Here is a 125,628-nt window from a genome sequence, read left to right as displayed (position 1 = left end):
GAGTAATGAATTTAATCAACGTGGATAGGTTAGACACTGGCATAAAATTGCAGCAAGAGATGGGCCAATCAACCACAGAGAATACTGGGAAAGCTTCTTAATCCTGGAAAGCCTCTCAATCCTCACACTGCTTGGAATCCAGATACGTAGTAATCACTAAAATAACCAGGAGAGGACGAGAATCAGGGGCCAGCTGAAAGGTTGTCTGTTAAAGTCTCTCTGGGTCCAAAGAAAACAATGAAATGCAATAAAAGGAGCCAGTCTGGAACAAGGGGAGCCAAATGTGAAGCTGCCTGTCATCAGGCCGCAATGATTTATCCTTCCCGTCCATACTGCTGCTTGCTTTTTCACTTAGCGGAGGAATCAGCGCTCCCATACCAAAATATACTGACCTCTGTGAAACCATCACATGATTAATGGCATTGTAAAGCTACTGGAAGTTGGCAGATGGGATATTTTTGGTGTCCATTCAAGAAAAATGTAAATTGCAAATGTTTTGTCATTTCTCTGATATCAGAGTTCCATCATCTGAAACAATCGTGTTCACGAAACGTCTAAATATCTATCTTGGTTTATGAAGGTGACAGTGACTAACATAAATGCATCTTAAAGACAGCCAAAGTCCAAGGCAATTAAGCATTTGTTCTCAGGGGGCTGTGGACTGACAATGATGAAGGATAGATGTTCCTCTAAGGTGACAGGGAAAAGTCTGGCTCACGGAAACTGAATGTCTCCCACAGTCATTCCTATGGATGAAGAGGAATGTCACCTACAGTGCTTTCAGAAAGTATTCACACCCCTTGACTTTGTCAACATTTTTACAGCTTGAATTTAAATTGGATTAAATTTAGATGTTGTGTCACTGGCTTACACACAGTCAATAAGTATTCAACCCCTTTGTTATTGCAAGAATAAATAAGTTCAGGAGTAAATATTTGCTTGCACTCCCTCTGTGTGCAATAATTGTGTTTAACCGGATTTTGCAAAGAATACCTCATCTCTGTACCACACACACACAATTATCTGTAATGTCCCTCAGTCGTGCAGTGAATTTCAAACACAGATTCAACCACAAAGACCAGGGAGGTTTTCCAATCCCTCGCAAAGAAGTGCACCCATTGGTAGATGGGTAAAAATAAAAATAAAACAGACATTGAATATCCCTTTCAGCACATATCAAAGCTGCAGGCTAAAGTTAAATCTAGACTTGGTTTCATCTATCTTAATCACTCCTCTTTCACCCCAGCTGCCAAACTAACCCTGATTCAGATGACCATCCCACCCATGCTAGATTACGGCGATGTAATTTATAGATCGGCAGGTAAGGGTGCTCTCGAGTGGCTAGATGTTCTTTACCATTCGGCCATCAGATTTGCCACCAATGCTCCTTATAGGTCACATCACTGCATTCTATACTCTTCTGTAAACTGGTCATCTCCGTATACCTGTCGCAAGACCCACTGGTTGATGATTATTTATAAAACCCTCTTAGGCCTCACTCCCCCCTATCTGAGATATCTACTGCAGCCCTCATCCTACACCCGTTCTGCCAGTCACATTCTGTTAAAGGTCCCCAAAGCACACACATCCCTGGGTCACTCGTCTTTTCAGTTCGCTGCAGCTAGCGACTGGAACGAGCTGCAACAAACACTCAAACCTTACAGTTTTATCTGAATCTCTTCATTCAAAGACTCAATCATGGACACTCTTACTGACAGTTGTGGCTGCTTTGCGTGATGTATTGTTGTCTCAACCTTCTTGCCCTTTGTGCTGTTGTCTGTGCCCAAGAATGTTTGTACCCGGTTTTGTGCTGCTGCCGTGTTGTGTTGCTACCATGCTGTGTTGTCATGTGTTGCTGCCATGCTATTTTGTTGTCGTAGGTCTCTCTTTATGTAGTATTGTGTTGTCTCTCTTGTCCCGATGTGTGTTTTGTACTAATTTTGTATTTAATTTATTTATATTTTTAATCCCAGCCCCCGTCCCCGCAGGAGGCCTTTTGGTAGGCCGTCATTGTAAATAAGAATTTGTTCTTAACTGACTTGCTTAGTTAAATAAATAAATAAAATAAAAATGGTGAAGTTATTAATTACACTTTAGATGGTGTATCGATACACCCAGTCACTACAAAAATACAGGCATCCTTCCTAACTCAGTTGCCGGAGAGGAAGGAAACTACTCTTTCACCATGAGGCCAATGGTGACTTTAAAACAGTTACAAAGTTGAATGGCTGTGATAAGAGAAAACGTAGGATTCATCAACAACATTGTAGTTATTCCACAATACTAACCTAATCGAGTGAAAAGAAGGAAGCCTGTTGTAATGTATACGCTGGGTGTCAGAAAGCAAGTGCAGGTGGTGAGTTTAATAATAAACGGAACATCAAACAATATAACAAACACGAGTAGAGTATAGACATGAAACACAAACAATGATGACTGGGAAAGAACCTAAGAGAGTGCCAGATATAGGGAAGGTAATAATGAGGTAATGGAGTCCAGGTGTGCTTGATGATGACGTGCAGGTGCGCGTAATGATTGATGACAGGTGTGCGTAATGATGGATCCCAGGACCGGTGGATAGTATACCGGTGACGTCGAATGCCGGAGGGGAGGAGCGGAAGTAGACGTGACAATACAAACCCCCCCCCCCCCCCCGCCCCCCGAAGCGCGGCACTTGCCGCAGGACGACGCCAACCAGAGGAGCGGACCGAGCTGGACGGCGAAGGTGGAAATCAAGGATGATGTTGGGATCCAGAATGTCCTCCACCGGAACCCAACACCGCTCCTCTGCGCCATTCACCTCCCAGTCCACCAGATACTGGAGCCGACCCCCACGACTTCGGGAGTCCAGTAGAGATCTGACGGCATAGGCTGGACCCCCCTCGATGTCCAGGGGGGTGGAGGGGTGTCATGGGGGACAGAATCAGCTAGGGGGCCAGGAACCACCTGCCTGAGAAGGGAGACATGAAAAGGTGAGATACGGTAGTCACTGGGAAGCTGTAACCTATGTCACCTCATTGACACTCCGGAGAACCTTGAAAGGCCCCACAAACCGGGGGCTCAGCAGGACAGATGGCGTGGCAGTTTCCTGGTAGAAAGCCACACACAATACCTTGTGTGGTACACTGGGGTCTCACTGCGGTGGCGGTCTGCTTGCTCCTTTTGACGGTGAACGGCGCGCTGGAGTCTCACGTGAGCATCGCTCCACACTTCTTCTGTGTGCCTGAACCACTCATGAACCGCAGGCACTTCGGTCTGGCCAGGGGTCCACTGAGCCAGGGCCGGCTGAAAACCCAGAACACACTGGAAGGGAGTCAACCCAGTGGGGGAGTGACGTAGCGAGTTCTGGGCGTACTCTCCCTGCCGGTCCTGACAGTGACTCCTCAGGAACCTCCCCAGCTCCTGGTTCATCCTCTCCACCTGCCCGTTGGACTGAGGCTGACCGTGACCCCGAGCTTTTCCATAAAGGCTCTCCATACCCGTGATGTGAATTGGGGGTCACGGTTGGAGACGATGTCCTCCGGAAGGCCATAATGCCGGAAGACCTGCTGGAATAGTGCCTCAGCGACCTGGAGAGCAGTAGGGAGACCAGAAATATGGATTAAACGACAGTATTTTAAAAATCTATCCACAACCACCAAAATGGTAGTGAAACCGTCAGAGGAGGGGAGATCAGTAACAAAGTCAATGGATAGATGGGACCAGGGACACTGAGGCATGGGAAGGGGTCTCCCTGCTGGAGCTTTCCGGGGGGGATTTGGTTTGGACACATATGGAACAGGAGTTGACGTAACAAGTGTACTTCTCAGAGATGGATTGGGTAGTGCGAGAAATACCTGGATGACCAGCGACGACAGCTGTGTGTGCCCAACCACCATAAAGGGGTTAAATCTATGGCAAGACCTGAAAAGGGTGTTAATGATCAACAACCAACTTGTGTGTAGGCCAGGAAGACAAAATATGTGTATATACACTGCTCAAAAAAATAAAGGGAACACTTAAACAACACAATGTAACTCCAAGTCAATCACACTTCTATGAAATCAAACTGTCCACTTAGGAAGCAACACTGATTGACAATAAATTTCACATGCTGTTGTGCAAATGGAATAGACAAAAGGTGGAAATTATAGGCAATTAGCAAGACACCCCCAAAAAAGGAGTGATTCTTCAGGTGGTGCCCACAGACAACTTCTCAGTTCCTATGCTTCCTGGCTGATGTTTTGGTCACTTTTGAATGCTGGCGGTGCTCTCACTCTAGTGGTAGCATGAGACGGAGTCTACAACCCACACAAGTGGCTCAGGTAGTGCAGTTCATCCAGGATGGCACATCAATGCGAGCTGTGGCAAAAATCAAATCAAATTTATTAGTCACATACACATGGTTAGCAGATGTTAATGCGAGTGTAGCGAAATGCTTGTGCTTCTAGTTCCGACAATGCAGTAATAACAACAAGTAATCTAACCTAACAATTCCGCAACTACTACCTTATACACGCAAGTGTAAAGGGATAAAGAATATGTACATAAAGATATATGAATGAGTGATGGTACAGACGGCATAGGCAAGGTGCAGTAGATGGTATAGAGTACGGTATATACCTATGAGATGAGTACTGTAGGGTATGTAAACATAAAGTGGCATAGTTTAAAGTGGCTAGTGGTCCATGTATTACATAAGATGGCAAGATGCAGTAGATGATATAGAGTACAGTATATACATATACATAAGAGATGTGTAATGTAGGGTATGTAAACATTATATTAGGTGGCATTGTTTAAAGTGGCTGGTGGTACATTTTTACATAATTTCCATCAATTCCCATTTTTAAGGTGGCTGGAGCTGAGTCAGTTTGTTGGCAGCGGCCGCTAAATGTTAGTGGTGGCTGTTTAACAGTCTGATGGCCTTGAGATAGAAGCTGTTTTTCAGTCTCTCGGTCCCTGCTTGGATGCACCTGTACTGACCTCGCCTTCTGGATGATAGCGGGGTGAACAGGTAGTGGCTTGGGTGGTTGTTGTCCTTGATGATCTTTATGGCCTTCCTGTGACATCGGGTGGTGTAGGTGTCCTGGAGGGCAGGTAGTTTGCCCCGGGTGATGCGTTCTGCCGACCTCACTACCCTCTGGAGAGCCTTACGGTTGTGTGCGGAGCAGTTGCCGTACCAGGCGGTGATACAGCCCGACAGGATGCTCTCGATTGTGCATCTGTAGAAGTTTGTGAGTGCTTTTGGTGACAAGCCGAATTTCTTCAGCCTCCTGAGGTTGAAGAGGCGCTGCTGCGCCTTCTTCACAACGCTGTCTGTGTGGGTGGACCAATTCAGTTTGTCCGTGATGTGTACACCGAGGAACTTAAAACTTTCCACCTTCTCCACTACTGACCCGTCGATGTGGATAGGGGGGAGCTCCCTCTGCTGTTTCCTGAAGTCCACAATCATCTCCTTTGTTTTGTTGACGTTGAGTGTGAGGTTATTTTCCTGACACCACACTCCGAGGGCCCTCACCTCCTCCCTGTAGGCCGTCTCGTCGTTGTTGGTAATCAAGCCTACCACTGTAGTGTCGTCCGCAAACTTGATGATTGAGTTGGAGGCGTGCATGGCCACGCAGTCGTGGGTGAACAGGGAGTACAGGAGAGGGCTCAGAACGCACCCTTGTGGGGCCCCAGTGTTGAGGATCAGCGGGGTGGAGATGTTGTTACCTACCCTCACCACCTGGGGGCGGCCCGTCAGGAAGTCCAGGACCCAGTTGCACAGGGCGGGGTCGAGGCCCAGGGTCTCGAGCTTGATGACGAGTTTGGAGGGTACTATGGTGTTAAATGCTGAGCTGTAGTCGATGAACAGCATTCTCACATAGGTATTCCTCTTGTCCAGATGGGTTAGGGCAGTGTGCAGTGTGGTTGCGATTGCGTCGTCTGTGGACCTATTGGGTCGGTAAGCAAATTGGAGGAATGACGGAAGTGAGTGCTACGGGGCGGTAGTCGTTTAGCTCAGTTACCTTAGCTTTCTTGGGAACAGGAACAATGGTGGCCCTCTTGAAGCATGTGGGAACAGCAGACTGGGCTAAGGATTGATTGAATATGTCCGTAAACACACCAGCCAGCTGGTCTGCGCATGCTCTGAGGACGCGGCTGGGAATGCCGTCTGGGCCTGCAGCCTTGCGAGGGTTAACACGTTTAAATGTTTTACTCACCTCGGCTGCAGTGAAGGAGAGCCCGCAGGTTTTGGTAGTGGGCCGTGTCAGTGGCACTGTATTATCCTCAAAGCGGGCAAAAAAGGTATTTAGCCTGTCTGGGAGCAAGACATCCTGATCCGCGACGGGGCTGCTTTTCTTTTTGTAATCCGTGATAGACTGTAGACCCTGCCACATACCCCTTGTGTCTGAGCTGTTGAATTGCGATTCAATTTTGTCTCTGTACTGGGACTTAGCCTGTTTGATAGCCTTGCGGAGAGAATAGCTACACTGTGTGTATTCGGTCATGTTTCCGGTCACCTTGCCCTGGTTAAAAGCAGTGGTTCGCGCTTTCAGTTTCACGCGAATGCTGCCGTTAATCCACGGTTTCTGGTTTGGGAATGTTTTAATCGTTGCTCTGGGTACGACATCGTCAATGCACTTCCTAATGAACTCGCTCACCGAATCTGCATATTCATCATTGTTGTTGTTGGACGCCGTGCGGAACATATTCCAATCCGCGTGATCAAAGCAGTCTTGAAGCGTGGATTCAGATTGGTCGGACCAGCGTTGAACAGACCTGAGCGCGGGAGCTTGTAGTTTTAATTTCTGTTTGTAGGCTGGAATCAACAAAATGGAGTCGTGGTCAGCTTTTCCGAAAGGAGGGCGGGGGAGGGCCTTATATGCGTCGCGGAAGTTAGTATAACAATGGTCCAGAGTTCTGCCAGCCCTGGTCGGACAATCGATGTGCTGATAGAATTTAGGGAGTTTTGTTTTTAGATTAGCCTTGTTAAAATCCCCAGCTACGATGAATGCAGCCTCAGGGTGTGTGGTTTCCAGTTTACAGAGAGTCAGATAGAGTTCGTTCAGGGCCATCGATGTGTCTGCTTGGGGGGGAATATATACGGCTGTGATTATGACCGAAGTGAATTCCCTTGGTAGATAATGCGGTCTACATTTGATTGTGAGGAGTTCTAGATCAGGTGAACAGAATGACTTTAGTTCCTGAGTGTTGTTATGATGGTCACACCACGTCTCGTTAATCATGAGGCATACCCCCCCGCCCCTCTTCTTACCAGAAAGATGTATGTTTCTGTCTGCGCGATGCGTGAAGAAACCAGCTGGCTGCACCGACTCCGTTAGCGTCTTTTCAGTTAGCCATGTTTCCGTGAAGCAGAGCACGTTGCAATCCCTGATGTCTCTCTCGAATGTTACCCGTGCTCGGATTTCATCGACCTTATTCTCAAGAGACTGGACATTGGCGAGTAGTATGCTAGGGAGTGGAGCGCGATGTGCTCGTCTCCGAAGCCTGACCAGGAGACCGCTACGTTTGCCCCTTTTTCGGCGTCGTGTAGCTTCGCCGGCTGGGATCAGGTCCATTGTATTGGGTGGAAGGCAAGACACTGGATCCGTTTCGGGAAAGTCATATTCCTGGTAGGAAGGGTGGTTAGTTGACGTTAATCGTATATTCAGTAGTTCCTCCCGGCTGTATGTAATGAAACTTAAGATCACCCGGGGTACCAATGTAAGAAATAACACATAGAAAAACAAAATACTGCATATTTTCCAAGGAACGCGAAGCGAGGCAGCCATCCTGTTCGGCGCCGGAAGTCCATATGCGGAGACCATATGCTGACACATGCACATTTGTGGCCTGCTGGAGGTCATTTTGCAGGGCTCTGGCAGTGCACCTCCTTGCACAAAGGCGGAGGTAGCGGTCCTGCTGCTGGGTTGTTGCCCTCCTACGGCCTCCTCCACGTCTCCTGATGTACTGGCCTGTCTCCTGGTAGCGCCTCCATGCTCTGGACACTACGCTGACAGACACAGCAAACCTTTTTGCCACAGCTCGCATTGATGTGCCATCCTGGATGAACTGCACTACCTGAGCCACTTGTGTGGGTTGTAGACTCTCATGCTACCACTAGAGTGAGAGCACCGCCAGCATTCAAAAGTGACCAAAACATCAGCCAGGAAGCATAGGAACTGAGAAGTTGTCTGTGGTCACCACCTGCAGAATCACTCCTTTTTTGGGGGTGTCTTGCTAATTGCCTATAATTTCCACCTTTTGTCTATTCCATTTGCACAACAGCATGTGAAAATTATTGTCAATCAGTGTTGCTTCCTAAGTGGACAGTTTGATTTCACAGAAGTGTGATTGACTTGGAGTTACATTGTGTTGTTTAAGTGTTCCCTTTATTTTTTTGAGCAGTGCATATATATAACATTTATTTAGGATTCAAAATGAAGCAGTTGTCTACCTCTGATCTATAAATTATCTACACACAATTGATATCTGCAATGCTGAAGTGAGGGCCATAAGACTGACAGACTCCTTCTCACAGGAAGACCATCATATTACCATCACATGGGGCGGCAGGTAGCCTAGTGGTTAGAGCGTTGGACGGTTGCAAGAGGTTAGAGGTTGCAAGATCAAATCCCCGAGCTGACAAGGTAAAAATCTGTCGTTCTGCCCCTGAACAAGGCAGTTAACCCACTGTTCCTAGGCCATCATTGAAAATAAAAATGTGTTCTTAACTGACTTGCCTAGGTAAATAAATGTAAAATAACATTTAGCTCCTTCCCTCCAGTGGCCAAGAGGGTGTTTGAACAGAACCTCTCAAGAGCTGAGCTGTCAGGTTCTGCAGTAGTTACATTCAATATGTTTCATTTATTGTGCTTGGGAAAAGATGACCGTTGTCCTAACACATACATTTTAGGCTAATGAAGTTAATGAAGAAAGTGTGAGGGCCAAAGTAAATGTATATGTAGGGGAAGCTGCCAGGTTCCACAGGCCCCACATACGGAGCCTAAGGGTGAGGGTCAAATTCAGCGAGTTGGACACAAGTCAAAGTTGCTGAGGAGTGCATATGGAGGAGTTCACTTTGGCTCTGTCTCCACTTTATTACATCTGCCGGGGGGCACTGCTGACCCTACTTTCTAGGATGATACACACCCCTCTGATTGTACTTGGAACAACGGAGCGTTTTCCAAAAAAGATATGTTAAATGAATGAGGCCCTGATAAGTCAGCTATGTTCAGTAATGGATACAACCCCTTCATTTATTCGCCTGTATTGTATCCCCATTGGAGAACATTTGGACAAGCTTAAGGGTTTAGTCTGAGCCACTGGATCTCCTTTGGGGAGATTTGCCATGCATCTTATCATACTACTGTAGCAAGCAATAGATGAATAAAAACACAGGGCATTGGTAATCTGCTCGGGTTATTTAATACTGGTGGAGACAAATAACCTCTGAGTTGATGTGGCTCTGAATCTATCTGGGTCTGGAAATTATACACTATTTTTTTAATAAGCAAAATAAAATGTATCCCATAGCCAAACTAAATCATTAAATATGGGCCTGTTTTCCACAGGTGGTCTCTGATATTGTCAATGTATTTCTTAAAATGTAATCTTTAACGGTCCCTGCGCCTACCTATGTTAAATGTTAGGAAGTCATTTGAGTACACTGAACATAATTGGATTGTTCCACCAATGCTGTTGCGTCTCTGAGTAACAGAGAGCAACATCTGACACAGAGTCTGACTCCCGACACATCCGAAGCTCCAGAAGCTTGCCACCCCTGAGCCTCATTGTGGCACTGTTGGAATGGGTCTTATTTGGCAAGCTCCTCCACTCGGACGTGCAGCGGCCCACTGGATGCCAGCTGCTCCCACAATCCTCTTCCCTCAATTAGTGACAGCTGCTGGTATCTTTATTAATGACAGATAGTTGTGTATAGTCCCTGGATGCACAAGATGGCTCAGAGATTTGCACACTGTGATTGTGACCGCAAAGTTAAGTTTAGCAAAGCCTTGACACTTCTGGTGTTGCTACCTTCTGTGGACACAGAATAGCTAAGCACTTTTACCACTACAATTCAACATATAGTTACAATTAGTTAAAGTAGGAACTAGGCTATTTATATTAACAGTATGACCTGCTTGGTAAAACTGATTTTATAGGAAAGAACCAACACCACAAATTAGTGCTGGCTAAAATGACAGTACAGTATTAACACCTTTTGCATCCATGAGTCGGACAGGAGGGAAATAATACAGACACCCAACCAGGACCAGATCCCCGTCATTCGCTGGAGAAGGAAACGGAGATTTCGCGAAAAAAGATCAGGGTGCCTTGTGAGGATCAGGCGACGAGCGGCTAATCTGCCTTTGCCTTCCATCCTGCTAGCTAACGTTCAATCGCTGGAAAATAAATGGGACGAACTGAAAGCCCGTATATCCTACCAATGGGACATTAAAAATTGTAATTTTTAAACTTATTTAAAATTACTCGTGTAACTTATGTTTCACGAGTCGTGGCTGAACAAAGATATTAAGAACATACAGCTGGCAGGTTATACACTATCGGCAGGACGAACAGCAGCCTCTGGTAAGACAGGGGGCGGGGGCCTATGCATATACGTAAACAACAGCTGGTGCATTATATCTAAGGAAGTCTCAAAGTTTTGCTAGCCTGAGGTAGAGTATCTTATGATAAGCTGTAGACCACACTACCTACCTAGAGAGTTTTCATCTGTATTTTTCGTAGCTGTCTACATATCACCAAAGACAGATGCGGGTACTAAAACTGCACTCAACGAGCTGTATAAGGCCATAAACAAACAGGAAAACGTTCATCCAGAGGCGGCGCTCCTAGTGTCCAGGGACTTTAATGCAGGGAAACTTAAATCAGTTTGACCTAATTTCTATCAGCATATTAAATGTGCAACCAGAGGGAAAAAAATGCTAGACCACCTTTACCCCATACACAGAGACGCGTACAAAGCTCTCCCTCACCCTCCATTTGGCAAATCTGACCATAATTCTATCCTCCTGATTCCTGCTTACAAGCAAAAATTAAAGCAGGAAGCACCTGTGACTCGGTCTATAAAAAAGTGGTCAGATGAAGCAAATGCTAAACTACAGGACTGTTTTGCTAGCATTGACTGGAATATGTTCCGGGATTCTTCCGATGGCATTGAGGAGTTCACCACATCAGTCACTGGCTTTATCAATAAGTGCATTGAGGACGCCATCCCCACATTGACTGTACGTACATATCCCAACCAGAAGCCATGGATTACAGGCAACATTCGCACTGAGCTAAAGGGTAGAACTGTCGCTTTCGAGGAGTGGGACTCTAACCCGGAAGCTTATAAGAAATCCGTCAATGCCTCCGACGAACCATCAAACAGGCAAAGCGTCAATACAAGGCTAAGATCAAATCATACTATACCGGCTCCGACGCTCGTCGGATGTGGCTGGACTTGCAGACTATTACAGACTTCAAGGGAAGCACAGCCGAGAGCTGCTCAGTAACACAAGCCTACCAGAGGAGCTAAATAACTTCTATGCTCGCTTCGAGGCAAGTAACACTGAAAAATGCATGAGAGCATCAGCTGTTCCGGACGACTGTGTGATCACGCTCTCCGCAGCCGTTGTGAGTAAGACCTTTAAACAGGTCAACATTCACAAGGTCGCAGGGCCAGACGGATTACCAGGACGTGTACTCTGAGCATGCACTGACCAACTGGCAAGTGTCTTCACTGACATTTTCAACCTCTCCCTGTCTGAGTCTATAATACCAACATGTTTCAATCAGACCAACATAGTCCTGTTGCCCAAGAACAGTAAGGTAACATGCCTAAATGACTACCGACTCGTAGCACTCACGTCTGTAGCCATGAAATGCTTTGAAAGGCTGGTCATGGCTCACAACAACATTATCCTAGAAACCCTAGATCCACTCCAATTTGAATACAGCATCAACAGATCCACAGATGATGCAATCTCTACTGCACTCCACACTGCCCTTTCACACCTGGACAAAAGGAACACATATGTGGGAATGCTGTTCATTGACTACAGTTCAGCGTTCAACACCATATTGCCCTCAAAGCTCATCACTAAGCTAAGGACCCTGGGGCTAAACACCTCCCTCTGCAACTGGATCCTGAACTTCCTGACGGGCCGCCCCCAGGTGGCAAGGGTAGGTAACAAAACATCCGCCATGCCGATCCTCAACACGGGGGCCCCTCAGGGGTGCGTGCTCAGTCCCCTCCTGTACTCCCTGTTCACTCATGACTGCATGGCCAGGCACGACTCCAACAACATCATTAGGTTGGTGATGACACAACAGTGGTAGGCCTGATCACCGACAACGATGAGACAGCCTATAGGGAGGAGGTCAGAGACCTGACCGTGTGCTGCAAGGACAACAACCTCTCCCTCAACGTGACCAAGACAAAGGAGATGATTGTGGACTACAGGAAAAGGGGGACCAACTGCCCCCCCCCCCATTCTCATCGACGGGGCTGTAGTGGAGCAGGTTGAGAGCTTCAAGTTCCTTGGCGTCCACATCACCAACAAACTAACATGGTCCAAGCACACCAAGACAGTCGTGAAGAGGGCACAACAAAACCTATTCCCCCTCAGGAGACTGAAAAGATTTGGCATTGGTCCTCAGATCCTCAAAATGATTTACAGCTGCACCATCGAGAGCAACCTGACGGGTTGCATCACTGCCTGGTATGGCAACTGCTCGACCTCCGACCGTAATTACATTTACATTTAAGTCATTTAGCAGACGCTCTTATCCAGAGCGACTTACAAATTGGTGCATTCACCTTATGATATCCAGTGGAACAACCACTTTACAATAGTGCATCTAACTCTTTTAAGGGGGGGGGGTTAGAAGGATTACTTTATCCTATCCTAGGTATTCCTTAAAGAGGTGGGGTTTCAGGTGTCTCCGGAAGGTGGTGATTGACTCCGCTGACCTGGCGTCGTGAGGGAGTTTGTTCCACCATTGGGGTGCCAGAGCAGCGAACAGTTTTGACTGGGCTGAGCGGGAACTGTACTTCCTCAGAGGTAGGGAGGCGAGCAGGCCAGAGGTGGATGAACGCAGTGCCCTTGTTTGGGTGTAGGGCCTGATCAGAGCCTGAAGGTACGGAGGTGCCGTTCCCCTCACAGCTCCGTAGGCAAGCACCATGGTCTTGTAGCGGATGCGAGCTTCAACTGGAAGCCAGTGGAGAGAGCGGAGGAGCGGGGTGACGTGAGAGAACTTGGGAAAGTTGAACACCAGACGGGCTGCGGCGTTCTGGATGAGTTGTAGGGGTTTAATGGCACAGGCAGGGAGCCCAGCCAACAGCGAGTTGCAGTAATCCAGACGGGAGATGACAAGTGCCTGGATTAGGACCTGCGCCGCTTCCTGCGTGAGGCAGGGTCGTACTCTGCGAATGTTGTAGAGCATGAACCTACAGGAACGGGTCACCGCCTTGATGTTAGTTGAGAACGACAGGGTGTTGTCCAGGATCACGCCAAGGTTCTTAGCACTCTGGGAGGAGGACACAATGGAGTTGTCAACCGTGATGGCGAGATCATGGAACGGGCAGTCCTTCCCCGGGAGGAAGAGCAGCTCCGTCTTGCCGAGGTTCAGCTTGAGGTGGTGATCCGTAATGCACTACAGAGGTTCGTGGGTACGGCCCAGTACATCACCGGGGCCAAGCTTCCTGCCATCCAGGACCTCTATACCAGGCGGTGTCAGAGGAAGGCCCTAACAATTGTCAATGACTCTAGCCACCCTAGTCATAGACTGTTCTCTCTGCTACCGCATGGCAAGCGGTACCGGAGCGCCAAGTCTAGGTCCAAGATGCTTCTAACCAGCTTCTACCCCCAAGCAATACGACTCCTGAACAGCTAATCAAATGGCTACTCAGACTATTTGCATATCCCCCCCCCCCCCCCTCTATGGTGATGCTACTCTCTGTTGTTATTATCTATACATAGTCACTTTAATAACTCTACCTACATGTACAGTTGAAGTCAGAAGTTTATATACACTTAGGTTGGAGTCATTAAAACTAGTTTTTCAACCACTCCACAAATGTCTTGTTAACAAACTAGTTTTAGCAGGTCAGTTAGGACATCTATATTGTGCATGAAAAAGTCAATTGGAGGTGTACCTGTGGATGTATTTCAAAGCCTACCTTCAAACTCAGTGCCTCTTTGCTTGACATCATGGGAAAATCAAAAGAAATCACCCAAGACCTCAGAAACAAAATTGTAGACCTCCACAACTCTAGTTCATCCTTGGGAGCAATTTCCAAACGCCTGAAGGTACCACGTTCATCTGTACAAACAATAGAGCGCAAGTATAAACACCATGGGTCCATGCACCCGTCATACCACTCAGGAAGGAGACGCGTTCTGTCTCCAAGAGATGAACGTACTTTAGTGCGAAAAGTGCAAATCAATCCCAGAACAACAGCAAAGGACCTTGTGAAGATGCTGGAGGAAACAGGTAGAAAAGTATCTATATCCACAGCAAAATGAGTCCTATATCGACATAACCTGAAAGCCCGCTCAGCAAGGAAGAAGCCACTGTTCCAAAACCGCCATAAAAAAAAGCCGGAACTGGACATGGGGACAAAGATCGTACTTTTTGGAAAAATGTCCTCTGGTCTGATGAAACAAAAATAGAACGGTTTAGCCATAATGACCATCGTTATGTTTGGAGGACAAAGGGGGACGCTTACAAGCCGAAGGACACCATCCCAACCGTGAAGCACGGGGGTGGCAGCATCATGTTGTGGGGGTGCTTTGCTGCAGGAGGGACTGGTGCACTTCACAAAATAGATGGCATCATGAGGGGGGAAAAGTATGTAGATATATTGAAGCAACATCTCAAGACATCAGTCAGGAAGTTAAAGCTTTGTCGCAAATGGGTCTTCCAAATGGACAATGACCCAAGCATACTTCCAAAGTTGTGGCAAAATGGCCATCACAAAGCCCTGACCACAATCCCATAGAAAAATTGTGGGCAGAACTGAAAAGGCGTGTGCGAGCAAGGTGGCCTACAAACCTGACTCAGTTACACCAGGTGTCCGGATGAATGGGCAAAAATTCACCCAACGTATTGTGGGAAGCTTGTGGAAGGCTACCAGAAACCTTTGACCCAAGTTAAACAATTTAAAGGCAATGCTACAAAATACTAATTGAGTGTACAGTGGGGCAAAAAAGTATTTAGTCAGCCACCAATTGTGCAAGTTCCCCAACTTAAAAAGATGAGAGGCCTGTAATTTTCATCATAGGTAGACAAAATGAGGGGAAAAAATCCAGAAAATCACATTGTAGGATTTTTAATGGATTTATTTGCAAATTATGGTGGAAAATAAGTATTTGGTCAATAACAAAAGTTTATCTCAATACTTTGTTATATACCCTTTGTTGGCAATGATGTTTTGGGGCTGTTGCTGGAGACTGGCTAGGCCACTCCAGGACCTTGAAATGCTTCTTACGAAGCCACTCCTTCGTTGCCCGGGCGGTGTGTTTGGGATTATTGTCATGCTGAAAGACCCAGCCACGTTTCATCCTCAATGCCCTTGCTGATGGAAGGAGGTTTTCACTCAAAATCTCACGATACATGGCCCCATTCATTCTTTCCTTTACACGGATCAGTCATCCTGGTCCCTTTGCAGAAAAACAGCCCCAAAGCATGATGTTTCCACCCCCATGCTTCACAGTAGGTATGGTGTTCTTTGGATGCAACTCAGCATTCTTTGTCCTCCAAACACGACGAGTTGAGTTTTTACCAAAAAGTTATATTTTGGTTTCATCTGACCATATGACATTCTCCCAATCTTCTTCTGGATCATCCAAATGCTCTCTAGCAAACTTCAGACGGGCCTGGACATGTACTGGCTTAAGCAGGGGGACACGTCTGGCACTGCAGGATTTGAGTCCCTGGCGGCGTAGTGTGTTACTGATGGTAGGCTTTGTTACTTTGGTCCCAGCTCTCATTCACTAGGTCCCCCCGTGTGGTTCTGGGATTTTTGCTCACCGTTCTTGTGATCATTTTGACCCCACGGGGTGAGATCTTGCGTGGAGGCCCAGATCGAGGGAGATTATCAGTGGTCTTGTATGTCTTCCATTTCCTAATAATTGCTCCCACAGTTGATTTCTTCAAACCAAGCTGCTTACCTATTGCAGATTCAGTCTTCCCAGCCTGGTGCAGGTCTACAATTTTGTTTCTGGTGTCCTTTGACAGCTCTTTGGTCTTGGCCATAGTGGAGTTTGGAGTGTGACTGTTTGAGGTTGTGGACAGGTGTCTTTTATACTGATAATAAGTTCAAACAGGTGCCATTAATACAGGTAACGAGTGGAGGACAGAGGAGCCTCTTAAAGAAGTTACAAGTCTGTGAGAGCCAGAAATCTTGCTTGTTTGTAGGTGACCAAATACTTATTTTCCACCATAATTTGCAAATAAATTCATTAAAAATCCTACAATGTGATTTTCTGGATTTTTTTTCTCATTTTGTCTGTCATAGTTGAAGTGTACCTATGATGAAAATTACAGGCCTCTCTCATCTTTTTAAGTGGTAGAACTTGCACAATTGGTGGCTGACTAAATACTTTTTTGCCCCACTGTATGTAAACTTCTGACCCACTGGGAATATGAAAGAAATAAAACCTGAAATAAAATCATTCTCTCTACTATTATTCTGTCATTTCACATTCTTAAAATAAAGTGGTGATCCTAACTGACCGAAGACAGTGAATTTTTACTAGGATTAAATGTCAGGAATTGTGAAAAACTGAGTTTAAATGTATTTGGCTAAGGTGTATGTAAACTTCCGACTTCAACTGTACATATTACCTTAATTACCTCGACACCGGTACCCCCTGTATATAGCCCCGCTATTGTTATTTACTGCTGCTCTTTAATTATTTGTTATTCTTATCTCTTACTTTTTTGGGGGGGTATTTTCTTAAAACTGCATTGTTGGTTAAGGGCTTGTAAGTAAGCATTTCACTGTAAGGTGTACCTGTTGTACTCGGCGCATGTGACAAATAACATTTGATTTGATACTACGCACAACTACAGGTAACTTCCAAAATAAAGGAAAATTAGGGATACAAAGTATATTGAAAAAAAGGTGCTTCCACACAGGTGGAGTTCCTGAGTTCATTAAGCAATTAACTTTCTATCATGCTTAGGGTTGTGTATAAAAATACCCAGTTGGCCATTATTTTGGCTACCATGGCTAGAAGAGATCTCAGGCTAGAAGAGATCTCAGTGACTTTGAAAAAGAGGTCTCAAAAGGAGCATAGGGGGTTTAAAAGGTGTGTTTGTCTCAGTCCCCAGATCTCAACCCAACTGAACTCTTATGGGAGATTCTGGAGCGGTGGCTGTGAGCGTTTTCCTACACCAAACACCAAATGATGGAATTTCTTGTGGAAGAATGGTGTCACATCCCTCCAATAGAGTTCCAAACCACTGTAGAATCTATGCCATTGAGAATCTATGCCAGGGCACAGTGAAGGTGTTCTGGCTCATGGTGCCCCGAACCCCTATTAAGACACTATGTTGGTGGTTCCTTTATTTTTGCAGTTACCGATCTGTCATTGATCGGCCCCAATGCTGGGACCATCATTTATAATATATTGATTACTACTAATATGGCTGTCTAGTACTACTTCCAGATATGCTTACAAATATCCCAGGATGCACCAGTGAAATAGTTGTGTAAGCATGTGCCACACTACAATGTGCTAAATCTGACACTGCATCCCTGCTCTCATGCTCGCTTACCTGAGTCTGAATCAATAATAAAAAATGTAAATAAGGAACCGGATTACACTAAACTAAGAAACATGCTTATGGACACATGAATGTCTGGGGGAAGGGGGGAGACACCCCCATTCATATCTATTTTTCATACTTGAATTTTTAGGGAAGGGAAGACTCGTAAGCAAGCATGTGATTTATAAAATTAGATTTTGATTTGATGCTCAATAAAAACACGGGGGGGGGGAGTGCCACCCAATAGCTCATCCTATGATAATATTATTGTTGCCACAGGGAAAGGTCAAACCGCAGCACACATGTTAGTTTTCATGGCCTCCGCTGTGACTCCACAGATGGCTTCAGCATTGCTGCAGGGAAAAGATTCTCTTAAGAGCCTATGGGGGTGCAGGAGGAGGGCTGGCAGCCATCATCTTGGCTCTGGACCCTGCCTTACCCTTGTTTGAAACTTCGATTAGAGCGTGGGTATGCTGAGGCGCTCGTGTCCAGAACTGCTGCAGCAGCAGAATCTGCCCCATATGTGCTGCCTTTGGCACATGGGGGGCATATCAGGCTGATTAGTGGGGATTAACTGATGATCATCTTTTGAACCTGACCAGTCAGTTAAAAAGGTCAGTCATGATTTATTTTACCAGCTGTCATTCAACCCACCTGACATGTTGTTGCATGTGGTTTTCCTGAGCCTATAATTTCTTACTAATAGTTAGTGCAGTAATCATCATAGCCCAGTCACAGACAGCCAATAATGCATTATACTAAACAAAACTATAAACGCAACAAGAAACAATTTCAAAGATTGAAATAAATCAAATTGATATTGGCGGGAACTGGAACAGGGGTGTCGTACACGTCGATCCAGAACATCCCAAACATGCTCAATGTCTGGTGAGTATGCAGGCCATGTAAGAACTGGGACATTTTCAGCTTACAGGAATTGTGTACAGATCCTTGCGACATGGGGCCATGCATTATAATGCTGAAGAATGAGGTGATGGCGGCGGATGAATGGCACGACAATGGGCCTCTCGTCACGGTATCTCTGTGCATTCACAGTGCCATCGACGCAATTGTGTTCGTTGTCAAAAGCTTATGCCTGCCTATACCATAACCCCACCGCCATAACGGCGCACTCTGTTCACAAAATGGACATCAGCAAACCGCTCGCCCACACAACGCCATACATGTGGTCTGCGGTTGTGAGGCCGGTTGGATGTACTGCCAAATTCTCTAAAATGACGTAAGAGGCGGCTTACGGTAGAAGAATGTACATTCAATTATCTGGCAACAGCTCTGGTGGACATTCCTGTAGTCAGCATGCCAATTGCACGCTCCCTCAAAACTTGAGACGTCGCTGGCACTGTGTTGTGTGACAAAACTGCACATTTAAGAGTGGCCTTTTATTGTGAACCTGTGTAATGATCATGCTGTTTAATCAGCTTCTTGTTGTGCCACACCTGTCTGGTGGATGGATTGTCTTGGCAAAGGAGAAATGCTCACTAACAAGGATGTAAACAAATTTGTGCACAAAATTTGAGAAATATGTTATTTTTTTTGTGTATATGGAACATTTCGGGGATCTTTGATTTCAGCTCATTAAACATGGGACAAACACTTTACATGTTGTGTTTATATTTTTGTTCAGTGTACATACAGCAAACTAGCTCCTCATTATACACAGTGGACTGTCCAGATGGAACATTATCACAAGTTATATAATCTCACATCACTGTGCCAATGTGCGAGGCCTCTACTTCTCAGGTTGTATTTGGAAACTGGGGCAACTGTACACCTATTTTGCAGCATGGTAACCTAACTCCTTTAACAAAGTCATCCAATCCAAAATAAATGATGTGCTATATTTAACCACCTTCCCACTCTATGATTAGAATGGCAATGAGAAATCCATACATAGCAGCAAGATTGTTTTGATCACGCGGACTGGAACATGTTCCGGGTAGCCTCTGAGAATAAATATCGATTTAAACACTGATTCGGTGAGTGAGTTTATAAGGAAGTGCATAGGAGATGTTGTACCAATTGTGACTATTAAAACCTACCCGAACCAGAAACCGTGGATAGAAGGCGGCATTCGCGCAAAACTGAAATCGCGAACCACCGCATTTAACCATGGAAAGGTGACTGGGAATATGGAGGAATACAAACAGTGTAGTTATTCCCTCCACAAGGCAATCAAACAAGCAAAACGTCACTATAGAGATAAAGTGGAGTCACAATTCAACGTCTCAGACACGAGACGTATGTGGCAGGGTCTACAGACAATCACGGACTATAAAAAGAAAACCAGCCACATCACGGACCCCGACGTCTTGCTTCCATACAAACTAAACACCTTCTTTGCACGCTTTGAGGATAATACAGTGCCACCGACGCTGCCCGCTAACAAAGACTGTGGGCTCTCTTTCTCCGTGGCCGAAGTGAGTAAGACATTTAAACGTGTTAGCCCTCGCAAGGCTGCCGGCCCAGATGGCATCCCTACGTCCTCAGAGCATGCGCAGACCAGCTGGCTGGTGTGTTCCCGGACATGTTCAATCTCTCCCTATCCCAGTCTGCTGTCTCCACATGCTTCTAGATGGCCACCATTGTCCCTGTACCCAAGAAGGCAAAGGTAACTGAACTAAATGACTATCGCCCCGTAGCATGCACTTCTGTCAAGTGCTTTGAGAGACTAGTCAAGGATCATATCACCTCCACCTTACCTGTCACCCTAGACCCACTTCAATTTGCGTACCGCCCCAATAGGTCCACAGACGATGCAATCGCCATCACACTGCACACTGCTTCTCCCATCTGGACAAGAGGAATACCTATGTAAGAATGCTGTTCATGGACTACAGCTAATGATTCATCACCATAGTACCCTCCAAGCTCATCATTAAGCTTGAGGCCCTGGGTCTCAACCCTGCCCTGTGCATTTGGGTCCTGGACTTTGATGGGCCGCCCCCAGGTGGTGAAGGTAGGAAACAACATCTCCACTTCGCTGATCCTCAACACTGGGGCCCCACAAGGGTGCGTGCTCAGCATACTCCTGTACTCCTTGTTCACCCATGACAGCGTGGCCATGCACGCCTCCAACTCAATCATCAAGTTTGCAGACGACACAACTGTAGTAGGCTTGATTACCAACAACGACGAGACAGCCTACAGGGAGGAGGTAAGGGCACTCGGAGTGTGGTGTCAGGAAAACAACCTCTCACTCAACGTCAACAAAACAAAGGAGATGATGGTGGACTTCAGGAAACAGAAGAGGGAGCACCCCCCCCCTATCCACATCAACGGGACAGCAGTGGAGAAGGTGGAAAGTTCTAAGTTCCTTGGTGTACACATCACGGACAAACTGAAATGGTCCACCCACACAGACAGTGTGATGAAGGCGCAACAGCGCCTCTTCAACCTCAGGAGGCTAAAGAAATTTGGCTTGTTACCTAAAACCTTAACAAACTTTTTCAGATGCACAATTGAGAGCATCATGTCGGGCTGTATCACCGCCTGGTACGGCAACTGCACTGCCCGCAACCGCAGGGCTCTCCAGAGGGTGGCATTTCTAACAGGGACGTAAAGAAATATGTGCACAAAATTTGAGCGAAATAAGCTTTAAGTGCATATGTAGCATTTCTGTGATCTTTTATTTCAGCTCATGAAACATGCGACCAATACCTTACATGTTGCATTGATATTTTTGTTCAGTATAGTTGAAAATGCTCTTAAATGCTCATGAGACAACTGCCAACAAGTGCCAAGTCCTTTGCCATCCTCAAGATACATTTTCTTTATTTTGCCAAATCAACAAGTTAACCCTCAATTTGCTGTGGTTTTGGAGAGCCACATTTGAGAGGCTTTCCGCAATACTACACGTAGAAAAATGTAATGCTCTCAAAACAAGGCTTTCAGCTACTCAACACCCCATTCAATTTCCTTTCACGAAAGAAGATTGACTTTAGAAGCTTCAAAAAGCTAAATGAAATAAAGGTCAAGTATGTTTTCACACCAATGACAATAAACAAAGAGCACATGTCTTTGGGGCATCAAAGTGTAGCGGTGAGGATCCATCAGGATTTAGTCTACTTGGAAATATTGCATTAGAGGGCTACATTTACTCCACTGTGGATCTGTCAGTTACTTCTTGCTCCACTTCTCTCATAAACTCACCACTTGGCGCCATGACTGATGGGTATCAGGCCTATTAAATAGTATCCCCAAGAAAATAATCATCTATTGAAAAGTACTGCAGGAATACAAATATTAAGCATTGCTGCACATAAGACGTGGGTAAATTGTTGTAAATGGAAAGAGTAACACAATGTTCTATATTAAGTAAGTGTGGAGAGATAACCCTAAGGTTTCCGGTGCTAAACCCCATGATAACCACCACCGCCTTGCTCATGTGGAGTTGATCAAAACATTTTAAAGCCACGAACCATATGTCCACAGGGCACCAACTGTTAAATCCTTACTGCATCTGAGCTTTATTTTCAGCAAGGTAATTGGAGGTGTCTCGCTGTGACTGCACTTTTGGGCCAACCACAGAGAAGCAACTACTTTCATTTTATGGGCATCAAGTGCACACTGTGATGGCATTAAAAGGCACTAGTTTGCAGGAGTGGGAGAATTTTTACAGACACACCACATTCAATTTCATGGGTCAATGGCATCTTCAGTGGGGTCATTGATTCTTCTGTTTTTGATTTTTAAATTATATATGTCAACAAGGCCCATAGTAAAAACGGTATTTAACTCAGTGAGTATCTCTGAATAGTGAGCATCTCACTAATAGTAAGCTCTTTTACAGCCCATTGTTTAATGAGTTCAGAAATACCATCACAACTAAAATACTGGATGATCACATCCCATGTTTACCAGTAATTGTCACTCACTGTAAGGAACAAATAGAGAAATACATTACAAAATATAACAAATATGCTGAGGTCCATTTTAGAACACATTATTTTCAGCACAATAAATTAAGTATTTTCTACAGAGCTAAGACTAATATGTTCCTGAGTATTGTCGCGAACATAGTACAACACCTAACGATCTCTTGTGGGCTCCCTAGTGGCACAGCGGTCTAAGACACTGCATCTCAGTGCTAGAAGCGTCACTACAGACCCTGGTTAGATTTCAGGGTGTATCACAACCGGTGGTGATTGGGAGTCCCATAGGGCGGTGCACATTTGGCCCAGAGTCGTCAGGGTAAGGGTTTAACCGGGGTAAGCTGTCATTGTAATTAAGAATTTGTTCTTAACTGGCTTGCCTAGTTAAAAGGTAAAAAGAGAAAAAAAAGAATCACAAATAAAATCAAGAGGTTTGGACTAAGGAGGCACGATTCATCCTTAGTCGCCTGATAAGAACGGAAAAATATTATATCGGCATCAGTCCGATGTGGAGACAAAAGCTGATGTTGGGAACTGAAATATATCTACTATAAGCAGCGGAGACAAACTGAGTGTTCTGTAGTCAACTGATTGTACTGCTTAGCTCATAGAACCGTAGTTACGTGAGTACGCTTTGATATCTACAAACAGCAGTTTGGACAAACCGAGTGGTTTCTGTTTTTCTGTTTCCTTCCTACGGTTTTGTCTCGAGCTAAATAACCTCCTTCCTTGAAGCTAAGACTCCCAGGAACATGTATGTGTATTTTGTTTCCCTACAAGCCATGTTAGAAGAGGGACTGTGACAAAACTGCAGTTGAAAGCAATGCAGATATTTTTTCTACACACACAATTATTGCCTGATGGTCTTCCCTTATGTTTTCCTGAACTTTCCAATACCTTTCTTATGTAGTATTTCAGCCACTTTTTGTGATGCAAATAAAATATATATTACAGCTTTCCCATGGAAACTTGGATGCAGTTTGCATATGTGCTAGAATGGTTATAAAGGTCATATACATTGCATTCAGAAAGTATTTAGACCCCTTCCCTTTGTCCACATTTTGTTACATTACAGCCTTATTCTACAATGGATTAAATACAAAAATGTCCTCATCAATCTACACACAATACCCCATAATTACAAAGTGAACACTTAAAAAATATATATATATTAATAAAAATAAAATAGAAATCCCTTTTTCACAAAAGTATTCAGCCCCTTTGCTATGAGACTCTAAATTTAGCTCAGATGCATCGTGTTTCCATTGACCATCCTTGAGATGTTTCTACAATTTGATTGAAGTCCACCTGTGGTAAATTCAATTGATTGGACATGTTTTAGAAAGGCACACACCTGTTGATTTAAGGTCCTACAGCTGACAGCGCATGTCGGAGCAAACATTTTTCTTTTGCAGCATTGAAGGTCCCCAAGAACACAGTGGCCTCCATCATTCTTAAATGGAAGAAGTTTGGAACCACCAAGACTCTTCCTAGAGCTGGCTGCCCGGCTGAGGTGAACAAGAACCGGTTGGTCACTCCGACAGAACTCCACAGTTCCTATATGGAGATTGGAGAACCTTCCAGAAGGACAACCATCTCTGCAGCACTCCACCAATCAGGCCTTTATGGTAGGGTGGCCAGACGGAAGCTACTGCTCAGTAAAAGACATATGACAGTCTGCTTAGAGATTGCCAAAAGGCACCTAAAGACTCTCAGACCATGAGAAACAAGATTCTCTGGTCTGATGAAAACAAGATTGAACTCTTTGGCCTGAATGCCAAGCATCACATCTGGAGGAAACCTGGCACCATCCCTATGGTGACGCATGGTGGTGGGGATGTTTTTCAGCAGCAGGGACTGGGAGACTAGTCAGGATCGAGGGAAATCTGAACGGAGCAAAGTACAGAGAGATCCTTGATGAAAACCTGCTCCAGAGTGTTCAGGACCTCAGACTGGGGTGAAGGTTCACCTTCAACAGCACAACAACCCTAAGCACACAGCTAAGACAACGCAGGAATGGCTTCGGGACAATTCTCTGAATGTCCTTGAGTGGCGCAGCCAGAGCCCTGACTTAAACCTGATCGAACCTCTGGAGAGACCTGAAAACAGCTGTGCAGCGACACTCCCCATCCAACCTGACAGAGCTTGAGAGGATCTGCAGAGAGGAATGGGAGAACCTCCCCAAATACAGTGCTTTGCAAAAGTATTCATCACCCATGGTGTTTTTCCTATTTTGCTGAAATATCACCTGTAATTTAAAATGATTTGTATTTGTATTTCATGTAATGGACATGCAACAAAATAGTCCAAATTGGTGAAGTGAAATGAAGAAAATTACTTGTTTCAAAAAATAATAATAAAATGTAAAACAGAAAAGTGGTGCGTGCATATGTATTCACCTCCTTTGCTATGAAGCCCCTAAATAAGATCTGGGGCAACCAATTGCCTTCTATATATATATATATATATATATATATATATATATATATATATACACACACACACACACACACACACACACACACACACACACACACACACACACACACACACACACACACACACACACACACACACACACACACACACACACACACACACACACACACACACACACACACACACACACACACACACACACACAAACACACACACACCTGTTCTGAAAGGCCCCAGAGTCTGCAACACCACTAAGCAAGGGGCACCACCAAGCAAGCAGAACCATGAAGACCAAGGAGCTCTCCAAACAGGTCAGGGACAAAGTTGTGGAGAAGTACAGACCAGGGTTGGGTTATAAAAAACTTACTGAAACTTTAAACATCCCACAAAATTGAAAGAATATGGCACCACAACAAACCTGCCCAGAGACCTGCCCACCAAAACTCACAGACCAGGCAAGGAGGGCATTAATCAGAGAGGCAACCAAGAGACCAAATAAAACCCTGAAGGAGCTGCAAAGCTCCACAGCGGAGATTGGAGTATCTGTCCATAGGACCACTTTAAGCCGTACACTCCACAGAGCTGGGCTTTACGGAAGAGTGGCCAGAAAACCGCCATTGCTTAAAGAAAAAAAATAAGCAAACACGTTTGATGTTCATCAAAAGCATGTGGGAGACTCCCCAAACATATGGAAGAAGGTACTCTGGTCAGATGAGACTAAAATGTTGCTTTTTGGCCATCAAGGAAAACATTATGTCTGGCGCAAACCCAACACCTCTCATCACCCCGAGAACACCATCCCCAAAGTGAAGCATGGTGGTGGCAGCATCATGCTGTGGGGGATGTTTTTCCATCGGCAGGGACTGGGAAACTGGTCAGAATTGAAGGAATGAAGGATGCCGCTAAATACTGGGAAATTCTTGAGGGAAACATGTTTCAGTCTTCCAGAGACTTGAGACTGGGACAGAGGTTCACCTTCCAGCAGGACAATGACCCTAAGCATACTTCTAAAGCAACACTTGAGTAGTAATTCCTGCAAAAGTATTGACTTTGGGGGGTGAATTGTTATGCACGCTCAAGTTGTTTTTTTGTCTTATTTGTTTGTTTCGTAATAAAAAATATTTTGCATCTTCAAAGTGGTAGGCATGTTGTGTAAATCAAATGATACAACCCCCCCCCCCCAAAAAAAAATATATATTTTAATTCCAGGTTGTAAGGCAACAAAATAGTAAAAATGCCACTGTACAGTTGTGCCAAGCTTGTAGCGTCATAGACAAGAAGACACAAGGTGGTAATCGCTGCTAAAGGTGCTTCAATAAAGTACTGAGTAAAGGGTCTGAATACTTATGTAAATGTGATAGTTTCTATTTTCAATACATTTGCATTGTTCAGTGTAGTTTCAGGTTTCATGTTTTATTAGTCGGATTTGCGGATAAACACGGTATACACCGTCCAATGAAATGCTTACTTGCAGGTTCCTTCTCGACAATGCAACCACAATAAGACAATAAAATAGAAGAACAAACATAAAGTACATGTCTCATTAGAATAGAATAAACATTTTAGCAGAAGTATAATACAGGAAGGCACAATTTATAGTCCCAATATTGCAACGTGTTTTGGGGAAGGGGGGGGATTGACAAGTGTTTAAATTTTGCAGTATTTAGCAATCATAATAAGAGTCTGGTAGCAGTGTGTGTGTAGCATGAATGTGTATGTCTGTGTGTCTGCCTGCGTGAGTGAAAACATCTGTGCTACGGTGCGAAGAATCAGAGCAGGTGGTCAGTCCAGTTCCAACTGTTCAGAAGTCTGATGGCTTGTAGATAGAAACTCTCTCTGATCCTGTTGGTATCAGACCTCATGCTCCAATGTGGTCTGCCCAATAATAAGGGAGTGAACAGCTTGAGGCTGGGGTTTGTGGGGTCCTTGATGATTCTGAGGGTCTTTCCTCAGGCACCGTTTCGAGGAGATGTCCTGGATGGGTGGTAGCACGGTCCCAGTGATGTACTGGACCATCTTCACTTCCCGCTGGATGGCCTTGCGGTCGTGGATGGAGCAAATCCCACACCAGGCCATGATGCAACAAGTCAGGACGCCCTCAATGGTGCAGCGGTAGTATTTGGAGTCCAAATTTGAAATTTTGGGCTCCAACCGCCATGTCTTTGTGAGATGCAGAGTAGGTGAACGGATGATCTCCGCATGTGTGGTTCCCACCGTGAAGCATGGAGGTGGTGTGATGGTGCTTTGCTGGTGACACTGTCAGTGATTTATTTAGAATTCAAGGCACACTTAACCAGCATGGGTACCACAGCATTCTGCAGCGATGCACCATCACATCTGGTTTGCGCTTAGCGGGACTATCATTTGTTTTTCAACAGGACAATGACCCAACACACCTCCAGGCTACGTAATGGCTACTTGATCAAGAAGGAGAGTGATGGAGTGCTGCATCAGATGACCTGGCCTCCACAATCACCCGACCTCAACCCAATCGAGATGGTTTGGGATGAGTTGGGGATGTGTTATTTCATAGTTTTGATGTGTCCACTATTATTCTACAATGTAGAAAATAGTAAAAATAAAGAAAAACACTTGAATGAGTAGGTGTCCAAACTTTTGACTGGTACTGTTGTAAATGTGATAGTTCTGTTTTTGTTGTGAAATCGTTTTTTCCCCTTCTCATCAATCTATAAACAAAACTCCATAATGATGAAGCAAAAACAGGTTTTTATAAATGTTATAAAAATCTGTTTTTACTTCGTCATTATTGAAAAAGCTGTTTTTGTTTTGTCATTATGTTTTTTAAATGTTTTTATTGAATATTCGAAACATACAATATACTGGCAGCAAACAACTACATCATACCAGTCATCCAACAGATTCCCATTCAGAGCGACACACATATGCATCCAGGGTCAATGCCCTGCTCAAGGGCATGTTGACCAATCTACCACCAGGCCAAAAAATGTGAACCCGAACCCTCCAAGAACCCCCCCCCCACAGTTCCCCAATAGCTGTCCCTCAACCATTCAAGACCCCTCCCACAGTCCCCCCCAGGAAGAAAAATTAAAAATACAATTCATTCCAATCCCCACCCCCAAGAACCCCCCAATGCACCAACAACATTATGAGGTTTTTCTTTATAGATTGATGAGAAGGGGGAAAAAACGATTTCATCAATTTTAGAATAAGGATGTATCGTAACAAAATGTGGAAAAAGTGAAGGGGTCTGAATACTTTTAGAACGCACTGCAACAAAGATCCACCACTATATTTTACAGTAGGTATGTTTTTTCCCTTCTGCTTATGCATCCTTACTTCGACAAAAACACCACTGGTGTGCGTGGCCAAAGAACTATATTTTCATATCATCTGACCATTGCATCGGTTCCAATCCAAGTGCCAATTATGTTTAGCAAACTCCAGGCGTTTACAATCGTTGGATGACATGACAATAGGGCTCTTTGGCCATTTTCTTCCATTTTGTGCACCTGCCCCCTGAAAGGTCTGTGCGCTGCATGATTTTAAGTGTTAATCACTCAACAATGAGGAAAAACATGGCCAAAGGAAAGCAAATGTAATAGGGGCCGGACTGGCAAGAGATCAAATTTGGGTCAACAAGCAACAAGTCACCACTCAACAATTTTGTAAGATGGAACATGGTCATGGTCACTATGGTCATTATAAAACCAGTTTTCATCTTTTTCTATGGCCAAACATGCAAGTAATATTACATTACACTTTCCAGAATATATCTATCTGATATAGCTACCGTTGGCACTCTACACCCTGGCTACCTCAAGTAACATTCACACCCACCTGCTGGTATTGGCAGAAATTCTTCCCTCTCTAAAGGGCAGCCATTCTGTTCACCTGCACACTGTGGTACAAACCCACTGTGAGGGCACAGTGCCTGGCATAATGCCAACGTCAACTGAGGTGACCCATACAGGCACCAACACAACCAGGATTTTGAATTTGGAGAAGGCCTTGTGTGCACTTTTCAATCGCAAGGAGAAATAAGGTCACACAAGGACAAGGGGAGGGGAGTAGGCTGAGATTTCGCAGGCATTCATGGTATTTGAGACTATTCTATACAAACACAAAACACAATTTTGCAAATATACACATTATAGTACAGATAAAATGTGCAGACGTCATATGAAAAACACTAAAACCAGTGGTTTATTTGAGTTGGAATCTGCTGGAACAGGATCTGGCACGTCTCAGATTTGACCTCTCATAGCTTGATTTACACTGAACAGAAATATATAGAGGCAACATGTAAAGTTGGTCCCATGTTTCATGAGCTGAAATAAAAATCCCTGAAATGTCCCGTGTGTACAAAAAGCTTCTCAAATGCACAAATTTGTTTACATCCCTGTTAGTGAGCATTTCTCCTTTGCCAAGATAATCCATCCACTTAACAGGTGTGGCATATCAAAAAGATGATTAAAGCCCTAGTGAAGAGGTCCTTACGTAATCACGTCATGTAGCCTAGGCTAGCTAGCAGTCTCCCTAGTCTACTGTTAATTCTGAATTTGAAAGGTGAGATAGCCTCCTTAAAAAAAAAATTATATGAAAAGGCAATGTAGTTTAATGACCTTTTTCAAGTCCAAAAATCCACAGAAAGATGAAACATTAACCCGAAACAAGCCAAAGAATTGCCAGATCCAGAGGAGAGGAGTGAGAGGCAAGCTGCTCCTGATGGAGATGCCTTAGCTAACAGCGCTTCTAATGCTGCCAGTTCAGTATCACCATGGCACCTCCACTTGCTATTAGGCCTACTAGCGAGTCAGACTTGGCGGGAACAGGAGACAGGAATGATAGTGCATCCACCAATGAAGTCCCCGGACCCGGTGCAATTTGGACGGAGGCTCAGTTCGAGAACAAGCAAAACTATAACCCTTGGCCTGTCATGCAAAATTCGAGGCTGGGCTGTACAACACGCAAAAAGCTTGGGTCCGGAAAAGACTGGAGGGATGAGAGTGGATGGAACAGAGTGGGTGGAATGAACAGTAACCTCCAATATTACAAGAAAACAAAGACCACTCAGAAAGAAAGTTGAACATGCCCGAACCAAGGCCCATTTAGTGGCGGCAAGCATTGTACAAGGCTAAAGAGGACACCTTAAAAAGGGCAATTCACCTTCTTTTCAACCTCATATTCATTATCTCCAGCACCAAAGCAGGGTCTACAAATGTGATCGACCGGCTCAAATTGGTCTTAAATCAAATTTGAAAGTGTTTTTATTTTACATTGGATAAAAGCATAGACGCAGAGCTACAAAATTGTATATCATACACTACAGTTGAGGAACAAAGGGAAAGTAATGTTGCTTTGAAAGTTGAGAAACTTTTGAGAAAATGGCCTTTGAATGTTTTGGTACTACTACTGGAGAGCAGTTCTTTGTCTACACCCATTCAGCATCGTTCACACCCTCTTAAGCTTTAGCCCCACCCATCTCTTTAAGGGTTGATCCGAGCGTTCTGTACTAACAGCAGCAGTCAAGCACCCAAGCTAACAACTTCCAGACACAAATGAGAGAACGGCTCACTGAACATTACTCGTCCAAGCAGAGCTGGTTAGGCTGTTATGTTATCCAGAGCGTTGGTGACTACAACTGTGCTGTCAGATTGTCCATTCGTAAATTCAGAGCGTTTCGCCAGAGCCTACACTGGCCGATGAGTAGGGTTGATCCGAACGTTCTGACCTCACAACGGCAGTCAAGCATCCAAGCTAACTGGCTAACATTGGCTAGCTTGCTAGCTACTTCCAGACAAAAATGAGAGAACACCCCACTCTGACCATTTTCCTCACCCTAGCAGAGCTGGTTAGGCTGTTTTAATGTTATCCAGAGTGTTGGTGACTGTAACTGTGTTGCTGGCAAGAATTGAATAACGCTTTTTTGCCGACGCTTACTGACACTGCAATATTCAATGGGTGTTGAGCGTTCGTATATTCATCAGTTATTCTGCGCTCTGGCGCACTCAAACAAGAGAGTCTTTTGATTAGACATGTAGCTAGCTAGCTAGGTAAACAATGAACCATAATCCCAACTCATAACGTTACTACCCTGCATGAATCTGCAGGTAGCTAACCAACCAGGTTCAATGTTAGCTAGCTAACATTAGGCTATAACTAGTCAAGCAAATGGCTCTGAAATACGAATAATAAGATCATACACGTAACGTTAGCTAGCGAGCCAGCCAGCTTACATTAGCTAGCTAGCTAACAGTACACTAACTTGAAATGAAAAGACTACGTCAAAATTAGAAACGTGTAATATCTGAAAACGTAGCTAGCTAGACTATCTTACCCGTGGTCTGAAATCGAAGTAGATAGCCAGAACAAATTTACCAGCTAGTACGCCTATCAACAGTTGTTGGTGGCATTCTATTGAAATGGATACTTGCATAGTGGAGTCCTTTGTTAAGACATGTCATACACGTAACTTTAGCAAGCGAGCCAGCCAGCTAATGTTAGCTAGCTAACAGAACACTTTAACTTGAAATAAAACCACTTTCTGTCAAAATTAGAAACGTGTAATATCTGAAAATGTAGCTAGCTGGACTATCTTACCCGTATACATCATGGATGGACGGGTCTCCTGTCAGATGCCATGGTTGCCCTTAGTTTGAAGATATAATCCGGAGACAGGTGTTTTCTCCATCTCCTTAGCTATCATACTCGAATTCCACTGATTTCAAAACTCTGGTCTCCAGAAAGTGGAGAGCATACACGTAACGTTAGCTAGCAAACAGTACACTTTAACTTGACATTAGGCTTATGCAGTTATACTACGCGATACATTTTTAAAAAGCCACGTTAGACAGGTTTACCTAGACATACAGACCAGCTCAAATAGACAGAAGCGAGATATATGGCAGACCAATCCAAACTCATCTCTCGGCATGTCCAGCCCACTCATTATCTCAGCCAATCATGGCCAGTGGGAAGGTTGCTTACTTTTTCTGTGGCTAAACCAACTAGGCTCGTAATTTAACAATTTTATTCGTATTTACAGATGGCATACAAGTTTGTTATTAAGACACATGAAAGTTCACATGTTCGAGAAGGCATTTCTGCCAAAAACACATTTTGATTTAAAAAAAGTTTAATGTTCAAACGGCTCTCCTGTGAAGTAGTGACCCGTGACATATGCCTAGTTTCCTGAAACGGGTCACAAATGTGAAAACTAAGCATTTCTTTGACTTGTGGTTAAAAGGGTCCTAAAAAACGCTTCTCTGTGACATCACAGGGTAGGATTAAAAGTAAGAAAAAGCTGTGATTTTCAAAACCTGCAATGAGTTTCTAGCCAGAGGGAGGGTATTTTCTTGCTCCCCACATCACTGCGAATCTCACAATGTTTGAATATTACTGTTTTTAAAATGTTTAAACTTTTGATGATCTCGTCAGGTATAATCAATCAATCCAATTTATTTATAAAGCCCTTTTCTACATCAGCCGATGTCACAAAGTGCTGTACAGTAACCCAGCATAAAACCCCAAACAGCAAGCAATGGCTAGGAAAAACTCCCTAGAAAGGCCGGAACCTAGGAAGAAACCTAAAGATCGAACCAGGCTCTGAGGGGTGGGCCAGTCCTCTTCTGGCTGTGCCGGGTGGAGATTATAACAGTACATGGCCAAGTTATTTAAACGTTCAAAGATGACCAGCAGGGTCAAATAATAATAATCACAGTGGTTGTAGAGGGTGCAACAGGTCAGCACCTCAGGAGAAAATGTCAGTTGGCTTTTCATAGCCGAGCATTCAGAGGTTGAGACAGCAGGTGTGATAAAGAGAGAGAGAGAGAGAGTGCCAAAAATAGCAGGTCCGGGACAAGGTAGCCGTCACATTTTATCTTACTATTTATTTTCTACAAAACGCAGAAATGCATGCAGACACTGGTATTGTGCTGGAGATAATTAAAATGAGGTTGAAAAGTGGTGGTGTTGCCCTTTAACAGAGGTCATACTTAAACCTCAAAATAAAAAAAATTGGCACTACAGCCAGAGTTTTCCGAACAGCTTACAAAGGAGGCTAAACGTCACAGGCCCGCTCATGGCTTTAAGCAAGAAATCAACTGTCAGGAATTAAATGGACTTGACATGGGGAGAATTCTCCATTCCAACAATGCTGGCTGCAACACACAGCAACATATTTAATCCGAAATGAAGCGAAAACTATTTGAAAGAATAGTACAGGGCGCTCCCAAAATCAGCTTAATGCTGGATGAGGCTACTAGTTTGAATAAGAAAAGTGCCTTGATTGTATATATTAGACTTCAGCTGGCAAATACGGACATACCTGCAAAAAATGTTTTGAGTTTGTAGAACTGGATGATTTATCTGAAGAGGGATTAGTCCGTAATCTGTTATCTGCATTAGAGGGTGTGAAGTTGACTTTCGATCCAAAACGCTCATTGGAATAATGTATGATGGTGTGCCTGTCATGCTGAGACGCAAGAGTGAAGTAGCAATCAGGCTCCAGGCAATGTGGTAAAAGAGATGGGAGCTATCAATCATTTTAAAATAGTGATGGACAAACTATATGCACTTTATAGCGTATCTAACAAAAACCAAATGTAGCTGAGGAAGTGCGTAGATAGTTTAGACATTCAGCTGTGCAACTTGGCAGGATCTTGGACACTAGATGGGTGGCATCCAGTTTTAGAACTGTAGATACTGTTTGGAAGCATTTCAACACAGCAGCTGAGGATGCCTCCCGCGACAGCGTGACTCGTCAGAGCTATAGTGGCCTTGCTATGCTCATATCCTTGCATGCGTTTGTTAACAATCTAGGCCTTGTGTAATGTACTTCAAGGACTGAGTTGTCACTCGAGCTGCAAAAGAGAAACTGCACAATTATTAATACACACAAGGGTGTCTTCAGAGAAACAAGGGTGGTCAGTGCAATGGCACAGCAACCAGGCTGACACACAACTCAGCCAGACAGGGACTCGGGAGAACTCTTTCCAAGGCGTCAAACTGAATGGCGGAAGACCCAGCAAAAGATTCCTTAATCAAAGGGAGTTTTTTTGAGAGCTTGGCGAGGAACTTGGAGGCTAGAATTTTCTCTCAAGGACAGACAGTGGACAATACAGGACATAGCCAGTTCATCGAGGAGCTGAAGGTACTTTGTACAGGGAAACAGAGATGGAATCTCTCTGCCAGCGGTTTGATGCGGGCCTACAGACAGTACAGGGACACCAAAGGTAAAGGAGGTAAAGGAGCAATCCAGATGGATTGAAAGAGCGGTTTGTGACAGTTAGCACCATCCCCAGTACAGAATGCGAGCTGGGATTTTCTCGAATTAACCTGATATGCACCTCACTGCACACCACCAGAAACCGTGGATAGATAGGAGCATTCGCGCAAAACTGAAAATGCGAACCACCGCATTTAACCAGGGCAAGAAGACTGGGAATATGGAAGAATACAAACAGTGTAGTTATTTCCACCGCAAAGCAATCAAGCAGGTTAAACGTCGGTATAGGGACAAAGTTGCGTCCCAGTTCAACGGCTCAGACACCAGACGTATGTAGCAGGGTCTACAGAAAATCACGGATCATAAAAGGAAAACCAGCCACGTCATGGACACCGACATCTTGCTTCAGGACAGGCAGAACACCTTTTCTCGCTTTGAGGATAACACAGTGCCACCGACGCGGCCCGCTATCAAGGACTGTAGGCTCTCCTTCTCCATGGCCGACGTGAGTAAGACATTTAAGCGTGTTAGCCCTTGCAAGGCTGCTGGCCCAGATGGCATCCCTAGCCGCATCCTCAGAGCCTGTGCAGACCAGCTGGCTGGTGTGTTTACAGACATATTCAATCTCTCCCTATTACAGTCTGCTGTCCCCACATGCTTCAAGATGGCCACCATTGTCCCTGTACCTAAGAAAGCAAAGGTAATTGAACTAAATGACTATCGTCACGTAGCACTCACTTCTGTCATCATGAAGTGAGAGACAAGTCAAGGATCATATCACCTCCACCTTACCTGTCACCCTAGACCCACTTCAATTTTCTTTCCGCCCCAATAGATCAAAAATCCAGAAAATCACATTGTATGATTTGTAAGTAATTAATTTGCATTTTGTTGCATGACATAAGTATTTGATACATCAGAAAAGCAAAACTTAATATTTGGTACAGAAACCTTTGTTTAAAATTACAGAGATCATATGTTTCCTGTAGTTCTTGACCAGGTTTGCACACACTGCAGCAGGGATTTTGGCCCACTCCTCCATACAGACCTTCTCCAGATCCTTCAGGTTTCAGGGCTGTCGCTGGGCAAATGTCTTTACTTTCAGCTCCCTCCAAAGATTTTCTATTGGGTTCAGGTCTGGAGACTGGCTAGGCCACTCCAGGACCTTGAGATGCTTCTTACGGAGCCACTCCTTAGTTGCCCTGGCTGTGTGTTTCGGGTCGTTGTCATGCTGGAAGACCCAGCCATGACCCATCTTCAATGCTCTTACTGAGGGAAGGAGGTTGTTGGCCAAGATCTCGCGATACATGGCCCCATCCATCCTCCCCTCAATACGGTGCAGTCATCCTGTCCCCTTTGCAGAAAAGCATCCCCAAAGAATGATGTTTCCACCTCCATGCTTCACGGTTGGGATGGTGTTCTTGGGGTTGTACTCATCCTTCTTCTTCCTCCAAACACGGCGAGTGGAGTTTAGACCAAAAAGCTCTATTTTTGTCTCATCAGACCACATGACCTTCTCCCATTCCTCCTCTGGATCATCCAGATGGTCATTGGCAAACTTCAGACGGGCCTGGACATGCGCTGGCTTGAGCAGGGGGACCTTGCGTGCGCTGCAGGATTTTAATCCATGACGGTGTAGTGTGTTACTAATGGTTTTCTTTGAGACTGTGGTCCCAGCTCTCTTCAGGTCATTGACCAGGTCCTGCCGTGTAGTTCTGGGCTGATCCCTCAACTTCCTCATGATCATTGATGCCCCACGAGGTGAGATCTTGCATGGAGCCCCAGACCGAGGGTGATTGACCGTCATCTTGAACTTCTTCCATTTTCTAATAATTGCACCAACAGTTGTTGCCTTCTCACCAAGCTGCTTGCCTATTGTCCTGTAGCCTATCCCAGCCTTGTGCAGGTCTACAATTTTATCCCTGATGTCCTTACACAGCTCTCTGGTCTTGGCCATTGTGGAGAGGTTGGAGTCGGTTTGATTGAGTGTGTGGACAGGTGTCTTTTATACAGGTAACGAGTTCAAAGAGGTGCAGTTAATACAGGTAATGAGTGGAGAACAGGAGAGCTTCTTAAAGAAAAACTAACAGGTCTGTGAGAGCCGGAATTCTTACTGGTTGGTAGGTGATCAAATACTTATGTCATGCAATAAAATGCAAATTAATTACTTACAAATCATACAATGTGATTTTCTGGATTTTTGTTTTAGATTCCGTCTCTCACAGTTGAAGTGTACCTATGATAAAAATTACAGACCTCTACATGCTTTGTAAGTAGGAAAACCTGCAAAATCGGCAGTGTATCAAATACTTGTTCTCCCCACTCTATGTAAGAATGCTGTTCATTGACTATAGCTCAGCATTCAACACCACAGTACCCTCCAAGCTCATCATCAAGCTCGAGGCCCTGGGTCTGAACCCCGCCCTGTGCAACTGGGTCCTGGACTTCCTGACGGGTTGCGTGGTGAAGGTAGGAAACAACACCTCTTTGCTGATCCTCAACACTGGGGCCCCACAAGGGTGCGTGCTCAGCCCCCTCCTGTACCCCCTGTTCACCCATGACTGCGTGGCCAAGCACTCCTCCAACTCAATTATAACGTTTGCAGACGACACAACAGTAGTGGGTTTGATTAGCAACAACGATGAGACAGCCTACAGGGAGGAGGTGAGGGCTCTGGGAGTGTCGTGTCAGGAAAACAACCTCTCACTCAACCTCAACAAAAGAGATGAATGTGGACTTCAGGAAACAGCAGAGGGAGCTGTATCCAGGCACTCCGCGTTGCGTTGTATAGCATATACCGCACACCCTCTGGCCTTATTGCTTAATTATATGAAGTTCGGGCATGTAAAGCTCAGAGCTGAGTATGTGGGCATATGTGTATGGTGAGTGTTCTGCAGTGACATCTAAAATGCTTGGAATTAATCAGCACCTTGGAGAGCGCTGTCCATTTCAGTACCATTGTACTGAGTGTATTCAGGTAAAAACTATGATCCCATATTAACGTCACTTGTTAAATCCACTTCAATCAGTGTAAATGAAATGGAGGAGACAGGTTAAAGAAGGATTTTTAAGCCTTGAGACAATTGAGACATGGATTGTGTATGTGTGCCATTCAGCGAAGGGCAAGACAAGATTTAAGCGCCTTTGAATGGGGTATGGTAGTAGGTGCCAGGAGCACCGGTTTGTGTCAAGAACTACAACGCTGCTGGGTTTTTCACACTTAACAGTTTCCCGTGTGTCTCAAGAATGGTCCAACACCCAAAGGATATCCAGCCAACTTGACACAAATGTGGGATGCATTGGAGTCAACATGGGCCAACATGGAACGCTTTCAACACCTCGTAGAGTCCATGCCCCGACGAATTGGGGCTGTTTTGAGGGCAAAAGTTGGTGGTGGGGGGGGGGGGGGCAACTCAATATGAGGAAGGTGTCCTTAATGTTTTTTACACACAGTGTGTAGTAGGCTACCTGGCTGTTTAATTTGTCTTCTGCACTGTTATAATGGTTGCCACTTTTTTTCCTCATATGTTCTGGTATTCTGATGTGTGTTCGGTTGCTATATGAAATTCGGCCCTGTAAGCCCCACCGCTGAGTATGGGCAAATGTAAACTCAGCAAAAAAAAAGAAATGTCCCCTTTTCAGGACCCTGTCTTTCAAGGATAATTCGTAAAAATCCAAATAACTTCACAGATCTTCATTGTAAAGGGTTTAAACACGGTTTCCCATGTTTGTTCAGTGACCAATAAACAATTAAAGAACATGCACCTGTGGAACGGTCGTTAAGACACTAACAGCTTACAGACGGTAGGCAATTAAGGTCACAGTTATGAAAACTTAATAGGACACAAAAGAGGCCTTTCTACTGACTCTGAAAAACACCAAAAGAAAGATGCCCAGGGTCCCTGCTCATCTGCGTGAACGTGCCTTAGGCATGCTGCAAGGAGGCATGAGGACTGCAGATGTGGCCAGGGCAATAAATTGCAATGTCCGTACTGTGAAACGCCTAAGACAGCGCAACAGGGAGACAGGACGGACAGCAGATTGTCCTCACAGTGGCAGACCATGTGTAACAACACCTGCACAGGATTGGTACATCCGAACATCACACCTGCGGAACAGGTACAGGATGGCAACAACTGCCCGAGTTACACTAGGAACGCACAATCCCTTCATCAATGCTCAGACTGTCCGCAATAGGCTGAGAGAGGCTGGACTGAGGGCTTGTAGGCCTGTTGTAAGGCAGGTCCTCACCAGACATCACCGGCAACAACGTCGCCTATGGGCACAAACCCACCGTCGCTGAACCAGACAGGACTGGCATAAAGTGCTCTTCACTGACAAGTCGCGGTTTTGTCTCACCAGGGGTGATGGTTGGATTCGCGTTTATCGTCGAAGGAATGAGCGTTACACCAAGGCCTGTACTCTGGAGCGGGATCGATTTGGAGGTGGAGGGTCCGTCATGGTCTGGGGTGGTGTGTCACAGCATCATTGGACTGAGCTTGTTGTCATTGCAGGCACTCTCAACGCTGTGTGTTACAGGGAAGACATCCTCCTCCCTCACGTGGTACCCTTCCTGCAGGCTCATCCTGACATGACCTTCCAGCATGACAATGCCACCAGCCATACTGCTCGTTCTGTGTATGATTTCTTGCAAGACAGGAATGTCAGTGTTCTGCTATGGCCAGCGAAGAGCCCGGATCTCAATCCCATTGAGCACGTCTGGGACCTGTTGGATCGGAGGGTGAGGGCTAGGGCCATTCCCCCCAGAAATGTCCGGGAACTTGCAGGTGCCTTGGTGGAAGAGTGGGGTAACATCTCACAGCAAGAACAGGCAAATCTGGTGCTGTCCATGAGGAGGAGATGCACTGCAGTAGTTAATGCAGCTGGTGGCCACACCAGATACTGACTGTTACTTTTGATTTCGACCCCCCCTTTGTTCAGGGACACATTATTTAATTTCTGTTAGTCACATGTCTGTGGAACTTGTTCAGTTTCTCTCTCAGTTGTTGAATCTTGTTATGTTCATACAAATATTTACACATGTTAAGTTTGCTGAAAATAAACGCAGTTGACAGTGAGAGGACGTTTCTTTTTTTGCTGAATTTATATGGCGTGTTTCTGCGGTGACATCGACACTGAACAAAAAATATAAACGCAACATGCAACAATTCAAGATTTTCCTGAGTTACAGTTCATAAGGAAATCAGTCAATTGTAATAAATTAGGGTCCTAATCTATAGATATAACATCACTGGGAATACAAATATGCATCTGTTGATCACAGTTACCTTAACAAAAAGTAGGGGCATGGATCAGAAAATCAGTCAGTATCTGGTGTGACCACCATTTGCCTCATGCAGCACAACACATTTCCTTTCGCATCAGGCTGTTTATTGTGACCTGTGGAATGTTGTCTCATTGCTCTTCAATGGCGAAGTTCGAAGTTGATAGATATTGGTGGGAACTGGAACACGCTGTCATATATGACGATCCAGAGCATCCCAAACATGCTCAATTGGTGACATGTCTGGTGAGTGTGCAGGCCATGGAAGAACTGGGACATTTTCAGCTTCCAGGAATTGTTTACAGATCCTTGCAACATGGGGCATGCATTATCATAATGAAACATGAGGTGATAGCAACAGATAAATGCACGACAATAGGCCTCAGGATTTCGTCAATGTATCTCTGTGCATTCAAATTGCAATCAATAAAATGTTTGTTGTCCGTAGCTTATGCCTGCCGATACGATAACCCCACCACCACCATGGGGCTCTGTTTACAACGTTGACGTCAGCAAACATCTCGCCCACACAACGACCATCTGCCCGGGCCAGTGGCCATCAAAGGTGAGCATTTGCCCACTGAAGTCGGTTACGACACCGAACTGCATTCAGGTCAAGATCCTGGCGAGGACGACGAGCATGCAGATGAGCTTCCCTGAGACGGTTTCTGACATTTTGTACAGAAATTCTTCGGTTGTGCAAACCCACAGTTCCATCAGCTGTCCGGATGGCTGGTCTCAGATAATCCCGTAGGTGAAGAAGCCGGATGTGGAGGTCCTGGACTGGCGTGGTTACACGTGGTCTGCGGTTATGAGGCCGGTTGGACATACTGCCAAACTCTATAAAATGATGTTGGTGGCAGCTTATGGTAGAAAAATGAACATTAAATTCTCTGCCAACAGCTCTGGTGGACATTCCTGCAGTCAGCATGCCAATTGCATGCTCCCTAAAAAACTTGAGACATCTGTGGCATTGTAATGTGTTACAAAACTGCACATTTTAGAGTGGCCTTTAATTGTCCCCAGCACAAGGTGCACCTGTGTAATGATTATGCTATTTAATCAGCTTCTTGATATGCACAGCTATACGGAGCTCTCTGCATTGTTACACAATTCGGGAGGCACACGGCGATGGAGTACAGAACTTATTGTGGCCTCTACATGCTTCCGGAAGCTCCGCAATTGCGTCACACCCTCCATACCTCCGAGCCGCCGACCACATTTTCGGATCAAGCATAAACTGGCATTTAATCAGCACCGGAGAGCGCTGTCCATTTCAGCACAACTATATAGTAGGCTACCTGGCTGTTTGTGCTGCTATGTTGTGTTTGACACTTTTTTGCATGCGTTCCAGTACCTCAGAACCCCCCCGGTTCACCCCCCCCTCACGATCAATTTTGTTCTGCCACTTCACGATTTACAAATAAAGCCCAGATAAAAGAATACCGGTACACACATATTGACCAAAAAGAGAAACATTGGAAAGCTATCAAAAAGCTAATACACATGGTAAATCTGTGGTCTTTGAATCTTAACTTGAATTTTCCCCCTCCATAATTGATGGCAAGGGATTACAACGACGACTCATAATAATGGGGTGGATCTATTTAGCGCTTTTCACCAGGGGGAATTTGGTCCCAAGTCAGCACCTAGACAAGATTCTAGTGAGAATACAAAAATCCCTTCATCAACTCTAACATGTTGCATACGGTGGAAGCATTATGGAGGAACATTTTATATTTTCTGTCTCATCCACTGCTAATCCAATACTGACATAGCAACTCTGTCAGAAATAATTGACCATAATCCTGTTACTCCAGCTCTTATGTTTGACATTTCAAAATTATTTGTGAACTATGACATTAATGATCCAATGGGCCCAACCTTTGTTAAATCGAATTGGACAATTCTTGAGACCTTTAAACAGCTTGAATCAAACAATAATAAAGGCCTATTTTCTCTCAAAAGGAACGGGTGGGCTGTAAACTGTACCGTTTTATTTACCAGCTAAAGAAGGTAAGTTGGATGAAAGTACCATACTAGGAGAACGATCGAGAAATATTCCAGTGCTTAAATCCTTTTTAACAAGCCAATGAACTTTCACGGCTTGTTCAACTGCAACACCAGGACCAGGGAAATGCTGACATTTTTCTTTCCTCTAAAGCAATTTATCCTCGCAATGTCATCATCATAAGTGTTAATAAGGGGATTTGCTAAAAATGTCAGCTTGTGCAAAGAAAAGTCATGTTTCTTCAAGCCAATCACTGTCTGGAAACCCTCAAAGGTTCAAACTCAGTTTGTTTTGCAAAACAAATGATTTGCATCCGCTCTAGTCTATCGCTTAAGCCAGGTAACATGGAAAGGGTCGATCTCCTCACCAAACAGCCAAACAAAAGGTGTTCCTTTAGGGATCAGTGCTGGGTCCCCTAATGTTGTGAAGTTTTTACATTTCTCTTTTTCAACTCAAGCATACATTTGTCAATTTACCTACCACCATGGAAAAATCTATTAATTTCATATTCTACCCTTCCTGGAGTGAGTCGGATTTGAAACCCGTTTGCCACAAGCCTGGGATCAGAGAAGGCCACTCCACTCATCTCAGGACTTCCCTTCTCTATGTTCCAGAGAGCCTGAGTACACTCAGCCACCCACTAGGAAACTAGAAAAATACAAGAACATATTAATCAAGGATACCAAATCTGTACCTGATACCAAATGGGACATTGTAGTACTTGTTTCAATGAATCTCACAGTAATCCAAAAAGGAATTATGTAATTATAAAAAACTACACAGTTTTATTTATAAGTATATCAGATAAATAGCAAACTGTAAAATTAAGTGTAACTAAATACATAAGGGGTGCTACATAATGACCAGATTATAGAATGCGCCATGAAATCGCTCTGAACTTATGAGCTGAGAACAAGATCGTGTCAATGTTCCCCTTTTTTCTGTCAGGTGAGAAATTGGAGTGATATGTCACCCATCTGTTAACTGTATAGGGTTCTGCAGGATCGCTGCGGGAAGTATATTATTCTGCAGAAGTCTCCTAAACAGCAAGGCCTCCTCCACCCGAAACAGATTTAACAACATGAGCTTTCTACCAAATAAAACGACCCAGGCGCTTTGAGAGGCCAAGCCGTTTACAAGCCTGAGGCCCTGAAGTCTTGGGACGCTCTGGGACGAAAGGCGATTAAGCCGCTGCCTGAGAGCAACCACACTGAACGGGCAGGGGTTGTGAGGGCTTGGGCCCGGGGCTTCTCTTCTTCTGGAGTTGGGAGGAGAAGAGCTGGTCCAGGACCGGCTGGTTAGAAGGCAGGTCCTTGTGTTTCTAGCCCTGGGGCCGACTCAGCGGGGAGCCCAGACTGAGCCCCCTCTCGGGCTCTCTCACACCTCGATCTGATGCCAGCTTGGTCTGGAGGTCATAACGTTCCAGGTGTTTCTTTGCCTTATCGTCATACCTGCAAGGACCAGAAACCCTTTAGCCAATTAAGAAATGGTATATTATCATCTCCTGAAAGAAAGGAAAAACAAGTACTCGCTGAAACATTGTCTTGTTTTTTTTGCAGCAGCAGGGGTCAAAACAAATGTTTCTGAGGCAGCCCTCATCAGCGTTTGGAGAACTATAGACATCCACCCATATTTATAGCGGACGTCACATTGTAGTACTGCTTTTTTCACAATCATTATTTATATACATTTTCTACTGTTTTCCCACAAAATAAAAAGAAACAAAGAAAACTGCACATTTCTCACAGGAAGCAACCTAACACGAGTTCTTCATTAAGGCCTCTAGGGCTCTCTGTTTTGTAAGACATGAATGTAATACGCCTCTCTCTGTAACAGTCATTTTTATCTATTCCCTCCCCTCTTATGTGGCTGTACAACTTGGAACGTCCTGGAACGTCAGTTTGCACACGTCTGACCGCATTAAAGTGTCCGGCTACAGGGGACTTCTCGTCACCAGTTCTGATGTTGCACTTGTGCTCTGTAATACAAACTTTCAATTCACTCTTAGACTTTCCAACATAATAATAGCCACATGAGCACTTGACAGTAAATGGACCACACATTTTGTTTTCATTCCCATATGAGGGTGAAGAAAGAAATCACCATTGGTCATTGCATTACAGTTCACACAATTATGACATCGCAGTTCACACAATTATGACATAGAAAATTACCTGGGGGGAGGGTATACAGAAAAAGTTGAAGGGGTATATATTAATCTGCTCTTACCAGACTGTCCCTTAGGTTTCTAGCACGTTTAAAAGCGAATCGAGGGATAGTCTGAAAAGCCCGACAGAGGGGTCCGTAGAGAGAACATGCCAATGCTATTTAATGGAAGATTTAACAGCCAGAGACATAGGGGAATAAGTACTAGGGCTGTCCCCGACAAAAAAAAAAAATCTTGGTCGACCAAAAGTCTGTTCTTTCGACTAATACCTAGTTGTCTGGTTAGACTGTAAACTCTCCTTCCAGACTCATAATAAGCATCTCCAATAAAAAATTAAATCTAGAATCGGCTTCCTATTTCGCAAACAAAGCCTCCTTCACTCACGCTGCCAAACATACCCTCGTAAAACTGACCATCCTACCGATCCTCGACTTCGGCGATGTCATTTACAAAATAGCCTCCAACACTCTATTCAGCAAACTGGATGCAGTCTATCACAGTGCCATCCGTTTTGTCACCAAAGCCCCATATACCACCCACCACTGCGACCTGTATGCTCTCGTCGGCTGGCCCTCGCTACATATTTGTCGCCAGACCCACTGGCTCCAGGTCTTCTATAATTGTTTGCTAGGTAAAGCTCCGCCTTATCTCAGCTCACTGGTCACCATAACACCCACCCGTAGCACGCGCTCCAGCAGGTATATTTCACTGGTCATCCCCAAAGCCAACAACTCCTTCGGCCACCTTAAATTCCAGTTCTCTGCTGCCAGTGACTGGAACGAATTGCAAAAATTGCTGAAGTTGGAGACTCATATCTCCCTCACTAACTTTAAGCATCAGCTATCGGAGCAGCTTACCGATCGCTGCAGCTGTACACAGCCCATCTGTAAATAGCCCATCCAACTACCTACCTCATCCCCATATTGTTTTTATTTACTGTTTTTTGTTGCTCTTTTGCACACCAGTATTTCTACTTGCACATCTATCACTCCAGTGTTAATTTGCTAAATTGTAATTACTTCGCTACTATGGCCTATTTCTGCCTTACCTCCTTACTCCATTTACACACATTGTATATAGATTTTTCTATTGTGTTATTGACTGTACTTTTGTTTATCCCACGTGTAACTCTGTTGTTGTTAATTGTCGCACTGCTTTGCTTTATCTTGGCCAGGTCGCAGTTGTAAACTGGCCTACCTGGTTAAATAAAGGTGAAATAAATAAATAAATAATAATAATCGTTTGGTCAAAATATTTAAATGTGTATTTTTCCATATATAGACACAACCTATATGTTTTAACAAAATCAACTATATATGCATTGAGCTTGTCTGATGCTATAGAGATTGTAGAGGAATACAAATACCTGGACAATAAGCTTCAGTGGAGTAAATGTACAGACCTACAAAGAGTCAATAGAGACTGTACTTTCTCAAAAAGCTGGGATCTTTTAATGTTGCCACTGTCAGCCAGAGATATATGCTAAGAAGTATTATTACCACAGCAAGCAAGGAACTTGGAGTCAAACAGACAGGCCTGGATGAGATTTTTTACGGTCAGGGCCTTCCGCAAGGATCACAAAATAATTTTAGACACAAACCACCCCCTGTACCCGGACTTTGAACTACTCCCCTCTGGGCACAGGTATAGGGCACCCCTCAGCATGAAAAATAAAACTAGACATTCATTTGTGCCAGGCGTGATATCCCTCCTAAATAGCTCGGGCTAATGTTCCTATCGACCCAGTAAGGCCAGCAGGCTAGTCTCTTGTTATTGGTATGTAACTGTTATGGAAGTTGTATTGTCAATTTGTTTTATATTTAAACACTGCAACAAAATTTCCCCATGGGGACAATAAAGTCAGTAAAGTTAAGCTCACTGTTAGATGAAATAAGACACTAATGACTCAAGAAGGAGCCAGAGATAAAGATAAAATGAAAAATATATATACACTGCTCAAAAAAATAAAGGGAACACGAAAATAACACATCCTAGATCTGAATTAATGAAATATTCTTATTAAATACTTTTTTCTTTACATAGTTGAATGTGCTGACAACTAAATCACACAAAAATGATAAATGGAAATCAAATTTATCAACCCATGGAGGTCGGGATTTGGAGTCACACTCAAAATTAAAGTGGAAAACCACACTACAGGCTGATCCAACTTTGATGTAATGTCCTTAAAACAAGTCAAAATGAGGCTCAGTAGTGTGTGCGGCCTCCACGTGCCTGTATGACCTCCCTACAACACCTGGGCATGCTTCTGATGAGGTGGCGGATGGTCTCCTGAGGGATCTCCTCCCAGACCTGGACTAAAGCATCCGCCAACTCCTGGACAGTCTGTGGTGCAACGTGGCGTTGGTGGATGGAGCGAGACATGATGTCCCAGATGTGCTCAATTGGATTCAGGTCTGGGGAATGGGCGGGCCAGTCCATAGCATCAATGCCTTCCTCTTGCAGGAACTTCTGACACACTCAAGCCACATGAGGTCTAGCATTGTCTTGCATTAGGAGGAACCCAGGGCCAACCGCACCAGCATATGGTCTCACAAGGGGTCTGAGGATCTCATCTCGGTACCTAATGGCAGTCAGGCTACCTCTGGCGAGCACATGGAGGGCTGTGCGGCCCCCCAAAGAAATGCCACCCCACACCATGGCTGACCCACCGCCAAACCGGTCATGCTGGAGGATGTTGCAGGCAGCAGAACGTTCTCCACGGCGTCTCCAGACTCTGTCACATGTGCTCAGTGTGAACCTGCTTTCATCTGTGAAGAGCACAGGGCGCCAGTGGCAAATTTGCCAATCTTGGTGTTCTCTGGCAAATGCCAAACGTCCTGCACGGTGTTGGGCTGTAAGCACAACCCTCACCTGTGGACGTCGGGCCCTCATACCACCCTCATGGAGTCTGTTTCTGACCGTTTGAGCAGACACATGCACATTTGTGGCCTGCTGGAGGTCATTTTGCAGGGCTCTGGCAGTGCTCCTCCTGCTCCTCCTTGCACAAAGGCGGAGGTAGCGGTCCTGCTGCTGGGTTGTTGCCCTCCACGTCTCCTGATGTACTGGCCTGTCTCCTGGTAGCGCCTCCATGCTCTAGACACTACGCTGACAGACACAGCAAACCTTCTTGCCACAGCTCGCATTGATGTGCCATCCTGGATGAGCTGCACTACCTGAGCCACTTGTGTGGGTTGTAGACTCCGTCTCATACTACCACTAGAGTGAAAGCACCGCCAGCATTCAAAAGTGACCAAAACATCAGCCAGGAAGCATAGGAACTGAGAAGTGGTCTGTGGTCACCACCTGCAGAACCACTCCTTTATTGGGGGTGTCTTGCTAATTGCCTATAATTTCCACCTGTTGTCTATTCCATTTGAACAACAGCATGTGAAATGTATTGTCAATCAGTGTTGCTTCCTAAGTGGACAGTTTGATTTCACAGAAGTGTGATTGACTTGGAGTTACATTGTGTTGTTTAAGTGTTCTCTTTATTTTTTTGAGCAGTGTATATTAACCTGTGCAGAACATCCTCCTCCCACTCCTACTGGCTTTCGCAGATTCTGCCGTTATACTCCTGAAGTTGCCGGTAATAGGCTACACGAGGTGTCTGCAAACATTTTCATGTGGAATGGCAATTTATCTTACCATTTCTACCGATCTGGCGTGCCAGTTATGATTTTCATATGGAACAGTTTCGTTTCATTTATAATAACGTCTTTGTATCTCCAAATCATTGTCATCTGGTTAATCAAAATTCTATCCAAATCTAAAAAGTCATTTCTATTGCCATTTCCAACTACTGTATGTAAAAATAGCCTATAAAGCCAACAAATAAAAACATTGCAGCCTTCAGGTAGAAAATATCCTGATAAAAATAAATATCCTATAAATCATATTGGCTACGCATGGCCTGTCTAACAAACTTGAAACACTGTATCAACTATTAACTTGGGTCTGACCTGAAGCTCCTTGCAACATTGTATAAAATATTCTGGGCCCTCAGTTTCCTGCGCCAGTGAGCTCGGGTGCGCTGAGAGTCGGGAAGCAAGTTCAGGGAGTGAGTGTTTTAATTTAAAAAACAGAACATAATACAAAACAAGAAACACTAACAGCACACAGACAAGAAACCTAGAGAGTTCTCATCTATATTATTCGTAGCAGTCTATTTACTACCAAAACCCGATACTGGCACTGAGACCGCACTCAACCAACTCTATAAAGGCCATAAGCAAACAAGAAAATGCTCATCCAGAAGCGGCGATCCTAGTGGCCGGGGACTTTAACGCAGGCAAATTTAAATCCGTTTTACCTAATTTCTACCAACACGTCACATCTGCAACCAGAGGAAGAAAAAAAAATTCTAGAACACCTTTACTCCACACACAGATGCATACATAGCTCTTCTCCGCCCTCCATTTGGCAAATCTGACCATAATTCTATCCTCCTGGTTCCTGCTTACAAGCAAAAACTAAAACAGGAAGTACCAGTGACTCGCTCAATACGGAACTGGTCAGATGACGCGGATGCTACAGGACTGTTTTGCTTGCACAGACTGGAATGTGTTCCCGGGATTCATCCAATGGCGTTGAAGAGTATACCACCTCAGTCATCAGCTTCATCAATAAGTGCATTGACAACACTTTCCCCACAGTAAACGTACGCACATATCCCAACCAGAAGCCATGGATTACAGGCAACATCCGCATCGAGATAAAGGCTAGAGATGCCGCTTTCAAGGAGCGGGACACTAATCTGGTCGCTTATAAGAAATCCCTCAGACGAACCAACAAACAAGCAAAGCGTCAATACAGGACTAAGATTGAATCCTACTACACCGGCTTTGACGCTCGTCGGCTGTGGCAGGGCTTGAAAACTATTACGGACTACAAAAGGAAACCCAGACGCGAGCTGCCCAGTGACGCGAGCCTACCAGAAGAGCTAAATGCCTTTTTATCCAGACGGATTACAAGGACGTGTACTCAAAGCATGCGCAGACCAACTGGCAAGTGTCTTCACTGACATTTTCAACTTCTCACTGACCGAGTCTGTAATACCTACATGTTTCAAGCAAACCACCATAGTCCCTGTGCCCAAGGAAGCAAAGGTAACCTGCCTAAATGATTACCGCCCCATGAAGTGCTTTGAAAGGCTGGTCATGGCTCACATCAACAGCATCCTCCCGGATACCCTACACCCACTTCAATTCGCATACTGCCCCAACAGATCCACAGATGACGCAATCTCAATCGCACTCCACACTGCCTTTTCCCATCTGGACAAAAGGAACACCTATGTGAGAATGCTGTTCATTGACTACAGCTCAGAGTTCAACACCATAGTGCCCACGAAGCTCATCACTAAGCTAAGGACCCTGGGACTAAACACCTCCCTCTGCAACTGGATCCTGGACATCCTGACGGGCCGCCCCCAGGTGCTAAGGGTAGGCAACAACACGTCTGCCATGCTGATCCTCAACACTGGGCCCCCTCTGGGGTGTGTACTTAGTCCTCTCCTGTACTCCCTGTACACCCACGACTGTGTGGCCAAACGACTCCAACACCATCATTAAGGTTGCTGACGACACAAGTGGTAGGCCTGATCACCGACAACGATGAGACCGCCAATAGGGAGGAGGTCAGAGACCTGGCAGTGTGGTGCCAGGACAACAACCTCTCCCTCAATGTGAGCAAGACAAAGGAGCTGATCGTGGACTACAGGAACAGGCCCCCATTAACAGCGACGGGACTGTTGTGGAGCGGGTTGAGAGTTTCAAATTCCTTGGCGTCCACATCACCAATGAACTATCATGGTCCAAACACACCAAGACAGTCGAAGAGGGCACGACAACACATTTTCCCCCTCAGGAGATAGAAAAGATTTGTCATGGGTCCCCAGATCCTCAGTTCTACAGCTGCACCATCGGGAGCATCCTGACCGGTTGCATCACTGCCTGGTATGGAGGGTAGTGCGTACGGCCCAGTACATCACTGGGCCAAGCTTCCTGCCATCCAGGACCTACACTACCGTTCAAAAGTTTGGGGTCACTTAGAAATGTCCTTGTTTTTGAAAGAAAAGCACAATTTGTCCATTTAAAATAACATAACATTTATCAAATACAGTGTACACATTGTTAATACATTTCTAAAAAACAGTTTTTACTTTGTCATTATGGGGTATTGTGTGTAGCTGGTTTAAATTGTTTGTTTTCTCATCGATTTTGGAATAAGCCTGTAACGTAACAAAATGTGGAAAAAGTCTCGAGTTCTGAATACTTTCCGAATGCACTGTAAAGTTACTGCATGATTGTAGCGGGTTTACTAATACGTTAGTTCTATTAGCTATTTTGACTATGACGTTACTTTAGCTAATATGGTGACAACAATGTAGGCCGTGTGTAGCAGTTATTGTTTGGCTTGGAAAGGTTTTTTCGCCTGGTCACATACAGCTGGTGTGTTGTGCATTAAAGTCCACAAACAAAGGGAAAAGATGAGGAGAGCGCGGATGTGACAAGGAATACAACGTGGCTGTTATGAATGTGAACTGTGTTACCGTGTGACCAGGGGTGTATTCATTTTGCCGGTTCTGTTGAAAAACATTTAAGTGGAAGCAATAGAAACTCTCGTTTTCAACTGTTGGACTAATGATTACAGCCTAGATCAGGTAGATGCAGGCAAGGTGGTATTGAATGTGTCGCTGTCTGTCCACTTAATGTTCTCTCGACCTGTGCACCTACGTTGTAATCTTTCGTTCATAGAATAGGTTGTAGCAACCTCATGATGGGTACAGGGAAAATTAGAGTATCGTGTAGTAGCCTAAATCTATCACTGTTACATTGAACTGGGTGAAGGGAATATGAATGACAGTCATCCAATATGCTGTAATAGAAATAAGGTCATGCTCATTAAAAAATAAAATTGTCCTCCCTCATCTTAAAATGGCACATACCGCCACTGATTGAATTTAGTCTTCAAGATCAAATCAAACTTTATTTGTCACATGTTCCGAATACAACAAGTGTAGTAGACCTTATCGTGAAGCGCTTACTTACAAGTTCTTAACCAACAGTGCAGTTCAAGAAAGAGTTAAGAAAATATTTACCAAATCAACTAAAACAAAAACACAAAATAACAATAACGAGGCTATATACAGAGGGTACCGGTACCGAGTCTATGTGGGAGGGGTACAGGTTTGTCGAGGTCATTTGTACATGTAGGTAGGGATAAAGTGACTATGCATAGATAAAACAGTGAGTAGCAGCATTGTACAAAACAAATGGAGGGGAGGGGGGTCAATGGAAATAGTCCAGTGGCCATTTGATTAATTGTTCAGCAGTCTTATGGCTTGAGGGTAGAAGCTGTTAAGGAGCCTTTTGGTCCTACTGTAAACTTGGTGCCCCAGTACCGCTTGCCGTGCGGTAGCAGAGAAAACAGTCTATGACTTGGGTGACTAACCCCACCTAGTATATACACTACCGTTCAAAAGTTTGGGGACACTTAGAAATGTCCTTGTTTTTGAAAAATCTAATTTTTTTGTGCATTAAAATAACATAAAATTTATCAGAAATACAGTGTAGACATTGTTAATGTTGTAAATTACTATTTTAGCTGGAAACGGCTGATTTTTAATGGAGTATCTACATAGGAGTACAGAAGCCCATTATCAGCAACCATCACTCCTGTGTTCTAATGGCACGTTGTGTTAGCTAATCCAAGTTTATCATTTTAAAAGGCTAATTGATCATGTGCCTGTGCAGACAGTGTTGAAATATACTTTTTATGAAAATGTGCAAGATTTGAAGGTGCCAACAAATGTTATAGTCTTTATAACAATGTTTCACTGATATACAAAAAATCTGCTCCCTCGATGGACATCAATCAACTTCACGTTTTTCGGCTTTCTGCCCACCACCTAGAACGTTGAGGCATTCCATAATGGAAGCCTCGGAAGAATCTGCAGAATTTTCTGGCCAAATAAAAACCACCAACGACGAACTCTACAGGAAGACCAAAAGCCAGAGCATCACATACCAAATCAAGATAAGAAGAATGTGTTCGCTTGGCCATGTTTTCCGGATGGAGCAGGATAGCATCCCAAAAATTGCCCTAAGGTGGACCACCGGGGAAAAGAGAACCTGGAAGACCTAAAACTACCTGGCGCAGAATTGTGATGGACGAGCTGTCCAAGATGAACCTCTCGTGGGGGCGAGGCACAACACGTGGCCAAGGACAGAGAGTGGTGGAAGGAACTCATTGTAGCCTTATGTCCCATAGGGGAAGAAGGAGTAAGTAAGTATAATGTAGATTGTCAATCAATTAAGCCCAAAAGGTTGTAACACTACAATAACATAATATTGCTGCTAATGCCTCTGGACCTTTCATCAGAGGGCAATGAGACGAGATCCCAGGTGTGCCACTGCTGCTATGTCCTAGAGGTACGGTAAACTAAATTTCACTCATAAAAAGCCTGCTTTGGTGTAAGGGGGTAAATGCAATTGAATCTGCTAACTTGCACTCCCATACGCTTCCGTGTAAATGAGTATTTTGGATTATGCACGGCATCCACACATGCAACTGACCTGTGTTACTAGAGTTCACGTGAGAGCGATAACGATTCCTAGAAGTGGCGTCGAAAAGGAGCCAAATATTTGCCTTGTCTTATTTCACATTTAAGACAGCGGTAACACAAGGTGGGATTCTAAACAGATGTCTTTTTCCATACACTCGTCCATACCTTACATAAGTTCCACACGTAGGCTAACGCTGAGACACATTTTCCGTCCTTTCAATTTCTTTAAATTGGTATGCAGTAATTCACGATAATTGGGTGGAGTGCTTTTAGTAGAGGGTAATGATGTTATTCCGTGATGCTGGTTGAGTTGTTCAGTCTCAGTGGATGTAGATCAGGAGATAATGCCATTTATGATTTGTTTTACTGGCGTGTGGATGTGCATCTGGATGTTGTTAGAAAATAAAGGAAAGGGAGATACCTAGTAAGTTGTACAACTGAATGCATTCAACTGAAATGTGTCTTCCACATTTAACCCAACCCCTCTGAATCAGAGAGGTGCGGGGGGCTGACTTAATCGACATCCACGTCTTCGGCGCCCGGGGAACTGTGGGTTAACTGACTTGCTCAGGGGCAGAAGAACAGATTTTTACCTTGTCAGCTCTGGGATTCGATTTTTTCGAAAGTCCCTAATGGCAGTACGACGTGCATTGCTTATCTTTGATATGGGGCGGCAGGTAGCCTACTGGTTAGAGCGTTGGACTAGTAACCGAAAGGTTGCAAGATTAAATCCCTGAGCTGACAAGGTAAAAATCTGTCGTTCTGCCCCTGAACAAGGCAGTTAACCCACTGTTCCTAGGCAGTCATTGAAAATAAGAATTTGTTCTTAACTGACTTGCCTAGTTAAATAAAGGTAAAATATATATATATATATATATATATATATATATGTCCGATTTAAAACAATTCTTCACTATTAGGGAAGCACAAAGGTGAGTGACCTCTCTCGTGCTGAATCATGAGTCACGCAGACCCTATTACAGTGTGCTGTACTATACAGATACCACTGAAAAGCATGGCCTCTCAGCTGTGGAAAGGCAATTAAAGCAGGGTCACAAAATTTAAGGTTTTTGTGACTTCCTAAAGTTTCACATTTTCTTATAAAATGTTCCATTGCATTTTCTGAATTTTATTCATATCAGTTTCGTTCTCCCACATCTTATTTTTATTAGTCGAAACCGCAACAAAGCGAAATACTCGAACATGTTTATATACTTTCGTTCATAATTTATATACTGAACAAAAATATAAATGCAACATGTAAAGTGTTAGTCCCATGTTTCATGAGCTGAAATAAAAGATCCCAAACACAGCAAATGCTTATTTTTCTCATATGTTGTGCACAAATTTGTTTACATCCCTGTTAGTGAGCATTTCTCCTTTGCCAATCCATCCACCTGACAGGTGTGGCATATCAAGAAGCTGATTAAACAGCATGATCATTACACAGGTGTACCTTGTACTGGTGGCAATAAAAGGAGACTCTAAAATGTGCAGTTTTGTCACACAATCCAATGCCACAGAGGGTGCAATTTGCAAGCTAACTGCAGGAATGTCCACGAGCTGTTGCCAGATAATTGAATGTTCATTTCTCTACCATAAGCCGCCTCCAACATCGTTTTAAAGAATTTGTCGGTACGTTTAACCTCACAAACACAGACGATGTGTAACCACACCTGTCCAGGACCTCCACATCCAGCTTCTTTACCTGCGGGATCGTCTGAGACCAGCCACCCGGACAGCTGATGACACTGAGGAGTATTTCTGTCTTTAATAAAGCCCTTTTGTGGGGAAAACCCATTCTGATTGGCTGGGCCTGGCTACCAAGTGGGTGGGCCTACGGCTGGGCCTTGCCCAGTCATGTGAGATCCATAGATTAGGGCCTAATGAATTTATTTCAAATCGTTGAAATTGTTGCATTTATATATTTGTTCAGTATAATTCAAGAAATGTGGCCCATCTTATGCACTTGCTGATTTTCCTTACAACATCTTGATTACGAACAAGTCGCACCAGACGGGCAAGACAAAGGAGAGGGTTAGTGTGTGTCCACATACAGAATATTCAATTTATTAACCGTCTGACCAGCAAAATACCTTTGAGCGCTCAAGATGCATGGCATACTTTGGAAAAAGGAGATATTTCATGCAGAATACCTGTTTTACAGTGGAAAATATTGACCATGTAACCTAGTAATCAGATGCAGTCTGGAAAATATAAACATAGCTCATATTAATAATTCTGTCTGGGTAGCAACATGAATAAGCCAAGCAGAATTTCCAGGGCCATATTTTACACATGCAAGTGACAGGTCAATCTTTCTTTTTTTTGCCTTGCTAATAATAACAAGTGGAAACTGCTTCGAAGGTAAAGTCTGGAAACTCACTTCTTTCGGTCCTCCTCCCCCAGGTTTTTCCATCTCTCCTGCACGGCAGAGGTGATGTCCTGGAGGCTTGCTGCGGGCTTCTCCTGGAGAACCTCTGCCCGGGTCTCCCTCTCAAACAGGCAGCGGGGGACAGAGGGATCCTCATGGTACGGCTACTGATCAGGTTGTAGGCCTTCAGTGACGCACGTTTCTCTGTTATAGCGTTGGACACCTTTTTGCCAGGGCTGCTCTGATCCTTGGCCTCGACCAGGCCCAGGTCACTGCTGCATCCGGTGGGCAGGTGGACCTTGACGGTCTGCAGTGGCACTCCTGTGGAGGGGTCTGTTAGAGCCGTGCCTCGGCTCCAACTCACTGCTGATAACTGCTCAACGTCTTTGTCAGGATCTTGGTCATGGCTGTTGAGCCTCTCCAGGCCTTTGGCTGGGCCTGGATTTGTTATCTCGCTGCAGGTCAAAGCAATTTCATCTTCCAATAGTGGAAAAGTCAAAGTCCCCTGGGATTTGGTGGACTATCCAGTCTTCAGAGGAAGAGGAGGAGCTAGTGTTTATTGTCTGGTCACCAGCCACTACCCTGGATGGAGAGCCATCACTGCAGCCAAATGGCACTTTGGCCACAGTGACACTGTGCTCCATAAGACTGTCCTCTACGTCAGCGTTTCCCCTACAGTTGCCTAGTGATAATGGGCAACTGTAGGCATCTTCTCCAGTGACTGGTGGAGCCTCAGCAGGAGACCCCGAACCAGGGCCATACAAGGAAACCAACAGCGTCTCCAATGCTGCCAGCACAGCCTCCTAACAGTCACAGTCTCTGTGAGAAATAACTAATGCCCATGCTGTTCACTTTCCCTTCTTTACAGGCAGTGGCTGTGCACCCAGGTAACTGCACATTTAGTTAATGTGGTTAATTACAGCACTGGTCAGCTCCTCCTATTTCCAATGGTGGTGGCTAAGGAACTGATTGGCAACTTAGTGTTTACTGTCAGCGCTTTCTATTTTTATCACAGAAAATCAATCAAGTTATTTTGAGGAGATAAATGAGATAGTTGGACAAAGGGCAAAGGGACAGTAACGTTACCTAGCCAAAGTAAGTAAATGGATTCCTTGCTGTACCGTAGAAGCTACATGTAGGGAAATCATACATTTGCTACCTGGACCTTGCATCGCATATTTGCAGCTGAATCGGTCAGAAAGCTGAAAAGGATAAATTGACTGGTAACTGGTTCTGCAGCTACTGTCCGTTTTTATAAATGTTTTGAACATCCTCAATCATATGTAGTTTCCCCTAAGTTTTGTATTCTTTCAACCAAAGCTCATAGAATGATAGTGGTATTGTGGAACATGAATCTGTCCATAAGGAAATTTAGAAAAAAAGAGAAAACGTTGTTCTGGTGCAGAATCTGGGTCTTCTTGGGGGTCACGTTGACGTCTACAGTGGATGCGGGAACAGTGATGTTGAGCATCATAGTGGGATAACGGCTGCGGGCAGAGAGTCTGCCGGGTACTGAGCCAGGTAGTGCTGCCGGACCACCTGATGGTCAAGCAGAGAGAACGTATCAGAACTGCAGCGGTGATACTATGGGCAATGCTTCACAGTGACAGTGTTGTAGCATTTACATAACAAAGTGACTTTATCAATGACAGAGAGAGCTACGTTTGGGATAACAGACAGGCCTATGCGAGGACAAAGTGATACTTGAGAGGGCCATAATGGAAATAAGCTTTCATTGCTGTCTTCAGCTGGAGCGGCTTTACATATGTATTTTTCATCTTCAGGTAAATAAAACACTGGGTGTGCTTCTGAAAAAAAAAAATATATATAATTATAAATGTGGTCTATGACTTCCTTGGACGACTTGTGTGAATGTAGGTTAAATGAAGAGTGAATGTAACATGTGAATACTCACTGTACAACTAAGAGAACAAATAACCACATCTAAAATACTTTGTCCAAGCAATTTGAGAAGCTATTGTTTATAGAACACCTCTATCATATTGGCTGCCTATTTTCTTTACCAAAACATCTGAAACACGTGTACATTTCATGAACACAAAAAGCATGTTTTTAACTTCATGATATTTTTCTGGTGGACAGGTCGATCATTCAAAGATAGATGTTTTGTTGGGGTTACTGGAGCTTGCTAAAGAGCAATCCATACCAGGTTTGGGAAATAATCTATCACAATCTGTTAAAATAAATAAAATCAACATAATAACTGGGGAACAATTTCAGTGCAAAACTAAATTATATTTTCTATATTTGTATTTCGGTCCCACTTCATACCAAGTGCCTCTGCCTATTAATATGTATAGTACATAGGCAGGTAGAATATTATGTAGACATTTTTACATAGCTACTGTAGTTACAAACATGCTTTTTGTATCATTTGTAACAATATGTAGCCATCTACACTGTACTTACAAGGCATCTGTCATTTAAACACCATGTAAAAATACAGAATGCTAAAGGGATAGTTCACCCAAATTTCTAAATGACTTATTTGTTTCCTTCTATGGACAAGGAGAGACAATTCTCCATGCTTTCATTGTTTACCTATGCACTGCACTGTCACCAACCGCTTACAATAATGTTTTCTTACCAAAAACCAGACACCCAATATTAACATGTTTAAAATTTCACGGCCAAACCATGTTAACTTCAAACCAAGTTATTGAAAAATACAATCTCATGAACTTTGAGATTTTAAAAAGTACACTATCAAATCGATTCGTGTCGGATCCTCAAGGGTTTTAAATCTTAAAGGATTCACATCGTTTTTTCCCCCCAGCACAAACACATCACACATCACACATAGACACTTTGTAAAAGTTTGAACAACCAATGACATCTAAATGCTGTTGCCTTCTAAACTCGAAGAAAATAGTTTATGTTGGCGGCATGCGATAGATAAGTGTTGGTGAAAAGAGAAACTGCTCCAAATGACTTAATTAGCAGATCTCTCACTGCATGACTCGGGCAAACAATTCTAAATTAACAAGCTTCGCAGTTGACGAGCATCAGGGTCATACAACTGGAGTTTTAAACTCTCTAATTACTGCCATTGAGACCTTGATAATAGCTGTGTACATTACATATACTTTGCCATTACAACATTTGTCAATTACTGTGATACAGTTGATCCTGCCTGCTGACTGCCTGGCTATGAATGAGCCCTATTATTCCATTCTGAGTTGTGTAGAGGCATCTGGGCCTCATTGGCAGCAGTGTTCACTGCCACAGGACCCTGCTCTGGTAATTAGAAAAGCAGCACAGAAAAACTGACCAAGCGAAGTCTCTTAAACTCTCGATTTGTCCACTCAATCAAGGAGTGATTACGAGTACGAACTTTTTTCCCCAATAATATTTTTTATACAAAATTTGTTAAACAATTCTATCTTGCCTAAAGTGATAAAATACTTGAGAAAGATAATAGGCACCAGAAGAAAAGGAAAATAATAAAACAAACCAAGTGAGAACTCTGAGGTTTGTGAAATCTGCAAGATAATCTACCCAAATCTGCAAAACAGAGGTCCAAGGATTGACACAAAGTCCTAAGATTGATGCAAACGTTTCTCAGGTGACATGAGCAATAGGCCGGGGCTGTGTTCCCCAGTCTGTCTGCACACGTCTTCACGTGTCACACCCATGAGCCCGGAACTGGAACACATCTTGGCTTGGCGTCCTACCTGATGAATGATCATCTTTTCCTGGCTAATGACTGATTATTCAAGCAGATCTCTCACCGCATAAATGAAGAGGGTGGGACATTCTAAGAATTGTTGAGAGAAAAGTACAATAAATTGGTACACAAAAACATTTCCTTATCTGGCAAATGATGTTCATGAGCCAGACCTATGGCTAATATTATATAACAGGCAAGAGAGGAACAAATTGCAAAGCAATCACTGTGGCTGGGCTATATATAGTGCTGTACCACAAAACAAAACACTATCCTCACACATGGAAAAAGTAGTTCCAGGGACACATAGCTTTGTTTTAGATTGGCACACTGATCATTTTAATGAGCAATACAAAACGTCTCATAACTTTTAAAACACATAGTAAACGGAAAGCCAGTTCATTGATGCAACACTGTTTGAGGTTTTGCGGGTACATGTGGTTTCCTCTCGTTCAGCTCATTATCTACTCATTAGGTCAGGTTATGAGAGCACCAATGGCACCTTTGCTCAAAAGGGCATGGTTGTGGGTTGTCACGTTGCCAAAATAAGTGTAACATTTTGTTCCACAAGGGGCATGGCTCCTACATCAACTTGCCAGAGTTGTGTGTGGAATCTTTGAACTGGATTCCGTGATCGCTAAGCTTCGCCAGAGAAGGGGGAGGCAATAAGTGTTCTTTCATTGCTACAGGGAGTAGAGGACAAAGGCCAAAGGTCCTTGTCATAACTGGGCTCCAGAGTCCTGCTGCAAAATAACAACAAAGGAAACGGGGGGAAAGGGACTCGCGCTCCATATCTGTCAGGCCACATTAGCCGGGAGATGCACGGCAGGTAGCAACCACACAACGCCTACCGTGACCAAGCAGAAACTTAACGCTCCACAGCCAACTCAATTACCAGCAGCAAAGCAAATCTCTCTCACACAGAAGGAGAAAAGGGCATGGACATAGCTGCCCAACAGCCAGCCAACATCACATACTGGCTTGAAATCAAGAGCTCTTGATGCAGCCATTTTACAAGCTTGCTGTCTAGTATTTCTCTTGGGTTTTGCACTTGCAGTCAGTCACACAGACAGTGGTGGACCTGTTTGTTTTGCAGCTCAACCACTACCTTCCAGAGAAAGGTTCATGCAGACTGTGGAACACACCCAGGGTATGGGGAGAGGGTATCTGGGACCCCTGGTGTTGACCAAGACTGGAGGGCAGTGGGAGGACAAGTGGCTGGGTGCCAGTGCAGCCGTGCTATGGCTCTCTATGGCGCTAGGCCATCCACATGCACCACGGGCCACAAATTAGACACACCCTATCTTTAATGGTGCCCAGTTTTGCGTCACTCATTGTACTCCTGGTTAGGAGAAAATGCCAATCTCAGGCCACTTATTGTAAAGCAAAACAATGTGACATGTACTATTGGGAGGTATGGAAGTCTGAATTGAATCAGTAAAATAGCAATTGGTGTCATTGAGCACTGCAGGAAAGGACAGAACTGCAAGAGCAGCAATATTTAAGTCAAGCTTTGTGTGGACACCTCCAAGAACAGCTGCCATCAATGTAATTGTCTGCATCTGCATCATTTCCAATCGCTATAAAAAAAAATGTATGTCAATATATATTTAAAAATATATATTTTCCTTTATTATTTTACCTTAACCCTACTACCCCTCCCCTAACTGGAGTAAACTAATGGACATCTGGACCTAGGCTTCTACTTCCAGCTTATACATACTATATACACTTTATAGACACAGTATATTTTACAATTGTGTTTGTATTTAGTCCCATCCTTCAGCTACCCTCAACCCCTCCCATCTATCTCTGAACACCATCCAGTTTTGATTTCTATTTTACATATATTTTTCAACTGTGCTGTTACACAAAAGTTCTGAACCTTTCTATTCTTATAGTTTCTTTTTAAATCACCCAGCAGTGCTATTTGCAGAGTTAGCTCCAGATAAGTGTTGCAATTTTTCAACCATTCCTGAACCTGCGACCAAAAACAAGCTACATATGGACAGTATCAAAACAAATTATCTAATGTTTGTCTCTTCGCAGCAAAATCTGCAAAAAAACACAAATCTTTGCGTTTCACTTATTTAGCATTTTTACATGACATTTTTGCAGTATAAGAGTGATTTTTTATCTCTGATGACTGGTTTGGATGGACCAGGGCCATGACGGAGTGATGCTGGTGTTTGACTGACCTCTGGTTGTTCTTGTTGATGGTGGACTGAAAAGCAGGTGGGCCACAGCGTTAGGCCCCAGCGTAGCAATGAGAGCAATACTGTGATCGGACACCTTGGCCTTCTGCCACACCACCACCTGCAACAACACGCAGCAGCTTATTTTCAGTCCGCCTAAAAAAAGACCACCTGCCGGATCTCGCATTCAAAACAGCAGACCCCGATGACCAATCAAAGCCTCTTCTCTAGCACTTCCCTTACCTGTGTGGATCGCTCGGAGAGAGGTTCAACAATAGCCCTATTCGCACGGGACTTGAATTACTATAGAACGTAGGTTATGTAATTATTACCCCCAGTATGTCTGTTTTTTCCAGAGGACGATTCGGACGGGATTAGTTTTACCAAACTGCCCCCTGTAATTCTTTTTCCCCCATTATGACGGAAGCCTGGAGGCTGTTCTAGGCGTGAGGATATTTCAACTTGTCTAAGGATAGCCTAATAATGGCTGTCAGTTGGAAGAATGTCAAAATAATATCAATAAGAACCATGAACTAACTGTATGCAGACATTTAATTAACTGGTCATTTTGGCAATTTATCAATTCATTGGCACAATATCATCCGTTTAATCTTTAAAAAGAGTAAAAACCTGATGAGACAAAACAGATCATTCATCTATAGAGTACGTGCATAGCATTATATTTTAAGCATCCATTTGTTCCCATGTTCTAACCCAAACTGCAAGCAGCACCTGCTAAACACAGTAATAAGGACCTTGGAGTCTGCATGCCAAAAAACAGGAGGTTATTCTGGCTGGAATTATCCCTCTCCCGTCATGTGAAAATGATTGACATGGCATATTCGCACGGATGTGGTGTTTTGTGCTGTGCACATAATTACATTACCCGACCTCCCCCAGTAAAACTAATCCCGTCCGAATAGGGCTTGTGTGTCATCTGTTCTAAAAAGGCCTAAACTAGACCAGAGGGGTTTGGGGATGACTAGAGAACAAGCTACTGTGCGCTGATGCCTATGGCAGGTCACAAACTGTGAGAGCAGTTCCACTGCATAAACGGACAGTACTTCACACCATTCCCAAATCAGCATGTTGTCTGAACATATTATTCAACCCACTGGATCAATGTACACTACATAATGAAAGCAGATACACAGTGACCACAAGGTTACACAATCTTCCTCATCTCTGTGCAACCTCCACCGAGGCTTGGAATCCTCTACTTTTCCTTCATGTCCGATATATGTGAGAGAAAATTAGTCCAAGACTAAAAGAGAACATATTTTCACACCCACGGGTGGGCTTGTCGTTGACGTGTCCACCAGCGAGTATATCTCCTGGGTGTTGATTTCTGAAAGTATGCTGTCCGCAGCAGCAGCACACAATTTGGTGACTGTAAACGGATCACACCCGTAAACAGCACTTGGAGAAGCCATGAAACCCAACACAGGCCGAAGTGCAAAGTTCGGGATACAGATATGCCTCCCAAGTGCTGATGCCATGAAATGGGGGCACGCTCCTCCCTTGATGATGTCAGAGTGATTTCAATGAAAAGTATACAGTGGTGTTATACCTCTGACCCCTTCCCTTAATGTTTTATTCCAAGTGGCCACTAACTGAAACTGAATCTGGGGTTAAGTCTGCAGCCCAGTGTTCTACAGCTTTCTCTGCCGGTCTTCCTTTCTTCCATAACTCAGCTCCAAAGGCATCCACAGTTTACTAAATATGACTACGGGAGGGAGTGGGTTCAGGTCATGGGAAATTGCGCATCTTTTCACTGGCACCACAAAATAATCTCTGTAGTCTGGACAGCGTGCCCGGCAAGAACTGAATGGATTCCTGCACAGCATAAACATGTCAAATTCCCACACAAATTTGGTATACTAATTGGTGTGCTATTAAGTGAGAACCTGCGTAAAAAGAACTTGAATTCTCAAGATACTGCAGTGACAGCATAAGCAATGTGTTAGTAGTTTTTTTTTTTAACGATAATTCCTTATTTCTCTGCAATACTTTATTGTCTCCCATTTAATCTCCTGGAAAGTTGTGATAAATGGTGGAAAAACTCCATCTTTACATAGATGCCATATCTAATAAGACTTTACTTTGTCAAGCAGAAACTTAGGCTAAATCACACATTTTCCACAAAATCAATCTCATTCACAAAATAAAACCCACCTGTGCAAAAAATATGGACATTTCAGGTGAAAAGAAGATAAATGTCCATGAAATTTTGGAGGAAGGCTTTTTGACATAGATGTAATGTGTGTTGTGTTAAATACACTGGAACTACTCCAATGCCGGTAACTTTTGAAAGACATGGGCCATTGATGAAGATCTAACTAATAGCTGAGAGCAGTGACAGTGTTCGAGAGAATGAAAGAGACGTATGACTAAAGAGAAAAGGTTCGCTTCACGTTTAAACCCTATCAACGACAACACTAAAGTATCAAATCATTGATGGCATTAATGATGCTTAAGCAGTGATTAATGGAGTTGGTATGCGGGGATTGGGTTTCACCCAATGGAAATGCAGACAGATGAGGACACCTTGTGGTAGGAAGTGTTATTGTGTGCAAAAAGATTCCTAAACAGTGAGAACAAAGTTGTACCTTACTGTGAGTGAGGGTGAGTCTCAGCTCTGGTTTTACAGTGGCATACGCCATGAGAAGGTCCTGCACCTTCTTCTGCTCCTCCTTGCACTTTTTCATGTTGGCGTAATACTGCCTCCTCACTGGGAGATTCTTTAAAAAAGCTTCAGTGCACAGACTGTGGTACCTGAAAAGACATCAAAGCCCATGTCTACCTATAAAATGTTTCTCTGTAACGTATACATAATAAATACCGTCGGAAACTGACTCCATTTCAGTAAAAAGGAAATGCCAAACCTTGCCCTAGGTGAGGGCTTCTGGGAAATGACCCTGCCCGTGAGGTCAAGCGTGTACTGGGTGCCGGCGTCGTCCTTGGCAGTCTTTGTCGTGACAGCTACCTGGTGGGAGACCACAGGGCAAATCTATCACAGCTGCTTATTACCACTTTGGACTTTTTCAAGCAGAATTTAGTGTAAAAGAGAGCTGCTTCTGACCTCTGCCACGGCGCATATGGAGCCCTGGGCCTTTCCTCTGAAGCCATATGTCTCCAGGCGCTCCAGGCCATCGTGGCTGCAGATTTTACAGGTGTAGTATTTCACAGCCATCACAGCAGTATCAGCAGCTTTTATGCCTGAGCCATTGTCTATGATTTCTATTCGATCCAGACCATAATTCTCCTAAGACACATGAAATACATAAAATAGAGAATGTTCAGTATTGTCCCTTCAAAGAGCCTTGAAAGCAGAATTGATTTTTTGTGTCATATTAACACCTATGTGTTCTAAGTTCTTAAAGCCTCTTTTGTGGATTGATCTGATTATTATATACACTGCGTGTACAAAACATTAAGAACACCTGCTCTTTCCATGACAGACTGACCAGGTGAATGCTATAATCCCTTATTGATGTCACTTGTTAAATCCACTTCAGTGTAGATGAAGGGGAGGAGACAGGTTAAAGAAGGATTTTTAAGCCTTGAGACAATTGAGGCATGGGTTGAGTATGTGTGGGTGTTTCTATTAGGAAGGTGTTCCTAATGTTTGCTGTACTCAGTGTATGTTAGTGTCCACCCCAGCTCCGTTTCCAATTCAATGAGGTGTAAGTACAAGAATTTATAAATTGCACTGCATCTCAGTGCTAGTAGCATCACTACAGACCCTTGTTCGATCCCGGGCTGTATCACAACCAGCCGTGATCGGGAGTCCCATAGAGCGACGCACAATTGGCCCAGCGCTGTGCGGGTTAGTGGAGGGGTAGGCCGTCATTGTAAAATAAGAATTTGTTCTTAACTGGACTTGCCTAGTTAAATGAAGGTGAAATAAATACAAAATAAAAAAACATTTGCTTCCTTCCATACAGGCAGGTTTATGCGCAAGAGATACTTGGAGGTTGTTTGATATTGATCATGTGGTGTTCAGTTCCGGAAAAATGTTTTCCTCTTGATAAGTGGATTTGCTTTCCTCTTGGCAATATAGGAGAAGAGTTGGAAATATTAGTCCAATCAAAAAGCTTCACTGTGTCCTCAGAGCCTGGCTGTGCTGCCTAAAAGGATTACCGCTGACAGCTCATTAAGAAATGGCTCTGAAGTGGGCAAAGAGTGCACTCATGAGAGAGAACTCAAGTATTCCCCCATGCCAAGAAAAACAAATTCACAGAGAGAGCAGGTGAGCCGAGCCCACTCGAAATGGGAAAATATCTGAGGAATTCAGATGACATGACCATATGAGTACACTATAACCATTTCTGACAGTATTGGGAGTTGGAGAGGGTGTGTGTATAGTTACATACATTTTATCAGGACATGTTTAACAGGATACCTTTAAGTAGGCCTAATTCCAACCAGGGAAAACAAGTCAAATAGCTATGTGCTTTACAATGTGACAATTTCAACATGCCATGAGTGATTTGCATGTGCTTCACTGGCCACACACACTTTTTTTACCAGTTTCATGTCGATTCTCAAGGCACCAGCATCCAAGGAATTCACCAGCAATTCCTTCACCACGTTTACCAAAGAGGTGATGACCTCACAGCAGGACAGAATGCGCACAGTTTCTGCAGGCAGCTGTTTCATGATTAGCTACTGTTTATGGACACCTGCAATATGGAGAAAGAAAACATTGATGTGACATTGATGTGCAATGAGCTGTCATTCACAACTGGAGGTTCTAGTCTGGGAGGTTCTAGTCTGGAGTGCCCGGTTAAATTGTGGGCATTTTTTAAAACTCTAAATTGTTAAATGAGTGAGAAATAAATGTCATTGTTGCAATAGTTTGTGAGTGGGCAACATATACTATCATCTTAAATTGACATGTTTAATTATTTTGCCATATTAAAGTATATTGTGCTAATTTACCTAATGTGGACAGTTTGTGTTACTACCTTACACAAGCTTGCATTTTCATCCATAAAATTGAGTGGAATTACACATCCTTTTTATCTCAGATTGGTGGTTTTAGTATAAAAGTTTATAGTCATTAAGATGACTTAAGACTGACTGCTTCAAACAGTTCAATATCTTTGGTTTTGTACGTCACACGCGCTGGGACGTGTAGGATTTAGAACGCGGAGTTAATAAAATTGCCAGGAAATGGCACAGAATATTGGTGGTGGGGTCTCTATAAAAGTCGCTGGCCACACACCAATAGATGTATTTGACAGTCAATCTTTCACTTAAGTTATCCGACAGAAAAGGTGTTATGTTCCCTTTTCCGTGGTGGCAGCCTCCCGAAATCAGCATCGCAAAATATAGACATAAGCCTTCTACAAGTCATGAGTGACGTGCATGTGCTTCTCTGACCACACTAAAAGGTGAAATACCAACCATCTATAGGTAATTTCTACCATGTATAGATTATTCCAAGATTCCGTGTGGCCTTTGAATAGTGTTAGTTTAAACAGCGCTACACCCCAAACGTTTTACCCTCTATTCTACTGAATTCAGCATGGAAAACAAAAAAGTGTTGCGTTTAAACTTACTGCGTTGGCGACCCACTTGAATCAAAATGTAACTCGCCGTTTGTTGATGATACATTTACTAGAAGAGTGAGACCAAGTTGAGATGCTGGACCAGGTGGATAAGGTATGATATAAGGCAGTTTATTAAAGTGTAAAGATATCTGAAATAGCGTGCACGGACCCTTTCATCAAGCTCAAATGGAACTCTCCGAAAGAAGCCCAGATAACAGAGTGCATATACATTTTATACAAAGATAGAAAGTAGGTTGAGTCTGGAAGTTCTTGTCCTCTGGTTGGTCCTGATGAGTTGGGCGAGGTCCCCTTCAGGCTAGTATCACTGTCTCATTGGCTCTGAGTAGATTTCTTTGTCTTCAGAAATGTTCAGCTAAAACAGGAGATTAGGTGTGTGCGTAGATGTTCCTATTTTGACATTTCTGTGTGTCTCTGTAAAATGTTCAGACTGAAGAGGAGATTTTGTGTGTGCGTAGATGTTCCTGTCTTATCAGTGTTTATGAAAGGTTTGCGTCAGCCCTCTGTCCTTGGGTATGTGTGTGTCTCAGTTTCTGTGATATGCAGTACCAGGCATCCTTTTCTTATCAGTCTTTATGAAAAGGCCTGTGTCAGCCATCTGTCTCTGGGTGTGTGTGGGTCTCAGTATCTGCTAATGAGTTTGTGAGAAACCCTGTTTGGAAAGAAGTTAGTTATAACAATGTAATAGCAAATATGCTTGTGTTATAATAAATGATATTTATTACACGTTCGATACAAATTGTCCTCTAACCAGTGACGTCAAATCAAATTGTATTTGTCACTTGTTGCCGAATACAATTGTAGACTACCGTGAAATACTTAATTACGAGCCCTTTCCCAATAATGCAGTTAAAAAGTACGAACAAATAGATATAAAATAACACAAAATACCTATATACAAGGGGTACCGAATCAATGTACTGGGGTACGAAGTAGTTGGGGTGATTGATTGCGGTAATACACATTATTCCCAGATTCCATGTGTTTTTTCAGCTGTGTTAACTTCCCACACCGCCAACATCGCTTGTTTACTGACGACAGATGGAAGACATAGGCGGCCACCTGTGCTAATTAGCTATCTTGCGAGCAACGAACATCTGTGTAAACGTAACTTGGGAGATGTCTAGCTTGTCAGCTTGTGGATCTGTGCAAAACTGCGACAGTAAGTTTGATTTTAAGATTCATTTTTGATACGAAAGATAAAGGGCATATCAGCATGTTTCGAAAACCGGTTTGAAAGTGATGATTGTTTACTTTTCTAAACGTTAAAACACACCGCGTCGTTATTGTAGTTCACGTGGAGCCAAAATGTGGGCGGATGTAACCGCTGAAAACTTTACATTGTTGTGTTAGTTTCAACAGCGCATTACCTGATTTTCCCTCTAATCGATATCAGTGATTTATTACCACTTGTCAAAACAGGGTTTTTGGTGCTTGTTTAAAATATTGTAATGACCCGGCTGGGTCATAAAGGGAAAAGAGACGGACTCTAGGTGTGCAGGTCAGAACACAGGTTTATTCCTAAACTGGGCTATTGTTCCGGCCACAGCCCACGCCGCTAAATGCCGAACGTACACAATGTTACCCTGTCGAGTTAAGGGTCACTCTCATAGGAACAGATCAAGGCCCCGAACAGGAAGGAAGAAAGATGAGACAGTAATCCCTATTTATGAATTTCCAAATCCCGCGGTATTACCCATCCTACCCCCCCAACCTTTCCATCTGTCCTGACATATTTAACCCCTGCTAGTAGCCATGAGAACCATAACACACCCACAAACACAGAACACAATACCGGGTCGTTACAATATGATTACTATTGTTACACATGTATGTGTAGATGGATAGCAAATTGTATGTTTAGGCTTTCAATATATCAGGATTTGTTTCTGCATATTGGATATTGATTTGGACACGTTACAAATGTGTTTTGTCATTGGGCTATTTATCAAAATGTCTAGTCAACAGGAAGCAGCGACGAAAAAATTATTTAAGTAATTTAACTTAAGTAACATTTAACTTAAGTTTTAGGAATATGAATTGAACTTCCTTTCCAATGGTATAATTTCTAATGGTATTTAATCAGGTAAAAACGTCCGAATGAGTCCAAAAACGTTCTACGATGAATTTACTTGTATGATATACCATAAATCTCCAAACGGGCCTAGGCTGAGTAGGGTTTAATTAGTTAACTAACGTTACCTGCTAGCGTTGAATTAACTGCCAGCTAACATTAGTTATAACCTTACCTGCCAATCATTAACTCTTGAAACGAAGAACACATTTACAATACATTATGAATAGTGACTCACTTAATAACTATTAAACAATATTTCTTTGAATTGACAAGGTTATTGCATTTTGCATGATAGCTGTCTCCTCGTGCACATCTTCTTCGGTGGAGTTTGATGACGGTTGGCATCCAATATGTTGCATTACCGCCCCCAACTGAACTATAGTATAAATCCATTACACTTTGTGATACACCAAAGGGGAAAGGGGAAAAATAAATATATATTTTTAATTACGCTACTAACAACACACACATTAAAACCCACCACCATATTCCACTACTTTAACCCTATCTGATCCTACCCCAGGCCATGATCTGAGAGGACAGGACACTACCACTCAACACACCCTGTAACTCTACTGAAGTCAAATCTCGTACCCCCAAATACTTCTCTGCAGGCTGCCACCACAACATCTATTTTCTGTGAAGTACGTTTCATTTCTGTGATACAGATAACCACTGCTATGAACGCTAAGAAGACAACCTTACTGAAACATATACTGTATCACTCATTGGCTTATGCCTCAGGTCTGGCACAGATCTACTCTTCACAGAGATCCTCTCAGAATCCCTGACCCTTAATCCACCCTCCTACTTTCTTCACTGCCTCAGCATACGACATCTTCTGCACTACTCTGACCCTGGCCACCTCAATATGCCTCTCTCGCAAAGGAAAACTCCGATGCACAGCAAAATGGGCACCCCTACAGTTGACACAACTTTTTCCACCAAAACTACACATTCCTCTGTGTAAAACCTTGTTGTGGAAATTACCACCAGGGACACCTGAAGTCAATCTTAAATGAATTATTATCAGCAAGCTGGAGAGGTCACAGTCAAACTTAGATGCATAAAGTACCGGTCTGAAGTGAGCTCTACTGGGGCAGTTCCGTTAGTTATCTTATATACTGCTTACACAGACAAGCCACATAGGCATAGTTCATAGGGTTGGTTCCCACATGTGTCTGGCACCATCTCCCATCTTAATTTATAGAACATATTCTGGCCGTTCTGCCAGAAGGTCTGAGGAGGGGGTCATGACCATCTCCCCCTCATATCTCTAACCAGCACCTACAAGAACCAATGATTGTATGAAACAAGATGTACAATTCAAGGCTGTCCCTCCAGACAATACATTTTATTCCACATTCTCTACTTGTATCACTTTTATGATAATAATCGTTAAAAATGTAATGACATACACTTTAAAAGCCTTCATTCTGGGTTATACAATCTAATTAGTATGATAATACCAGTGTTTTTTTTTAATTATCTGTACTTTGCTATTTATATTTTTGACAACTTTTACTTTTACTTCACTACATTCCTGAAGAAAATAATGTACTTTTTACTCCATACATTTTCCCTGACACCCGAAGTACTTGTTACATTTTGAATGCTTACCATGACAGGAAAATTGTCCAATTCACAGACTTATCAAGAGACCATCCTTGGTCATCCCTACTGTCTCTGATCTGGCGTACTCATTAAACACACATGTTTCGTTTGTAAATTATGTCTGAGTGTTGGAGTGTGCACCTGGCTATCCAAAAACTAAAATGTATGGTTTGCTCAATATAAAGAATTTGAAAGAATTTATACTTTTACTTTTATTTTGTACTTAAGCATATTTGAGCAATTACATTTACTTTTTATACTTACAGTTGAAGTCGGAAGTTTACACACATTTAGGTTGGAGTCATTAAAACTAGTTTTTCAACCACTCCACAAATTTCTTGTTAACAAACTATAGTTTTGGCAAGTCGGTTAGGACATCTACTTTGTGCATGACACAAGTTCATTTTTCCAACAATTGTTTATAGACAGATTATTTCACTTATAATTCACTGTGTCACAATTCCAGTGGGTCAGAAGTTTACATACACTAAGTTGACTGTGCCTTTAAACAGCTTGGAAAATTCCAGAAAATTATGTAATGGCTTTAGAAGCTTCTGATAGGCTAATCAACATCATTTGAGTCAATTGTAGGTGTACCTGTGGATGTATTTCAAGGCCTACCTTCAATCTCAGTGCCTCTTAAAATAAAGTGGGCATCCTAACTGATTTAAGACAGGGAATTTTTTACTAGGATTAAATGTCAGGAATTGTGAAAAACTGAGTTTAAATGTATTTGGCTAAGGTGTATGTAAACTTCCGACTTTAACTGTATGTGTGTATTGGGAGGAAGGAGGGTTACCTCTGCAGACTGCAGCAACGCATTAGACTTGGCCCTGGCTCTAAGTATCCTTTTTGAATTTCTCAATTTCTTCCTTTCTGCAGTCTACACCCTGTCACTGAGTTCATGTCACGCCCTGACCGTAGAGAGCTTTTTATGTCTCTATTTTGGTTTGGACAGGGTGTGATTTGGGTGGGCATTCTATGTTGTATGTTCTATGATTTTGCATTTCTATGTGTTGGGCCGGGTGTGGTTCTCAATCAGGGACAGCTGTCTATCGTTGTCTCTGATTGAGAACCATACTTAGGTTGCCTTTTTCACACCTGTATTTGTGGGTAGTTGTCCATGTTTAGTTGCCTGTGAGCACTACGTTGGCTTCACGTTTCATTTGTTATTTTGTTAGTTTGTTAACTGTTCTTCGTTGAATTAAAAGATGTATTCCAATCGCGCTGCACCTTGGTCCACTCCTTTAAACAGTCGTGACAGAACTAGCCACCAAAAGAGGACCAAGCAGCGTGGTTACCTGGAGAGTTGGACATGGGAGGAAATCCTGGAAGGCAAGGGACCCTGGGGACAGAGGAGTGAACATCGCCGTCCTGAGCAGGCAGCTAGGAGAGGGGCCAAGGATTACACGGGAACACGGCTGGCAAGGAAGCCCGAGAGGCGGGCACACGGGGAGTTTGGCTGAGCCAGGTTGGAGACCTGAGCCAACTCCCCGTGCTTACCGTGGCGGGCGTCGTACTGGTCAGGCACCGTGTCATGCGGTGGAGCGCACGGTGTCTCCAGTACATGTTCTTAGCCCGGTGGGCTATATCCCAGCTCCTCGCATCGGCCGGGCTAGAGTGGGCATCGAGCCAGGACGGAGTGTGCCAGCCCTGCTCTCCAGACCTCCAGGACGTCTCTACGGCCCAGGACATCCTGCGTCGGCTCTGCACACTGTGTCTCCAGTGCGTCTGCACAGCCCAGTGCCTCCTGTGCCTTCACCCCGTACGTGCCGGGCCAAAGTCACCATCCAGCCAGGACAGGTTGTGCTAGCTCTGCGCTCGAGACTGCCAGTGCGCCTCCACGGCCCAGTGTATCCGGTGCCTCGGCCAAGGAAGAGTTCTCCTGCATGTCTCCCCAGCCTGGTGAGTCCTGTGCCTTCTCCCAGAGCCAGGCCTCCTGTGTGTCTCTCTACTCCAGTGATGATCCATGGCACGAAGCCTCCAGTGATGATCCATGGAAAGAAGCCTCCAGTGATGATCCATGGCAAGAAGCCTCCAGTGATGATCCATGGCACGAAGCCTCCAGTGATGATCCATGGCACGACGCCTCCAGTGATGATCCATGGCAAGAAGCCTCCAGTGATGATCCATGGCAAGAAGCCTCCAGTGATGATCCATGGCAAGAAGCCTCCAGTGATGATCCATGGCAAGAAGCCTCCAGTGATGATCCATGGCACGAAGCCTCCAGTGATGATCCATGGCACGAAGCCTCCAGTGATGATCCATGGCACGAAGCCTCCAGTGATGATCCATGGCACGAAGCCTCCAGTGATGATCCATGGCACGAAGCCTCCAGTGATGATCCATGGCACAAGGCCTCCGACGAAGGCCGTCAGTCCGGAGCCTCCAGAAACGATCCCCAGTCCGGAGCCTCCAGCGACGATCCCCAGTCCGGAGCCTCCAGCGACGATCCCCAGTCCGGAGCCTCCAGCGACGATCCCCAGTCCGGAGCCTCCAGCGACGCCCTCTAGTCCGGAGCCTCCAGCGACGCCCTCTAGTCCGGAGACTCCAGCGACGCCCTTCAGTCCGGAGACTCCAGCGTCGCCCTTCAGTTCGGAGCCTCCAGGGTTGCCCTTCAGTCCGGAGCTTCCAGCGACGCCCCCCAGGCCGAGGCCCGCTACAAGAGTGCCCAGTCCGGGGCCGGCGGCGAGGGTCCCCACTCTAGAGGCACCACCTAGGTGGGCCAAGCCAGGTCTACGTCCCAGCACCAGAGCCGCCACCGCGGAGAAATGCCCACCCAGACCCTCCCCTATAGATTAAGGTTTTGCGGCCGGAGTCCGCACCTTTGGGGGGGGGGGGGGGGGTACTGTCACGCCCTGACCGTAGAGAGCTTTTTATGTCTCTATTTTGGTTTGGTCAGGGTGTGATTTGGGTGGGCATTCTATGTTGTATGTTCTATGATTTTGCATTTCTATGTGTTGGGCCGGGTGTGGTTTTCAATCGGGGACCGCTGTCTATCGTTGTCTCTGATTGAGGACCATACTTAGGTTTCCTTTTTCCCACCTGTATTTGTGGGTAGTTGTCCATGTTTAGTTGCCTATGAGCACTACGTTGGCTTCACGTTTCGTTTGTTAGTTTGTTATTTTGTTAGTTTGTTAAGTGTTCTTCGTTGAATTAAAAGATGTATTCCAATCGCGCTGCACCTTGGTCCACTCCTTTAAATGGTCGTGACAGTTCAGCTATTGCCTTCTTCTTCCCAGTATCTTTATCTTTCCTCCATTTCTCCCTCTCTTTCTCTAGATACCCTCTCCTTCTTTCAGAAAATGTCTTTTTCTTTCAGAAGAAAAATGCAGAAAATGATGTCATGGCTTTAGAAGCTTCTAATAGGCTAATTGACATCATTTGAGTCAATTGGAGGTGTACCTGTGGATGTATTTCAAGGCCTACCTTCCAACTCAGTGCCTCTTTACTTGACATCATGGGAAAATCAAAAGAAATTAGCCAAGACCTCAGAAATAAAGTTGAAGACCTCCACAAGTCTGGTTCATCCTTGGGAGCAATTTCGCCTGAAGGTAGGGGCATTGCTCTGTCTCTAGAAGCCTCGTCTTTCCAAATCATAATTAGAACTATTGATAACTTATCCAACCCAAATTTAGAATGACAGAACCAACGTGAAGCACTATCACTTGAATTTAAGACCCTCAACTTAGAACACACCGACACTGGCAGAATGTACATTTATATTGACATACAGTATGTTCATCTTCTTGTATTTCTGCATGAACTTTTTTCATCACTGCCCCAATTTGTGGTAATGACAGATTGGTATCTCAATGCATTCTTAGTCTAAATTACTACACATTTCACAGTGTGTAGGTCTCCACAATCAATCTGATACCCCAAATAAACAATTTTGGACAAGCCTAAATCAATTACGGGCATGGTTGACAATCCCCTCCTTCACGGCACTCATTCTTCTAGTGTTTCTTCATTTTCTTCTTCAGATAGCTTTACAGTTCGTCCTCCCAATGGCACATGTGTTCAATGTGGATGGCCCTTGATAATGTCCGGATTTTCAATATCTGGGGAATAATCTGATTTTCCCAAGCAGACGAATCTCTCACCTGAGCCGCCACCATCCTTTACGGTTCATTATGTCATGTTCATTTTCGGACCAGTACACCAGCAGCATGAGAGAAGTTTGGAATCATTCTCTCTCTATGCTCACTCCACATGGAAGGTCTCAGGACTCATGTAGAAGTGGTGGACAGGGCCATAGTGAAGGCCATTGTTGCCATTACTTCAGCCGGTTAGAGGGGGTTTGGTTCACTGTTCTCGGTCGAATTATCGCTTCCATGCATCTAGATACCATCTGTGGTCCCCTTTGCCATAACCTCGAGAGAGGACAGACCAGAACAACAGTTTAGGTTAGGGCATTTCTGATTCAGGAAATCCATAAAAACAATTTACCGTATGACAAAATATTAATACTACCAATATTCTTAATACAGATCTCTAAGACAAATGTCAAAGAAAATAACAACACGCAGATGTTAGCAATCTCACCGCAGAGTTACAGGGTCAGGGAGTCAGAGGGCTAATCCTTAGGGAGAAATCCCGAACATCCAGCAGACCCAATCAGGTGAGATTTGTATTGAAGCAAGACAAAAACAAAACAACTACAACAATACACATAAAACAACAACAACAATACACTTCTTCCCTTTTGACACGAATCACATCGTGATTCATGCGTCCAAAAAAAACACTGCTGGTTAAATCAAAATAACAAATAAAATTAGAATTACAACCCTTTATCTCCATCTTAAAATAATTGTATCCCATAGGGTAATTCAAGGAATAGTCAAATAGATTAGAGACAGGTATCCCTCATTCAGGGGCAGCTCTCTTTCCTTCTTGTGGTCTGAATCACACATAGGATTATTGCTAAATTATAAAGTGTCCTAATTATTTACATATTGCATTTAAATCTCACACAGTGTCTCTAACCTTCTAGTGAGGGAGATCAGCCCTCACCGCAAAGTCAGAACAGAGGTCAGAAGTCATTCCACCCCATTTAAGTGAGCTTTTCTTTCCCTTTACTGTACCTCAGACTCATTATTTAAAGACATTTCAAACATTCCAAACATTTTGTGTACCAGGTTTACATTGGGTTTTTCAGCCTAGCGGCAGCGTAGCATGGCAGTTTGAGCGTTGGACTAGTAACCGAAAGGTTGCAAGATCGAATCCCCGACCTGAGAAGGTAAAAATCTGTCGTTTTCCCCCTGAACAAGGCACTGTTCCTAGGCCGTCATTGAAAATAAACATTTGTTCTTAACTGACTTGCCTAGTTAAATAAAGGTAAAATAAAAAACATTTATTATCAAGAGAATTTACATGTGTGTACCTAAAACTCGGAAAATAGGTAGAAAATGTCATTTGTGTGCCATTTAATGTGCATCCTTTCTAACCTGTGAAAACCCCACTAAAACCAAAATAAATAGACCCCACACAATAAATCAAGCACAGTGTTAACATCACTAACAGATATTCATAACAGGTAAAACAAACAAAATGTGGGACATTACTTAATGTGGGAGCTCCCTTAACAGCCTGATCAGGGTACCATAGTTACGTATAGTACACAGTCTCAATAACTGCTCTCCTAAGGCACCTGCCTCAGGAAGCCTTTCAAAGGGAGAGATAGAGAATCATTGGTAAACTTGTCAAAAAAAACTTAGTATCGGACATTCCATCAGTCCTGGAAAAAAGAAAATAAATATGTACTTAGTTTTCACTATGTTACATTTTAATCAGTCCTAAAAATTCTTCATCTTAATCGAGTTTTCTGCATCTTGGGCAGGAAGTCTTGAGAAAACCATGGGAGACTAGTTAGGATCGAGGGAAAGATGAATGGAGCAAAGTACAGAGAGCTCCTTGATGAAAACCTGCTCCAGAGTGCTCAGGACCTCAGACTGGGGTGAAGGTTCACCTTCCAACAGGACAATGACCCTAAGTAGACAGCCAAGACCACACAGGAATGGCTCCGGGACAAGTCTCTGAATGTCCTTGAGTGGCCCAGCTAGAACCCGGACTTGAACCCGATCGAACATCTCTGGAGAGACCTGAAAATAGCTGTGCAGCGACGCTCCCCAACCTGACAGAGCTTGAGAGGATCTGCAGAGAAGAATGAAAGAAGCTCCCTATGGTTGTGCCAAGCTTGTAGCGTCATACCCAAGACGACTCAAGGCTGTAATCGCTGCCAAAGATGCTTCAACAAAGTACTGAGTAAAGGGTCTGAATACTTATGTAAATGTGATATTTCTGTTTTTTTATACATTTGCAAAAGTTTCTAAAAAAAAACGTTTTTTGCTTTGTCGTTATGCGGTATTGGGTGTAGATTGATGAGGGGGGGAAAAAACGATTTAATCAATTTCAGAATAAGGCTGTAACGAATCAAAATATGGAAAAAGTCAAGGGTCTGAATACTTTCCGAATGCACTGTATCTACCTCAATTACCTAGTACCCCTGCACATCAACTTGGCTATACTAAGAAGCAGGGGGTACACACAAGGCAATGCTGGTGGGAGACCGTAAGGTTGAGTGGGAAGATGGTTGAAACTGATGTTTTGTTTGAAACTGCTGGCGAGTTGGGTGAAGATGAGAGCACAGAGATTGAGAATGAGTGGATTACCATGAAAAAGGTGAAAAAGAAAGGAAACGAGAAGTAAAGTTGTGGTGGAAACTAGGAAACCCCTAGACTCGTTTTTAGTCAGAGTGAGGTTTTTGGACCAATGTAACCTTGGAGATCCGTTTGAAATTTCGATACATTTCATGGAAGCGTTGGGTGAAGTTGCGTCAGTGAGCGTCATAAGAAGTGGACTTGTTTACATGTTTTGTGTGTCCGAGGAGCAGAAGTGGTATGTTTAATGTATGGATCTTTAAAGCAGAGTACCTATCAAGGGAGATATCTCTGGGGTGGCGCATAAAGTGTGTGCAGATATAATACCTGTGGAAGTAGATGGAGTGGTGGGCGCACGTCGTTGACTGACCCGTATGGTAGATGGAGTGAAGAAATTCTGTTCATCCATACTTGTTTTCTTTGATGAAGAGTCTCTCCCTTCTCATGTCAAGTTGGGCTATGTGAGATACCCTGTAAGAGCCTTTGTTCACAAACCCCTTCGGTGCCATAAATACAAAAGATTTGGTCATGTGTCAAGCATATGCATATGGGAAGAGTATTGAATTGTGGTGGCGAACATGCGCTCTAATTTCTGGATTGCCCTGTTGGGTTTAGGAGACAGAGGTGGCAAGAATAAGGGCTGTCCAGCGTGTCTCCTATCTGAAGGATGTGAGAAGAGTTGAAGGAGCAAGTGGCATTGAAGATGCAGTGGTAATTGAGCCTGCACCAGTGAAAGTGTCTCTGCAATCAAGGGATCCTGATATATTACATGTGGAAAAAGGTGGACTTTGTAGCATTATTGCAATGGTCATGAACTGCATAGCGCAAACAAAGAAGAAATCAGGAAAAATTGGAATCATTGTGAGCGCAGCTGAACGCTTTTTGGGACTCAGTGAGTTTACAGCAGAGGCACTGCAAGAAATCCTGTCAAAGGAGGATCCGCCCTCACATGCCCCTGAGCCTTTGTAGGGACGTGACTTGAATTGGAATGTGACTGAAGGAGTGTGATATTTTTCTTATTTTCTTCTACAATAGATGTTTTCCTATAGTTTACCACCCATACAGTAGGTGGCGACATGCACCTCTAACGAATTTTGGTGGACCGCCATTATACCATAGAAGAAGAACTGCTCCAAAGTTAGCTAGATAGCTCACTAGTCGCTAGCGGACAGGTTCAGTCAACAACAGCACGGTTGATTAGGGGAGACTGGCCTTCTGCACTGCCACGTTTAAAAACAGGTTCATAACAAGGTACTCCAGTAAGTATATTGTCATATCTATGTGTTGACTGTTAAAGTATTTGCTAACACTAGCTATTGATATGCAAATGTTGTCACCTAGCTATCTAACGTTACAGTAACTAGATATTCCTAGCTTGTCACCAAAATGGCTAGCTAGCTATTCAACTGGTGTTTCAAGCATACTTGACTTATTAACATTAGCTGGAGTTTGGCTGAATCAGTAGTAGCTGGGACTTCTACAAATGTGAACATAACTACCAAGTAGATCTACTGATAAGTTAACTAGCTAGCTAGAAATATGATACAATGAATGTCAATGAATTACAAGCCATCTCACTTAGCATAGGTAACTAGCAAGCCCAGTTTAAGGGCAGGGTTAATGTTGAATTTACCTTTTTAAGAATCACACTTATCTGGGGAAAGTTGTCGCTAACTTCTGATCACACAGGCTTGGCTCTCGAAAGTTGTTTAATGTTGACGCTGCTGTCTGCTACCAAACGTTAGTGAGTTGCTTTTCGTGCCTTGATATTTTCTGTCTCAAACAAAGTTCACAAGTGTTGCCTAACATTGTTGCAGCACTTTTCTGCGCCTCAGTGCAGCTGCTTATGAATGCATTCCCTTCTTAGGACAGTTGCACGTGAATAGCTTGGTTTCCCATTATAGGCTTGAAAACGAACATGCTACACGCTTTCACGAAACGGCTGAGATGCAAGCTAACCAGCAAAGTAGCTATATAACCATGTATACTTAACCACAGGCGTATTTTTTTCCCAGCATTATCAAGAGCTTGAGAAATCTTAGAATGTATGACGCAACCTCGAACTTTCAATCTCAAGCCAAGCAATGGTCTGAAAAGCAACTCTAAGACAAGTGAAGTCCAAATCGGTTACTCGTGTCATGTTGTGAAAAGCTTTATTTGATTTGCCTGTAAACAGCTGTAGGTATTGTTGTGCAAGAAAGGTGAAAGTGTACTACATAAGCAGAAAATGTTCGTAATAATTTCTTGTACCTCCAGGCTATGGCCTTTTGTGTATTGCAATGCAGCAAGTAATTATTTTATAGTCCTGAAGCAAATTGTTCATTTTGAATGACTCGTCATTTTGAATGACTCGTTTTTGTGTTAAGATATTCAAAGGAATAATGCATATTCATCAATAACATAATCCACTTGTTCACAGAAACAAAATGAATGTTGGCGTAGCGCACAGTGAGGTGAACCCCAACACTCGGGTCATGAACAGTCGAGGGATCTGGCTGACCTATGCCCTCGGTGTTGGAATGCTTCACATTGTGCTCTTGAGCATACCCTTCTTCGGTGTACCTGTGGTGTGGACTCTCACAAATGTTATACACAATTTTGTAAGTAATTTTTCTTCTCATGAATACATTTGTGTTGACCCCATTTTGAGTGCTTTGATTACCTTTTATTACTTGGGACAATCTCAGTATCGCAATTAAGACACGAAACAGACCAAATGTTGGTCCTTTTTAAAAACCTGCTGTATGTAAAATGTTGTGTGCTATGGCTTGAAAAAATAAATTAAATGTGACTCTGGATGACACCAATGTTTGTTTCCAACATTAGGGCTGTTTTCCAAAAGAAGTTAAATTTGTTTTGTTTCCTTGCCACAATACTAACGAGTGTTGCGGTATCGTCCCGGCCCTAATTATTACCAGTTTGTCCTTACTTTCAGCCATATCATGGTAAAAAAAGAAACTACATCAAAGTTGGTGCCTAGACATTGCTTCCTTCTCAACGCACTGGCCTCTCATTGTTCTGAGCGGAATTCCTTTAATAAAGGAACAAGGTCACTGGCATGTCATCACTCACTAAGTTTAGCTGTTGTCTCATTATTGTATGTAAAGTCTTCTGCATCACAGCGATAAGGAAGGCCATTAAAAGGGGACCACAATATCCTGCACTTTTTTTGTTCAGCAGCTTATTGTTTCCTGTATCTTTTGTTGCTTGCCAGCAAGTACTAGTTCAGCTGATAAATCAATAACAATTTCAGGGACCTTGTTATTAGAATGTAATTGTATTTATTATGGATCCCCATTAGCTGCTGCCTTCCTGAGGTCCAGCTAAATTTAAGGACATGAGGTCATTCAAATGACCTCATGTCCACAGTGCCAGGTGTTATAACGAAACTAAGTGAATACACAGAACATACTAACTCCCATGTCCCACTTATGAGCAAGTAGTTTAAGTATCAGTCCCGTGTTGTGGTAATTATGACATGCTTTGGTCAGCAGATTTCACTCGCACTCAGAACCTGAACTGTATTTATGATAAGAAGCTATCACAGCTCTGTCTTTTAAATGTGTACATTTAAGTAATTTAGCAGATGCTCTTATCCAGAGGAATTTAGTCGTTAGTGCATACTTTTCATACTTTTTTTCTTCTTCTCCGTACTGGTCCCCCATAACCCTGGCGCTGCAAGTGCCTTGCTCTACCAACTGAGCCACACGGGACCATGGAAGGATGAATTCTCTTTTATCAAAAGAAAAAGACACGTAACCGAAAAGACACATAGCTGTGCTGCAACATCTACCCTCAGTCCCTGGCACCATTTGTTACTTTAAGATTTGTTTGTCTTGTCTTAGTGGACTGTCACTCACCATTGAGACTTGGCCTCATTCCCTGTATGTCTGTGTCTTCCAGGGGATGTATGTCTTCATGCATGCAGTGAAAGGCACTCCGTTTGAGACCCCAGACCAAGGCAAAGCCCGGCTCCTGACACATTGGGAACAGTTGGACTACGGCGTGCAGTTCACATCATCCAGAAAATTCTTCACCATCTCCCCAATCATTTTGTACGTAGCCTTCCGTCATTTAGAACAAGAGGTTACATTTCTGTACATTTTGCTTTAGATACCGATTGAGCATCCAGTGTAGAAGTAATTGTAAACCGTATGGGGTGGTTTGCTGGACACAGATTAAGCCAAGTATTGGACTGAAAAGCACTTAAATGGAGGTCTTCCATTGAGATTGTGTTTTAGTCCCGGACTAGGCTTCATTTGTGACTGGGAAAACAGCCCTATAAATGCTAATTGTTGACCATGTTGCAGATATTTTTTAATTGACACATTTTGCTAACTTTTTTTTTTTTTTTTATCCCCCTAGATATTTTCTTGCAAGCTTCTACACAAAGTACGACACAACACACTTTGTCATAAACACTGCGTCCCTTTTGAGCGTGCTGATCCCCAAATTGCCACAACTACACGGAGTCCGAATCTTTGGCATCAACAAGTATTAATCCGAGTGTTAAGAGGGTCAGTGGTGTGTGACCAACTCTCAAAGGAGCTATTGCCTCATAGCAAGATGAATAGTTAACCCTATGTACTATGTACCACTGGAGTGTGTACTAAGCAGTTTTGTACAGTACGTGCAATTGTCACTCATTGTTTAGATACGTCAGGTTAAACTAGTGGGAGAATGAGAGAGAATGCCATGTGCATTACTAACTTAAGTAAATATTTAATGTTGTATTTTTTGATCTGCATAGACCTGGGCTGGCCCAGGTTTCAAACGTGGGCCTTTTTTTGTTCTGTTTTTTTGTTATTTGCTCTCACTTCACAGTGACACGGACTGCGTTCCTTGTCACAATGTATTTTTCTGTTCTTAACCGGAAGCCTTAAAAATACCAGATGTATTTTTAAAGATGATTTCTTCATAAAAGTAGGGGCCTATGGTTCATTGTTTGACACACACTTAATTTTTAGAAGGGTGTCAATCTTAATACTGGGAAAAAAACTGGGGCATTAGAACCGCTGCGTAAATTTTACACTAAATATCTGCATGCGCCATTTCTGAAGACTGCAACGCACAAATATTGAGATTTATAAACTTGGCACACGCCAATCATACGTATGTTTCCCCCTAGAAATCAGACCTGTAGTAAAACGCCCATCATTTACCTTTTATGGTGACAATAACTTATTTACTTTGGAGGTATTGGAATTAGGCCAAGACCATATCTGGAAATGGCGAACTTGATCAAATGTTTTTGGAGGTGTTGGCAGAATGTTTTCTTTTGTAGTGGCAGTTGCGGTAGCCTATCTGACTGTTTCTGAAAGACAAACATTTGCTAATTGTCGTGGACCTGTAAACAGATTGAATTAATTGAATCATGTTTAGCATTTACTTTTTCCCCTAATCTAAATATGGTGCACTGCCCGCGAGTTCTGAAGCTGACTCCTTGAAATACCTACTTAGTGGTAGCTTACACACACTTCAATGCAAAATATCAACCTGTCTGCTCACCTGTTAAATTCTACTGTATGTTATAAACCACGCTCCCATTCGGATGCATAGAGCAAAAACTTGAAATGATTATCGCCTATATTAATAGGCCCAATTAAATGAGATGCGCGTTGGTAATTTGTTGTATGGCTGCTTCAGGAAAATGAACTCATCATGGCCAGAAAAGGTGAGCAATTTATTTTGCAATAGTTGTGTATAAATGAAATGTTTACTCGGAATTTGACATTACAGTATTCAGACGTATCTCACAAACGTCAACGGAAAGAGGTGAACCCTCTGCTCTACCGTTAAACTGCACTTAAGAACAGATCACAAAGCAAAATACTTAAAGTAGCTCATCTATTTACTACTGTGAAGTGGGTCCAATTAAATGAGAGATGGGATGAATGGTAGCCTATCCTCACTTGTATGAAACCATCAGTCAGAAAAGGTGAGGAATTTATTCTACAATGGTCATGTAATTGAGGTAAAGAATAAATCTATTTCTATAATTATTTTAGATCAAATAAAGGGATATTTGCTCTTCTCACTAATGGTAAATGATTGCATCTTATTATTTAGCTAGGCCTACCTGTTTTGTTTTTTTAAAACTTTTTTTGTTATAAGAGTGTCATCATATATTCCTGCACAAGGCCACTACTTGGCTACTTCTGCCTTCTTACAATGCAATACTTAAACCACTAGAAACTGTGCGTATGCATGGTCTAAAGCAGCAGTGGCGAACTAATTGTGCCCCGGGGTCAGCATTCGGTTTTCAAAGAGTTTGAGGGCCACACTGAAAATGTTATATTTCCTTGCCATCAAAATTAGCTAAAACATAAGTCCTATATTCATCGTCTTTGGAATTTAATGCTCCCTGACTGTCTTGTGATTTATTAGCGAGATGGACAGTCAAGAAACTGTATGAATGTAGGTCCATTGACTGCACAATGATTATCGAGCTGGACAGTCAAACTGTATAAATATAGGTTCATTATAATTTCTAGTTTAGATTTGGTTTTAGTCATTTTTTAAGTATATTGAGTGGCTTTTGTTTTTACTGGGACCACCTTTTGTGGGCTGTATGTTTGACACCCCTGGTCTAAAATTTGCGCGAGGATAAGCACATTACATCAAGTTACATTTTTATTAATGCTAACTTGTGTGAATACTGGCGCATGCATATTTTGGGCATATTTTGTGTGTATGCAACACTTGAGGCCCCTGAACAATATGAAATACTAATTTAGCATGATTTCCTTTTGTATATTAATAATTTATCCTTGTTAATCATATGGGGCAGGCATTTTTGCAGTGTATATAGTTTGTCTGTATAGGTTCATGTCTTGAGTCTTATGTGAAGATCAGATGATTTGTCATAAGATGTTAAGTGTTGTCAGATAATTGTTTACTGAGACAGGTCTATGCTATGGCTATGTACCTACACATGACTGCCAAAATAAACACTTGAGTAAATGAGGGATGTGAAGTATATTGAAAGTGGGTGCTTCCGTGTAGCTGTGGTTCCGGAGTTAATTAAGCAATTAACATCTCATGATTAGGGTCATATAAAATGGCCAGTTTCCCATTATTTCAGCTACCAGGGCTAGAAGAGATCGGTGAAAGAGGGGTCTCAAAGGAGCATAGGTGGTTTTAAAGTGTGTGTGTCACCAGCTCTCAACACAATTGAACACTTCTGGGAGAGAGGAGTGGCGCCTGAGACGGCATTTTCCACCATCAAAACACCAAATGATGGAATTTCTCAGGAAGAATGGCAATCCTCGTGACCCGTGGTGATGTTAAATATTAGTGATGGCAATGTTACTGTGCAATGTAGATGTTCTATTTTCACCTGAGATTGCATAACAACTCGTATGTTGATGTAGTGTCCATCGGTTATGAATGTTTCAACCTCTGTGTTGAAGTTGTGCTTTTATGTCAGTTCCTGGCTTCAAAGGGCACCAAAAACAACACTAACCACGAGTTTTAGCGGTTCTGCTGCCACAAACAGACCCTGGGTCTGTTCTAACGTGTCTAATCTCGGTTAACCCAGAGGTAAAACCTCATGTAGTTTGGGCAACTGATCGTCACACGGGAGAGTATAGCACGGGAAACAAATTCAGTTCCTGTGATTTTACTAACAGATCTCATGGTTTGTTTTAGTACAATGTATGGCAACTCCGTTAGCTAACAGAAATTGTTAAACGAAACACCTCGCCAAACAACCAGCATGTTTTTTCTAATTTACAAGGAAAAATTCCAGTGGTCATGTGAATTTCATCTGCTTCGATTGGATGAAACAGGCCGCACTGCTGTATGGGATGAGTAGTTTGTTTGCCCCCTAACTGATATGTAGTCTTGTACCCTTGACTTTTCTTCCATATCACTTTTTTTTGTTACGATTTCTAGTCTTGAATGAATGGTTCACCCTGGAGATTTTTTTGTACCTATTCCACTTGACGAGCATTTTGTTGAAATTTGCATGCTAAAAACAAGTGGCTGTGTCAGTTCCGGAAGCATAACTGTGGAAAGAGGGGCATGGTGGCACAATGCCCTTTTAAGACACTTTATGTTGGTGTTTCCTTTTATTTTGGCAGTTGCCTGTATATTCATGTAGATGTTTAGGATATGAATATCTCCTGGAGGCTACTATTAAGACAGCTAATCCTGTTTTTGTTTGGTTATGGCTTATCCAGGGTATTCTTGGAGCTTTGTCAGCCCTTGTACCTAACATCATTAAAACATTTATGCCCTGAAAGCAGCATGTATGTCTTAACTGGATGAAATCTCGTGGGAAATGAATGGGAACCATATTGACGATGAGCAATAAAACTAGCTGTGAAAGCTTGCTGTCACAAAGTGGCCAAAACTTTATTGCATTGAATTTTACACAGTAACAAAGTAAAACATTAAAATGTGTTTAATCCAAAATCTTCCAGAAGTAAAATGTTACTTATCTAATTCACACATTGATCTAGTCTCATTCATCAACCGTGTGTGCCTAGTAGTCTGACACGAGATTCATCCGTTTATAATGGTCTAGCGTTCCTGTAACAATTGTGAACCTTTTTTAAGAATTCATTTTGATATAGTGTACTGGCCTGTTAAGGTCTGAACACTGTTGGTCCAAGACTCCTTTGAAAACTTCAAAGCGGTGATTCAGATCTTTTTGAGCGTGGATTTTATATTTAGTCCCAAATGCCCCATCGATAGAGGATGTTCCATAGAAGACTCTGCCTATCCTAGAATGGACTAGCGCCATGGCACACATAACACAAGGCTCTCGAGTAACATACAAGTCGTACCCGGTGCAGATGTATGGCTCACCGCTCTCCTCTGCACTGTCCCCGTCCTGCACGACCCCACAGGTTGTCATGGTGGTGGTGCCCTGTTTTTGAGAGGGCGAGGAATAGGGCAAAGCAGACTGGCAGGCGGGGTACTTGTCATAGGTGTAGGCCCCACCCCCCTGCCCACGTGCCACAAGGTCAATGCAGACCATGATGGCGTGATGAAGTGGGTGACCGCCTTGCCGGCAGTCATGTCCCACAGCGAGGATCCTCTCTGCCTCTGGGTCAATGACCGCAGCCCCCACAGCCTCCATGCCACTATCCTGCCCCGCTCTGGCTGCAGCCACAGCAGCCATCATGTACTCCTGCATCTTTGATTTCTGAGAGGAGGTGAACAGCTGGCCCCTCAGGGCCACAGTCACCTGTTTGTCCTCGTGAAAGGAGGTGGGCCAGTGTTTGCTGGCCTGCTCAAACTGCGGTCTGGTCAAAGGAGGGCATGCTGGTATCTTGACCAGGAAAGGGTCTCCTAGACCTTCACAGTTGAATCTACTGGAGGACGACAGATCAGATATGTGCAGCTCCTCACTGCGGTCAATGGCTGGTGCATCACTGGCAAGGCATACAATGACCTCCAGAGGGTGAGGGCTGCCCTTATCCTTGCATGACCGTACTCTCTTGATGTGCTGAAGTCCAGGTAATGGATATACTTTGGCCAACTCCTTGATCAAACGAGAGGTTTCTTTCTTGTTGATGATGGGAGCTGCAAAGGCCTCGATTAGCTCAATGTCTTGTGACTGCTCGTTGGACAGCACAGGGTAAGCAACCCAGGAGTCGATGTCACACTCATATTCTTTTCTGCGTTTGGGTTGTGGCTCCATTTCAAAGCACCTCTGTTAAAAATCAGGACGAAACACAACTCGGATACAGACCAAATGTTTACAAGAAGATAAACATTGGATGTGGTGGCGCAGAGATGTAAGGTTGTTTCAGAGCATGCGAAAAAAATACTGGCAGTGAATACTTAACATTACCGATTGATTAATTAAAATTACCTTGTTGACCAGCTTTGATTAGAAGTGTAAAACGTGACAGATTTCAGATACGTGGAGCTAGCTCTCCCTTTCCATCCATGCTTGTTGATGTTCCGACTGCATATTATATCCCCCTGAAACAAAGGCTATCACTCTTCATAGCCACCCACAGTTTTGTTTCCTAGATTCATAAAATGTACTGATTTTAAATCAAAGGGATTCTTTTAATATCGGAAAAACCTTTGAAAATTTTCTTCATATTTCTCAAATCATAAACCTAACGTTAGATTAGTGTTATTTGTGGTTTCATGGAGGAATTATTTTCATGTGACACAAAGCTCCTCACAAGTATAATAAGTACACGGTGGTAGCAGGTTAGAATTTGTGCAGCAGGTTAGGAGAATTGGGTTAAGGTTAATAAAAAAGGGTTAGCTTAAATACATTGATTTGACAAAAGCTGGAGACCGTCTAGCCATGACCAAAGTACCCGGGACGTCACTAGCTTCTATGAACGGGCAGGGGTCCCGTCTAGAAGCACGTTTTCCACTCTGCTCCTATAGTTATGCTGTGGTACTACAGTTTAACTGGAGTCTGGCCCAGAAAGACCATTTCCATACACCGCCACATAGCGAAGTCAGATTTGAAAAATCCTAATAAGACACTTTAGTCATCACCTTTTGTGCACAAAACATCCATTGAATTATTCAAATAACTGTTGCTGAGGCCATTTTATTTTATCACTCACAGCTGAAGATAATGTGTAACTCTGTGTTGTTGTCTGTTCACACTGCTTTGCTTTATCTTGGCCAGGTCGCAGTTGTAAATGAGAACTTGTTCTCAACTAGCTTACCTGGTTAAATAAAGGTGAAATAAAAAATAAAAAATGTCAGTGTCCGAGAGAACCAAAACGACTGAATGCGACTGCAAACTGATATACAAATCACCTTACATCATAAATAACTAATTTATTATTTGTAGATCAGTCAGTCACAATTTACCCAATGTACATTGTGGTTTTGATCCTTTAACACGTCCATTAACATTTTATATTCATCCAATGTCTGATGTTTTTGGATGACATGTTTACGTTGTTGCTCCCTGTGCGCACTGAATGCTAGTGCGCATGTGATGTTGGTCCATATAAACCGGATGCAACCCGATATAGACAGTCCATGAATTGACCTATGCGAACGAACGTGAGATTATTACCTTTAAAAAAAAAAATACGCTTGGAAGTAATCTCCAGTTCTTATTATACCTCAGTATAATATAGCCACTAAGTCATATACCCCAGCCATTTCTACAATTTCTCTTCATAAAATTGGATTTTAACCTTAAACTTATGCCTAACCTTACATTAAGACCACAATTTGTGGCTATAGAAGCTAGTGGAAACCAGTACAAGTGTCAGAGACCGAGGAAGCGAGACATACTGTACCACTCCCTTGTTTTTTTCTGTTTCTATGGGAAATTCTCGTTTGGACAAAAGACCGTATTCCGTCCTCTCTCCTCCATGACCCGGAAACCAGTAAGTGGTCAAGGAGTGTTTAATTTCATTAGTAGGCAAACGGAAGAGTGTTCTCCCCTCCTCCATATCCACGTTTGATCGAGGATACTTGTGTATAATACTGCGGAAGAGTTTTTAAATCTGCCACACCCACTTTGAATCAGCTTTTGTTTTGTCAGAGGAGAAAAACATGCAAACGTTTAAAACAATAAGTAGCATTTTGCTTTTATCTATAAAATGTATTGCACAACTAACTTAATTTGTTTTAATCACTTTACACATGTATTTTGAAATCCACCCCTGTAAACGTCATTTGCCTAATGATGCGTGAGTAGAGAAGGACCATCTCATTTCAAACAAGCACATTTCCTTCCACCTTCACTCTCCTTGATTACCTTTGACCTTTTTCAAAAGGGGGAGAGAGAGGACGGAGAGAAGACCCAGGAGTCAAGGAAATCTAATTGATAAAAGGCCAATGGCCTTTGGCCTTTTCTCATTTGGGCCAAAGTCCGTCCTCCGCCCTCCTCCGTGACCCAGAACCCGGTATGTGGTCCTGGAGTGTCAAGTCGTTAGTGACAAATGGAAGACGCTCATCCCATCCTCGATAGCCTCCTTTTGGCGAGGAAGCACAAGTGTATCCTACCGGAGTCATTAATGGAAGAGTTTTGAAATCTACCACTGTTTTCTTGAAGGAGAAAAGCATGCTAACATTTAAAAACGTGTCCTTTTATATATAAAATGTATTGCACAACTATCTTTATTTGTCTTTAGAAATGTATAATACATTTATTTTGTGATTCTACCCTGTAAATGTAATTTGCCTAATGATGCATGATTGGAGAATAGTCTCATTTCATTCCACTCCCTCTCCTTGCAGCCTCTCCTCAATTACATTTACATTACATTTAGCAGACGCTCTTATCCAGAGCGACTTACAAATTGGAAAGTTCATACATATTCATCCTGGTCCCCCCGTGGGGAATGAACCCACAACCCTGGCGTTGCAAGCGCCATGCTCTACCAACTGAGCCACACGGGACCGTGTCAAATTACCTTTGACCTATTTCAAAAGGAGGCCAGAGAGGATGCAGGAGTTTAAGCAAATCCAATTGAGAAAAGGCAAATTAAACAAGCATGCGTTTAGATAGGCATCCCAATTTGGATCTTTTTCCCAATAATTTGTCTTTTGACCAATCACATCAGATCTTTTTCAGAGCTGATCTGATTGGTAAAAAAAATATATATCAGAATTGGGCTGCCTGTCTAAACGCAGCCAAAGTAGACCAGACCCAACTGCTATTGCATTGGTGTCTATGGGAGAGTCACAGGAACTGACAATTTTTTTCCCCTCAATGGTAAACAACCTGAGTTCACAATCTTAAAGGTCGTGGAGCTCCATGCAAAAACCATTTCTCAGTATTGCAACTTCAGCTTTTGGGACAACGGTATTGTTGTCAGACTTCAATAATCAAGTTTTTAATACAGTACCTTTCAAAAATAGTCATGGTAGCTGGTACCCACTGGGCACAGATGTCAATTCAACGTCTATTCCACGTTGGTTCAACGTAATTGAATTGAAATGACGTGGAAATAACATTGATTCAACTAGTGTGTGTCCATTGGGTAGCTACACTGCTTCCATTTTTGCTGAGAGGCGAGAGGCTCAACTCAGCCAAAAATCTGTCTTCTCCAGTAGGTGGAGTTGAGTTTCTGTATGGAGGTCAATGAGTGTCGAATTTGGTCAACAAAAATTGTATGGCTTATTCATCAGTTTTTTTAGCTTGAATAGTTTCGTAATGCTTAGGTTGTTACGAGTGTGCTGATATAAGTAGGACACGTGACATCCTGATAACTTTGAAAAAACACTCGGGGTTGTCTTGAGATGGCTATGCATATTCATGACATGAGACTAGTAGTATAGCATCTCTCGCCATTGAATACAAGCAGTAGACGTCAACAACACTCATTTGAATATTTCAAAATGTATTAAAATGAGACATCCACCAATCCAAAGAGAGGAATAGGCGGGAGTTTGACAGTCCACGTGCCACTGTAGACAACAACTCCTTTTGTCTCTGCGGAGAGACGAGTATCTTGTCAGTATTATCCATAATCTTAGATTTTGATGATTTTCTATGGATATGTATTTTGGCTAATGCAGGAACTTCTGTTATAGTGAAAAATGTTTGCATTTAAAAATTCAGCTCCATAGGGCCCACCTATGTTTATACTCAAGCATTTATGGAAATGTGCTTTTAGAGTAGCAATGAGGTCCAGGCTTGTTCGTGGCAGTGACGAGACAGGTGTGGCTGTAGTGGATTAAAAAAAGGCTTAATCCTTGGAGAATCTCTTCATTCACAAAAGAGGTGGGTATAATCTTGTCTGGACTTCAGCCTGAGCTTTGTAAAGCAACAGCAGAAGCACTTCATCCACCACATGGAGGCCCATGCCCTGGTGGTCAGGATGCTCCAACCAGTGGTCTTCCCCTTCCTTGTCCTCCTGGTCTCTGTGGTCACTCTCCTGGCTCTGGCCCAAGGAATCAGCGACTTTCTTCTACTGGGTCAAACACTGGATGACGCTCCATGGGACACTATAGACAAGGTCATGAGTCTACCTTTAAGAAAACACTTGTCAGAGGCCGGTGGGTTTTCTTGGCCTTGAATTTGTGACGTTTGTTCATTCACAGGTGGCAAGATGTCTGTCACTCATCAAACACCCAAAGTGATCCACGATAAGTGGGGGTCAGGCGATACAGCTTCTGGCTTAAGATGGAGACAGGTCGACATTTCTCTTCAAGCCACCAGTGGGAGCAGACTATGACTGTAACTTATTCTTTGCTCTTCTGCAAAATCAGATGACAATGTCAATACAGAAAAAAGAGGAAGGTAATAAATAAGTCAAAGATATAATATGCATTAATATCATAACCTTTCCCTGGTCGACACATTGAATCAGGTCATTTAAATTAAGTGTGAAAAATGCATCAACCGTGTATTTTTGTTTCATACAAGGTCTGGAGCAGGGGACTTTGTTGTATGTGTGAATGATATAGCTGCAGCTACACAGTGGCCTCTCACATTGCCAAGTGCACACATCGTGCCATTTTGTTCTGTAAGGCCTACTGCCTTCCTGCAATCCAACCCTGGTGAGTGAATTCATCCCATAATTGGATAGTGGGTTCATAGCTCTCAAGATCGAATTCACCATACTGTATTGATGATCTCCTTTTGGACCAAAGGTAGATTTCTACAAACACTCAAGTCTGTTTTCCTAAAGGTTTTGCTCTATTAGGTGATGTCAGGAGGACTTGCCAGTAACCAGTTAAGGCTTTGAAGATGGTCACAGATGCCACTGAATTACATTTGCTTTGTCCTCCATCCAAGTTATGTACTAAAAATGGAGTCATGATTGCATGGTATGTAGAAGACTATTTGTTATTTTGGATATGAAAATATGGCTTTGGAATCCAAGGCATGCACCTACTCTTTATTTGATTTATTTCAGGAATGGAATTGAGACTGAAGGAAGGAAAGGGCATCCTGTCCAACACTGACAACACATTTTTCTCACCATTTATGATTAAACTTTTGATATCCTAGCAGAAATGACTCCAGACTATGTTATTGGGTGTTTCATTTTGGTTTATTATTCAACCGACTTCCTATATATTAGACTATTAATTCACTCTTTCCCATTAATAATATAATGTAATATATTCATCTTGAACATAAATAGAATGGTTCTCTGAGTTCAGTCCCTGACTCACAAGATCACTACTTTAAGCTGGTTCCTAGTCAGGCTAGATCCCAGACTGACCTCCAGGGTCACCGTCTTTGCTGGGGACGCTGGCTGTCTTCATCCAGCCTTAATGAATCCAGGGTAGGCTGTCCCCCACAGCCTAACCTTGGGGTTGGCTGTCCAGCTCCTCTGGCGTTGGAGCTGGAGCCGAGCTGGTCCACCCAAAGTGACCTACAGACACCAACAGGCCATTAGTGCAGTTCGTCTTTTTTTTGGACACACCTGATGTACATAGGAGTCAAAGCCAATCTTGAAAAACATAGATGTATCATGAAACAAATGTAGGGCATTTTTACTACATAACAAAATTTACCTTTTTATTGTTGCACTGACGAACAGGTGGGCCACCATTTATCTCCAAACTGTGTTGAAAAGGACAGAAATTATTGATGTTATCCCAACCAGAAATTTGTGAAAGCATTGGAATGGCTTGCTCCTCAGCTATGACCATCTGGCCATTTGGGTTATTGGTTTGTGTCAATCCTAAAATCAGATGTACGAAACATGCTCGCAAACACATGTACAGCACAGGAGGCTGCTGAGGGGAGAAAGGCTCATAATAATGGCCGGAACTGAACAAATGGAATAGCATCAAACACCTGGAAACCATGTGTTTGATGTATTTGATACCATTCCACTGATTCTGCTCCAGTCATTACCACAAGCCTGTTCTCCCCAATTAAGGTGCCACCAACCTCCTGTGATATACAGTATGAACCAGAAGTCATGGTATATTATTAGCTTGTATACTGTGACCTGTTTCCAAGTCAATTCTGAAAGCCATGTTATTACTCTAGCACTGTTACAACAGTAATGGCAAAATAGTCAAGTAATAACATGACAAACGGTTGCTCAAATCTCCCATTCATACCAATGTATGACTTCTGCAAACCCTTTGAGTGAATGTACTGTTTCTCAAAATGAGATTGAGCCTTGCTGAGGATGTACAGTTGAAGTCGGAAGTTTACATACACCTCAGCCAAATACATTTAAACTCAGTTTTTCACAATTCCTGACATTTAATCCAAGTAAAAATTCCCTGTCTTAGGTCAGTTAGGATCACCACTTAATTTTAAGATTGCGAAATGTCAGAATAATGGTAGAGAATAATTTATTTTGTGGGCTATACTCGGCCTTGTCTCAGGATGGTAAGTTGGTGGTTGAAGATATCCCTCTAGTGGTGTGGGGGCTGTGCTTTGGCAAAGTGGGTGGGGTTATCCTTCCTGTTTGGCCCTGTCCGGGGATATCATCGGATGGGGCCACAGTGTCTCCTGACCCCTCCTGTCTCAGCCTCCAGTATTTATCCTGCAGTAGTTTATGTCGGGGGGCTAGGGTCAGTTTGTTATATCTGGAGTACTTCTCCTGTCTTATCCAGTGTCCTGTGTGAATTTAAGTATGTTCTCTCTAATTCTTTCTTTCTCTCTCGGAGGACCTGAGCCCTAGGACCATGCCTCAGGACTACCTGGCATGGTGACTCCTTGCTGTCCCCAGTCCATCTGGCCGTGCTGCTGCTCCAGTTTCAACTGTTCTGCCTGCGGCTATGGAACCCTGACCTGTTCACCGGACGTGCTACCTGTCCCAGACCTGCTGTTTTCAACTCTCTAGAGACAGCAGGAGCGGTAGAGATACTCTTAATGATCGGCTATGAAAAGCCAACTGACATTTACTCCTGAGGTGCTGACTTGCTGCACCCTCGACAACTACTGTGATTATTATTTGACCCTGCTGGTCATTTATGAACATTTGAACATCTTGGCCATGTTCTGTTATAATCTCCACCGGCACAGCCAGAAGAGGACTGGCCACCCCTCATAGCCTGGTTCCTCTCTAGGTTTCTTCCTAGGTTTTGGCCTTTCTAGGGAGTCCTTCCTAGCCACTGTGCTTCTACACCTGCATTGCTTGCTGTTTGGGGTTTTAGGCTGGGTTTCTGTACAGCACTTTGAGATATCAGCTGATGTAAGAAGGGCTATATAAAGACATTTGATTTTAGCTTTTATTTCTTTCATCCCATTCCCAGTGGGCCAGAAGTTCACATACACTCAATTAGTATTTGGTGGCATTGCCTTTAAATGGTTTAACTTGGGTCAAATGTTTCGGGTAGCCTTCCACAAGCATCCCACAATATGTAGGGTGAATTTTGGCCCATTCCACCTGACAGAGCTGGTGTAAGTGAGTCAGGTTTTGTAGGCCTCAAGGAGGCTTTGTGATGGCAACTCTGATACCTTGACTTTGTTGTCCTGAAGCCATTTTGCCACAATTTTGGAAGTATGCTTGAGGTCATTATCCATTTGGAAGACCTATTTGCGACCAAGCTTTAACTTCCTGACTGATGTTTTGAGATGTTGCTTCAATACGTCCACATCATTTTCATACCTCATGATGCCATCTATTTTGTGAAGTGCACTAGTCCCTCCTGCAGCAAAGCACCCCCACAACATGATGCTGCCACCCCCGTGCTTCACGGTTGGGATGGTGTTCTCTGGCTTGCAAGCCTCCCCCTTTTTCCTCCAAACATAACGATGGTCATTATGGCAAAACAGTTCTATTTTTGTTTCATCAGACCAGAGGACATTTCTCCAAAAAGTACAATCTTTCTCCCCATGTGCAGTTGCAAATCATAGTCCTGCTTTTTATGGCGGTTTTGGAGCAGTGGCTTCTTCCTTGCTGTCGTTATAGGACTCGTTTTACTGTGGATAAAGATACTTTTGTACCTGTTTCCTCCAGCATCTTCACAAGGTCCTTTGCTGTTCTTCTGGGATTGATTTGCACTTTTCGCACTAAGGTACGTTCATCTCTAGGAGACAGAACGAGTCTACTTCCTGAGCGGTATGGCGGCTATGTGGTCCCATGGTGTTTATACTTGCGTACTATTGTTTGTACAGATGAACATGGTACATTCAGGCGTTTGGAAATTGCTCACAATGATGAACCAGATGGTGGAGGCATACAATTTTATTTCTGAGGTCTTGGCTGATTTCTTTTGATTTCCCCATGATGTCAAGCAAAGAGGCACTGAGTTTGAAGGTAGGCCTTGAAATACATCCACAGGTACAGGCTAATTGACATCATTTATCAGAAGCTTCTAAAGCCATGACATAATTTTCTGGAATCCTCCAATCTGTGTAAAGGCACAGTCAACTTAGTGCATGTAAACTTCTGACCCACTGGAATTGTGATTAAGTGAAATAATCTGTAAACAATTGTTGCAAAAATTACTTGTGTCATGCACAAGTAGATGTCCTAAACGACTTGCCAAAACTAAAGTTTGTTTACAAGAAATTTGTGGAGTTGTTGAAAAACGAGTTTTAATGACTCCAAACTAAGTGTATGTAAACTTCCAACTTCAACAGTACGTACCAATACCCAGGATGCCCAGGGCTCGTATAACACTGAGGAGGGTTCTCTTAGTTGTCCAGGACACCCGTAGTAGACGAACCAGTGGTGGAACTCTTTCTTTACACGTCCTGTCCAGGTGGCTCAGATTGCGCTATAACTGCCTGGCAGCCTGAAACACAATACTATTTGGGTACACTTTACCAACATGAATCGTAGGTAAATCGTGACTTGAATTATTTCATAAGGGCTACGTAAGGGCCCTCTCTGGCCTGACTATATCTAACACCACCACACAACATTTGACAACTGGTGGCAGTTGTGGGATGTGAGTGATACCTTTGTTGCATATCGGCCAACAGTGGTGACCATCAGTGTGAAGATGACAGGATGAGGGTATAAGTTGATGCCAGCTGTCAGCTCATGAAACTGTCAAGGAAAATATGATCAGGGTAAGCTAGTTCGCTAGTGTAATGCCTTGCCAATTACCTGACCCTAATAACAATGGGATAGCATAGTGTAAAGTTAGTCGCTAGGCCAATAAGATGACATCACCTGTCATGACTTTTCTGTCATTACTAGGATGGCGTTATGTAGAACTTGTGTAAGAGGGTTCAAATAAAGTGTTACCTATAATTCAAGCTGTACATTAAAAACTTTTTGGACAACCTGACCAAATTCACATAGAAATTTAAGTTACCATTTCCACATCGTTAACCTAATTTTGTTTCTAATTAAGAGAACAGACATTTATTGTGAAAAAGAAGGCTGGAATGAAAGAACCATCTGTTGTCTTGTCTGGACAGCTACTATTTCAGATGCTGCTGTACAGATTCTCTGTAGATGTGTGTGACAGACAGAGGACCTGAGGGAAGACTAGAGGCTGTTGCCATGTTACAGGGAAAAATACAGAACACATTTATTCATGGAGTCAGAAGTAAGCATTTGGAAACACAACAAAACAGTGAACACCCATCCCATTTTAATTGATACCCCAGTTCTTCCTAATCAACTTTAGGATATTGAAACATTTGTAACAGTCAGTATTGTTTAGGATTGTGTTCCTCTTCTTTTCAAGGTAGACTTCCTGACTACATGCCTTCCTGTGCTCTGGCTGGGGGTGATGAGTCTAGCAGAGGAAAGCCGTCCAGGGGCAGGAGGTGGCTTGACTTGCGGTGACAGAGGCAGGCCTCGTTCCAGCACAAATCTCAGGGTGTATGTCCACAATACAGTCAATCATTTATCTGCATCGCCTGTCAACGGCACATGGAAGTAACGTTGTTTTACGACGCTCTGTGTTTCGTTTCATCGATCCCTAGAGAGGTCATCCCTCTGAGCGAATTAAATGTTGTCTGGAAAAGCTTGACCTTAGCTTGTTAGCGAGCCAACTCAGTCCATGAACTGATGAGTGTCATTTAACCTTTGCTTTGCCGGGGAGTCCTCTTTTAAGAAAGATGACCTTGGTGTAAGAGACTTATTTTGCGTGAAAATCCTGGCAAGTACAGAGGGGTGGCATTTAAAACAAGTGTTAGAATTGGAGTTCAAGGAATGTACCGACATATTGAACCCTGTCGCGAGGAGGAGAGGATGAGCTCATGAGCTCCAGGATGAAGTTGTAGCCGATGTGCTCTGCCATTTCATAGTGTGTCCTACCAAGGTCCATAGAGAGACGGCACCCTGCTACCTCACCTCTACCTGGAACACCTGGGTCACATTTAGTAGGGAGAAAACGTTTAGAAACAAATTAAAACAGGGAGGTACTACCTGAATTTGTCGCATAATAACAGATTTTCATTTTCTGTGTCAAAACTATTTTATACTGTCTGCCCTACTGAACTCAACCCTGAACACTGCCGAGGGGACACAACTTAAAGTACATGCTCAAGTGCTACCAGAGTGTTAATAAATACATGATATGTTAATTTAGGCATGGTTACATGCCTACAATATCCACCGTAGGTTACAAGCCCATAGTAAGTCAAGGTAGATGTAAATTATTTGTGGGTAGCTAGCTAACAATTCTTTGTGGCTAGCTAACAATAGCAGCATACAACTGGAAACTCAGAACTTGGAAATCTGACTTCAGTGAGTTCAAGACAGCTGAGAACTCGGAATTGAACGGTCATCCAACTCGCTATTGCAAGTCGGGAACTCGGGCCTCTTTCTAGAGCTCCAACGTCATCATGATTTGACCTTGTTTTTTTCCAGAGTTCCCAGTCATCTTAAAAGCACCATCAATCCAGAGAATGCCAGACTGATGACAAAATTTGCTCACGAAGGACCGCTTCGCCACCTTCCTGTTCAAGTGAACACAGCAAGGTGAGTCCAAAAATGTATTGTATGGTGCTTCATAAATGATGTAATATGCCAGGGAGATATGTATACAGTAGCTAATAAAGTAATACTAAGTGTATGTTGTGTAGTAAGCTGATTGTTGCCCATGTGCCTCACCCTAGTAATTTGGTCCCTTTCCCCCCCTCTTAATTGTTATTTGAAGCTTGTCATTGTCATTAATTTCACCTACCGTTCTGACTTGGTGGTTCACACGTAGCCTATAGCCTGTTTTAGAGAAATGCAATCATTGAATATTGTAAGAGCTTTCATTGTTTGCTCATATGCCCCTTTTATTTATCCTATGGTTCTGACTTGGTGTACAGGGAGAATAGTGTAAGAACTGACGTGGAAATTAAGTACTGAGAGAGACTTGGTCATTTCGTCAAACAATCATCTTTATTTAATATCAATTAATTATTCCAATAATGAGACCGTCAGTCCACCAGTCTTGACTGACTGTTAGGCTGAGAGTCTGAATCATACAGACAATGCCCAGTTCATATAGCTAATAGCCAGAATGCTTGGTTCCACCCCTCCCATATAGATTGGGGGGCACCATAAACAACTTTGGCCTCATCCCGTCTTTATCTGCCCCTGGCGTTATCTTAACCCCTAACCCTGGCCTAATTTTCAGTGGCTTGCGACAGCTCACTCGTACATTTTAAGTGAATCCAAACCTCTCCGTTGTTTCCTCAGAGACTTCCTCTAGCTGATGACTTCCGACGTCAAACTTCAATCCCACCGTGTAGGTGGGAAATACTCATCTGACTTGTACGGGAAATGTTTACAGGCGAATGCAGGTCCTAAGAGCAATGGTGTTAAATCCGCTCCGGAACTAATGCTGCTCGATATCTCACGCATCCCGCTGTATCGTGACAGATCTACGGCACCATTTATGTTTACGTAGTCTGTCCACGAGAGATGACGTACACTTAAACCTTTACAACTTTGCATCTATCACACATTACTTGTTTGAAGCATATCTCCATCTGGATAACATTTGTGAATGATTTATTACATGTACTAATATTACATATAGGCCTACATGTAGCCAACTTTATTTAAGAACAAAATCTGTCTTTGCGCCCATAGAGACACAGAAGCATGGTATTTTTGAGGTGAATGAAGACCTCCAGGTGCTCTATATGAAGGAGAAACCCCTTCCCTCTGAGACAAAATCTAGAAGAGCAGTAAGTGCATTCTAACACTTTACTGTCCCTCCCTACAATATAACCAACTCCCTAGCTATGACTTGTTTTGCCCTCGGGAAGGTTTATAATTGCAACATTAAAAAGACAGAAGTCACAGATAAACCTTTGGCTAATGTTATAAGGGATCAAACTAGGATCGAGTAATCTATTTGCTGATAAGAGCAAACCGCATTTTACTTGATAAATAACCCTCCTGATTTTCTACAGTTTTTACATATTCATCTGTATGGAATGTAGCCGCCCTCATTATTAAGTTGTTTTGCAGTGTCCTTGTTTTCCGAGAAAAGCCTTTATTGGAGGATGCTTTTCTTGATGGAAAGAAGGTAAACAGTTTGTAATTTGTGCTGGTAATCAATCCATAACTTGATGGATTTGAAACTTTTTTTGTCAAGGCTCATCTCAAGATACTATTTAAGATTGATCGTCAACATTCATGGCTGTAAAAACAATGCATTCTCTAAGCACATATTTCCTTTTCCCTCTACAGAAAGCCTGTGTATCATCAGATTTCTGGCCGTTTTGATGTGGGAAACCTTCCTTCCTATGTTTAATGTGACTGGTACTTCAGAGAAGATCTTCAAGATGTGGGAAACATTCCTATGTTTAATGTGACTGGTACTTCAGAGAAGATCTTCAAGATGTGGGAAACCTTCCTTCCTATGTTTAATGTGACTGGTACTTCAGAGAAGATCTTCAAGATGTGAAGTCTTACACAATATAGCTTACTCAGATGCATGTGTGAGATTGGCAATGTGAAGAAAACAGCAACTTTGAATATTACAAAAACATATCAAGAGTAAACGTATACAAATTAATTAAAACATGTCTGTTGATACTGTGGCTCACTGTGACCCGAATTAAAAGCATGACTTAGTTGGCTTATGTCAATACAGTGGAAAAAGATAACATTCCTGATTAAATGTTCTGCTGCACTTGTCTGAAGCCTTCCTGTGGCTGTTTTACATCTTTGCGACGCGGGAACCAAACTGCATGGCTCTCTTAGGGAGTAGAGCAGAGGCCCCCAGGCCCAGCTCCTTGGCAGCCAGCCTCAGTAGCAGTTTCTCCTGACAAATCTGCCTTCTCGTACACTGGCAGGGCAATCAGGAAACACACCACATCCTCATCCAAATAGGGAAGCCTGTACAAAACCAACAAATAATATAGCAAGTGCGCTTGCTTCAGTTCCTCAATGGCAATGCTAATAAAGCTAAAAAAGGTACCTTTTAGTTTAACTCTTTCCTTGAGTAAATCAAGTGCATTGAAATTACTTAGGAACTGTGCCCACTTTAGAGAGGTGTGTGGCCACTTGGAGACACCAGTTAGTCCTCTCACTCAAACCCTTGTAAATGTTTTGTCTTATGTTGCATCTATCCAACATTTTCCAGTAATAGTCTTAAAGTTACTGAATGTATCCAGAGAATTTTCCGATTTCGTCATCAACAAACGCGGCGAAAAGCACAGTAAATGAAAAATGCACATAAAATCAACAGTGTGATGTTTGGATTCAGTTTGGACTTGTCAGGTGAACGGCTGTGTACTCACCTTTGATCTAATAATTGTCCCATTATCTCTAAACTGTTCCCTTTCAATTGCTACGATGGTTATGTATATGTTTTTCATATTTCTTCTGTAAGAAACATTTAAATGTAAACCTATCCATATAGGCCAATTCCCACAAGTGTAAAACAAAAACTCTTTCTCTGAGCAATTGTATTAGTATAAAACAATAATTCCCTTTTTAACCCTAACCCTATAGGTGAATCGGTGCCATTATTTTTGATCAAAATCAAATCAAATGTATTTATAAAGCCCTTCTTACATCAGCTGATATCTCAAAGTGCTGTACAGAAACCCAGCCTAAAACCCCAAACAGCAAGCAATGCAGGTGTAGAAGCACGGTGGCTAGGAAAAACTCCCTAGAAAGGCCAGAACCTAGGAAGAAACCTAGAGAGGAACCAGGCTATGAGGAGTGGCCAGTCCTCTTCTGGCTGTGCCGGGTGGAGATTATAACAGAACATGGCCAAGATTTTCAAATGTTCATAGATGACCAGCAGGGTCAAATTATAATAATCACAGTGGTTGTCGAGGGTCCAACACGTCAGCACCTCAGAAGTAAATGTCAGTTGGCTTTTCATAGCCGATCATTCAGAATATCTCTACCGCTCCTGCTGTCTCTAGAGAGTTGAAAACAGCAGGTCTGGGACAGGTAGCATGTCCGGTGAACAGGTCAGGGTTCCATAGCCGCAGGCAGAACAGTTGAACCTGGAGCAGCAGCACGGCCAGGTGGACTGGGGACAGCAAGGAGTCATCAGGCCAGGTAGTCCTGAGGCATGGTCCTAGGGCTCAGGTCCTCCAAGAGAGAGAAAGAAAGAATTAGAGAGAGCATACTTAAATTCACACAGGACAGCGGATAAGACAGGAGAAATACTCCAGATATAACAGAGTGACCCTAGCCCCCCAACACATAAACTACTGCAGCATAAATACTGGAGGCTGAGACAGGAGGGGTCAGGAGACACTGTGGCCCTGTCCGACGATACACCCTGACAGGGCCAAACAGGCAGGATATAACCCCACCCACTTTGCCAAAGCACAGCCCCTACACCACTAGAGGGATATCTTCAACCACCAACTTACCATCCTGAGACAAGGCCGAGTATAGCCCACAAAGATCTCCGCCACGGCGCCCCCCGCGCCAACCCAGACAGGAAGATCATGTCAGTGACTCAACCCACTAAAGTGACGCACCCCTCCTAGGGTCGGCATGGAAGAGCACCAGTAAGCCAGTGACTCAGCCCCTGTAATAGGGTTAGAGGCAGAGAATTCCAGTGGAGAGAGGGGAACCGGCCAGACAGAGACAGCAAGGGTGGTTCGTTGCTCCAGTGCCTTTCCGTTCACCTTCACGCTCCTGGGCCAGACTACACTCAATCATATGACCTACTGAAGAGATGAGTCTTCAATAAAGACTTAAAAGTTGAGACTGAGTCTGCGTCTCTCACATGGGTAGGCAGACCATTCCATAAAAATGGAGCTCTATAGGAGAAAGCCCTGCCTCCAGCTGTTTGCTTAGAAATTCTAGGGACAGTTAGGAGGCCTGCTTCCTGTGACCGTAGCGTACGTGTAGGTATGTACGGCAGGACCAAATCGGAAAGATAGGTAGGAGCAAAACCATGTAATGCTTTGTAGGTTAGCAGTAAAACCTGGAGTAATATGATCAAATTTTGGGGTTCTAGTCAAGATTCTAGCAGTTTATTTAGTGCGTTATCCGGGTAGCCGGAAAGTAGAGCATTGCAGTAGTCTAATCTAGAAGTGACAAAAGCATGGATTAATTTTTCTGCATCATTTTTGGACAGAAAGTTTCTGAATTTTGCAATGTTACGTAGATGGAAAAAAGCTGTCCTTGAAACAGTCTTAAAATGTTCGTCAAAAGAGAGATCAGGGTCCAGAGTAACGCTGAGGTTCTTCACAGTTTTATTTGAGACGACTGTATAACCATCAAGATTAATTGTCAGATTCAACAGAAGATCTCTTTGTTTCTTGGGACCTCGAACAAGCATCTCTGTTTTGTCCGAGTTTAAAAGTAGAACATTTGCAGCCATCCACTTCCTTATGTCTGAAACACAGGCTTCCAGCGAGGGCAATTTTGGGGCTTCACCATGTTTCATCGAAATGTACAGCTGTGTGTCATCCGCATTGCAGTGAAAGTTAACATTATGTTTCCGAATGACATCACCAAGAGGTAAAATAAATAGTGAAAACAATAGTGGTCCTAAAACGGAAACTTGAGGAACACCGAAACTTACAGTTGATTTGTCAGAGGACAAACCATCCACAGAGACAAACTGATATCTTTCTGACAGATAATATCTAAACCAGGCCAGAACTTCTCCGTGTAGACTAATTTGGGTTTCCAATCTCTCCAAAAGAATGTGGTGATCGATGGTATCAAAAGCAGCACTAACGTCTAGGAGCACGAGGACAGATGCAGACGCCATTAAAAGGTCATTTACCACCTTCACAAGTGCAGTCTCAGTGCTATGATGGGGTCTAAAACCAGACTGAAGCGTTTCGTATACATTGTTTGTCTTCAGGAAGGCAGTGAGTTGCTGCGCAACAGCTTTTTCAAAAATCTTTGAGAGGAATGGGAGATTTGATATAGGCCGATAGTTTTTTATATTTTCTGGGTCAAGGTTTGGCTTTTTCAAGAGAGGCTTTATTACTGCCACTTTTAGTGAGTTTGGTACACATCCGGTGGATAGAGAGCCGTTTATTATGTTCAACATAGGAGGGCCAAGCACAGGAAGCAGCTCTTTCAGTAGTTTAGTTGGAATAGGGTCCAGTATGCAGCTTGAAGGTTTAGAGGCCATGATTATTTCCATCATTGTGTCAAGAGATACAGTACTAAAACACTTGAGTGTCTCCCTTGGTCCTAGTTCCTGGCAGAGTTGTGCAGACTCAGGACAACTGAGCTTTGGAGGAATACGCAGATTTAAAGAGGAGTCCGTAATTTTCCTTCTAATGATCATGATCTTTTCCTCAAAGAAGTTCATGAAATTATCACTGCTGAAGTGAAAGCCATCCTCTCTTGGGGAATGCTGCTTTTTAGTTAGCTTTGCGACAGTATCAAAAATACATTTAGGATTGTTCTTATTTCCCTCAATTAAGTTGGAAAAATAGGATGATCGAGCAGCAGTGAGGGCTCTCCGATACTGCACTGTACTGTCTTTCCAAGCTAGTTGGAAAACTTCCAGTTTGGTGTGGCGCCATTTCCCTTCCAATTTTCTGGAAGCATGCTTCAGAGCTCGGGTATTTTCTGTATACCAGGGAGCTAGTTTCTTATGACAAATGTTGATCAAGTTACTCATGGCCTCTTTCTGTGTTCCTATTTTTTTAATAATGGAAAATCTGCGTGCCACTGAAGAAGAACAGAAACTGGGCCAACAGTGATGACAGACAGGTGTGACTCAAATCAACATTTAAATTGGTGGTAATAAATGGGCATTAATCACTAAAACGAAAACAAATGTTATTGCTTAGTGTCCTATTCAGTACTTGCCTAGCCTCCTTCCTATGATTCTGTCATCTCAAATGAGATTCCTTGTAGAAATTCTGCCCAGCTCCATGGCCAGCGCTTGGACCAGACCCTCATGCCTAGAGGTCTTGAAGTGGACTCTGTGTCTGGAGTACCCTGCCATCTGCTCATCGGCACCCATACCTGTCAAAACCACCTGCAGACAGAGTAGTGGTTCGATTAGGCCTACATACTGTTGATCGAATTTACACCATGCCCAAGCTAGCATAATTTTCTCAAAAAAGAAACAGACTTTATTCACATCTAAATGGCATGTTCCTTACTACTTTACCCATGTGATCTACAAAGGACAAGACAAACACATCAGTGATACTGTACCTTGGCAGATGAAGTGAACCCCCTCGGTTTGTTGCCTTCTGTGAGGAAGCCGGTTCCTCTCGCTGCAAACCACACAGCACATCCAATGCTGTCATCAAGCACAGTATCCAATGGGTGCACCAGATGACAGATGAGCTCCTCCTTCTGAGGGACGTTGATTTCAACATAATCAATTTTTTTCTCTGGATTCAAGTGCTGAAGCCCTTGCAGGCCTGCTCTGCCAGTGATCTTGTCTGGGACGTCAAAAGGGCTATACACGTGGGAATCAGCAACGTCAGTTTTAGAATCCATGGGCTTTGTTTTGTGCTTTTTGCTTTTCTTGGTAGACTCCTTCAGCACCTTTGGTTCTTGCAGTTTGAGTGGCACATTCAGAAGGTCAATTGGTTGGTGGGTTGGGATGTGGCGGTCGGCCAGAGCAGCCAGAATCATGGAATCAAGAAAATGACGGCAATTGCTGCTTCGTCATTGGTCTGTGGTGATGTCAGCAGTGTATCAAAGAGAAGACACTGCACATGCCTCCCTACTGCCTCACTGAGAACATCAATAAGACTATTCACCATAAACATTCTCTCATCAGACTCCAGCAACACCTCCAGGTCTTTAACTGAGGCTTGTGAGCTCGGATCATGTTCTACCTCCTTTGACAACTGAGGGATTGTCATGTTCAGTGGGCAAACCGGAACGGTTAGGGAGAGACCTGAATTGTTCATCACTGCTGAGGTGTTCCTGGGGATACCCTCCAACTTGGATTCCTGACTAACAGATGACAGACTCTCACCTGCGTGAACCCATGGATAAACTTCAAAGTTCAAAGAGCCAGACTCTGCAAAGGTCAATACTGTAAACACCTACTGCTGGAACCTCTTTCCACTATGGGGGTCTTTCAGAGCCAGGGAGATGGGCAGCCACAGACATCAGAGTCAAAGACTTCTCCTCAGCGTCATATTACCAAAGCAAGCTTCGCCGGCCATAGACGTCTCTCCCAAACCAGAGATAGTGTCCGGCCTGTTGGGAATATGTAAAAGCCCAGGGTCCACAAACATTGGCCAGGACAGACAGGATATCTGTAGGGCTGTCACAGGCTGAGAGATGGTGGCCAATAACGTCAGTGTCATTCTCTTCCGGTCTCAATGACAGTCCACCAAAAACCTCTCCGTTCCACATCAATACATTCCTGTTACTGTCTTGTGCTGAGGTGAAAGGCAATCTCATGTGAAGTACACGAGCAGAGAACAGACAGTGGTGGGGATTTGAAGCTTTTTTGGTGATGCGACTGGAGTTCGGCCCTCTATTCCTTAGGTTTTCCTGCATACTCTTCTCCAGCACACAACAGATACCACACATATTTATAGCTAGTAAGGCTTCATTTGTATTTCACTCCCAGATTGTGTAGATTTTGACATATCCTGGACCTTCTTCATGTTGACCAGTTCCTCCGAGGGAAGAAAAGTTCACAGGTTAATCTATCTATGGCTAAGAGAAAACAAAACTTGTATAATAATATGAAACTTGTATGCACTTTGGCCTACTTTTGCATGAACCAAGAGTCTGCACTCTGTCTGCCAAGAAGAATAGGTTACTGTTGGGCTGTTGGACATAGACGCTCTGAAATAAATATGGATGAAGATTAGCAGATCTCCGTAAATTATGGTCTGACAATACCATATTCGTTAGAGCAATCAGTAGGTTTTAAACTAATTAAATTAGCTAACACTGTTTTACCCCATTTTTACGCAGATTGAAGCTCATCAATTACCATTTTTTGTTCCTTGATCTACAGAAATATTTCACTTTCAGTGAGAAAACCTTAAAGAGCTAGCTACAGACATGAAGTCAGTTCAGAGAACCTTTATAAGATGGCATAGCCAAAGTTTGCCAAAGAGCTAGCTAGCTACTGTAGCTAGATGTTAAGACATTTGACAAGTCAACAACCCATTATACCTTTTAGTTTATTTCCTCCTTCAGCGTAGACTCTCCCTCAGCAAAGTTTTCGTTCTCTGCAGACATTTTGATGAGGTAGCTAACATACGAAGATAGTAGCTACATTTATTATTTATTAGCTAGCTAGCAGAGACGAAAAACATGGTTGTCACTAGTTACCACAGCCACAAAGTCAAAATTGTCTATATCATAAAAATAAAAATGTATATGATGTTCGGCTAAAATCAGATTTTAAGATAAATTGGAGAAATAGGCGTGGTTTATGACTTTGTGGCTGTGGTAACTAGTGACGACCGAAAAACACTGAATGCATTTAACCCAGCCCCTCTGAATCAAGAGAGGTGCGAGTTGCTGCCTTCCGGGACCCTTTGCTTGGGACGTCCCAACGATCCTGCATAGCACCAGAGAGGAAGAGGCGAAGTGAGAGGGATAACTGGTGCCACAATCTGTCTTTGCCAGCAGGTGTATTTTTCTTTTCGCTCACCAAGCGAGTTGTTTTTGTATAAAGGTCAATGAGAGTGTCGAATTTGGTTAACAAAACATGTAATGGCTTAATTGCTAGGTATGGCTTATTTGAACGAATATAACATTCGTAATGAGTTGGTTGTTACCAGTGGCGATTTTATCATGTAAATCTTGGTGGGGCAACAACAACAAAAAACACGTGGGATGCATGCCAGCAAAGCCACTACACAACACTAAACAATACATTAATTGCACTATAACGGTGACAAACTGTGCCCACAAACTGTTAGGGCCTACATAAAGCTGTCCCAACAGCAGAGTCCCAACACCTTACCACTGCTACAGTTCATTCAGACTCATTTACTGCCCTTTAAAAAAACATAGCTGATATAGCAAACTTGCTTAAACAAATGTGGTTACTACTGACAATTGAGATGTACAAATACGTCTGACAAGCGGAGGCAATCCGTAATTTCGATTAAGACTTTGGGCAAGCAACGACGGATGTGGTCAATATAACTATTTGTTAAGCACTTTTGAAATGTTCAGCAACATAATACAGAACATGGGCCATTCTTAAAGTGTACGGACTGTACCAGTCAGAACCGTAGGATAAATAAATGGGGCATATAAACAGACAATGAAAGCTCTTACAATATTCGATAATTACATTTCTCTAAAACCGGTTATAGGCTATTTGTGCACCACCAAGTTAGAACAGTAGGCGAAATTATGAGGTGAAAATAGACAAAATTATTAGGGTAAAGCACATTGAACGCCGTTTGGGTCTCCGAGTGTCCAAAAATATACGTCATATAACTGTCACGGCTTCCACCGAAGTCGGTTCCTCTCCTTGTTCGGGCGGCGCTCGGCGTCACCGGTCTTCTAGCCATCATCAATCCACTTTTCATTTTCCATTTGTTTTGTCTTGTTTTCCGACACCTGGTTCTCATTTCCCTCATTAAGTGTTGTGTATTTAACCCTCTGTTCCCCCCATGTCTTTGTGCGGTATTGTTTATTGTAAGTGCTTGTGCATGTGTGCGCGACGGGTTTTGTACCCAATGATCTTGTTATTTTTGATACCGTGGGTTTTGCTATTAAACTGCTCCAGCTATTACCAAGTTCTGCTCTCCTGCGTCTGACTTCCCTGCCACCGATTACGCACCCCTTACAATAACACTATTTGACGCGTTAAATAAGCCTTTAATTTGACACGTCAAATAACACAATTCTATGTTGTGTGTGCTGGATTTGCACGTGCAAACCAAGCACCACAACTACTAACGTTGTGTTTACAATACCGCGTTGGTGAAAATAGCACAAATTATTAGGGTGAGGCACATGGGCTACGAACAGTTTACTACACAACATACACTTAGTATTAATTTCTTAGCTACAGTACACATTTCTCCCTTGCATATGACATAATTTATGCAGAAGAAGTCAATACATTTTTGGACTCACCTTGTGCAGGTGGCGCAGCTGGCCTTTGTAGGCAAATTTTGTCATCTAAATCTGGCATTCTCTGGATTAATGGCAGGAATTTGGAAGAAAAAAAACTAGCCACTCCATTGAATAGCAGGCTAACGTTGGTGGTTTCTTTGCAACGCTTGCAGTTAGCCACTGATTCCTTCCAAACGACTCATTGCTGAACTTGCGATTTCCAATTTGTGTAATCTTTATGAACAACGGCAGATGAGCACCGATACGTTTGATCTGTAATTTCTCTTCATTATTTCTCTTCATATGACAAGGATTAAAAATGATTGTCGACTTGATGACAACTGACGATGACTGCTAGTGAAGACTTTGAAAGTATGATGTCATGATCAGTCCAATCAAAGCTACTGTAGATATGTGATATGATGTCATTCCATCTGTGGCCAATGACCTTGAGCCTTCTTGGATGCGCACTTCTAATATAACTCAATGGCAGAACCCAAGGGGCTAAAATGTTCGAGCTCTAACCTTAGAATTGGGGATGATGTACTGTCCCATGAGTGACAGAAAACAGAGCCAATCAGGCGCAACGCTCTGTATTTTCTGCTGGCTAGCCCCACCACCACAGAAAGCACTGAGCTAGGCTAAAACACCTGCATTTAGGAGCTGCCTTACTGAAGAAAGCCAAAAGAGACCATGTTTGTATGCAGCTTTATTAACTCAATGACATTTAAAAAACAATTTTTTACATTGTTTGCAAACTGATATGACACATATTAATGCCAAAATAACAAGCAAACAGGCAAGCCCTCCAAAAATATAAACTTTTTTAAAATAATGAATCTTAAGGTTTATATAAAAGCTTTATAAGACCAATCAGTATAGTCAATTATAGGCTAGCCCAAATATCAAGACGCTATTGCTGGTTTCCCTGTAGGTAACTACAGTAGTAATAGAAATAATTAGTACGGAAATAATGCATAAGAGAAGTATTTTTGCTGAAACAAACCCACTGATGAAGAAATAAACAAATGTCACAAATAGTCTTCTTGAATCAATTTAATGCCTTGAGCAGTCAACTTTTTTTTTATCACACCAGTTTTTAAAAACCCTCTGGAACAAGTAAACACTGTCCAAAACAAAAATATATTATTTATTTGAAAATGTTCATACAAAGATATTCAAAAGAAATAGACAAAGATAGTTTTAAATAAAATTGAGATACTTATGATAAATTAAAGCCCATTGTTCATGGACCATGGTTCACCAATGAGAAAAAAGGTCCTGTCAATCATCTCCGCTCTCTTTTGTAGTCTTCTTCAGCTTGTTCTTCAGCTCATTCATCATCAGGGGATTTCCAAATCTGGTGGATATATATTGAACAAAGGTGTTATAATAAAACGAGAGTGACATTCATGTAGGAAATATCTCCATATAAAAGTGATTTCAAACAAGAAATTAAGAGAATCTTGTAGAAAATAGTTGATTCCCTACCCTGGATGTCTAGGCGGTGTCCATTTTGTTTTGCGCTCTTCTTGCTTGTTTTGCGTCTCTTCTTTCTTGGGAGATTCATCCCTTACATCTTGCTCTAGCTCAGATTTCTATTGAATAGATGACATTGCCAAATCAAATTAAGAGTCAGAATAATAAACATACTACTAGACCTATTCAAAGGTTGAGCTCAAAAAGTGCAAGTATCTGATTGGTACCTGAGGGATATTTTCGGTGTTATTTTCACCTCTCACCCCCATTCCGGTCTTTCTTAAGATGGGGGGCCCTGCACCGAATCCTGAATAACATCATAGCAACACAAACAACAAAGAAAGATATCCATTCACACTTAAATCTGGGCATCATCCATTATCTGTCATAGAACACTGTGTCACCAACGATAACAGAAGGAAAGAACACATGTACATTAAATTCCTCTTTTCTCTGTTCAACTTACCAGGCAGTTTGATTCCGATGCCGCCCATGCCCCTCATTGGTATCCCTGTTGGGCCTCTGACTGGCACGTGTACGGTGGGTTTTGAAGGGGAGGGGGTCAAAGATGGCATCTGTAGAAGAGTACGGGGATCCCTGGGTGGACGGACATGTGGATTCTTGAGGGCAATGCGAGACTTTTGAGCAGTGAAGTCCAAAGCGGAGGCGTCAAACTGCAATGGTATCATAAACAACTGATTTACTGACAAGTTTTCAAATTCATAACATCCTTTTAGATGAAGCTATCAAGCTTAATTTCAATAACATAAAAATAAGGGAAACAAATCCAATAAAATATATGACAGAGACTAACGTTTGCTTTATCTCTCACGATTAGCCATCACAATCGTATGTATTTGATTGCATTCTTTTAAAGGGATACTTCAGGATTTTGGCAATGAGGCCCTTTATCTACTTCCCCAGAGTCAGATGAACTTGTGGATACCATTTTTTTAAATGAGGAAGTTGTGAATTTTCGCCTCATTGCCAAAATCCTGAAGTATCCCTATAATAGGGAAAGTATTATTATTACCTGAAGCTGAAGACTTTGGTCTACATTTTTGGTTCCTGATGGGGAACGGAATCCTGCTTTTGCACCCTCCCCTCTGTTTTCCTCTGGTAATCCTCCATCTGTTTCCACAGTTTCCTCAGACCACCCAACCTGGGATTTCTCTATTATTCTATCTTCGATCTCCAGTAATTGACCCTGTGATCCAAAATCTGTCTGCTTCGATAAAACAGGCCCTGTCTTCATAACTTCCTCTGTTACCAAAGCCTCGGTCTCATCGGTTTCCCAAAATAATCCTACCTCAATTTCCAGTGATTCGTTTGCCGTGTTGTCTTCTGCCTTCTCTTTTAACACAGCCTCTGTTGCATCTGAAAGTTCAGCCTCTAGCATTATTAGAGCCTTTGTATTTTTCACTAATTCTGTGTCTGACACGTCTGTTTTCTCTGATAATCCAGCATCTACGGTCTCTTCTGATAATCCAGACTCTTTCTCCACATCTGGTATTTCTGTGTAAATATCCTTTAATACAGCCTCACTGTCCACTGATTCTTCAGATAATCCAGCCTCGGATATTTCAAGTGATCTGGACTCCAGTGATTTGTCTGATGAGTCAGTATCCATCTCTACTGTTTCCACCGACAGCACAGTCTCTGTTCTCACATGTAGTATGTCTTCTTCTGTGTTCTTCTGTAACCCATACTTGGTCTCTACTAAATCAGTCTCTATCTCCTCTGAAAATCTGGCCTCTGTCTCATCTGTGTCCTCTGATGAATCAGCACCTGTTCTATTCGTTTTTTCTAATAGCTCTATCTTTGGCCTAACTTCTTCTGGTAATTCGGCTACTGTCCTCACTAATCCAACTTCTGTCTCCACCGTATCCCCAGCCTCAGATTCCACTAGTTCCTCTACGTCTCTCTCCACCGATGGCTCTGTCTCAATCCTCTGTCTTTTTGTCTCTTTGTCCTTCTGTGATCCAGACTCAGTCTCAGATAATTCCTCCAATAATTCAGACTCAATCGCTGTTGTTTCCAGAAAAATTCTGGCCTCTGTGTCAACTATTCCAGACTCTGTTTCCTCTGATGGCGATTCCTCAATCTTCATATCAAGTATTGCTGCGTCTGTCTCATTCATGATTCCCTTTTCAGTCTCCAATGTTTCCCCAGGCCCTGGCTCCACTAATTCTTTCATTAATGTAGCTTTTACATTATATTTTTCCTCTGATAATTCATCTTCTGTGACTTGTGATAGTACAACTTCTCCACAAACCATTTCCTCAAATAATTCAGCCTCTATTTCTCTCGAATCTGGTAATCCAGCCTCTACCATTCCCTGTAATTTAGTCCCAGCCTCAGACGATTTGTCTGATAATCCATTGTCTGTTTCCAGTGACTCATTAGATAACACAGCCTTTGTCTCTGTGAGAAACACAGCCTCTGTATGAATTGATGATGGGTACAATGTCATGTTCCTTGATAATCCTGCCTCTGTCGTCACAGTTCTTTCTGATGATGCCATTTCAGTTCTCGCATCTGGTATTTCTGCCTCATGTTTTTTCACTAATCCAACTTCTGTCTCCACCATGTCCCCAGCCTCAGATTCCACTAATTCCTCTGTGTTTGTCTCCATTGACAGTACGGTCACTGTCCTCACCTCTGGTGTGTCTACCTCTGCCACCTTTTGTAACCCTTCCTCCACAGTTTCCCTTAGTAATCCAAAACTGGTATCTGCTGATTCCTGCATTGATCCAGACTCGGTCTCATCTTTGTCCTCTGATGGCACAACCCCGGTCCTCACTTCTGGTGTTTCTGCCTGTGTCTCCACTGATTCAAATTCTGTCCCCACTGTCTCCCCTGCCTTCGACTCCATCCATCCCTCTCTAAACACTGCCTTTATCTCCTCTGTCTCTTTGTATACTCCAGCCTCTGTTCTCAGCGTCTCATCTGATAAACAAACATATGTCTCTGCTGCTTCCTCTGACAGTCCTAACTCAATCTCCATCGGTTCATGTGATTCAGTCTTTGTCTTCGCTAGGTCCTCTAGTATTTGAGTATCTGTTCCATTCAGTAATACAGAATCTGTTCTCTCCGTTTCCCCCAGTGATTCCGCTGCTTTCGCGACTGTGTGCTCGTCTACTACTGTCTCTGAGGCTTTCTCAATATCCTCACTTTCAACGGTTTTCGGATCTTCTTTCCCTTCCATGAGTTCACTCACTGGTGAATTGTCAGATTTAAAAGTAGTTCCAGTGTTCTCTACACCTTCTAACTCTTTGGTATCACTTTCGGTGTGTGCTTCTTGTAAATGGGTGGTGTTGACTTCATCGTCGCCAACTTCCAGGATCTTCGGTGCCGTATTCTCGTCTAACTCTTTGCCATTGTTGATTTCAGGAATTTCCTCTCGGGTTTCTTCACACGCTACACGTTTTGGCTCCTGAGCCACAACAAGGTCCTCACATAGCCCAGGGGAAATGTATTTTGCCACGCCTCTGATTTCCACTCTATTGTCAACCACTGAAATAAGTTTCCCCTCCACTTCATTAAGGGGGTCTTCGTCTTCTTTTGAGAGCTTCTCTTCCTGTAGTTTATTTTTCTCCACTACAACATTTCTGTCCTGATAAAAGAAAGTGTCCAGTCCAGTCACTTTATCTTCCACATCCTCTGCCTCTGTATCAGTCTTCGTCCGAATACTGATTGCTACGTCTTCTATCTTGTTACTGCCCCCGTCCTCAAACACTTTGGATCCATCCTCTGATACCTTTTCTTTTCTTTCTTCTAACACTGTGCTGTCAATTCTTTCAACGTTGCCCTCCTTGCTCTGCTCGTCTCTAACAATGGTTATCTCATCATTTGACACAAAGACTCTTTTGTCATAGGCCATTGGCAATTCCAACTCTGCCTCCGAAACAAAGATGTCCTGGCCTCTTCCCAATGCTCTATCTTCGTCTGATAATCCTCCACAAAGCAGTCGTGGGTTGGGGTCATTTTCTTGATCCAACTTTTCTATAGTTCCTTCATCAAACTTCAAACGATCGTCACCATATTCATGTTTGTTATTGTTTTCTGAGACTTGGAAGTCATTGTTCGGTCCAAAGCCCCGGTCCAATATCTCTTCCTGTTCTCTTCTGTCCATCTCTTCTATTGCTCTATTCTCTTCCGCTCTCTCCTCCTTCCTCCTAAGTTCTTCCATGTCTATGCCATTCTTCACTTCATTACCATCTCGACTCATTTTGTCTTTGATTACACACAGATCACCGCTATTCTCCCCTCCCGCTGAGAATTCTACTATTTCTGCTACTTTCCACCCTTCTTTGTCTGTCTCCATGAAGAGTACTGCCGTTTCTTCCTCTCCATCTTTTTCATTTAATCTTACCATGGTTTCATCCTCTGTACTTTGCACATTGTGTTTCATTAATCTGTCCTTATTTTCCTTGTCTCCATTCTTATCCAAAAGTGTGGCAGGTTCAGCACAGGCTGATGTAAGGTTTGGGGACTCTATATCAAAATGTATTTCTCCATCTCTATTATTTTCATGTTCTTCTGTTTTGGTTCCTTCTTCACCACAGGGGAATTCTTCAGTAACTTCTTCAGGGATTTCTTCTTCCTCCTCTTCTCTTGCTGCCACTGCACCTCTTAATCTATTTGCTTCAGCACAGTTGTAACTGTCAGTGTGTCCTTGTGCTCCCTGGCCCTTTGACCTTTCAGATGTCGGCTCTCTGAATAAGATCTGGATCCCAGTGACTACCACTGATTGGACCCCTTTCCCCATATTTAATTCTTCTTTAGTAACATGCTGGATTGTGTCTTTATTTCCTGTTCGGTCCACCTGCTCTTGTTTTACATCATCTCCCTCCTGGGATGCTTTGCTATCACTCCCTCTGTTGGATTGTCCAGTGTATTGCACATTTTCTCTGCCGAGGCCTGGACCAATGATGACATTGCACTGTTCCCAGGCAACGACTGGTCTTGGTTTCTTAACCTCAGAGCCTGTTTCAAATGTGACCTCAGTTTCCTTTAACTCATTTTTCACACCATCTCTATGGTCGTCTGTTTGTTGTGCAGCAGTGGCTTCCTGTCTTGAGCTTGTGTCATTGTTAGTGGGCTCTGGGCTTAGATACCTCCCCACAACTTCCGTAAAGTAGTTCTGTGTGTGTGTGTGTGTGTGTGTGTGTGTGTGTGTGTGTGTGTGTGTGTGTGTGTGTGTGTGTGTGTGTGAGAGAGAGAGAGAGAGAGAGAGAGAGAGAGAGAGAGAGAGAGAGAGAGAGAGAGAGAGAGAGAGAGAGAGAATTACTCTATGTTAATGTTATTTGTCCATTTATGATAACATATGATCACATTACATCAATCCAGGTACAGTGAAATAGAGTTAATGCAGTCATTGTGTTTTTCTCCTCCTTGGGTGAAGTTCTCAATTTAAACTAATTGTTCTTCAACAAATTATTAAGTAGTCTAAAATATATTTATTGTAATTGTAACAATAGGAAATAATAAACCAATCACGGGAGGCTATAAAAACAGTGTCCTGTAGTAAATGATTTCAGTGCAGAAACTCACCCAAACTGTCCAGAAAGTCCTCCCAGCACGGGAGAAGGGGCTTGCTGGTGAGTCCATCTTTTGGTGTTTCAGTGGCTTTTTCGATAAGATAATACACTTCTCTTCAGAGTAGTCTACAACAAAGTAACTGCAACCTGAGGTAGCCTACCTGTTCTTGATAGGCCTATTAATTATTTTGTCAAACGAGGACAACAACAAAAAATCGCAGTAGACAATTGTCAAATAGACCTATTAACTTTTACAGAGATCTAAACGCGAGCAAATGTAAATGAGAATTTTGGTAACAGCTCTTATGTAGTTCCTGAGGCTGAGATGTCCGGTATTCGCGTCATCGCGTTAGTGGAAACCAAGACTGTTCTCAGGGCAGGCCTGGTTGTAGTTAGATATGTTCGAGTCACATCAGGGACAATTTTAGCTAACCCTACACCTTTTCCTAACCTTAACTTAATTATCCTAACCTGTCACGTTAATTATCCTAAACTGCCATGAGAACAGTCTTGGTTTCAACTAATGTGATACAGGTATACAGCAGGAAGATGATAACGTCGCGTTCAAATGCTACTCTGAACTAGGAAACTCGCATAACTGATTTAGGCAAAGATGATCTATTATATTGACAAGATGGTCGAGTGACTTCTCTAACAATGGAAATATATGTATTCAAATATGGAAGACAGGCGAGATCAGGTGTGACCATTCTAGCCAATGAGAGGGCAGATAGGCGTGTGAAGACTGGTACAACTCCGATACAAAGTAGTTTTTTCAAAGTTGTCGAAATGCCACGTGCGTCCATTTATATCAGTGCATTTTTAACAAACTAACCATTACGAAACTTATATTTGATCAAATAACCATCATGTAGAATATTAGCAATTACATTTCTTCTTAACCAAATTTGCCGCTGTCATTGACCTCCGCCCAAAAATAAGAATTTCTATATGGAGTAAACCCTCTCTCCTCTCCTCTCTGGTTTAGGCACGTCGCACCCGCATCATTGCAGGAAGCGCAATAGTCAGGCACTGTCGTTTCCTCATAATACACATACAACCTAACGTTAGCGGTAAAACCCGATAATGGTTCCGATTGTTTTGACCATGTAATTCTCGCTCAGACAAGGTGAGTTCGCAATATATTCGCCTCAATTTACTCTCCATATTCTAACTGGAAATTAGCAACAGAGAAGACCTCAGCAAGACTACACATTCCTGCAGGAAGCTGCTGAACCTCATCTCTAGCAGACACTGTCAGCTACACTTCACCAGCGCGATCTGTGCCCAAGCCATGAATTTGTCCCCTTTTTCTGTCTAGCTAGCCACTGACTACACTCTAGTTAGCAGAATATTTTTAAAATCATTTTGTTTTACTTAGCCTAAATAATTGTTTGTACAGGATGTTGACTTTGGTGTCTATTTCAGACCTTATGACATTTTTCAAGAATGAGCATAAGAGCATTAAAAGGGTAAATCTGCCATGTTGAGAAGTGCAGCTATAGTGAAAAAGGCAACTTACAGGTTTGGTGTGGGCCAGCATGAGAGATAAAGTTTATCCTGTGTCAGTGAGTGTAGCTATTAGGTTAAGTTCGAGCATCTTAGCAATACAATGTCTTCTATACAGCTGTCAACATTCTACAAGGAAAGAGCCAATTACTCAATGATATAGTCATTAACCAGATTACCCCGGATACCAGAATTTGATGAGTGATATCTCAGTTGTAGAATGAATCTAAAAACCTATTGACATTCAAAATTGACTTTGTTTAGACATCCAGCCTGTATTGTAGTTTTATAACCAGAGACAAATCTTCAAAGGCACAATATTTATTTATTCGGAGTGGTACATGCATTCACAGTCTTGATTTATGGGATTCTTCCCAATATATGATTGATATGTCATAAAATCCCAAGTTCTTTATTAAAAGTTTATGGGAAAACTGTACTTGTCCTCATATTCTACAGCTGTAATGTCATCAATCAAATCCAACGTATTTATATAGCACATTTCTTACAACAAATGCATTTCAAGGTGTTCAGTCGTTGGATGGGGTGTTGTCTATAAAGTGGGGCACATATAACGAAAAAAGGAGGGCATCAAGGCATTCAAAATGTCTACAGGGATGGATGTGCAGGAGTCATGGCTTTGGGTCACGGAGTCTGGGATCCTGGGAGCCTCACCGGATGGTCTGGTGGGCATCACAGCAGGGGTGGAGGTCAAGTGTCCCTATGGTGCAAGCAAGGGACCTTACTGTTTCAGTATGATATGTTGGATAAAGGAATAAAGACAAGACACCAATGTCAAGTTCAATAGCCGTGTTCAAGCATTGTACAAATTCCTACACGCGGAGTACGGGGAACAGTCCGGCTAGTCGATTGCCTATCAACTAGACTCCGTAAAATCATCCTTTTCAATAGAAAGTGCAAACATAACGGCATAACATTAAAGTTATTAACAGTCAAGTCATAACAATTGAAAAAGCATGACATTTTCTTTTTACTTCAGTTGTCATCTCCCTCTGTTTATAAAAAAAAGTGTCACACCCTGACCTTAGAGATCCTTTTTATGTCTCTATTTTGGTTTGGTCAGGGCGTGAGTTGGGGTGGGCATTCTATGTTTTGTGTTCTATGTTTTCTATTTCTGTGTGTTTGGCCGGGGGTGGTTCTCAATCAGAGGCAGCTGTCTATCGTTGTCTCTGATTGAGAACCATACTTAGGTAGCCTTTTCCCACCTGTGTTTTGTGGGTAGTTGTTTTCTGTTTAGTTGGGTTACCTTACAGAACTGTTCGTTTGTCTCGTTGTTATTTTTGTTCTGAGTTAAATAAAAATCATGAACACGTACCACGCTGCGCTTTGGTCCACTCATTCTTCATCAGACGAGCGTTACAACAAGTTAACACAGTCTCTTGCTTACAGAGTAAGCCTGTCTGGTGGCTTGCACAGCCGACCCACCCATGAGTAAGTATGTGTTCTGACAGGGGTAGGATTAGGGCCACGAGCTTGGTGGTGTAGAAGCCTCACCTTCAGTTGGCGCATGTCTCAATTCTGTGCCCTTAGGCCTGGACTGTGATCCAGCTCATCTAGGTGAGTGTATGGTGTGTTCTGGTTTGTCTGCTCTGCTACGCGCAGATCCACCCGACTACGACGATAGAGGGAGCCACCAACATCCACCAGGTAAGAACGTGGTGCAACTCTGTAAGCACGTGCCCAGCCTCAAGTCCTGTGTGGTCTCCCGGCAGAGGTTTCACCCACCTCCAGCTCTGGTAGGTCTCGCACAGTCCGGTCGTAGAAGCACTTAGCGAGCTGCTTTCTGTGACGCAGTTGTCCATTGCGCCAACCATGATGCTGGGCTCAAGTAGCTTGTTAGCTACGGGGATGGTAGTCTTCAGACGTCTGGACAGAAGGTGTTGTGCTGGGCTGCTGTCCATGTTTTTGGTGGGTGTGTTCCTCCACTGTAAGATCGCTTTCCATGGGTTGTTGCTGTCATGCAAGGCCCTGCTTAACAGTTTTTTTTTACAATCTTGACAGCTGACTCTGCCTTGCCATTTGCTTTTGGGTGTCTTGAGGAGGTCACGTGGTCAAACTCCCATTCTGTGGTGTAACGCTTGAACTGTGCAGTGAATTGTGGGCCATTGTCTGTGATGACCTTGTCAGGCTGACCTTGCCTTGCAAACTATGCCTTGCAGCGCTTTATGACCGTCTCTGCAGACAAGTCAGGGATCAGTTAAATTTCCCAAAAGTCAAGAGTAGTGATTGTGGCGTACAGTAGGTCAGCCACCAGGGGGAGACTTGTCGAGGTCTGGTAACAGATGGAGTATACATCACGAGGCGATGGCTCCATCTGCTGGACGTGCCAGGTCTCGACGGTCTCTCCAGCCAGGACTAATTGGGGCTGATTGGGAGTAATCAAGGGCGGATTGCTCACCAGCTGTGCAAGGCCCATAAAGCTGTCAGAATGTTAGCACACAGGGAGAGTGGGGGGGAAGAAAGGACTCCCGTGTTATTGTTGACGGTTGCAGAGGTAACAAGAGGGAGTTCAGTTTTGTGCCCGACAGGATACAGCCAGACCCGGAACCCAGAAGACGGTATCCTGTAGAGGGTCTCATGGGGAAGACCTATCCTTTTCTTTTTGATTTATTATTTAAATAAACACCCTTGAAACAGAGCTAATCCTTCTCTGTCCGTGTCTGATCTGGGTAAACATCTTGACCAAAACCCCTGGTCTGCCACATGATCAACAATGAGAAGATAGTCCTTTTGTCTGTGGCTGAATAAGTCCATGCTGACGATTTGCCAGGCCCTTGTGGGCAGTTCGTGCGACATCATGGTTTCCTTTTGCTGTTCTTGAGGGTACTCGTTGCATGTGGTATAATGTTTCACGAGCCTGGCGGTAGCATGCGTCACCTCCAACGTGACTGGAGTGTATGCGGGTAAGCATCTCTGGATGTAGTGATTTGGGAATAATGACCTTCTGACCTCTGAACAAGACACCATTTTGCACACTGATCTCATCTTGAAAGGTCCAGTAATCTCTCACTGCGAAAGGTGCCTCCTCTTTCAGGTACGGCCAACCTGTGAGAGCCATGGACTTCAGTGACTGTAGGTGTTCGTCCTTCTCGGTGTGTTGCCTGATCTGGGCTAGGCGGTGATCTGTGACGTTTAAGTAGTCTGCCTGATTGATCTGTTGAACATCTTGTTGTTCCTGCTGTAGCGAACAGATGGCATGCCGCTGATAGGCAGTGCCTCTGCCTGTACATTGTGCTGTTGCCCTGCTCAGTGTGTCGCTGATGTACATCTCTGGTCCTGGCTTGTAGATGGCCATCAGGCTGTAGTTTTGCAGAGTCAGGAGCATGCTTTGAAGCCTCTTAGGCGCATTGAGAGGTTTACTGAATATGGCAATGAGTGGTTTGTGGTCAGTTTCAGCGGTGATCAGCTCTCGACCATATAAATAGTGATGGAAGCGCTGGCAGGAGAAGACGATGCTGAGGCACTCTTTCTCAACTTGTGCATAGTTTTGTTCGGTGGGGGTGAGCGCTCTCGAGTCAAACAACGGGCTGGCCTTCCTTCATAAGGCAGCATCCAAGTCCCCTTTGGCTGGAGTCACTCTGGATTGTGACAGGCTTCGTGACGTCGTAGTAGCGCAACACTGGCATGGATGAAGCCAGAGATTTCATCTCCTTTACTGCGGCCTCGTGCTTGGGTAGCCAGTGCCATGATGTGTCTTTGTCCAGCAACCGGCGCAGAGGCTCACAGACTGCTGATAGGTGTGGCATGAACTTTGCAAGATAGTTTGCAAAACTGATGAGACGCTGTACTCCTTTTGCATCAGACGAGTTTGGCATGTCGTGGATCGCTCTGACTTTGTCTGAGTCCAGCTTCAGGCCTTTGGCCGAGAGAATGTGGCCATGGAAGTGGACGTCTTTCACCTTGAACTGCAGCTTCTTCAGGCCAAGACGAAGCTTAACTGATCGGCAGCGCTCCATCAGTGCCAGGAGCTTCACATCGTGGTCGCGTTTTGCTTCTTCGTCTGTGTCACAACAGCCTACGATTAGGACATCATCAGAGATGGGTTCAATGCCCTTGAGCCCAGCCAGTAACCCATGCTGCTTGCGTTGGTATACCTGGTATATGGATTCATGCATGTCACTTTCACTGTTCTGCTCTGAACATTGAGTGACATCAACACAGTGAATCTTGCCCTCACTCACCCTTCTTTTGCTTTTGAGACACACTTTTGCAAAGTGATTATTAGTTCCACAAGCTCTGCATGGTTTTACGTAGGCAGGGCAGTGCTCTTAGCCTCGTGCGTGTGTATTCCCACAGTATTTACATGCTATGGGGCTCTCTGTGTTCACCGTTCGTGGTGAATTACTCTGCCTCGATTGGTTTTGTGTGAATGTCTGCCTGGCAATAGCATGAACAGTATCAACGTCAGTGCGTGGGGTTTCGATTTCCATTGCTTTCATTCTCATGTCAGTGACTTCAGCAGTGCGGCACATTTCAATGGAAGTTACTAATGTTAAGCCTCTCTCTCTTAGTAGACGCTGGCATGTATCCTCATTTGCAATTCCCAGTACTATTTTGTCACGAATCAATTCATCTTTCAATCCCCCGTAATCACAAGTAGCGGATTTCTCTCAAAACAGGTTACAAAGTTGTGTACGGACTCACCCTCTTCCTGTTTGCAGCTTCCGAAAACGAACCACTCGTAAATGACATTCCTGGCGGGTTTGAAGTAATGCATCCAATGCATCCAATATAGCCTTTGCATCACACTGTTGTCGTGCTGTGAGGGTGAGATTGTGCTGATAGATATGCCTGCATTCGCTGCCCATTACACTCCTCAGAGTTGCCGCTTGTACCTCGTTGGTTTTCTCATGTAGACGTGTTGCCAGCGCCTAGTCCTCGAATTCATCCCTGAAGTTGTCCCAATTAGTATTCCAGTCCCCTGTGAGAACCATGGGATTTGGTGGCGGAATGTTCGCTGCCATAGCGATGGAATAGGATATTTCTTTGCCTTCGAGGTAGGTAGTGATGCTAGCTAGTCAGCTAACATAACAACGAGTTGATCAGTGTTGTGAATAGTAGTAGGAAACGGCGTGTGTTTGCATATGGAACGTAACTGCGCTTATACTGTACTTAGCTACAAAAATAACAAGCGTGTGGTTTTCAAGACACTTCTGATACCATGTTTCAGTATGATATGTTGGATAAAGGAATAAAGACACCAATGTCAAGTCCAATAGCCTTGTTCAAGCATTGTACAAATCCCTACACGCGGAGTCCGGGGAACAGTCCAGCTAGTCGATTACCTATCAACTAGACTTCGTAAGACTTACCATTGAAGATGCAGTGAAGGATTTCTATATCAAGGAGGGAGGGTCTTACCGCCACCGTGAAGACCATCCTTACTAGCATCAGGTCCAAGGTCAGCTCCACATCACTGGAAGGGACACCCGCTTCTTTGTGTGGACCACCAAAGCCTCCATCACCATCCCCATTAGCATGACGACCTCTTAGACTCATATTGCTCCTCCTGTCAGCGCCTATTTTCAGGGAAGCCAATGGTCCAAAGATATTCCACATTGTTCATACACACACACACTGATTACCGATTGTTATGAAAACTTGAAATTGGCCCTAATTAAGTCTGTCATGACGATTAATCGGTCAGCCTCTACTACACAATATACACTTAGATAGTATTACTGTAGCTACAGTAATACTATCTATCTGGCATCCTATATGATTTATGAAGCAGCATAAGACATTTTTGGACTCACCTTGTGATGTGCTTGAACAGGAAAGTGGTGCGGCGGTCTTTCATGGCCAAATTTTGTCAGAGAAAGATGCCGGATTTACAATACAGGTTTGAATGACCATTCAAAACATATATTCCCAGTAGTAGCTTGTTTTTCCCCCAGAGTTCCCAGTTGCCTTGAACTCAGTTAGCCACTGATTCCTTCCCAAACCACTCATTGTTGAATTTGCGATTCCCAACTTGTGTAATGTTTGTGCAATGGCCAATGAGAACCAAGACGTTTTATCTCTAATTTCTCTTCATATGACAAGGATTGAAAAGGATTTGATTGTCGACTTGATTCATGGCGACGACTGCTAGCTTGCTAGCTAAGATTTTTAAAGTATGATGTTGACATGGTGGTTTCTTTGCAACGCTTGCAGTTAGCCACTGATTCCTTCCAAACGACTCATTGTTGATTTTGCGATTTCCAACGCGTTGTGTAATCTTTATGTACAATGGATGATGAGTACCAATACGTTTTATCTATAATTTCTCTTCATTATTTATCTTCATATGACAATGATTAAAAATTATTGTGGACTTGATGACAACTGATGATGACTGCTAGCTAAGACTTTGAAAGTAAGATGTTGACATGAGTCCAATCAAAGCTACTGTAGATAGAATGACATCAAATCACATTATATCTGTGGCCAATGATCTTGAGCCTTCTTGGATGGGCACTTCTAATATAACTCTATGGCAGCACCCAAGGGGCTAAAATTTTGGAGCTCTAACCTTAGAATTGGGGATGATGTACTGTCCCATGAGTGACAGAAAACTGAGCCAATCAGGCACAACATTCTGTATTTTCTGCTGGCTAGCCCCACCACCACAGAAAGCACTGAGCTAGGCTGAAACACCTGCATTTTAGAACTGCCTTAAGAAAGCAAAAAAGAGACCATGGGGCTTTATTAACTGACATTTTTTTATACATTGTTTGCAAACTAATATGTGACACGTATTAATGCCAAAATAACAAGCAAAGTGTGGAAAGTTGTTTAAGTCCCACCTGAAAGTGTGGGACTTAAAATAGGTGGGTATAATACTTACATTTACATTTAAGTCATTTAGCAGACGCTCTTATCCAGAGCGACTTACAAATTGGAAAGTTCATACATATTCATCCTGGTCCCCCCGTGGGGAATGAACCCACAACCCTGGCGTTGCAAGCGCCATGCTCTACCAACTGAGCCACACGGGACCAATACTTACTGACAAGCCCCTAACCAACAGTGCAGTTTCAAAAAATATGGATGGTTGGTCAGTGGTAAGTCTTTTCAATGGTGTAACACCATCTTTATCTGGACAGAAAACGCATTGTTTATCATACTTAACACCCAATCCTCATGCCTCATTGTTTGTTCTTGTTTCCCAATCAACAGTCTGGATATTCCTCTTCTGCCATAATGGATGAGCTACCTTTTCTGGTAAATACTGGGCTATTTATCTTTCCCACCGGAAAATGGCAGCTGCAGACCCGAGTGTTGTTTCTGGTCCGCCCATCTGAAAGACACACAGATAAGTTAGTTATATTAAAATACAATAACCCACAGACAACTATAGTAAAGGTAAAATAGACTGGCTTTGGTCTATCTGCACATCTAAAATCCTAATTGGTAGATGGGACATTTCTCCTGGGATGGAGGAAATATCTGTAACACTCAACTAGGTGATCGGGACAGTCAAGAGTACTATTTGCCCGAAGAGGTATAATATTGCGATGAGCTATATGGCTGTACTTCCGATTCTAATTCTCAAGAGGAAAGTTAAAACACTTAGCTGTAAGGTCTCTGAGGAGGACCGACAGTGATAGGTGGATCATCTGAAAGGGACTGACATGCAGGGATGTAACATAAGGATTTTGGGCACTGGTAAGCAGACCACAATTTCTACATTCAGGTCCTAAATATGTGGCATGCAATGTTTGTAAAGTCAACATTTCACTGCTGTGTCAGGCTAGTTTGGCACGTTGTCTATTAGCCCAGTCTGTTAGTACTAGCCTCGGTCTAGCTTAATTTCCAATAAAGACGTCTCAAAAAACAATTATCAGATGTCATAATGACGTTATTTGCCTATTGGGCAGTTTGTAACAGTGTGTCGCTGGCAACGACGAGGTTGTGTGTTCAATTCCCGCAGGGATCATACACACACAAAACATGTTTTACCACTCACTGTTTTAAGTTGCTTTGGATAAAAATGGCTGCTATATTGTCATGACTGTTAAAAGGGCAATTTGTGGAGTTGAAATGGGATGGACTGCAATGTACTGTCATGTGTATTGCATTTAAAAGAACTAGAACTGGAGTCATCACCTGCCTATGTGAGCTGAATCTGAGACCTCAGGGAGAGCTGAAGAAAAGTAAAGGAGGACAGGACAAGTAATTTGAATACAATTATTACAAATACACTGAGTCAAAAGGAAGAGGAAAAGCACAAAGAATGAGAGGGTTTCTGTAAGAAAGACATGGTTGTGTTCAAATTCCATTTAAATTAAATTAAACGTCCAAAATTAAATTGAAATTGACCCCATTCCAGGTGTGAGAGGTGTCCCTTACCTAATATAGTGAACTTGTCTGACATCCTCTCCATCACCACCTAGTCTTTCCCCACATAGGAAACCTGGCACATGAACACCGCCCCCTTGTGGATGGAGATCTGGGAGATGGAGTGAGAGGACAGCAGTCTGCTTGCTGCCGTCCCCTGTCGAGTACAGTCGTGGCCAAAAGTTGAGAATGACACAAATATTAATTTTCACAAAGTCTGCTGCCTCAGTTTGTATGATGGCAATTTGCATACACTCCAGAATGTTATGAAGCGTGATCAGATGAATTGCTATTAATTGAAAAGCCCCTCTTTGCCATGCAAATTAACTGAATCCCCCAAAAACATTTCCACTGCATTTCAGCCCTGCCACAAAGGACCAGCTGACATCATGTCAGTGATTGTCTCGTTAACACAGGTGTGAGTGTTGACGAGGACAAGGCTGGAGATCACTCTGTCATGCTGATTGAGTTCGAATAACAGACTGGAAGCTTCAAAAGGAGGGTGGTGCTAGGAAATCATTGTTCTTTCCCTGTCAACCATGGTTACCTGCAAGGACACACGTGCCGTCACCATTGCCTTGCACAAAAAGGGCTTCACAGGAAAGGATATTGCTGCAGTAAGATTGCACCTAAATCAAACATTTATCGGATCATCAAGAACTTCAAGGAGAGCAGTTCAATTGTTGTGAAGAAGGCTTCAGGGCGCCCAAGAAAGTCCAGCAAGCGCCAGGACCATCTCCTTAAGTTGATTTAGCTGCGGGATCGGGGCACCACCAGTACAGAGCTTGCTCAGGAATGGCAGCAGGCAGGTGTGAGTGCATCCTCACTGAGGCGAAGACTTTGAGGATGGCCTGGTGTCAAGAAGGGCAGCAAAGAAGCCCCTTCTCTCCAGGAAAAACATCAGGGAGACTGATATTCTGCAAAAGGTACAGGGATTGGACTGCTGAGGACTGGGGTAAATTCATTTTCTCTGATGAATCCCCTTTCCGATTGTTTG

General features: G+C 43.3%; 3 protein-coding genes, 2 long non-coding RNA genes and 3 pseudogenes across 9 annotated transcripts; 3 read left to right on the top strand and 5 right to left on the bottom strand.

Moving 5' to 3' along the window:
* Nucleotides 1-42,334: 42,334 nt before the first annotated feature.
* Nucleotides 42,335-67,231, bottom strand: LOC139547251 (PMS1 protein homolog 1-like; annotated as a pseudogene).
* A 10,389-nt stretch (nt 67,232-77,620) lies between these two features.
* On the top strand, nt 77,621-83,476 carry LOC139546966 (ORM1-like protein 1). Of its 3 annotated transcripts, XR_011669293.1 has the most exons (5): nt 77,621-77,769; nt 78,930-79,110; nt 80,414-80,565; nt 80,876-81,719; nt 81,768-83,476. XR_011669293.1 is itself a non-coding variant. In XM_071355962.1 (4 exons), the coding sequence occupies exons 2-4, from the start codon at nt 78,937-78,939 to the stop codon at nt 81,009-81,011; spliced, it is 462 nt and encodes a 153-aa protein (XP_071212063.1). In that variant the 5' UTR covers nt 77,621-77,769; nt 78,930-78,936; the 3' UTR covers nt 81,012-83,476. The 3 variants fall into 3 exon arrangements, 2 of the variants coding, with proteins under 2 accessions (XP_071212063.1, XP_071212064.1); XM_071355962.1 differs by having other exon boundaries at nt 80,876-83,476; XM_071355963.1 differs by having other exon boundaries at nt 77,647-77,761; nt 80,876-83,476.
* Nucleotides 83,477-84,843: 1,367 nt separating this feature from the next.
* LOC139546965 (probable inactive tRNA-specific adenosine deaminase-like protein 3) lies at nt 84,844-86,439 on the bottom strand. The gene is made up of 2 exons (XM_071355961.1): nt 86,337-86,439; nt 84,844-86,174 (listed from the first exon to the last, which is right to left on the bottom strand). Exon 2 carries the CDS (start codon nt 86,160-86,162, stop codon nt 85,068-85,070), a length of 1,095 nt encoding a protein of 364 aa, XP_071212062.1. The 5' UTR covers nt 86,163-86,174; nt 86,337-86,439; the 3' UTR covers nt 84,844-85,067.
* Nucleotides 86,440-87,132: 693 nt separating this feature from the next.
* LOC139546969 (uncharacterized) lies at nt 87,133-99,434 on the top strand. Of its 3 annotated transcripts, none has more exons than XR_011669294.1 (6): nt 87,133-87,843; nt 97,162-97,272; nt 97,984-98,032; nt 98,380-98,477; nt 98,764-98,821; nt 98,986-99,434. It is a non-coding gene; the product is annotated as an uncharacterized lncRNA (long non-coding RNA). The 3 variants fall into 3 exon arrangements; XR_011669295.1 differs by having other exon boundaries at nt 97,984-98,036; XR_011669296.1 differs by lacking the exon at nt 97,984-98,032.
* On the top strand, nt 87,840-91,421 carry LOC139547250 (tRNA N6-adenosine threonylcarbamoyltransferase, mitochondrial-like; annotated as a pseudogene).
* A 23-nt stretch (nt 99,435-99,457) lies between the features above and the next one.
* LOC139547249 (asparagine synthetase domain-containing protein 1-like) lies at nt 99,458-105,309 on the bottom strand (annotated as a pseudogene).
* A 3,144-nt stretch (nt 105,310-108,453) lies between these two features.
* LOC139546964 (CAP-Gly domain-containing linker protein 1) lies at nt 108,454-115,330 on the bottom strand. Its single transcript, XM_071355960.1, has 6 exons — nt 114,793-115,330; nt 110,270-114,382; nt 109,703-109,910; nt 109,464-109,543; nt 109,249-109,355; nt 108,454-109,117 (listed from the first exon to the last, which is right to left on the bottom strand). Exons 1-6 carry the CDS (start codon nt 114,847-114,849, stop codon nt 109,042-109,044), a joined length of 4,641 nt encoding a protein of 1,546 aa, XP_071212061.1. The 5' UTR covers nt 114,850-115,330; the 3' UTR covers nt 108,454-109,041.
* Nucleotides 115,331-116,593: 1,263 nt separating this feature from the next.
* On the bottom strand, nt 116,594-121,282 carry LOC139546963 (uncharacterized). The gene is made up of 2 exons (XR_011669292.1): nt 120,954-121,282; nt 116,594-117,009 (listed from the first exon to the last, which is right to left on the bottom strand). It is a non-coding gene; the product is annotated as an uncharacterized lncRNA (long non-coding RNA).
* Nucleotides 121,283-125,628: the final 4,346 nt, after the last annotated feature.

This window comes from Salvelinus alpinus, chromosome 20 (genome assembly GCF_045679555.1).
Source record: "Salvelinus alpinus chromosome 20, SLU_Salpinus.1, whole genome shotgun sequence".
Taxonomy (NCBI): domain Eukaryota; kingdom Metazoa; phylum Chordata; class Actinopteri; order Salmoniformes; family Salmonidae; genus Salvelinus; species Salvelinus alpinus.
This window is presented reverse-complemented; position numbering and strand designations above follow the sequence as displayed.

Bases quoted from the DNA above. Each gene is read 5' to 3' on its own strand.
- LOC139546966 (XM_071355962.1), top strand. From the start codon at position 78,937: ATGAATGTTGGCGTAGCGCACAGTGAGGTGAACCCCAACACTCGGGTC. The intron at 79,111-80,413 runs GTAAGTAATTTT...TGTGTCTTCCAG, and splicing joins CAAATGTTATACACAATTTT to GGGATGTATGTCTTCATGCA. The intron at 80,566-80,875 runs GTACGTAGCCTT...TTATCCCCCTAG, and splicing joins ACCATCTCCCCAATCATTTT to ATATTTTCTTGCAAGCTTCT.
- LOC139546965 (XM_071355961.1), bottom strand. From the start codon at position 86,162: ATGGAGCCACAACCCAAACGCAGAAAAGAATATGAGTGTGACATCGAC.
- LOC139546964 (XM_071355960.1), bottom strand. From the start codon at position 114,849: ATGGACTCACCAGCAAGCCCCTTCTCCCGTGCTGGGAGGACTTTCTGG. The intron at 109,356-109,463 runs GTACCAATCAGA...TCTATTCAATAG, and splicing joins ACACCGAAAATATCCCTCAG to AAATCTGAGCTAGAGCAAGA. The intron at 109,118-109,248 runs GTAGGGAATCAA...TATATCCACCAG, and splicing joins ACACCGCCTAGACATCCAGG to ATTTGGAAATCCCCTGATGA.